Here is a 144,179-nt window from a genome sequence, read left to right on the forward strand (position 1 = left end):
TTGGTCCAGGTGCGCGCTAGGTGATGCTGAGTGGTAAAGCGGTAGGATGGCTCTATTAAAAGGTGAGGTCAGAAAAGAGTATTTACTGGTACCCTAGCATTAGCTAGCTTACTTCATTTCTAACAGAAAATAATGTGTTTGTGTTAATTTAGCCAACATTCACTCTTTGTAGGCAGACCCTTTGCACATATGTGCATTTACCTGCCGACCTGCTGCCAGGCCACACAGATGACATCTCTGGGTCACACCCACTCACAACTCCCCACACCCACACTGCTGACACTGAACCAGCCCACTGATACCTGAGGTAGCAGATGGGCTTAGTAAATGTGTCTGAGGGAGGCGCCTTGCGAATTATATTATTTTTTCTAAACACTATTTATTTTGTAAGAATATCATTATCATTATAACCGACATAAACAGAGTATTTTTTGGAGAAGTGTGCATATATTTTGCACGCTGCCTGTGACTGTTACAGGTGGAGAGCTTTCAGTAAATCAGATTAAAACTGAGCTCCACCTGGTCTCAGGACAGATATTTTAGTTGGCTTTACTTTGTTTGGAAACTCATAGCAAAACTATTATTTAAGTTTTATTTGCCAATACTTAATATTATAAAGAAAAACGTTTAAGCGGTAAAAATTACACCATTTTATAGATCAGAATTTATATTTACCTTCTTCCAAAAATTAACATATATTTTATTTGTATTTGTTGTAAAGTGCCAGTCAATGTCGGAAAAAAAATAACGTTATAATTGAAAATATTCAAATGTAAAAAATGGCACACACATATGCCACCAATCTCTCAATCTTTTGTAGTATTAAATTTCTGGGTCTAAAAGTGATTATTATTTATTTACTTTTACTTATGTATTTTTAGAGGCAGCTAACAAAATCTAACATAAAGTTTAACCTTTACAGTTACACACTTCAAGTGCATGCTAACGGCAATAGCGGCGATAGCCGAAGAACAGAGGACCGGACTCTTCCCCCCCTCCCCTGCTGAGCTCGGCAGCTGCTATGCAGCGAACACGAGGGTGTGGTGCTTCTACTCTGTTTACTTCACGGACCATCAGACATTATATACACCTGCTTTTTAATTATCATCAAAATACCTAGACTCAGTTCTTGCTGGTGTATTTCAGTGATGACTGCTGTGTTTTGCTCTGGTTCAGTTTGTTAAACACTGGAGGAAGATTTATTTTCTTTCTTTCTTTGTTTCTCCTTTCCCCTCTGTAAACATCAGCATGTGTCACTGTGAACAACTCATTTACGTCTTTGTGTTCATGGAAATGAATCATCACATCTTCATGAGTCAGCATGATTTTGTTCTTCAGTAGGAAGTATGTTTTTGTGACAAGTATGCACACTCTCCCACCAAAACGAAATAAAATGAAATGAAATAAAATGAGGTCAGCTGCCACACCTCCACATACTGATGAGCAGGCCTCTTCATTAGTAAATGACAGGATTCAGAGTGCTGCAGGGAGCATGACATCACTTTCACACATGGAATCTTTGTGACGGACTGACTTCAGTGATCTGACGTGCCCACCATAAGTGCTCTAAAACCAATCCAGCTCTGGATGGAAATCAGTGTTGTGACACTGATTTATTTTATTAAAATGCTGCCATACCCTCATCAAAGCTATAAAAAATCAGAGTCACTTTCTTTTGGCCTTTTGTCCAGATAAACCGGACAAACCTTTCAAAGACAACTGTTTTAACCCCAAATATGAACTTTATTTAAAGCTCACACAGCAGTTTAATTTAGAGTGCATTTTGAATGAATAATGTATTAATAAGTAATACAAACTAATTGTAAACAATTGTCACGTGTAGGACTTAGACTTTGACCTATGGTCTCTGCTATGAGCGCTAAAATTGAGTTTTTCACCCTTTATAAATGGAAAAGTTGATTTTGTGTCAATCAGTGCATATAAGACCAGACAGATGAAAAAGTTGAAAATAATGGGGGAAAACAAATCAAACTGGAGACAGTGCTTATAATTACGGAAAAGTATTTTAGTTCAGTAGAAAATCTGAATATGTGTCTGTTGTTTCTGCCACCTTTGGTCATAAACCCAGTTGACTGTTGACCCCTCAGAGCGCCTCTTGTGGAGACCGGAAGTGCAGACAGAGGCAGGTCCGTGATACAGTTCCGTGCTGCAGCTTCTCTGCGGCCTATGTGAGGACCCTCCTCACACTTAGAGCACATGAAGAAGTAGTCCCTCCCACGCGGCTGCCTCTGTCCGTGGTGCTAGGGTCGGCTCCTCCGCGGTGCTGCGCCTCAGAGACACGTCACAGCATCGGTCTGAGACAAGCTGAAGTCCGCGTGCAGCTCAGGGTCCGGAGTTCTCGGTGGATTCAGACGGTACCGGCTGCCATGTCCGCTCTTTCATCTCCCATCACGCTTACTGCCGGTGCGGCCCCGCCACCTCCGCTACCTCCTTCACGCTTATTGGTTCTCCTTCTTGTCGCTTCTCGTTTGCAACTCCTGATTGGCTTTCCTCCACCGACCATGCCCCCGTTTTTATTTGCAAGCAGTTTGGACCAATCGCATCTTGGCTTGCGGCCAGAGGGCGGGAGGAGGAAGATTGGGCGGGGCCAGAGTCAGACTGACAGAAATGGGGGAGAAGGGGCAGATTTGTGAGGATAAACTACCCCAGCAGGGCTCTTTGTGCTCATGTGACGAGGTAGAAAGTGTACAGGGGCAGGTGTGGGTGGATGTTCGTCCTGCTGAGGGGCATTTCTGCTACCACCTCCCCCCCTCCCTCGCGTCTCTGTCTCAGGAAGTTGAGAGTGGAGTGAATGCTGCTGCTGCCATGTTTAAACCTGCAGAGCATCCATGTTAAAGGAGTAAACAACACAAAGACTGTTCTGCCCGAGTCAGCTCCACTGCAACGCTGGGCAGGAGCTCAAACACGCATTATTTCACATGTATGACAGGAATAACATGTGTTCAGGAAAAAAGCCACACTGGGTATATTTTTAATAAATATCCACACTTAAAGCCATCTTTATTTTTTTTTAATAGTTTTACTTTGTATAGTTTAGGTCACATGTAACAAAAATCAGTCTTTTATGAATGCTTCAAATCCAACCTATTTACATCACTACTTACTGTTTAATGCCTTTAAATATCCATCCTTTCTATTCTTTCCACTCAACCACTTTAAGTGAATATATTTTGGTGTGTTTGTTTGTTGTGTTAAAAATGTTGGTGCAGATGTGCATAGCTGTGAAAATGACAAAACCTTTACATCACAAAAACATACGCAATGTGAGTTTGGTGTAGTTTATTTTTTATTAAATCAACAGGTTTTCATTTCTTACATTCACACATATTGTGTATCCTGATGCAGCTTAACTAACAAAATAACTGTGCATGTGGCACTTAACATCAAAACATTATGACTCAAAGAAACAGCTGACACAGCCTACATATTATTTATCATGCACATTAAGTATTAATGGGGGTTAGGATATTATTAGTAGAGAAATCTAAAGTTGCTGTGAGTTTCCAAACAGGTGAGGGTCATGTGATGCAGGCTGGCTTGTGTGAACTGGGTGTAGCTGTCATATTAAAGCCCTGTTATGACTTTTAAAGCTTTATTATATTTATTTTCTGTAAAGCTGCTCACAGTTTTTGTGTGTTATTTTTTAATCTCATTTAATGGTATAAAAATACAGTATCTAAGCTTAAAGTGATTATTATGTGGGCATCCTGTGGATAAAAGGCCATTTTCGGATGTTAGGCAAGCCTTTAGTTTGTTAATGTTGCAGCTGGAGAAACTTTTTATAACTTATATCCTAAATCTATGTGGAGTTTCTATACATGTGTTATATATGTGTTATGTTTATAATTGAAGTCTGTAGAATAACTAGAGATTTTGTAATGACTGTAATGAAGCAGTTTTATTTACAATCCAACACTTTAGGTTTGAATGTGAAAAGCTCGGTGTAATTCACACACTGACCAGCTTTTATTCATCTTTTCTTTTAACTAGACCTCTCTGAACCATCAGAGTGTGGCTAGGTGCCGTTTTATTGCGACCAAAGGGGTAAAAACACGACTTTTAATCATAAAACCTGACTGTAACTGCTCCCCCCCGCTCACTGCGCATGCGCAGTGAAGCAGGGAGGAGGGGGTCTGCTCTCGCTGCTCCATCCGGGAACTTCAGAATTACCATTGACAGCCGAAGCGCAACTTTTCCCCAGGCAAAGTGAAATCAAGCCGCGGACTCGGACAAAATATAGTCCCCGTTTTTCAACTTAAAATTAGCGAAAGAAAAGCGACCCGGCTGCCCGGTCAGACCCGTCGACGCTCGGTGGTCTTCTGGAGAGGAGCCGTGCGAGGCCCGAGCTCTTCCCGCCGGGTTTGGAGCACTTTTGAAGACGGGCGGAAAGTGGGTGATGAGTCCTGGGCTGTAAAAAGAAGCGAGAACTTGCTTTGCAGCCCGAGTAGTTCTTCTTTCAATTGTTATTGTCGCTTAAAAAAATCTTTAAAATCACTCAAACTTGGTCTCGGCCGCGTCGAAAGTGGGAGAAAAGTGCTTTCCTGGTCGGAACATGGAACTACAAGGCCTGCAAGAGGCGCTGAAAGTAGAGATCCAATGTCATCAGGTAAACGAAACATCGTGTTGTTCTCGCCTTCAGTGGCGTTCCGAGCAGCGGGCTCAGAGCTGCTCACTCCCGGGGAGCAACTCTGCGACATCTCGCTGCTTAAAATGTCCGCCGGCGGCCGTTTCCCGGTCCCGCTGACCGAGGGCACTTTGGGCAGCACTTTGTCTGATTGCCGTGGCTGTTTTTCTGCGAGCAACAAGAATGTGGAGCGGTGATAATGCGGTGCTGCTGCTGGTGCTGTGTGGCGATCAGGACGCGACCTGAATATTTATGAAGAGGTGCAAAGAGTGCGGCTTTGTTAACTTGAGGCACTTTTTCCTGCATGTAGTGGCGCAGATGAAGCGGCAGCCGCAGGTAATTATGGCCGGACTGTGTGAGAAACTTTATCGGCTTAAACCCGCTCTGCGTGAAGTTTCCCCGCTGGGTGGGGGTCTCTGAGGGGCATACCGGGGCTGCTTCTCTGCCCCGCTCTGCGGGCTGGAAGTGGCTCCTGCTCGGCCTCTCAAAGTTGTGTAATGTTGGGGGAATTTTAGCGTCCATTTTGAGTTGGTCGACATGTTTCTTGAGAGCGTGGATGAGAGCGGAGCGGCTCGGCGGACAGAAGGAGGAGCTGTGCCGGACTTTGAGCACCTCACACAGCTCTCAGAACCATCATGGAGTAGTTTAATTTCAGCGTATTTGACACGGTTTACTCTGCTGCTGTTAGTCCCTCTTGGTCACATGACCTCAGAGGGTGCCTTTGATTCGCTTTCACTTTTCTTTAATGCTCGGTCTTTATGTGGAGGTGGCGGGTGTTTGGTTAACTTTGAGGCGGATGCTGCGGAGCGTGGAGCCGGGCTGGATGGTGTTCAGCACCGCGGACAGCTCCTCGGAGCTCCTCCGCGGCGCTGCACCGCCCCGCCGGCCGGTGCCAGCCCGGCAGCAGCGCACCCAACTTCCCCCTCATTTATCAGAAGAAGAAGAAGGAGCTGCTCTCCATCCGAGCACTCTTTCTCTTCTGTTTGTGTCTCACTTTATTTTCTACACAGTGCAGCTTCCTCAGCTTCTGATTGGCTGCTGGTAAACTTTAACTAATCCTTCTTCTTCTTCTTCTTTAGTTTGGTAGTGGAAGCTTCCATTTTGAGAGGAAAAAAAGGGGGAGGGGAGGGGGGTTACTACCTCCTGCCCCCCTCCTACTCCTCCTTTTCCTCTTCCTCCCCCTCCTCTAGCTGAAGAGGAAAAAAAGTCTGCAGAGTTTCATGCAGGAGGAGGAGGTGGTGGAGTAAAGGGGGGGATGGGCCCCATTCATGCCTAACATTACCATTTTGATTGCTTTGATGCTGTTTTTGGTGTGGAGGAGCAGGGGGAGGGGAGGCAGCGACAGAAAGCTCAGTCAGCACGGCACACCGATGTTTTTAATCACCACGCTCCTCTTTCTCTCTTTTTAGTGACCTTTATGTTTCCTCCTTAAAACACAGCGGCCTTCAATCCTCCATGCACACGTTTAAACACATTTATCTACATTTACAGAAATAATATGAACTCACAGCCGAGCAGGAGGGTGGGGGTTAGAGAGGTAAAAGGAAAAGCCCTGGAGGTCATTTCAGGGTCGTGGTTTGAGGCCTAAAGGTGGATGTTTGTGAGGGGCGTCGGAGGAAAGGCTTCGATTTCCACAAATATTTGAAGCAAAAATTTGAGAGAAGTTTCTCCACGGCGCCCCAGAACCAGCTTTAATGTGTTTGATGAAGGCATGTCACAGTTTACCTTCAAAGTGCAAACATTCAGAGCTCTTTATTTATTATTACAGCATTTTTGAGCCCTCATAACTTCATATCTACACCAGGAACTTTCAAGCTGAAAAACACATTTTTAAGATCAGTTTTATCCCACTGTGAGGGTCTCCGTCTGAAGAACTGTGACCTTCAGTGAGGATCCATCACAGTCTGAATAAACTGCAATTTGATCTGTGACATGGAGGAGCAGAAACCAGCACTGGTGTTTGATCTGTTTCCTTCACAAAGTGCATTCTGGGTAAGTTTTGAAGGCTGGTATCAGCATGTAGGACAGGGGAGGTGTCTGTGAGGCACCTGAATGCTCTACTTTCACCTACGTGTGATGCCAGGATCATCTTCAAGTTGTGATTTATTTGCTATACTTAATGTTTAACCTTCACGATTAAAGTTTAGGGCTGTAACATGATGTGGTAGTAAATTGTTTGTGCATATGATGTTGATTAAACAGCTTCAGGTTCTGAAAAAGTTCATTAAAAGCCTTGAAGGGGGGACTGGAAGGGCCTGGATCACAGACTGTGCAGGTGCAGCTGATGTTTGAAGAAGGACGAGGTGTGATGTTGGAGCTGAGAGCTGTTTTTGTGTTTGGAAGTGTTGTTTCTGATATTTCAGGCAGATATCGTTTACACTATCCCTCAGAGGCCTTTAGCACATCCTGTCGTCTGGTCCCCTATAAAGGCAGCTTTACCTCGCTTCACATTCATCTATTCATTTAGTTTATTCAGCTGATTTAGAATTAAAGTTCAAGGAAATCTGATTAGTTTTTTTCTTTTCTTTTAAAGTTTGGAGAAGTCTCAGTTTTCCAAAGTCTGATCTCAGTCTTGACCAAAGTAACTGTGGTTATGATCATGCAAGTTATTACAAAAGCACCTCTATAGTCAACTGGAAGTTAAGAGTCAAGAGCATTAAAGAAAATGCATCTGTAATTATAGTTTCATATGAAATCATTTTTTAAATCATCATTAAATCTTTTTTTGTCATTTATTCTCAGTAATAAAAAAAGGATCCATGTTGAACCTCCAGTGGTTTCGTGCCCCATCAGTGGGGCCCAGGCCCACAGTTTGAGACCCGCTCGGTGATTTTATTTGTATGAAACATTTCTTCTTTAAGTTAATTTCTAAATTGGGATGATGTAAACGCTCAGGTCTCTGCTGTTTTGAATTTTCTTCAAGGTCGTGCTGGTTTCAGACGTGTTCCTCACCTTGCGTAGAAGCAGGTGGAGCTCGCTCAGGTGTCTGAAGGTAAATCTGTGTGTCTGTGGATGTGGAGCTCAGGTGAGCACAGACTGATGACAATAGATGTGGCATGATCTGTGACAGCAGGGCTGGGTGTCTGTGGAACCTCTTTAAATCAGTCCAGCTGAATGCTTTCACACACATTAAAGATCCAGCTCCAGATGATGCTCGACAGGTATGATTCCATGTACCCAATCCTCATCATGTTTGTCACACAGAGTGGGTTACTTCTCACATTCACATCCTGAAAGTTTAATGCTGTACATTAAGTGTATCTCTAGTGTTTAGTTGTGGTGCATTGACATAGGCTGATGATGGCCTTACGTTAGTGTGTGCTGTGTGCTGATGGCGAGTGAGAAAAGAACAAAAAAATAAAACCAAACAATAAAACCGTAAAGTCAGGGAGGCGCACTGACTGCAGGATCTTTGATTTGATTGGTCGCTAGGCAGTGTGTATACCTGTTGATCTCTTATCTGGAGCAGGTTAGGTCTGCAGCTTAATGTTGCCATGGCGATGTACCTTGGAAGGAAGTGAATCACCTGCTTAGTTTTTGATTTATTTATTTTTTTCATAAATAAATTGAAGCAGAAAAGGTGAAAGTGGTGCTGTGAGTGCGAGCGGCTCTCCTCGGCTGACGTGCCCACCTTTCACCTGGCTGGTGCTGGAAAGAAAATGACTTCACTGATTCGTTGCCGCTCTGCTTGCTCCCCGTTGCGTCATGGCGGCCTCGTCAGGCGGAGCCCATCAGACGTGTGTTTTTAATGTTTGTCTCATTTCTGTGCTGAAAGTGAAACAAAGACCACACCAAAGCCAGCATCTGTAACCATGGTTACATCTCACTTTAACCGCGTGCGAGCATCATTAAGGCTTTTTTAAAAGTTTCACATGGCTGCAGCTGCACAGATATATGTATGTGATGAAGAGGAGGGCGAGGAAGGCTGCTTTCATGGAAATGTTTGTGTGAATGCAGCCCTCTGATTGGCTCCTGCTACTGCTGGATGGCGTGCTTTTTAAAGGTGATGGGTGACGCTGGAATGACCTCATGTTGATCAGTGAGGTTAGAGGACATCACTGAAGCATCAACTGTTCCTCTGACGTTCAGCAGAGGCAGCAGTGAGTCAGTCCCACAGATGCCCAGGGTTAAAACCTTACAGCGGAAATGAACATCTTTACACCCTGACAAGCTGCCAGCTGTTTCTACTGGGTGAACTCTGTGAGGTCTCAGCCATCATCAAAAATAAGCATCCTTGACCCTCAGCCATAAGAAAATTGCATTTTGGGCCTTTGAAAATTGTTCCCCTTGAGCCTCATCAGGTTTCCAAACAGTCACAGTTTCTTTCTAAACAACACTGGACTGATTTTCCAGACATGGTTTAAGTCTGTATGGTGACATAAACTTTTATTTTTTTTACTTTTTATTTTTGCGATACTCGTCACCAACTTGAAGCTGGTTTTACTTATGTAGCACCAAGTCATGACTACAGTCTCCTCATGGTCTCCTCATATTGTAAAGACGGCACAGTATTAGAAAAACACCCTCCAATAATCGAGCAGCACTTGGTGACTGTGGGGAGGAAGAACTACTTTTTAGCAGGAAGAGACCTCCTCATGTCTATAGTTCCAGTGACAATGATGTAAGCAGTATCTGTTTGTGCTGACATCATTGTCATGCGACCAGTAATGTGTTTGTTTTCACTAAAATGCTTCCAGAATCGAGGTCAGCGTGGAAACAGAGGAAACGTCATGCTGCCTCAGGCGTGTGTCATAAGGTTTTGAGTGAGATTTGACAACTCTAAATGAAGCAGGCGGGCAGATGAGGTGCTTAAACGTCACTGAATAAAAAATTATCATTTATTTAACTTTGTATTTATCCGTTACGCTGTGATTGCTGCTGAGCCTCCAGGATTCTGACAACTCTAAAACAGGACAGTGTTATTTAGCAGGAGTGATCACCTCCTGCTCCATAAACATGAGAAGAGCTGAAATCTAAAGGTCTTCATCTTTTTGTTTTGTTTTGTGCTTTTTGGTGTATCCTGGTTCATGTTTGTGATGCATGCTGAAGTCATTTCTGCTGCTTTTTAAAGTAGATTTCAGCAGAAAATCAACCCTGACCGTCTGCTTGTGTGAGCTGCTACTGCACACTCTCTGCTCTCTCCTCCAGCTGTGAGCAGCTGCTCTGTTTGCTTTGTGTGCCGCTCTGTGGGACGGCAGTCACTGTGTTTACTCGCTCATACGAAACCAGGTTACTCAGAAATCGGTCATCATGCGCTGTAGTAACCTGGTTTGTGAAGAGCAGGTGTGTGCATGCAGGAGCATCTCAGTAGATAGCAGTGGATACAAACGTGCAACTTTCATGTCAGCTGGAATTGTCTTTTTGCAAGTTTTGTCTCTCAAGGACTCTTTGGGGCTTCTAATCTCAGTTCTGTAATAAACAGTCAGGTTATATATATGCAACATTTTTTTTTTCATCACTTCCACCAAAAATGTTTAAAAACAAACAAACGGGTTTTTGACATTAAGCAGCTTCTCAGTGTATGTAAAGATCAAGTTTTTACTGTCCATATTGGTGTTAGTAAGACTGCTAAAGTGTGTCAAGTATATTTACCCAAGTATTGCATTTAAGTCCTCAGATCAGCAGCTGTTCATACAAGTTACTAATTAAAAGTAAGATTTTACAAGCAAAGCAAATGAGGAGGTATTAAAAACCAAAAACAGGCAGTCAGCCGAGAAGAATTTATTTACCAAGTACTCAGAACAACAGGAGGACTCATCGCCTTCAGTGTAGTTCTGTCACCCACCCAAAGGCCTTTATGATCCAGTCTAAACTCTGGTTTACTGTCTAATTACAAGATTACACTGATTAATCTGTAAATAAGCAACATATGGACATAAAACTGAAATAATAAGAGCATAAAGGCAGATTTGGCCCCGGGGAGTGTCTAAGATCAGATAAGAAATCAGGCCCACCTGCTGTGGAGTCTGTTCTTTGCTCATTTTTCATTGAAATCAGTGAAAATCAGCTGAGACTTTTGGAGCTGGTTAGTGAGGCAGCGGTGGGGTGATTAAAGCCATGAAACGTGGCTGAAGGTGGGGAAATAGTGATGGGGTAAATCCAGAGAGGCAGGTGTTAAAAACTGCCTGCATACCTCAGAAACAGTTTACAGCCATTTAAAGACTCTGCCTCTTTGGTATTCTTCACTTATTTCAGTTTTGCACATAGATTAGTCAGTGAGGGTCAGAGGTCAGCCTGGTATACTGAGTCAGACTTCAGCTCTGCTCATTAGCTGGACATTGGAGAGCGTGGGCCAGAGGCGGGCCATGACGTCCGTCCATCCATCCAGATTTCAGGGAGCGGTACCCTCCATGTTTCCTCATCATGGTTGTACCAGCGAGCAGGAGATCTTTCCCAGCATCTGAAAACAAACTCGGGGGTCTAATCCCTCAGCGGCTCATTACCAGCTTCTGCAGGGCTGATTAAGCCGTGTGAAGGTTTAGGGATTTCTGCTGGACTAACCGTGGTTTAACAAAGCAGACTGGTGTAAAGGACCAGCTTTTCTCTGTTGAGGCCAATCTATAGGTTTTTTTTTTTTTTTTTTTTTAAATAACTTTGCCCTCTTTTCTTTCTTCTTGTGCCTCTTAGGAAACCTTGATTGGATAATTACCTTCACGGCCTCGATGTTCAGCGGTACAAAAAAGCAGCACATGCTTAAAATTTAGAAGTACTTTACTTGAAATGTTCCCTTCTTGATAATACAGAAGTAAATATCATAGTTTTTGGTGCGCTGCATTGATCTGCTAGCAGGTGATGAGCTTAAAAATACAAACAAAGGATTATGAGAGATTAAACGCTTACTCGATTCCCCTAAAAATATCAGCCAGGTCCTCCGTTTAAAGCCCAACTCAGCCCAAAGCTCACATCTCAGTTACCCCCTCACTTTTCCTCCTGATGTGTCCTCTCCACACTGACACCTTTAGGACCTCCCTCTTCTGCTTCTTCTGCTCAAACACTCTAAACCCACTGATGTATTTCAGACTGAGCGCCTCAGCAGGAAGTGGTTCAGTCTGATGTTCCAATGCAGGATGCTAACTCATCTGTCAGTATGATCAGGAGCGTCCGGGCTGGAGACTTGTCCGGGGTACCTTGGTGCATGCTGGGACACGCCCGGGTCCCATCACCTTGGACAGGTTAGAGAAAACGAAGGAGCAGATTTCACAGGCATGGCTACCACAGAGAGCATCTCACTTTCAGAGAGAGGGACAGGAAGTGACTGACAGCTCTGTTCTCCAATCAGACAGCTGCAGCTAATCACGATAATCACAATAATGACTATTTTGGCTGTCACAGGTTTCCAGAATCCAAACCTCAGATCTTCAGTTTGTTATTGCAGCAGATGAAGTAAAACCACTGCTCTGTTTTTCATCTTATACTTAAAACTCCCACTGTGTTCTGTTTCTTCTCCGAACGTCATTAGCTTTTCATTGGACTGTAAACTTAGGGACGGATCACGAGTTCCCATTTTCAACCTTGTGATTTTAGATCTGATTTTGTGCAACAAACAATCCAAAACTCGTCTTTCAAAAAAAAAAGTAAAAAAAGATGAGTAGCAATTCTGTTTGCTGTGGACGCCATCTAGACTGAATTTGCACATTTCATGGTTAAGCCTACAGATTGAATTATTTGTGCTGAAGCTGAAAAAAATGGACCGCTTACTCTCTGTCTGTCTATAGTTAAAGCTGAGCGTTCAAGAAATCCTTTGAGAATTCATAAAGGTTTGACCATCCACAACTCCATGAAGAGTTTGTGATACATCCAGAGCCTTGGAAATATCTAAATTATCCACAGCTGTCACCTTTGACTCTGGGAACATGTGATGGAGATTTTTGATGAGGTGTGAATAAGAGGTGTGAGTAGTGCTCAGATTTATACAAAGTTCAAAGGTTCTTGAGGAGTCTGGGCTGCTGAAAGGTCCAGAAAAACTTTTTTTTAATTTATTTATTTATTTTTTCATCCACTGAGCGAACAAACTGAACATCTGTGAGTTTCAACCTAACAGTCAGACAAAATAAGATACTTAGAGTCAGGACCTTGGGGCTTGTGAAGGTCATTTTGATTAGATTGAACAATGAACTTCAAAAATCCAGTCCTAATGGAAACCATAGTAGACACAATCTCCACCTTCCCTATTTGAGTTTCTGAAACTTATGACAATTGAGGAGGACTCGGTACTTCGTGTTTGTCATGAAGTTTTTCAAACATCCATGACTAGCTTTCACTGCAGGTGAAATGTGTCTCAGAAGCACCCCACAAATTCACTTTGTGATGCAGCAAATGTTGGTGCTTCTCATGCTCTTATTTTGAAGTTTTAAAAGGCATCATTGATTATGTGGACACTTCCTTTAGCTAAGCTCTTTCTGTTTGATCTGTGCTCATATAATTTGTGGTTTTGCAGCTTTAAATCCTCATAGTTGACTTTTGAGACGTGTGTGTGTGTGTGTGTGTTCAGGCTGATAGGGTAACAACCAAAGGGCATCCACATATCAGCCTCACGAAGCAGCAGATCCCTGTTTAATCTCAGAGGAGCTTAAATCTGCTCTCGTTTGTCCCCGTGCTGTCGCAGCGGCAAATCGTCCCCTTTTTTGTTTGCAGACTCGTTTTAATCATTCCTGGAAGGCACGCTCGGCTTTAATTAAGAGCAACATGGCAGGAAAGCCTGTGATGACTCCTCCAGAGGGAGGGCAGGGCTGTTCTTTACCCGGGTGTATCACATACCTTCAGACGGGACCGGGGTCGCCAGCTTTGTTTTGATTAATTCTGCTTCAGAAAGTGGAGATCGGCTGGTTTGTGCGGCATCTTTTCGGCCGCATTACCTTCATTAAGTCCTGAAAAGAATACAAGATGGAATTCGGGAAATTGGGGCGGCCTTTCAAGGAGCCGGCTTACAGTTTAGGGAAAGATGGAAATCAGTTTTTCTTTCATTCAAATCACTACAAAACTCTCCACTTCCTGCACATGCTGTCCATTTTAGACAGGTTTACTTCATGCTTATTAAAAACATCATCTCATAGGACCTTACAGGCTGCTTGCTGTTCAACACATACTGTGATCTGATCCAAAGTCTGTAATTATTCATGGAATTACAAACATGTCAAATAGAAATACTGTAATGTCCTGCAAGGGAATACTTTTTTATCTGCTGCACAAAATAAAATAACCACAAATTATTTCTCACAAGGTGAAATTAAAACTTGATTTCCTTTTTAATCACAGGTGTTATTAATGGCAGGTGTTTCAATGCTTTTGTCTGAGGAGCCGTGTGCGGCTGGTAAACAGGTTGCAGATCACCTGCTGCAGGCGCTCGGCCCTCCATCCGAGTGACAGCTCCTTATTACAGAGCAGCAAACAGCGATTTCCAGAGGAAAGTGCTGATGTGGCGGGAGGCGAGAGGCTGCGATGAATTAACCCGTGTTGACTGCCGCGCTGCTGTTTCCCTCGCCACAGCACTCTGTCATCTCGCTGCATGCGGTGGCAGGACGTAATGGAAAGATGTTTTCTTTTCTCATGACTCGCACTGTAAAACCAAAACACACATCTGAGCTCTTTTGGTTTTACAGGTGGTGCACACATGAAAGCAGGCTCTCATGGACCACGTTAGAATCTAAGCTTCATGCATGTGGAGCTGTTACAGTTAGCATGCAGACCTGTCTGAAGGGCCAGCTTTTTAAACCAGGTCTGAGCTTGGTGGCCGGATTCACCGGCCTCTTTCTACCTCTGATTTATGTTCGAGGACTCAGTCTCTCTGACTTTGACTGGTATTAAATGCTTTATGGTAAATTACACTCTGACAACAGTTCACTCAGACTTTTGCTCTTTTTCTGTCCTGCAGACGAGTTTTTGTTGTTTACTGTGAGGTGAACTCTTTCTGCCTCCTGAGTGACCCTCAGTAACCTTGAATCTGTAGATTCAGAAAGTCCATGTTTCTGCAGCTTTATTTGTTGTTTGGAGCTGAACGGAGAGGAAATCGTAATGAGGGGAAAGTTTGGATAAACTGAGAGGGATCGATATGAATGCTGAGCATGAGGTGAGTGCTCCATGCTGTACTGTAGCTGTATGAAGTGTGTGCACTCTGCAGGAGAAGGAAGCTACTGCTGCCTGCTTTTTCCTGTTGTGTGATGAGAGTGTGAGTGGCCGGAGCGGAGACGTGCACATCGATCGTCCGTAAATATCCGATTCTATCAGAACTATTTCAGAGTTTTAAGCCCGCTGCTGAGATATGAAAAGCATCTTCCACGTTAACCTGTTCTACTGCGAGACATGGTGGAAGTGAATCCAAGAAACTGTCACTATTTCTCGATATGGCTTCTTTGATCCAATCAGATGGCGCAGATTGCAGCCGTGTTTTTTCCTCTGTGAAAAAATGCAGCATGCAGTATTTGTGTTTCATCATGCAACCGATCGATTACTTTACTACAACAACAACAACAACAACAAATGCAGTGATTTCTAGTTTACAGAGCTGGAGGAAATCATAGATGGATCCTTTCTTATCATCATAATCAGTTGCTTGTGGGACTTTTCTTGCAAATATACTTCTTATATATACAGTTTTCTCAGAAGTGCATGTCCTGGATTATTAACCATTAAATTTGTAATGAAAGGTTACACCACCATAATTTCGTTGCACATGTACAATGACAATAAAAGGTTATTCTGTTGTATTATATCTTTTTCTAGCCATTCTGATGATTTGGCTGATTTTTACTGCACTACCAGTTTGAAGATGGAGATGCTTCAGGTTTAAATGGCTACCATCCTCTCCTGTTAAGGAAACTCTGGCTGCTGTCTGTTAGCATGTATTCCCTGAGCTACCACTCAGTGTCAGGAACAATCAAAACTACAGCGGTCTTAAAAGTGCTGAATGATTTTATCGATAAAACAATCAACAAGCAGTGGCATGTGGCCTTTTTTTAAGGCATCTCACAGAGTGGATCCTGCAGCTGTAAAGCACAGACTTGGTTTGAGAATGATTTATTGGGCAGATGTCAGTGTGTACAGACAGAATGAATCACTTCTAGCTTGTTTAATGTAACTGAAGGCGTTCCCCAGGGTTCAGTACTGGGGCCGCTACTGTTTGTTTTATATATGAACAGTCTGAGACTCTTACAGACCTTACCCAGCAAGGTACGTGGTATGTTCGGGTCAGATGTCATTTTGTAGACTCGGCTGTGCTGTTCTTATTTATAGAGCAGGTGAATCTTCAGTCTGTGAGCGGCTGGTGTGGTAGAGTGTGTCTGAAATGCTGAAGAAGTGATGGGAGCACACATCCTTCAGAAGTGTATGAATATTTGTTTGATATTATTTGAACTTTTCTGGTGACTAAGATCGTGATCTAACTATACTTTCAAAAAAAAAGGATCCATTTTTTCATTTTTTCCTTTTTCTTTTAAAGGAAAAGTTTTATTAGTATAACAGTATGACTTTATGTTAACACAAGGTCTCTTTATGCTTTAAAACTTTTATTTTCTGGTATTTTCACATTTTATCTGAGTTTGTTGCCTTTTCAAATGATACTGTGACTTCCATTAAGCTAAATTTAGACACAGTTAGATCACAGGATTTAAATAGTTCTCTGCCACAGTAAAGTTGAACATTAATAAAAGTTTACATGCTCATAATCAACGTAAACCCGTTATTAAACGTGGTGATTTTTCTCTTCTTCTGTGGTGACTTTTGAAGGTGGCGGGTGGAGATGTCCCTCAGCTCTGTCAGTCGGCCTTTGGGGATCTAGAGAGTCGTGCACTGAGGCGCCACGGAGCTCGGATTATCAGGCTCAGAAAGCCGTGAAAATCACTGTAATAATTCAGAAATTGCCTCCCCGCGTCGCGCTGCGAGCCTCTTCTTCTGTTTTGAGGATTTGTGTTTGTGTAGTGGAGACAAAGCGGCAGCAGCTCTGTAATCTGCTCGTTTGTTTATGAGCAAGCTCTGCTGGCCTTTGTGGTGGCGGCATTTTCAGCCCCGAATCATCGCTCGATTTCACGCCGCTCTAAAATTAACTGTTGCAGCTTTGACGTGAAATATCACCCATACGTACCTGCTTCAGGAGGTCAGAGGGGTAAGTCTGGCTTAACAAACATACACCTGTGCTTTTTTTATGAGGGTAAGAGGTTCATAGCAGGACTTAAAGCTACGACAACATCAGTTAAATAAAATCAATGCACTTAGCTTGTATTTTAAAATGCAGACTTTTGTTTGGAAATAAAAGTCATGTTTTTTGCAAAATGACACCAAAGTCTTCATCAGTGGTGCTGCATGATAATGCAAAGCTGTCAGCCAACCAGTGGACATCTTAGCTTTATAAATATGGTTCATGTTTACCTGTTTGATCCCTGCAGCAGGTATTTATCCATCAGCAAGTGTCTGTGAAGCTGCTGCCATTGACTTTGGAGCTGCGATTCAGGCCTGAAAACACTATCAGCACAGCGTGGAGCTCAGTGCTGGGATCTTCCCTAGACTAGAAACCTGGTAACCTTAACCCCGATGGTAAAAGTGTCCAGGAAGACTGCAGGTCAGCTCTCATGTGTACAATAACTGCAGCGTATTTAATGAGCTAAGCACAGTTTATCTTCACACCTTAAATATTTTCGTAGTATGAACGTAAAGCTGCAGGCTGATAGGGTTGCAGCTGAAGTGCTGTGAATTCTGGAGCTTTTTAACCCCCCGAACCAGCAAGAGGGATCTCTCTATGATATAGCAACAAAAATCTCCAGCGTGGAACTTGAAGCTCTCGAGTTTCTGCACCTGACAGGAAGTGTTGGTTCACAGGAAGTGGTTCAGGGTAAAGCGTGTGGAGAGCGTGCAGTGCCGTTGGCCTGTCTGAGGTCAGTTAATGATCTCTGCTGTCGGGACAAAAGCCTCGCTTACTGGTTTTCCTCTCCTTTAATGAACTCCCTCACACTTCTCAGCCCTCGCTATTGTGGCGTTTTATCGCCATCCTCTGCCCTCACTTTTGTGCGTCCAGACCGGCAGATTAAAAGGTTTTATCTGAGAGGGTGGGAAGGTTAAAACTTAAAGGTTTTTATAACTCCTCTGAGTCAGACGTTCGCTCATGTGTCTGTTTGTTGTGGTCACATTCCCGTGGTTCGTATTCAGCCACTCTCTTCCTCCCACTCGCGTCCTCCTCGTGTTGGCCGTCCAGCTGACTGACGCGATGAATAATGTCTCTCTGAGGCGAACGATGAGGCACGAGCAGATTCCCTGACACGGGAGTGCTTTCATGCATAAGAGATCACAGTTCAGGTTTGAGTCACTGCTCGTCTGTCAGTCGGCGGACTGAGCTCGTCAGCGACTGACCTCTTCCTCTCTGCTTTCACTTTTGTGTCCTCATGACTTCCTGCCGCGAAGACAGGAAATGGGTCCCATCAGACTTCATGCTATATGATGAGAAAATCTGATATTTCTGAAGATTTGAAAGTAACTTGCAGGTTTGAGCTCTGTTTTAAGGTTCGCTGAGACACTGGAGGCAACAATATAGAACTGAAGGTTTGGGCTTGGATCGTTTTGGGCTCTATGAGCTTTATTAGTGAATATTCAACCATTCAGCAAGACAAAAGGCCGCTATGATTCATTATGAGTTAATAACCAGGACCAAATTCAGTCAATTTTATGTGTATAATGCCACTTCACAACAACAGATGATTAGACCCTACAATGTTGGAGAGAAAACTCCCCAAATCAGATAATGATGGTGATGGTGGGAAGGAAGAAATTCTTCCAGCAGAAGCTCAGGAAGGCATGAAAGACAAAAATTTGATCTAGTGAAAAATTCCTGCGTTAGAGCAGCAAAAACTTCAAATATAACCTGTAACAGACTCAAAAAAATAAAACTAACAGTTAAATAACGAGAACAGAAGAGAATAAAAAGGTAACATTTTCACAAACGAAAGGAGCTCATCTATGTGTTTTATCGCAGGTCAGGGTTTCTAACCTTCTCTCCCATCTTATTTGAATAAAATATGAACCGCAGCTTTAAATCAGACCAACATGAAAAATGCATAAATAAACTATCTCATTCATTGCCAATACATTTCTCTTATTAAATGTCAGCCTTCTTTACACTGATCTGCCCCGGGGCCAGCCCGAAATGTCTTAAATTCTTTCTTTTCTTTTTTTTTTTATTCTGCTGCAGTTTGGTGTCAGTTTAGCTTCACCCTACATGAATCTCTGTTAAAGTTTTAATAAAGCTACCACAATAGCCTGCTTTGTTTTAGAGAAATTACAAGCAGATATCAGAGAGCTGGACCCACTCGTCCTTCTGTTTACCCACAGACGCACCCTGCAGAGTGTGAACTCACCTTGAAAGCTGTAATTTAAAGGACTTCTTTCCACGGAGATTAGAATCAGGTCCTCGTTGAATCATTTTTCTTTCCTGTAAAGGGCACAGCATCAGGAGAGGCGACGGTATTGACTTTTTCCCTTGATAAGGTTTTCCAGCTCGGCTCGCTGTTGATAACCTGACGGCACGGCCAGGCCGGTTGAGGCCTCGGCGAGCGGCTTACCGGCTGACGCTGTGCACAGTCAGCAGCCGGGCCGGCCACAAGGCTCAGTTTATCATCAAACGCTGAGCTACATAGAGTCAGCATGCTGCATCGCACAGCAGGAAGTCAGACTTCAACAAGACGATGCCCAAAAAACTAAAGACAACAGAGAAAACTTTTCACCTGTGTTCATTTTTAAGAACACATCATGTTTCTATTTGGTGAATATTTCACATCAAATTAAGCTTTGAGATAATGAAGCTAGTGGAACAGAGCCCCAAAATGTAAAACTGAGGACCTACATATCGAATGAATCTTCAAGTAACTGAATATTCAGTCGTCAGGCTGCTCTCAAAGCTCCTGATCCAAAACGCTGCTGTGTGTGTAATGGAGAAACAGTAGAACCCAGTCACTGGTGGAGACGGAGTCGATCCAATCATGAGACGAATACACTTTGAAGAAATAGCTGAATGACATCAGATGACCCCGACCAGCAATCCAACCAGTCAGAAAACACAAGACAGGAAGAGCTGGGGCCATATGATGCGCAGTAACTGAATTTTCAAAATAAGAGCGAGGTCAGATTAAAAACATGGAGGTGGTCCATGATGTGGGTATGGTAGGGTCGGGTAACAACTCACAAAGATGGCCTGGTGTGCTCGGGAGTGTTGGGAGGTTAAAAGTTAACAGGTTAACCTGAGGAAGCCTTTCAGAGGAGAGTGACTAAAGCATTTTGGACTACCCTGACTTGAAATACTGAGAAACTTCAGACTGTTTGCCCCTTCTTGGGTCTCTGTAGTTTCAGGTTCCACATGAGAACCATGTTTGTGGCTCTGTATGGATTTATTTTTGATGGAAACAGATTATATTCTGGAGCCTTTTCTGGGTTGGTAGAAAACGAAGAACCTGCTCTGATTGGTTTACATGGGCCAACTCTTGTTTTGATGCCACCTGTCCCAAACCTGATGGATGAACCCTCTGACACTGACTGTTGATCCTCCTCTGTGAACAGGAGGTGGGATTGTTTGGGTCCGATGTCGCTTGGTGCTTTGATCAGTTGGAGGAGAGCGTGTATGGACAGGGTGGTGGTGGTGGTGGTGGTGGTGGTGGTGGTGGTGGGGGGGGGCTTCCTGTACACATCTGATTCAATTAACCCTGAGACTGACAGGATGACGGCTGCAGCAGCCTGCTGCTCCCATAACCCACTTCACCGCCGTCTGTCAGAGAGCGAGCTCAGTGCAGCTTCTCTGCCTCACCCTGACAGCGTTGCATCGGATTTTCATCACGTTCCTGCAGCTGCTTTTCCAAACAGCAGGAAAATGTTTGATACTTCCGTGATGCTCTGCGAGGTTTGAAGTTCGGTGCCGTTCAACAATAAAACATCAGATGAAACCTGAAAAACAGGATCATCAGATTAAAGTCAGATTAGATTTACAGTTAAAATAAAATGTTGTCAGACTGAACTCGAGGTTTGATGGAGAACGGAGGCGGAGATGACGGATTACTGTGACTGACAGATGGTAGAAATGTATATACTGTTCAGCCCACATCAGGCGGGTGGTGCCAGCGCTCAGCTGAAGAGAAAGTTTCTCCTTTCAAAGGGACAACTTCAGTTTTTCAACATATATACACTACCTGCCTCACATGGAGACTGATTTTAGCTCATTTTATTTTTATGTTTTCTGTCCATCTGAAAGAACAATGCCATCCAGTAATGGACACTGTCCTCACTCTTATTTTGAAAGTTCAGTCAGTGCAAACAAGTTAGCCCCTGCCCTTCCTGTGTCATGTTTTCTGGCTCACCTGTCTGGTCGCTGTTAGGTTTTCTCAGCGTCATCTTGGAGTGCAGCTGGTGATGGATCTTCTGCCCTACCTTTGGTACTCTTGCTTCACAATTTTGGATCAACTAAAGGCTTTTCAGAGAACTTTTAGAGCAACCTGATGATAAGGAATTACAATAGTTTTTATGCATCCTTGTTAAAAAGGACTCTAACATAGTGTTTTCTGATTACCCAAGGGAACCATGTATAATGTAAAAATAATCAGCCTCAGCACACAACCCCGAGGAACTCTGTGTTTACCTGGTCAAACTAGAATCTATCAGATGATTCAAATCACCGCAGGTCATTTCTTTGGATCCCGAACGATGTATTCAAGTCTCTGTAGTAAATTGTGAGTTCTGACAGGAACAGGAGAAGCACATCGTGGCCTCAGAGTGAAATCATTTCTTTCGTTGGGCATCTTTTGCTGCTGGTTTGGTGTTTGTCAAAATTTTGCTGCTCGGCTCATGACGATGATGACAAAAGAAGTGAAACGACTGTGTTTGCATCATTGCTTCTGTTTGAAGATGGAGGGAAATGTGAGCTCGGAGCTGGTAAATCAGCTGGAATATGTTGATAAATGTTTGTCTTTGTCTTCCTGTTTCTACCTGTCAGTAATTATTTGGAGCATGAGGAGTTGGCATCATTGTTTCTATAGGCTCTGTGTCTTGTTAGAGTGAGATACTCTGAGGGGATGGGCCCTCAGTGTGGGTGGCGTTGGTGGGACAGAGCATTAAAATGCATGTGACAAACATAGACTGAATGAAATGCTGTTGGGTGGTGCACGCATGAAAGTTACTCCAGCTGGCTGAGTCGACTCGCTGGCAGCTCACCTCCACAGCAGACTGTGTGTGTGTATGTGTGTATGTGTGTGTGAGAGAGAGTGAGTGGTGGCAAACAGCTGGTGGGAAAAATTAATCCAGATGTAAGCTCAGTCGTGTAACAAGAAATAAAGTTCTATTAAGTGTCTTTCTTCCAACTTAGTCACAGAACAATAAAAATAATTCAGTTAAGTTCAGTTTTATTTTTATAGCCACAGCTGCCATCTCAGAGTGTTTTATTTTGGAATTGAAACCAGTGACCATCTCTGGGCAGTCCAGCAAGTATTGTAGGGGTGTCCATGCTCTTTTGTAGGTGGAAATAGCTGCTGATGTGCCACTTGGGTCCAGTGCTCCTTAGGGATGGGTACCGGTGTCCGGTGCCATGATGGCACCGGTTCTGACATAAACGGTAGTAACCAGACCGAAAAGCAGCGCACATTTCGGTGCTTTATTTTGGTGCTTTATTTCGGTGCTTTTTTTTTTTCCTGAGCCAATTCTAGCCAATCATTTTACGTTTCCGAGGATAGTAGGCGGGCCCAGGTGCGTACGTTCTTTTAGAGCAGAGCTACAGATTAAAGGCGAAGTGGTCAAAAGTCTGGCTGTACTTCACAGCAAAACATGCAAACTCGGCTGCCTGCAACAAGTGCTTTAAGGTGATACTGTGATACTGTCAAAGGAGGTAACACCTCGAATCCGATGAAACACCTGGCGACACGTAGTGTTTTTTTTTTTAAAGCCGAGAAATGCACCGTATTTGATAGCTTGCTGCGAGACCTCACACCGAGCACATCTACTGCGGGTGTGGTGCCTGTTATCGGACCTGGAGTTAGCAACATCCCCCAAAAACTCGAAGAGGAGAGTCCTGGCCCCTAGCCCTGCCAGTGTAGCAGAAATGATGACGGATGATGATGGCAGTGAGTAGCTTAATTCTCTGCATGAGTAGCTTAATGTTGTTCGTGTGTAATTTACGTTGAGTAGGCTAACCACATTATTAAATTGATGCATGTAAGGTGAACTAGCAAACACCGTCGTAGTTACATGCGGCTGTCTTCTTGTTTGATGGCAGATACTCCCTTCACCCTGGCCAAAAAGGCTAAAATGACCAAAGAAAAAGTGGAAAACAGTTAAACATGAGAGGTTTTTGGACAAAGTTTGTGTTTTTTCCATTGTTTAAGCACTGCTTCCAGCCAAGAGTGATACCATATATGCCCTATAGCTGCAGAAAAGGCTAACATTGTTATCTTTTTACAAAAAAAACCAGCTAAACATGAGTGGTTTTTGGACCAATTTTGTGTTCTCCATTCTTTAAGCACCGGTTTGAGCACCGTTTAAGCACCGGCACCGTTTCAAAAGTACCGGTTTGGCACCGGTATCGGATAAAACCTAAACGATACCCATCCCTAGTGCTCCTTCATTTCCCCAAATCAAACAAGCACTGAGGGTTGAGGTCGAGGTTCTTTCAGCTCAGTGTGGATGTTCTTTCAGGTGTTTCAGTGAATTTTAACATCCAACACCTGTGACCGAGAGGATTTATGAGGTCTAGGGGAACATTTAAATAGTTTACAGTAAGATGAAACAGGATAATGTCCTAATGACAGCAAAACCTAATCTAAAATATAACATTTCTGACACTTGGTGGGGTTGTTTGTCCGACTTTCAGGCTGAAAGCGCACTCATTAGACCCAGTTCTGAAAGGTTTTGGATAAGTTATCAGGAACAACATAACTGTTTCCCCTGCTGACCATAAGATTTAGGCTCTTTAAAACTGTGGTTTAAATTGCCAAAGGTCTTTGACCCTAGGAGTCTATGGGGACTGACTAACTGCTGGAGCCTCTGCTGGACGTTAGAGTAACTGCAGTTTTCTAGCTTTGTTTTTCATCCCCGTAGGCCGACACGTGCTTTGAAATGATCTGATTACATCAGGAAGCACTCTGCTTATCTTACAAGCCTCAGATGTTGACATTTCTGACGTGCAGTGGGGTTATATTTTTTGTTGTGTGAAAGCTTGCTGTCTGTGTTTTGAATTGATCTAACACAGTTGTGGCATCAGAAACCATCTTTTCTGAAGATTTTAAATTCTGTTCACTGACTTTGCATGTTGTTGTTGTTGTCAGTTTAAAAAAAAAAATTAAGGTGTAAAATATATAAAACTGTTGCCTGGCTTTACTTTTGAAGGTGGGAGAGCAGAAACATAAGAGCTTTTTGTTTGGTCGGTCTCTTGTTGTTGTTGGTGAGCAGCTCAGGCTGGGGGAAATCAGGAAAACTTGTTCAGAGCGAGCTTCTGAGCTGCCCTGGTGTTAACAGGGCTCCTCTTTAATCTTTTATTTATCTGCTGAACTAAAGAGGTCATTCTGATTAAACATTGAGCAGCAGCCTCCAAAACAAAGGAAAGTCAGTCCCTCTTACTTCCTGTTTGGACCTTCCTCTTTAACTGTAGGAGGAGAACGTTTAGAGGAAACAATTAGGAGAAGATGTAGACTGGCGTTATAATTAAACACCGCCAACACACGCCTGCTGTCACCCATCCAGCCGGCGTGGGCTCTGTCTCCATCAGCACCCTGACCCCTGATTGGCTCAGATGGCTCTGTTAAGCTGGTAATTATGGAAGGGGCAGAGGTGCCGCTGCGTGAATGATGTTAAATGACTTCTTGCCACAAATTATTAATTGTTTTACTTGAGCTGTTGAACTCAAAATGTGTGTTTACATTCATGCTTTCATACTCCTCAATGTGAGCCTCATGGATTAACCTGACAGTGAGTATTTAGAGGATGATTGGCCTGATGATGCCCTGAACACCACACTGTCTCATGATTTGGCTTCTTCATGGTGGTTTTACCTGAAAAGGGCAACAATAGATACTGGTTTTCTGTCAGAGCCAGTCTATTGTTAGGATGATGTACTGTGTGTAAAGAAGTTCAGTTCTTTTGGAGTAAAAGGCTGAAATATCTCAAGTAATTAAGTAAATATACTCTAATAACACTTTAATAAGTAATATAATAGAGAGTGAAATAATATAATAGCACTGCCTTTGAACACAGACCACACTAAGTGACATTTTAAAGACCAGGTGTGCTCAAACAAGATGAACGAAACAGGATGAAGTCAGGTGAAGTCAACCCGAACCCTAATTTTGACCCTAGGATATCAGAATGTGTAACTTTAGGTTTTCCCAATCAGGGAACACGAACATATTCATAATTCTGACAGACATTAAAAAACTTTTCACATTTAGAAAAAAAAAAGAAAAAAAAAGTCTCTCCTGCCTTTCTCCAAAATATAGGGTTTAGGTTCTTACCTGTGATTTTGCAGACCTCAGAAGATTAAGATGATTTTGCATAGCTGAACTTAATCACCTGATGATGAGGCACAGGTAACTCAGTGAGGAGGGGCCACCTGACACAGGTGAATCCTGATTTTAGCGCACAATTCACCATAAGCTGAATTCTAATGGTAATAAGTTCAAGTTTCAGTGTCATTATCTGTAGTAGTGTTTAGTTTTAATTCTGTTTGGAGATTGTATTTCTTTTTAAACAAGTGTATATTTTCCATCATTGTTTTGGTGCTTAGCAGAAACCTGACTCCATCAGAGCTTTGCTAAAATGCTGCCGAAATATAACCGAATATTTATTATTTTGAGCTGTGACAGCAGAGACTTTCAGACCTTAACAAAGTTGTGTTTCCAAACATTAACCACGGCCGACATCTTCATTGGCGCGTGAGGATGCAGAGCGGCGGCGTTTGTCTCCGGCTCGTCTTTGTCTTTGTGAGAAAGCGAGCAGAGCAGAGAGGAATGTTTTTGTCTCTCTGCAGCAGCTGGTTCCTTCTCAGCGCCGGCTGTCCAGGCCTCATTCAGTGCTCTCTGATTAGGTTTTTGTTGCCTGTGTGTGTGTGTGTGTGTGTGTGTGTGTGTGTGTGTGTGTGTGTGTGTGTGTGTGTGTGTGTGTGTGTGTGTGTGTATAAGTGGTTCATTTGTCAAAGCTTTTTTAGGAACAAACAATGGGCTCAGTGAGCCAGCTAAACAGACATCACCAGAAAGAGGTCAATTATAGTAAAGGACTAAAAAAATAGAAACGTGAATGTTGGTCTGATTAGTCTTTGTTATGGAAACCGTTTCATAACTCGTCTCCTGCCGGCTCTGATTGTACGTCTGACATCTCTGAAGATTTGAACCATTTCACTCGCAGCTTCACAAGATAGAGGGAGAAAAAAAAGGGAACATTGAGTCGTGATGGAGCTGCCGTTTTCCTCCAGCTGCCTCAAAACAAACCGAATAGAAAACTCACAACTTGCAGAAAACAATTTCCTGCAGTTTTACCCCCATTTAGACCTGAACTATGTGTGGGAGTGGCCTTATTTCCTGGAGCTCATTTACATACTCCTTCTAGGCCAGCATCCCACAATGCCCTGCTTTTTTTTTTTTTTTTTTTTTTTTTTTTAATGCATTATTGAGTCTCCTAGTGGCGTGCTTAAAAAGGGGGTAGAGGCCTCGCCATAAAAGGAAGTAGGACTCTGCATTCAGCCAGGGTTACTTCAAAGCCCCTTTGAAAAATTGATCAGGTGGGGTTGTAGCTAAAGTACATCTCAGGCTGCGGCCTTTTCATCAGGTTAACAACACAAAACACAATCAGGAAGAAGAAGAAAAGGAACTTATTTATGTGCATGAAAGAGAAGAAAGCTGCTGAGAATTCCTCTGTCGCTACTCATTTAAAAGATCACATCTCTCTTGTTTTTTTTTCTCAAGGCTTTGATCCTCAGATTAATCATCTGCAGTATTTAAAAGCAAGAAAAGAGGATCAGAGCAAATGGAGCCAAACTGGATCCAGGGAGCATAAATTACTCTTATTGATTATCATGTTTAGTTGACCCAAAGTCATGGAGATAGGCAGGCAGGAAGGTGAAGGTTTAACATATTATAACTGCTTATAACAAAAAATGACAAATCAGACCAAAGGAAAAAATTCAGAACACAAGGAGCCAGCAGGAGAACCCGGAGACACCTACAAACAAAAGGAAGCAGAAACATTGACCTGATGAGGACTGAGAAGGAAAACAAAGATCAGCTAGACTCAGCCTGGAAGAAGAATAAAGCTCGGGTAATAATAATAATTCAAACCTTGCTGCGTGTCACAGATTTCAGTTTCTATGCTTGTTTGCATTTGACTTTTTTGAATGGACCTAATTATGTTTTCCAAACAGTAACACACAGTGCAGGAGTGATAATAAGGCACAGGTTTAATCAGTGAGAACTAATGGACTGAAAGAAAATGATAATAAGACGTGAACTAATGGTCAAAGTCTACCAGTGACTTTGTACAGAGAGTCCCAGACAGGCAGTGGAGGTGAGGGTCTCCTGGTGCAGGTATCCCCACTTGTTGTTGACTTGTGTAGTGTTTTTTCTGAGAGCGTGAAGTCTCAGCGGTGCCCTCCGCCTCCTCCATGGTCTCCTTTTCTCTGTAAAAGGTCACGGGGTCGTTTTTTAATTACCTCCACCAGATGATGACCATAAATACGACAATAAACATCACGTGCTCCATTGCCGCAGCTTGCTGTAAATATCTGAGAGTCCGGTCAGGAAACTGTTAAGCTTTCTTTCTTTAGCATAAAGCACCTGCTTGTTTTAGTGTTTTAGAAGTCTTTCAGCAGAACATATCATCTGTACATGGAGTTGGATGAAGCTGGTAAATCCTCTTCTTCATCTTTGCTGTAACAGGAACTGAACCAAAATAATTTGGACTGTTTTAAAATCTCAGTGGTGCCTCAGAGTTTGATTGTGGAGCTTGAAGAAGAGGTTTGGACCCAGAGATGGGTAATAATATCAGAATTAACAAGCAGGACAGACCCAGGACAGGTGGGAGAGATAATATCTCTAGGCTGGCTCGGTGTCCCCCCCCCCAGAAGACCTGAAGGAGGTGCTCAGGTGGGGACAGGAAGGTCCGGACATTTCTGCTAATGCTGCCTGAGACTCCCAGCTGTATACACCCCTGAGCTTGGTCTTGGTAGTGATCAAACACGTTTTGCGTCTGACTTCCAGATTAGGGCAGCTGGTGTATTTCAGGGGAAAATTTTCCTGAAAAATGCATGCTGACTCCTCCCCTCCTACAGTGTAGATCTGGTCTTGGGTCCTGATATTCAGGAGATGGAGGGATATCGGCGGTGTCTTGGGGATCATGCCTCTGTTAAGCTGTGATGAGCTGTCAGGTCTACGCCTCTGTGCGTCTAATCCTGCCATCCCTCTCCAATCTGATCTCATCCACAGATCTTCAGCATAGCTCAAGGCATCGCTGCTTTAATACTGATAATGCCTTCCTAGTTTGTGGGGAATATAAGCTTTGAAAATCCCTTTAATCAAAGCAGCAGTGACACAAACATCGCCTTGGAAAGCGGCCCAGTAAAGACTTACTGCCACGGAGAGTTTCCCCCGTTTCCACATGCAATCCTGCCGGCTGAGTTTACCTCTGCCTGAGTTCTTAATAACAAAACCTTTCATTTCTCTTCAAGAGGAACAATCATCAGTGTTCACGACAGATTCAGCTACCTGCGAGCAACACGACTTCAATTCACTTTAACAACCAAACACATATCTGTTTGGACAGAATAAATAAAGTTATCTGCACACATTGTTTAGAAAGGATTTGCATCGCCTGGAGCTTTATGAACGTGGAACAAATGGAAACATACAGAACTTTGGCAGTGCTCTCAAGAAATCCAGCTCTACACAGACCCTGTTTCTCAAGGATGCTGTCCAACTGCTGAGAGAGGAGGGTGTATACTGCTTGCCTGAGTATCAGTATAAAGACAGCCAAGCTGACCTGGACGAAGCTGGATAACCTGTTTGGGTTTTTTGGGGTTTTTTTGTTGTTGTTTTGGACAGATTGCATGGACATGACACGGAGATTATAGCATGCTCGAAAGTAACAGTTCTGGTCCACATTTCAACGGGTTTCAGGATTGAATTCAAGGCAGCTGAACTTTGGGTAAATTATGTGGTTTAAACCTTCGGAACAGCCATTAGGTTAGAGCCAGTTCTAGGTCCTGGTTTGGTGAAGGTAAATGGTGTTAGTTTGTCAGACTCCCTCAGTGGAACCTGAAGGTGGCCACAGCTCAGAAAAACTGTGCCCTTCATTAACGTTCAGGAGCACTCCCGCTCCTTTCTTCTGTTGTGTTGTAATGTCAAATGGACCCACATAACCCTGCATTGCGAACAGTGAAAACAGTTTGCTTTATTGAAAATATTTTAATTGCTTTTTCAGCTATGAAGCTTTTAAAATCACCACCAGATTCCATTAACAAAACCAGTAACTGTACTCTAAAACATGTCAGAAGTTCTGCTTTGCTGATGCCTGGATCCACTGAACTAATACTAAACGTCACTGAAGAGCGCAGTCCTGCAGAGCGAAATTACTGTTATTTGTCAAAGGAGTTTGGTGATATAACAGAGGTGAAGACCTCCTAAAAACCTCATATTGATCTTTTTTTTCTTCTTCTTCTTTTCAGCTACTTTGCCGGTCGATACTTTGGTCTGTTTTTCCAAACGTGGGTCGTCCTAACCCATGAACCGTTCTGAAGCAAAGAATTAACAATGAAGACTGTGGCCTATGTGTGGCATCTTAGATAGGCTCTGCAAACATATGAATATAGGCAGGAGTGCAGATGTAGATAGAGCCTCCAGATGTGAAAGGTGAAGCCTCTGCTCTCTCTGATTTGCATGGTGGAGGCAGTGAAGATGGTGAGTTTCAGCTGTGCTTTGAAGTCGAGTGTTTTCTTTCGTGCAGTAGTGGAGGAGCCTCCGGGGAGGCTCTCAGCCTTCATCCAGACCCCTCCCACTGTCAGCCGCTGCTTGGCAGTCTCCCCGATCGGCTTCAAAGTTGGGGACGTTTGTGCCTCCAAAGTCTCGGAGCTTTGAACTGAGAATGGGCTTCAGTCACAGAGGTACACTCACAGAACTGTAAAACAGACCTGACTCGCTAATTCTGCACTGATATCCAGATTTGTTATTGTGGCTGGGTGCCCAGAGGCTCACCGACTAACTAACACTGACAGAGCGTCCCGACTGTCAAAGAAGTTCTTTGAAAGTGAAATGAATCTGCTGGGTGTCTGCAGGCAGCAAAGCAGTCAGGAAAATGAACAGCCTCAAAAGTGTGAGAGTGTTCTGTGAGGCGTCTCAGATAAACCCAAAATAATCTGGTTTAAACGCACGTGTCTGCTGCTTTAATTCAGACCGCTCTTTGGTCACATGCTGGTTTAGATATGGAGCTGATAGCTGAAGACGAGGCGCTCTCTGCAGAAGATCCTGAAAGGGGAGAGTCTGCAGATTTGAACTATGTTTCTATTTTCTGTAATGGAACCAGAACAGTTTTTTAACGTCATGGAGGTTGCTGTATGATTAACCTTGCTGGGTTGTGGAAGCTGGTTAAGTTTCACTTGGATAAAGGTTGGTTTAAATGTCCAGGTAAACCATTAAAAACTGTCACCAGTTAATTAGATCATCATTCCAGCTTGCTGTGCTTTATTGGAGTGATCTATATGAGACCTGCATCTGAACTTTCTTATCTCCACACTTTGTGGAGGGGCACCACTCTAAGATTTTAGTGACCCTGAAGGTAACACCACCCAAGCAACTGCAACATGAAGCACAAAAACCTACAGTTCCTCTGTTCGTCCAGCAGGGGCTCAAGTGGTGAGGCACTCCTCATAGACTCTCATGTTAAAACTTTACAGCAGAAATAAACATGTTTACACTCTGATACACAAACTGTTTTGGTCTCTGTAGCAAATTTAAAGGTTTTATTATAAGGGGTGTGGCCTATTTGACCTGACAGGCGGCTGTGGCTGCTATCTGTCTGCTAGGCTTTACCTGAGCTAATTGAAGTCCGTGAACTGGACCTCTGGAGCGTGTTTGTGCTGTTGGAGCCTTTTGGAGCATTTTTAATGATGTGACCAATAATATGGCTGCTGTGAGGTTATTATACTAGCAGACTGTCCAGGAAGGCGGAGCTCCAGTTGTAGGATTTTATTTGGCAGGTGTCTGTGTGATGCTCTCTTCGTCTGTGGATACAGTTCGTTCACCAACAGCTCAGCACTCCACCCTCTCATCCTACCATCCTCACTTTGGACTCCAAAACTCTATTTTGCAGCATCCAGAAAGCTAACATTAAGACTTTAAAACGTGCTAAACCACCCTGCAGCCATGCACTGTCGTGGACATGAACGTATTTTTGAACAGTCTGATGTTCTCAGTTTTGTTTAGCAGCTTCTGGAGGACAAAGTGAACCTGAGACCTTTCTGATTATTCTTCCCAGTCAGGCTGTAATTAGCTGGGGTTTTTTTTCTTGCCATAAAATAATCTCTTCAAATGAACTCTCATAATCTCTTTCTGTAGATGTGGGTTTGATTTGTGCTCAGCGTGCTGTTCAGTCGTCAACACCTCCTGCAGGTGTGGATTAACGTCTAATTCTGGCTGCTGGCATTTCAGAGAATAAATCGGCAAATCTGCCTTCATCACACGTGACAGTTCAGTTTGTTTCTTCGCCCTTTAAAGTGAAACAAAAGAAGGGGTTGTAACTTTGATGGAGCTGAGTATGAAAACACTCCATCCAGCGGCGAGCGGCTCCTTTCATCCTGCTGCAAATCCTCCCTGTGTTCGCTCATTACAGCTCAGCCGCTCTGCAAAGACGTTAAGTCAAAAGCGTGGAGAGAAAAGAGAGATGTGTCTGTCTGAGTCACTCACTAAAAATATCAGCCGCCGCTCTCTCTGCCGCCGTTACGCTGACCTGTGAGTCAGAGCTCCAGCTGGAAAGGTTCGGGGGAACCAGGTGATCTGACCGGAGAACACAATGTTTGTCAGGGGAGGCGTCAGAGCCGGCGGAGGGCAGGTGGATGAAAGGAGGAGCAGGAGGAGGCTCAGAACACTAACACTGCTTTAACAGGCCGGAAACAAAATGGCTGCTGGAAGCAAGGATGGTTACAGGAAACTTGGGATAGTACAGAGACCCAGAAATCCAAAAAGGCCTCACCCCACATGCTGCAGCAGGAGGTGGTTTGAGGTACTTTTTATGGCATTTATATCTCTGTGTGGACATATTTCATCAATGCAAAGTGACATCAGACCTCAGCGGTGCGGTTAGAGTCGAGTTTGAAGAAGGGCATCATCTGTAGCATCCGTACTAGCAAAAAGTAGAAATGATCCTGCTACCTAGTATCCAATTAAACATGAGATTAAATCCAACAAATCCACAAATTAAAAAGTCTAAATTTTCAGAAAATGGTCTGATTTTCTGAGGTAGTGCTGTGCTCCTGGTGATGGATGCTATGATAGAAACAGCAGCAGCTTCTAATCTAGCTGCTTGTCAACTTCAGTTTGGGATTTTAGAAAAGCATAAAACCTGTTTTGCTGTTAAACTAACCTTACAGGCAGGTGAGGCTGATAATGTTTCCTGTATCTCTCCAGCATTAACATTGTTGTTTTATATTTAGCTGCTAGCTGCTGCCTAAACAATAACTTAACTGTAACAGTAGCCAATTAACTTGACTAACAAGTTAAATGGTTACTGTTGCTGTGCTGCTATTTGTGTGTTCAGCTGCTAGTGAGGGGAGGGGCTGTGTGTCAGCTGGAGGATAATCATTTTTAGTGTCGGTTAGTATCCAAATGTGGATTTTGGTAATCTAACACTGTTTGGTCAGATGCTGCCTGCATCTCCTCCGTTATGTGAAAGACGTTTGGTGCAGATGTTTGGATGAACACATTATGTGGAATTTCTGGGATTGTGTTTGTGTCTGTTTGCAGTAAGTACACAAAAAACAACTGTGACTAGTCCTGCTGTTCACAGATATTAATCTTTGTGATTTGCACTTTGCGTGGCTGCTTGTTTTCAGTCGTTGCTCAGGTTTAGGGAAAACAAAAATCCTAAATTAGATTTGGTATATAATGTCTGTATTATATCTTCAGTGCAGAATCTCTTGTGTTTTGAGAGTATAAATCCTCCTTCAGATCATCATGTGTTTACGTTTTTATGTGATGGTGACAGTTTATTCAGCTTCTGTCTGATACTTTTCCTCATAAATATCCTGCTGTTAGCTGCAGCCTGCGAGAAATGCCCCAAGGTAGAGTATAGCTGAATCACTACGTGGATTTTATTGCTTTTTTTGTTCATTTAGTAAACAAAAATATGTTTTGTTCTTGAGTAAATAAAATCCCACTTTCCACAAATATTTTGTTTATGTGAAAATCATTGGGAAAAGTCAGAAACTCAGACAAATCCCTGACTGTGTCTTTCATTTGGTACTAATTATATAGTGTTTCTCACAAATGTGAAATGTGAATAAGTTTGTGGTTTTATTTAACACCTTTTTTTTGGTGCATTTAATGGCCAGTGGATACAGACAGCAAATATGAGGAAACTGGGAATGGGAACAAACAGGAATTAAACCTGAGGCTTGCTACTTGTTGCAAACAGCATTGGTATCCATGTTGTACCCCCTTAATGGCCTTGCAGTGTTTATTTTTATCAAATAACCCACTAACAGCAGCTATGTGGACACAGCAGAATTTACTGACCACACTGCGTTAATGGATGAAATTGTAATAAATTAGTTTACTTACTGGTCCAGAATTTCTCACCTGACAACATATTCTTGGTCCTCTTTAATGCAAAGAAGTTATTACGATTTGATATGTCGCCCTAACTGCATACGTTTGCTCCACTCGACTTGACCAATGGATCAAATGTCTGTAAATTGTGGAAAGCTTCTATGCCAATGACGCCGATGTTTATGTGTAAGTGAAGCTGACTTGAAACCGAAAACAACCATCCACACTGATGTTAATCAGACCATCACTGTGGATATCTTTGCTTTCTGTGGAGGTTTCTGATTGGCTTCCGTTGTGTCTGATTTTTATCCAGCTGGTTTTTTTTAGAGGGGTGCTTCTGAGTAAGATGCTGTTGGACTAACACTTCTTCCCCAAGTCTCTGTTTCCTTATCGTCTGAGAGCACCCAGCATCTCAGCTTCTACTTCCGTGCCGGCTGGATATCGGCAGTGATTACTCTCTCTCTCTCTTGCTCTGTCTCTTTCTCCATTTCTCCTCTTTCTGCTGTAGCCAGAAGATGGCATGGTTCGTATGCAGTCTCCTCACAAAGCAGAGATCAGGGCCGCCTTGCTATTAATAGCCCTGCCATGCCTTTAAATGTGTGTGTGTGTAAATAAAGTGCTGCTCACTGGGAGGGAACACAGCTGTACAAGCCGGCCTCGCTCTGGAAAATGGCGCACAGATGCAAACATAAAGCAACATGACAGCTTATTGCTGTGTAAGTGGCTGATGATGGTGATTAAAACTGAAAAGGAGGGATTTCCCACGTTGAGCCCAGATTTAAAGCTGCGAATGCGTCACCTTTCCTCTGCCAAGACCATTTTCTGACAGATTCGTTAGGCTGCAGGGCGCTGTCTTCTTCACCTTCAGCACTGGACTCGGTTTAGCAGAAGCAGTGAGTGTTTCTGACCGGATAAAGAGCTGCATGCGAGGAATTAAAATGTGTTTGATGGGCCTTCAGAGGGAGAATAATATGTTTGCTTAATCACGCCTGAGTGTGAAAATGTGAAGGCAAGTTGCCTGGAAACTAAACAGGAAATGGTCGACCAAGGAATAAAGGCAGGAGAGTTTCTTTGAATATTCACAGCGAAGGCCTCAGAAATGGCCTTGAATGCAGCCGTGTGCAGCAACTGAGTCACAAAGTCAGGGTTTCATCGGGCTGTTGTGCTCTGGAGGGATCACTGCACTGAGTTTATTGGATTTCTTTTTTACAACAATCAAACTTTATTCTCGTGAAACTCAGTGGAGCCGTGAGGGTCGATGGTGTGAAGGCTTACAGATCTTTGAATGTGTACTTAATGTACACTGAACGCCTCAAAGAAGAAAGCCCTTTGAATGCTAGATATAGCTGCAATGTTTGCTTTGGATTAAAGAGACTCAACAGAAACAGATGAATCACATTATGCTTCATATCATTAAAAGAAAACTGAGATGAGTCAAGATCAAGTGTTAACTGGACCTCAATTTAAATTAGTTCATTATTTTATTTCTGTTTTTACATTAAGAGAAAATGTTAAAAATTGGAAATATTAAATATATTTTTTTCTGAAATCAAAGACCACAGTTATATTGCATTTCATTTATACTTTCAAGTCAGACTTTATTTTCCACTTTTCTAATTATTATTAAATCCAATTGCACAACTCTGTTGCTTGTGAAGCTCGCACACAAGAATTTCACTCACATGTACTGTACCAGTGTACCTGCACATGTGATGTGACAATAAAAGTGATTTGATTTGATTTGATTTGAAAATTAGCCAAGTTTTGGTCCCAAGCACAACTTTGCTGACAAATGAAGAATTACCAAATGCTTGCAGTTCCTGTAATGTCCACTAGATCAAATATGCAACTGAAAATGGTCCCAAATAAACATTTAACAGGAACTGCAGCAATTTTGTCAAGCCACATCTAAAACCGATCTAAACCAACCAAACACAAATTTGCTCCCAAATTCAGTTTTTAATCCAACAAACCACCAACAAACCCAGTGTCCACTTCCAAAGCAGCTTCAAGCCAAGCTCAAAACCATTCCAGCAATTAGGTCCGACACTACATGAAGTCTCAGACTACTCTAAATCTTGCCCTAAATTAGTTCAAAACCAAGTCTGAAGTTCAGTAAAACCAAGATTAAATGAATTCCAATATCTAAATCCTAAAGCAGTTCAAATCTGGCTCACAAATTCAATTTTAAACGAAATGACAAATTAGTCCAAATCACAGCCCAAAATTAGGCCAAAAACATTTCAAATCCAAGTTCTAAACTCTAAAAATGCTTATTGTGCTTGTTTTTAACATCAGTAGTTTTCTAAGCTATAATTGAGGCCAACTCCAGTCAAACCACAATGATTTTGTTGCTCACATTTTACATTCTAAAAACCTTTTTGAAACATCAGGAGTTGGTGTTAAACTGATGGAATAACAGTCACATCTGAAGTCTGTAACACATGTTTTTCTTTTTCCTGTGATTAACTGAAACAGAAACATCCAGGTTTAAATCCACTTCCCACAGCCCTGGTTTGGTCTTTTTGTGTCCAAACATTTAGACTATTACCTTATTTATTTATTTATTTATTTATTTATTTTTATATCGTGAGAGGTTCTTTGTGAGATGGGAGCATTTAGTGCTGAAGGAATGAAACACTTCATGAGGTTTGTGTTTGTTTAAAGGCTGTTGAGGACAACCTTGAGATGAAGGGCGACCCGGTAGAAGAAGTGCTCTTGATGCGTGTCCGCTGAACTCCTGAATGAAAAATGACCGTTTTGATTTATTCATCTCTGTGTGAGTGTGAGCGGGGATGAGGATTTACAACCGTAGATGATCTGAGTGTCAGAACAGAGGGAAGAAAAAGGAGCAGAGAGCGAGGCCAGTTTGTCTCCTTCGTGCAGGAGAAAGACAAACTATCAGCCACTAAAACCCACAAACTGTTGATCAGAACAAGCCAAATAGAGTGTCAGGTGGAGCGGTTGGGGTTTGGGGTTAAATTTGGTCAAAAGGGAGAGGTGGGGGCGTCCTTGCACTGGCAGTCAGGCGCTAACAAAGAGCGCCGCATAATAAATGGGACTTTAATTTGTTTTTTCTCGACAAGGTCGCCATGAGTGATGGGTGAAAGGCAGCGATGGGATGTAGAGTTGGCCCGAAGAGGAGAAAAACACGAGCTGTTAAAGCCTCAGTTCAGCCACTAGAAACTGCATCCAAACAAAGCAAGTTTGGGTGGTTGTGGTTGGAGAAAGGAGGACTTGGTTTAAGATGTTGTTGGCTTCATGTGACAGGTTGATGAAGGTTATGGGTAGTTAGAATGTTTAGAAGCACACCAAGCTTAATGTGAAAAATCTGTAGTTTAGCAGAAATCGATTTTCTTCAATTTACTGATGTTGGGACACAGAGGAGGGTCACATGATTAAAAAGACAGGGTCTTAAAGAGGAGTGTATTGGCATGCTGTATGGCCAAAAGTAGGTACAGAAGATATGTTTGTGTGAACTGCTAAAACTCAGTTCTTCTCTATGAAAATGACAAACCTATGAAAGAGGAGGAGGCGGCCATTTTTTCAGCCCTCTGCAGGTGTTTTAGGTGAAATGAGCTCAGTCCCCTCCTGAGAATCACTTCAGTGGCTCTTACAGACTTGTTTCAGTCCTCTGTGGGACTTTGTTGAGGCGCCGCGATGCGTCTTCTGTGCCCTCTGACATGCATTGTGTTTACATGGAGGCTGCCAGGCACCCCAGCTGCTCTGCAGGCAGGCCGGCGAATGGAAATGTGCACAGAAAACTAATGAAAGCAGCAGAATGAGCTCATGTTTGTGCTGAGAGGAGAAGAAGAGGAGGAAGAAGAATCACTGCTCATGAGTTTCATTTTACAGGCTGACATTTTTGCTACCTCGGTGAATGTAGTCAAATTAATTTGCCATTATTGTGCCGGCTTATCGGACGTCGCAGAGACGTAAACAAAGATGCGGACAAACCGTGAAAAGCAATTAAAAATAAATGGAGTTTGGACAGAGAGGCCTCAGAGAAGGAGATAAAGGGAAGCAGAGCTGCTTTTGCTGCTGCTGCTTCAGTTTGTAGTTTTTGGTTGGAGCTGCTGTGGACTTTTTGGGCGCCGTCCTGAGGCGTCATCACACTAAACGGCTAAATTAACCCAATTATTTGGAGCAAGCTGAAGTGGCGCGGCTGCCTTCAGGCGCCCTGTTATTTGGGAGGACTGTGTAAGTGCTCGTAGCCCTGGGTGTGTTTCTGTGAGGGTCAGCTGAATGCCTGCCTGCAGACTGATTACTGTGCGCCTTTGCTTAATGAAAAATAATGACCTGCTTGCCAGATTTTTCCTTCTTTGTTGGCTCTGTAATGTGACAAAAGCTTTTTCTCTACCTGAGTTTGTCTTCGTGGAAGAGGCAACTGTGGTCCTTAAACGAAAGCTAGTTTCCGTAGCAACATGCCAAATATAACAAGGCTTGTGCTTGCATGAAAATAAAGAGATGGCGACGCAGATGCTGTTTGCTGACTGAAGCAGGGCTGCAGGCCTGAGTGCCTCTGATGAAACTCGGTCTATAAAACATGAAGGCATGAATGCTGATGCCCTGTTGCTGCAGCAAACGCCTCACAGGGATGCAGTTTCTTCTTTTTCTGCTTTTTATCAGCTTTGAGGACGGCAACAGTAAACATACGGCCCTGTGCATAAGTATGAGGTGGTGGCAAGAGGACAAGCCGCAAACATTTAACCAGAGTCTGAAATAGCCATCTTCATCTATAAGCAGAACAATGAGTCCTTCTACAGATGGTTTGACACACAAAGTCCTGATCTGAACATTGTGGAGTCAGTCTAGATCACATCAAGAGATAGAAGATACCGAGCCAAATCCAATCTAAACCAAGCCCAAGATCAACCCAAAACCAAAACAGTCCAACAACCACTCTAAGCCAAGTTCAGAGCCAATAATTAAAACTCAAAATAGTCCAAAACAAACACCAAATTCAGTCTTAATTGACGTCCAAATCTGCCCAGAACCAATCCCACAATCGGTCCGAAACAAAGCCCAAATTTAATGCCAATTGAGTTTTAAAGCAAGTCTAAAAACATTTTAAACAAAGCCCAAAAATGGACCAAAAGCCAAATCAAACCAAGCTCAAATGAAGACCAAAACAAAGTACAAATCTGCTCTGAAAACTACTTTAAAACCAAGTTATGATTTTGTGTAAAAAGGAATTATTTTTAATTTAATTCAGTATAGATGAATAAACAAGCTTTAATTGTTTTTCATATTTGAGGTTGTTATGCACACAGCTCTCTGCTCGCTGTGCAGCCCTTCCTGTTTTACTGATTGATTTGACCTTTTGATAGTTTTTTCTGCATCAGTCTAATGTCACGTAAACCCTAAAATTAGCTGCTGCTGCTGTTCTGCTGCTCCTGTACTCACATTTCCTCTAACAGCAGTTAAAGCTTTCTGGCTTCTAACGAGAAATTCTCTGAAAGACAAATCAGGAGGACTGAGATTGAGTCAGAAAATTGCTTACGAGTGTTCACAGTGAAAATTGGAAGCCTGTGGAACATTATGTACGGGAACATTACAGGGAAATGATCAAAGGCTGAAGGAATTGTTAGAAAACTGAACGTGGAGTACAAAAGCTTGATTTTAGTCAGAACCTTGTCCCACAGCTCAGGATGAAAATGCAGACTTTGAACCTGAAACACTGGAACAGTTTTAAAAAGGGCGAGTCAGGATGTTCAGTGGATTCCAGGAACCATTTGGCTTGTTTTTGGACGGCTATTTTTGTTCTTCCTGTGGAGAGCAGCCAAACGTTTTGGGTTCAGTACCTGAAAATCAAAGAGAGCTTCTTTTCTGCAGCCGCCATTTTACAGTGATTCTCAGCCAGCACAGAGGCACAGCAAAGAGGCAGAGAGCAGATTTTCTGATGCTGACAGGACTGAGGGAAACTTAATGATGTAATGCACTGGAGAAACGTGCAAGAGCTTTTGACTAAGAGGAGTGAATTACTTTATATTTGAAAGAAGCACATCTTCTTTTCTCATGTTTCTGTTTTTCATGCATGAGAACAGCAGCAGCGTGTTGGGCAGAGAGGTGAGGCTGTAAATGTTACCGGCACTGCTCAGGTGCCTTTTACCCACAGTGCTTTCGATCTGCAGCTGCTCAAGGGCCTGCAGATAAGAGTTTGGCTGCTCAGAGCGGATTAAAGATTTGAAGGTGTAGAACTGTACTGAGGAGGATGTTTCTTTCGCTCATGTCCATTACCAGGTTTGTAATAAATCTTCAAACCATGTAAACCCTGGTCTAAAGACAGGTCAAGGTGAAGATGAAGTGAAAATGAGTTGAAACATGCTAATGTTTAGCAGGAGTGATTTAACAATAAACACTGAGTGCAAATCAGGCTCTGGCAAAGACTAGTCTGCACCCTGCCACAAATCAATCTTTAAACCAGTTCAAAATCACTCCAAAATAAAGTCGAAACTTAAGCCTGAATTTAGTTCATCTTCATTTCCAGAACCACTCTAAACCTAGCCCAAGATGCTCTCAAAATCAAGTAACCCGTAAACTGAGCACAAATTTTAAAACTAGCCTGAAAACTGTTCAAAATCAAGTTTAAAACAAACTTCAAATTTAGTCTAAAAGTCTAAATTTAGACCTAAATTCTTAAATACCCAGAATCAAGCGGTAAACCAGTCTGAGACCAGTCTGAAACCTGTTTAAGCCTGCGAGGATAAATAACTTGGTGCAAAACCTCTGTGGGCCAGACTTGGTCCAAACCTCATGACATGGTGTAAGACGCCTGTCATCTGGCCCTTATAGGCTGGTTGTGGCTGCCTTCCTCTGTCTGTTAACATTTAAAATGCTGGAAAACCTCTAAAACAGTCTAAAACAAGGAATCTTACTCACCAAAGAAACCATTGGACAAACGTTTAAACACTATCATGGTGCAGCCTCTGGATTAAAACTTCACCTCACAGTCCATGCAGTAGCTGCTTATATAATTCAGACTGAAAACTGGAGGTGGAAGACCAGAAGCAAAGTTTTTAAAAAGTTAAAGAAATCATTTGAAGATTATGAGGGTCAGAGCACCTTCGACTGATGAGGCTAGTTCACGATGTACGCTAAGTATTTTTTTTTAAAAGATTCGTTTGTTTATCCTGGTCCTAACGAATCCTGCTTTAGATTCTACACGTGCTAATTGATGGAGAAGCTTGTTTGCTTTCTGGGTATTTGTATTGTATTCTCTGCAGATTTAGACAAACTGTCTCATGGCATAAACAGTGAAGTGTTTGATCCCCTCCCTGTGTCACTTCATTCTTCAGAAGTGTTTCAGGAAGCAGTGAACAGCACACATCCACTGATGTGTGGCAGTAACAGCATCCAGGTGTTTCTTCCTCCATCACAGATAACATGGTCAGCGTGGTGTCCCTCCTCGGCGATGATGTACAGTTCAGTCTGTCGAGGCTGTAATGGATTTTGAGTCCCTACATGGCCGGCTTCCCTCTCACATGTGCAGCAGCAGAGAGAAAAGACAATTTCATTTACCTGCTTCTAATGAAAAGGCAATTTGTTGTGTGATAGCATGAAGATGGAGTGGGACGCCGGCGTCGTCCTCCCTGCAGGTTCGGAGGAGAAATGAATGGCAGTGTGTCATCTGCAGCTCCCAGAGGCAAACTGAGAGGCAACGCCACGTCTGCCGCTCCATAAACTCAATCAGTTTCTGTACAGCAACCTGCTAGACACCAGCTATCAACAGCCCCCTCTCAGCACTCGCCTCCGGGGTTTGATGCATGATGGCAAAAACTGGAAGCGGATGGAAACTATAGCAGCAGCTGAAAAGCAGAAAGATATTTTAAAAGCCTCCTGCTATGAGTGACCACTTAGACCCAGGTAAAATGCAGGCAGGATTCAGCGTCTTAATGGATCCTTTCTTTAATCTAATGCGCTCGAAGTTGTTCCACCTGCCATCTTTTTTGTTCATTTGAAAGGTAAAAGCCCAACAAGTGGTTTGTTTTTTAGCCACATGCAGAGTTTATAGCACTATTTCAAACTGTTACTGCAGTGCTAAAAGCCAGCCCTTCCTTTGCCTTGTCCTTGGCCTGATGGGAATCTAAAACCTCAAAAAAGACCACATTGACTCATCTCTTTAAGTCAAACATGGACATGTTTTGCAGAGGGTAAAATCCATTTTGGACTTTATGGACTGTAACATGTCACGTCATTTGGTTGGCCTGGCATCCCCTGATAAATGTGCAAATCCAAATGGCACCATCAACGGGCCCAGAGTGCCTCTGGACACAGCTGGGTAGACCTGCAAACATATCAGTGACACCTGCAATGTAGTGCTGAGCACTGGCACTCCGCTGCACAGTCGTTGCATCAAACCCATCCCGGGTTAGATAAAAAATGATAAAACAGCCGAGGCTGTGTAGAAATGTTTGAAACAAAATGGAACAGAAATAAAACCTCAACTCTCAGATTCATCTCATTTCTCGACATGAATGCCAAATCCAGTTCTTTCAGTCTTAGGCTGCTGTGATAGACAGCCTAATCTTTCACATAATATTGAGTTGAATTTCTTTATAATTTGAGCAATCTGAAGGAGGCCCTGGATTGAGCCTTCGGGAACTCCAGCTGCAGTTTAAAACAGTTTATAAGTTGTGAAAAATCTTTCTATTTTCAGCTGATAAATAATCCCAAAAGACTGTAACTATATTTAATAGTCTGAGTATTATTTGTACCTATGTGGCTTCTTAGCTGAATAGGGAGATTCATAAATCCACATTTAACCACCTTATTAAGACCTCAGTCACTCAGGCTTGTTGGTGATCTGGCAACCACCGGTTGCTGTCGGTAATGTATGCGCGGCTGCTGGAAGTTGCTAGATGAAATCGGTTGCAAAGGGTGCTGCCAATAACTTCCCTGTGATTGCTTCGGTTGCCAGCAGGTTGCATGAAAGATGCTAGCTTGTCTGCAAACTGGAAATGGAGAACGTTTACCTTCACCATAAAAGTCATGACTCATGGCTGCAAACAGCACATTTTAAAACAAAAACACTCTGGTGTCTGGTTTATGTCACACTTTTTGTTTCCTGATTGAGAATACACATTTTTCTGGTGACCCGAGTTTGCGGGGGGGGGGGGGGGTCACTGAACAATCTCTAGGGCTGTGTGAGTCATTTAGCTGTTATCTAAGCAGAAAATAAGAAACCAAAGAAATAATAATAACCTTTCAAAATTACAAGCTAGTTCTTCACATCTTCTCCACATTCCTCATATAAAAAAGCTTTAACACAGACTTTGATAACAGGAACCCCAGGGGTGAGATTAATGTGCCTATTAGGAAAGTGAAGGCAATACCATGACTGTTTTTCAGCTGTGAGAGGTTGTACTGGGAATGTCGGCTGATATAAAAGAACTCTGATTTTGTGTATTTATAACCTGTAAAACTAGTAAATAATGGGCTTTACTGGTTAGTCACAGCTTGGAGGGCCTTGCTGCTTTCCTCCCAGCACTGCTGTAAATATAAAATCTGATTTCTCTAAAACTTGTCAGAGCAGCTGGCAAATGGAGCTTCCAGGAGCTTCAATTAATTAACATGTAGAAACTGTGTCCACAGGCGTCCTCACTGAAGCTCCAGCAGTCATTTTCTGTAACTAAGTGGCTCTTTCTCCTGCTGGAGCTGCGAACATACGAAAGCCACGCCGCTAATTGAACACCGGCATGTCGGAGCATGTTTCAGCTTCATGCTGCAGTCAGCTGCTGACACTCCAGGGACAGGGCCCCCTTCATCACCTCCTCCTCGCCTCTGAGCCCCAGCCTCCCCGCCTCCTCACACCTCTAGTCCTCAGATAGTTACCTACTGTCTCCTCTGATTGGCCTCTCCAACACCTCAGTCAGCATCGTGAATCCATCTTCGGGCTCGCCTGCCCGGGCCTGCTGCACTCCGAACATGAGGAACATCTCCAGGTCTGCTTTTTTACAAAATCAGCTTCAGAGATTTGTGGGCTCATTCTGCTGTTCCATGAAGATCAGTGTGTTTTGTTTTGTTTTTTTCTTTCTCCCGCAGTCAACAAAAAGCTCAGAATTTAATTTGATCTGTGGACTTGAACATTTTACACATTTTCTTTCTTTTAAAGTTTCTGGTTTTAATTTCACCCAGACTAACATGTACAGACTGTTTTACATCAGTTTAAAAACAAGTTTATTTACTTCATTAAATTAAAGTTAGTTTTGAATCGCTGTCAATGGCTTCACTTTGCCTGATCTGGAACCTGCTAACATCAACCAGTTCATTAAGCACCCCTAAACTTACTGTTTGGTTAAATAGAACCTCTTTTTTACCTGTTTGTAACACTTTTAGAACCTAAAGTTATCGGTTATGTTAAGATACTTTAAATGTCACTACTATTATAGAGTGATTTAATCATGGCCATTGAAACAGTCACAGCTTCACTAGAGCTGCGCCACCTCGGGCATCTCACCTTTAAACCACCAACTTTAACATCATCGTTGTCACCTGGTACCCGATAACCATGACAAAGTTAAATCAGTCTTATTTTAGCATGACCAGCATTTATTCAGTGATGATTCAGGCATCGTGTTGCTCTCTGGGTTATTTGTGATTTGGGGTTTTGGACTGAACTGGACAGCAGGGCGCTGGGAGGAAGACGATGAGGCAGCGGGACAGGTGGCCGTCGTTTCCCACGAGGCTTTGCGGCGGCGGCTTTGAGAGATGAAGCCTGTCACAGTTAGCCAAACAGCGCTAATGCTCTCCCCAGAAAGCCTCCAAACGCTAACAGGAAAGCAGAGCCGGCTGTGTTTGTGTGCATTTTGAACAGATGCTCTGGCTGTAAATATGGGGGGTGGGGAGGAGGGGGTGCCATTTGTTTTCATTTTTTTGCATTCGGGGGGAGGAGGGGAGAAAACAGCCATTCAGATTCAGTGGGTCTTCTGAATGAGCCTGCAAACCAAATATTAGTGTGCGAGCAACACACACACACACACACACACACACACACACACACACACACACACACACACACACACACACACACACACACACACATCATTTTCATAGTATTTTGTTTTTTGGCCTTTCATGGAGAAACTGCAGCTTTGCTGTTTTTGCTGCTTGTTCATATGTTTGGGGGATGGTGTCGATCGTGTTTCTGAGCATCTCCTGCGCTGGATGAAGCTCTTATCTTTTTAAAGTGCTGCAGTTCTTTCTCCCTTGGTTTTTAGAGCAGTCTCTTCAGCTTTTTATGAGCTCTTCATATGTTCATGTGCAGCACGTGTTTTAAGTTTGTAAAAACTGTCAGTGTATCTACAGCCAGTGGGCTCACGGTGTCCTGGCATTCTCAGCTGACTTCATGTGGATATGAAGCTGAGGATCAGGAACACAGCAGCAGATTAATTATTGACCCCCTGCTGTGGATGAGGTCAGAGGGTCTCCTTGTCCTAATGTGTTCATTTTAGCCTAACCACAGCTCTGTAGCTAGCCACCAGGTAGCACACTATTATAAGACAGCAAGCCTGACTTCACCAGCCCTCCAAACAACACTGCTGTTTAGTTTTTTTACGCTTTGTTTTCTTCCAAAGTTACTCCACAGCGGTGTGTTTTAGTGTTTTAGAAATACTATTGTCAGAAGTATCTCTGCAGGTATACGTCAGTTCACACAGGACCTTGTGAACGCCCTGAGATGATGGACAATATGAAAAATATAACACAAGCGAACCATCCGTGACTGGTTTTGTTGCAGATAATGTGTGGTTGTCCCTGGTGTTTGTGGGCGCGCCATGTTTTGAATGAACTAGACTGTCTTGATGCATAATAAAGATGGGTGAAGCCACCAGGAAGTCACCTTTGCAGCTTTAATAGGAGAACCAGCGTTCAGCATGTACGCTGATGATACTGTTCTGTATATGGAAAATAATAACCATTGTGACGTCACACATTGACTTTTGGACTCAACATTCAAAAGTCCACCTGCCACTCTAATAGGCCACGCCCCTAATAATGCAAACTTTAAGCCATAATATAATTGAAACAGGTGTGGTATGAAACAGTTATGAAGGGTACAATTATCGATAAAGGATAAACCACTTTCTTTATCAGGCTGTAAACATGTTTAAGTTTTAACATGGGAGTCTATGGGGACTGACTTACTGTTGGAGCCTCTGCTGGACGTCAGAGGAGCTGCAATTTGTGGTACCAGTTGATCAAACCTGCTCTCTGCTCTTTGTGCCTCTAACTGGTAAAAGTCAACAGAGGAAAGCATTTTAGGTGGTGTAGCATTAACCCCAGTAACAGTGGAGATCAAGCAGAAGCTCCGTCCTCTTGCTCTGCGCTAGTGCTTCTGTGGTGGTCAGGCTCGCCCTTGGCGACCACCCCTCTGCAGACTGAGTCTGGCTTCAGACGCAGCAGCAGTGAATGAGTTTGCGTTGTAAAGTGTAAACGAGGCAGACGTGGTGGGTCGTTGGGACTGTGCAGTGCGGTACTCTCTCTCTCTCTGACGTCCTCGCTGCAGCTGATTTGGAAACTATCAGCGCTCGGCTTGTAAATTTCCCCAGTGTGAAAAGCAATGCATACAGAATGAATCCGCCTCTATTTATCTATCTGACTATCCTCACATGCCTGTACACGCTCGCCGCGCGGCAGCCTAACGCTGGCCTGCTGCGGGGAGGTAAAGAAATAAATAAAGTCTGTGCGCAGCTTCAGTTTTTCCGCTCGGCTCCCCAGACGTTTCTACACCTATCCGTTAGATTACAGATGACAAATAGACCCAGATCCTCCTCTGCCGGCTGCGTCGGCCCAGCTGTGACGGCATTTCGTCCTCCTGAGGTTTCACCGGCGGCTGTTAGTGTTTGTTAAAGAGCGGGGCGGGTGAGGAGGGAGGAAGTTTGCAGCAGAGACACGAAAACCAGCCGCCGATAAATCATTTTGTTCCTCGATTAACCTCGGGGACCTCACTCTGCAGCTACTGCATGTTATTACAAGTGTTTTCCAGCTGAGTGCGTCTTCACTGATTTATGCAATATTTCATTTACAGTTTCTGAGTCGGCGCTCTGCAGCATCTCAGTTTGTGTGCAGAGACAAATCTCAGCGGAGAAAAAAAAATCACTTATTTAAACTGATTTCTTTTCTGTTTGAAAAATGTCTGTGAGTCCTTTTCATCGACCGAATATTTGTGTTTCAAAGTAAAGAGGTGCAGCCCCCCTGAGACACTCATCTATCAGCTCGTGTAGGTTTCTCTGACTCAGGCTGAGGTGAAGCTTCAGGCGTGGTCCATCAGCACATGTCAGTCACATCGAGTAGAAACATGACAGTTCAGCCTGCAGGTGGGGGGCAGGCTGACGTAACATGGACTCATGTACTGTATTCAAGATCAAATCTGCTCCTTTATTTGCTTGTCTCTTTCATTTCCTGGGCTGTGTGTGTGGCCCTGGGCCTGAGCCCAGAACACCCATTGGATAGTCAGATTCAGGAGGAGGAGGTGCTCTGATCGTGAGAAGAGTCTGTCTCACCAGCCTGATCAGGCTACCTGTAGGGAAAGAGGTTAGCAGCACCTAGAATGTTCATGAATAGTAAAAACGAACCAAGCTTCATCCTCTGATGCAGGTCTATGTTTTTTTTCGGCTATCAAGCTATCAAGTGATAGCTGAAAATATTCACAGTATGAAGATTAAATTCAGCGTGGCTTCATCAGATATAACAGTTACTGTCATCACTTCAAGATGCTTAGGTGTGCTTGTGTAAAGTCCTGAAAAATAATCTGACCTTTGACCTTTGCAAAGTTGTTTGAAATGACATGAAATCATAGTTTTACTCACGTTTCTTTCTCCTTTTTCTTTGCAGAATCAGACGTTGTGCAAAGGCCTCAATGAACTTCAGAACGGACAGGTAGGTCACATGATGGTGTCTCTAGAGGTGTGCATTCACCTGAACAAGCTCCTCCCACCTCCTCTCTCACTGCTCCTGCTGTACGTCTGTTTCTTCACCCTGCGGCTCATCTTTCTCCTCTGAGGAGAAACCAGTGAAAATAAAATGCTTCGGCCACATTTCACTGCCAGAGCTGCCGCAGGTGGAGCTGACTTCATGGATGATGTGGATGTGTCGGCGGTGGTTGGTTTGAAGTTGTGGTGCAGTGTAATTGGGCGGTGTGATCTGTGACGTGAGTCCGAGGGTCTCCGGGATGATGTCCTAACTTTCTCTGAAGTTTGTTGATTTTTGTTGATTTTTCCTGCCATTGATAAAAGGCGACAGGAGCTGAAACACGGCCGTAACCGTTTCCTTTGTTGCGCTCGCCGGTGCCGGTGATGCTGAGCGTTTGTGATGGCAGCGAGATGGCTGAGGAATGTGAACAGGCTGAGAGGACGCTTCCAGAGAGCAGAGACAAAAGGAGGAGAGAATAAGAGCCGGAGATTCATTACACGTCAGTTTAATTTCAGAGCTGCGATTCATTACGTGCTGGAAGTCGATTTGGCCGCTCGTTGCGGCGGTTTCTGCAGGCCCTCCCATTTATTTGGTCTCTCAGAGGCGAGCAGGCGGAAGAAAGAGAACAAACCTAATTAAGGCGAACCCTGTGATGGGTGGATAATTGTTGTGAGGCATCAGTGTGTGTAATTGAGGCTGGATTTGTTTTACAGGTTGTAAATGTGCGTTTTCCCCCTTTGGATGGTTACTGCAGGACTCGTACACGTTTGAACGGTGTCCAATCACCGCCACAGGTGACTGTGGAAGGTCATTAAAGCAGTTTCTTGAGAACCGTCACTCAAGGGGCGCCCACAAAAAATAATCTGCTTTCTGCAGAAACACAAACACAGAGTTTACTCCAGCTATTTTTTTCTGTGGTTAAAGACTCTGATTGGCTCCCTCGGTCCTCCCCCAGCCAAATAAATGAAGAGTGCAGCGTGGAACACCTTCCTTTGTTACCTCCCCGAGGTATAATTAGACACAGCCAGAGAGGGAGATCAATTCTGAACATCATAATACGACTCAGAGTGAAGCTGTTAAATGATCCTCAGGAGACCTGCTGGAGCTGCTGCAGTGTTTAACAGCCAGCCAGCATCAAGGGAGGCCACGCCGGCTTAATTCCCTCCAAACAGAGACGAGGAGCAGGGACGTGTGCCTCCGACCTCCAGTCACCTGTTTCATCTGCACACTCAACCACAGACTGTATACAAAAGATGGTCATAGACAGTGTGACATCACCCACTTATGTGGACTCCATTTTGAAGCTTCAGTGTTAACGTACAGGCTGCCATTTTATTATTTTTTGGACAAGCGGGTGGAGTTATCAGCTTAGGCTTGCTAACAGAAACTCCCAGTGCTCAGTAACCTGCAGTTCCTCAAACGGCCACTAGAAGCTCCAGCAGTGAGTCAGAATGTTTTTGTAACTCAATATTTTAAGTTGTAACCTTAAAGTTTGCATCATCATTATATTATTATTATCTTTGTCACTTGGGCCATCTTTTTATACAGTTTATAATGCCACCTTTGAATACTAGAAAATAAAATCCTAGTTTCACATACATGTACAACCAGCACATATCGCCCCCTGCTGGTGTGTCCCTGTGCTGCACCACAGTACAGCATGATTTGCTTTCCTACCCTGAAATTTTATCAGTGCTGTGAGCTGTGAGCAGACAGGGGAAGTTTTCTGTTTTTCAACCTTACAAGTTGTCATTTCATTGTAATTAATCGCTATTTATTTCATGATGTCGTCTTATTTTTAGATATTTCAACAATCTAAATATTTTCAGATGTTTCTGCAGCAAATCTTCCAAATGTTCAAACTAGGTGTTTGTTCAGATTTAGTCTGGGGTGAGAGGGGATGAAAACCAGCCTGACTGCGAGGAGCTTGCTGAAAAGAAGCACCGGATCATTGATATACTCTGGTGTTAAACACAGAATTCACTCAGACGTGTCTCCAGTTTTAAAATATTGTTCTTTTTTTTTGTCGTTGTTTTTTTAACTTTTTGCATTTAATGATTAAAAACCTCGTGTTAACATTGAAAGTGTTTAGAATATCTCAGATAAAAGCTCGTTTCTTGATAAAATATAATGCCCACGCTCGGCCACATCACTCGGTAAAATTGCTTGGGCGCTGAAGGGTGAAGTGAGCCTTCTCCAGAAAGCTCTGATTGTTCCTTATTGGAGGCTTTTTATCGGACTTGGCAAAGAAGGCAGCCCCCTCTTCTTCTTCTTCTTCTTCCTTTTTTCTTGCCCCTCCGACTGTGACGGTGTTCAGGACTGTGTATTTGCTTTGGGTTGGCGGGTAAATGTTGACACGGTGGATCTGAATGAAAGCTTTTCCTCGCTGCTGAGAGAACAGAGGACTTTTGGAAGGTGGTTTGAGGCCTCCCATCATCATTTTCTCCCCACACCTGTCCCACTCAGCGCCACTGCCATCAGCTGAACTGGTTCTGACCTGCTCTTCCTGTCACTGCAGCCTCTCTGCAGACTCCATCACGTCTCACAGATCTGCCTAAACTACTTCCCTCTCCGACTCAATCATTCGCTCCATCCAGCCCATTATGGCGCCTTTAACAAGCGGCCGAGCCACTGAAGCCCCCCCGCCCCCCCCCCTTTCCTGCTCATCCACAATCACTTCAAATTAGATTGGCGAGTCAATAGAAGAGTCAATATTTAATTTGCTCATAGCAGGTGGTGATTCAGGCGGAGACATGGAGGATCCACCGTGAGGACGCCATCCTTCACATGAAGTGCGCTGAACTGATAAAATGTTCTGAAAGAGGGGGAAAAAAAGGAGGTCATGTTTTTGCCTGGAGATGATACTTTACAAAGGCTTCAGGGGAGTCGACTGTAATTGCCTAATGTTGACTGTCAAGTAGGGCTGCCAGGATTAGTCGACTAGTCACGATTACGTCGACTATCAAAATCGTTGACGACTTATTTAGTAGTCGATGCGTCGTTTGAAGATTTGTAAGATCCCAAAAGATGCAGGAATAAGTAGTAGGATTTAAGAGTGTAATAACTGACTGAAACAGAAGATGGCAGCACTGCATGTACAAGGATGCCAGCTGCCGTTAAACCCCGAAGAAGAAGAAGCAGTGTCCGGTATTGTAGCTGTGTCCAAATCCAGGAACCGCATCCTCCTGTGCCCACATTTGTAGGCCAATTACGTTACAGCGACACGATGAAGACTGTCCAAATTCGAAGACTCCGACAAATGCGCCCTTTATTTTCCCAGATTTGAAGGATGGGTCGGGTGTATACTTCGTGGCCCAACCTATCCCAGAATTCATAGCGCGGCACAGCTCAGTTTCCAACAATGGCGGCAGCTAGTTAGTTTTAATATTACTCTTATTATTCTTTCTGGGTCACAAAATAAATGTTTAACATATTTTCAGGCGAGAATGTAACTGTGTAAACCTCAAATATCTGCTCAGTTTACCAAGACACCACATATTTTCAAAAGCGCTCCGACGTTTTCGGAGACGTCTGTTACCCACCAGCTCGATAGCTAGCCGGGGTTCAAGGCTCACTAGAACCGGTGAGAACAGCGGACTCCCGGCAAATCGTTTTCAAACCCACCGCCGTCTTTCGCTACTCAGGTTAAACATGATATATAAGTCACTTAGGTAACTTAAAAATGTTATTGTTTGGCTTTTTTCAGTATTTTATTTGTTCCTGAGTAAATCGGTTTGGCTGAGATTAAAGTTATAGTTTTTACACAGCTGAATAAACGTCAAGCAGACAACTGATTATCAGAAGTGTGAGATACTCGAGAATTTACTCCAGTGTCCTGTTATATTTTAGATAGCAAGGAGCAGACGGCTGAGTTTATTAAACTTCACCGAAACAATCTGCAAATGTCATTAAAATTTAATAAACTATCATCTTGTCTTTATTTTTAGTTAGCACATACCTTAAACACTTCAAGCTGTAAGCTAATGATAGTTATATAAGAGCAGATGCATGCTGGTGCAATAAGCTGTACGTTTTACGTCCAATGGATGCATGATCTGATTAGTCGACTAATCGCAAAAATAATCGGTGGCTAGTCGACTATCAAAATAATCGTTTGTGGCAGCCCTACTGTCAAGTCACCTTTTTTGGAGCCTCAGTGAGGTTAGCTTCCATCGACTGTAGGGGTGATTTGCTTTTGGACTTAGTTTCACGGACAGTCGCCACGCCTCGCCTCGCCTCGCCTCACCTCGGCGACCATCCTTCCTCGGGTACTACAGAACTCTCACACAGTGGTCAGCCAACGAGCTTCATTCAAACTGCTCAAGTGATGTCATATTTGCCTTTTACAAGCAGTAACCTGAATTCTGACTTATATTTATAACTGATTCTTACATGTGTGGTGTGTGTTATCATCATATAGAAGGTAGAGTAAAATGAAGAGTAAGTAAAGAGTTAAAATAATGTGTCACATTTGACCTCTGACCTCTCCCTCAAGGTCAATAGATTGATCTGAAGGTGAAGGTGATAACAAAGCTACATAGAACTAGTGCTGGGCGATATGGAAAAAATATTTATCACGATATGAATTATTTTATATCACGATAACGATATATATCACGATATACGACCTGACCTGTGGTCATCTGGAAAGTACGCAGTCTGTAAACAGCGAGTGCCGAGGGTGCAGTCTTTGTTTTGAGTTACCGTAAAGTATGTCGCAAATCCGGGTGCACGTACAGCAGCAAACCATGAGACGGAGTTTCTTTGCGAAAAATATCATTTTTTATACCATATTATTTACTTGCATAAAGTTAAGAGCATGTATAGTGAGAAGACAACACTAATATATTTGCCACAGGCTATTTAACCCTTTAAGACCTACCATAGAACCAAGTCCGCCAGAGCTTATCTTTATGTTTTTACATGCTGTAGTGCCATTTGTGGGAGTATTTCAAGTTTCCATATATCAATACAACCGTTATAGCCCAAATTTTAATAATATGTATGCATTAAGTCCATAGTAACTACATAAATTGCAAAAACTTGTAGTGCAATAAACTACAAAAAAATTGAAAATCGTTTTTTTGTTTTTTACATATATTTCTAGTTAAAAAAAATTTAAGAGGTGTATCCCTCAAAACTGTAAATACAAAAGTTTCCAACCACGAGAAATTTATTTTGAGTGTCTTCATAGTTTTATTTTTGAGATACACAAATTTTTATATACTACAGGAAAAATGAAAATAAATATTATAATGCATCAAAATAAACTATTTCCAACAGTGTAATTTGAGTTCTAAGCATCCCAGAAACGACACAGAAAAGCATAAAGTCAAACATGTCTTTTAAAAACACCAACATAGGCTTATAAGACCCTTTCGCGAAAATGACGTCACTTCCGGTTTCGGGTAGGTAATGGCGGACGTGCGATAGTTCGCGCTGACGTATATGCCAACGTAGGAAGTCTTATGAACGTCGGCAAAGCGTGTTTCTGGAATATTGTGTTTTTGTTGCTGCAAGTTTGGAATATTGTGTTTTTGTTGCTGCAAGTGCTTCTTATGCAATTTTTGCAAAGTTATATGTGGAAGGAAACCGTGACTTTGGACAAGCTAATGGCATTAGATGTAAGTACAACTCCGGTTTCACATGCAAAAAAAAATTATTGCACTACCTTATGTGGTTCCAGTTCTACAGGGATTTAAAAATAGTTAGGTAAAACGGAGTGTACCTGCTCCGACCAGTTGTAAAGGGTTAATTATATATTTCATGTAATAATTTATAAAATTTGGGTTAGTACGATATAAACGATAGAAGACAAATGGCACGATAGACACTTTTCTATCGTCCACACGATATATATCGTCATATCGCCCAGCACTACATAGAACTGTTTAAAAGTGTTTCTTGTTTGTACTGACAACAGATGGGCATATAGAGAATCATATATAATAATAGGTTATAGTCACATTTGACCTTTGACCTCACTGTTACATTTCACATCTGCCTTTCTTTTAAGTCAACACCAAAATGTGTTACATCTTTAAAGCAAGTGTTGTCCAGAGAAAGGGAAATAAACTGTAGTGTAATATTATATAATAATATCTGGTTATTTACAAATCAATATCTCTTATGCAGGACTTACTCCTACATGTCTGTGTAATCAAAGTAAACATCTGTCATGTATTTTTAACTAGTTTTTCCTGTACTACTAAAACTTCTTAGAGTACATTTAAAAGAACAGCTGCTTTGCTGTAGATTAGCGCTCTCTTCTTGGTTTTGACTGGTTTAAACTGAACTCTGTTTGGTCTTGTAGTGACCTTTGACCTTTCTTTATTTTGGCTGTTTGTCTGACCTTTTCTTATGTCTTCTGCAGATGATAGTATTTTAGTATGTTTATCTTCTCCTGCTTGGAAGTTACTAAATCACTTGGTTTGTCTGACTCAATAGTTTGTATATCTTTTCAAAATAAAAGCTTTTCACCGTTGTCTGTAGACAGAAACATTTTATTTTAAAAACCCGCAGGATTTTCATTAGAAGTACACCAGCTTATATATGTAATGGCATTTGTTCTCTGACAGTTGCCTACTAAATAACATGATGTTCTACCACAGCAAAATAACGGGCAGTAACAAGTTCGTGGTTGTCTGTGGTTTGGAGGAATAGTTAGTTTATTTCTCTCTGAATCAGAAAACATCTCTAACTAATAACTTGTGCCTCTACAATGATGAACGCTCTTATGTGTGGGTGTTTGAAAGGCAGTCAGCAGAGGCTCAACATCTGGTCAAAGGCTGAGAGCCTCACACACTGCTGAAACGCACACTTGTCCACATACTTTTGGCTCTGAAGCTAAGTTGCATAAAGGTGATTTTGTGAACAAAGATAAACCACCAGAGAAACACCTGTCAGGTGCACAGGAAGGAGGAAGTGCCTCTTCACGGCTGAGTGGGTAACGAGGTCTTCCTCTTTTCGTCCAGCCTTCATCTCTGCTCCTCTGTCACTGAGTTTAATTACACACCGTACGCCGAGGCTGCCCCCAGCGTTTGGTTAACCGCTGTCGCTGCTCGGAAACAACGCTACATTTATATCAACCCCGCACTTCGAGCAACTGTCCTCCATATCTGTCCTGAGCACGTGCTGGCACAGAGCGCGCTCAGTCGGGCGTCACTGGCTCCAGGTCTTATCTGTAAGATGTGGTTAAATGAACAAAGACCGAGGTGAGCTGCATAAATGCATGTTTACATGGCGAAACCCTAAAGTCGCTGTTTTCAAAGTTTTTACTTTTTTAATGAACTAAGTGGAGAATTACTCTTTGTGTCGGGCTCAAAACATCCAACTGGAATCCATAACAACCGATGAGTTTGGACTAGTTTCAGTCTGAGTTAGGGTCTGGTTTTAGTCTATTTTTGGCTGGTTTTAGACTGGTTTAATTAGTGTTAGTCGCTGGTTTAAATCCCATCTATAAAGGAACAGACTCATAGTCAGATGTTTCTGTAAGGATGGGGTGTTTTGGCCGTAAACCTGATCCAGGTTCTGGATGTCCTGAGTTATGTCCTGGTGCTCGATGGAGCAGATGAACCAGAGTAAAACAGAATGTGGAAAAAAAGCTGAGAGCAAACATAGATCCAGCTGTTAGTGTGCACTTCACATCACAGCAGGGACTGATGCAGTGCACTCCCGTCACCCCCCTCATAAGCATCACCCAGGCCCCTCCCCTGCATGGCGGACTGTGTTAGGATGTTTCCTCTCTGTTTCTGCAGGGGGGTGGGGGACAAAGAGAGAAGCCCGTCCTTCCCTTTGTCCCCTCGGAGCCCCCTTGGCGACTGCAGGAAGTTCTCAGATGTCTGCAGAGATGCACTGAGAGTCTGTTAACAGCAGATGTTCAGATATTACAGCACTCCGTTTACACAGGGCACTTCATCCAGACCTTTGAGTGAATGCACAGGAAGAAGTGTCTGCATTTCAGGGCTAGAGTGTTAGCATCTTTTCTCCTCTCTGATGACCCACATTTCTGGAAAAATCACAAAGCTGCAGGTTTGTGGCAGCTCTGACCGTAAAACTTTATTAAGACATTTAAGTAAAACCTTTTATTGTGTTTTTGTACTAATCCATATCACAAGTTTCCACTCTGTCAGATCTTTTTTTTTTTTATATTGATCTTAATTGTGATTTCAGTCTTTTTTGCACCTTTTTTATGATTTCCTGTAATGTTTACAGTATAACTCCAGTGTTTTTAATGTGATGTGTTCAAAAATGTTTTTAGGGTTGGTTTTGATGGTTTGGGTTGTGGAGTGGTTTCACTCTGGTTTAGGGCTCTGTTAGTGGCTTCTTTTTGAAGCAGGTTGTTAGTGTGTTTCAGGGGCAGGGTTTGTGCTGGATATGGCCTTGTTTAAAACTTTGATTTGTACAGATTTGAGTTTGATTTAGATACTGAATTTGAGCTGATTTGATTCTAGTCCTGGACTGGTTTTAGTCTAGTTTTAAGCACCGGCTTGCAGCATCATAGACGTTTTTCTCTGTCCTCTGGTGATGTGATCTAAACTGATGCTGAGGTCTGGAAACTTATGCTTCTCTTAAAGAGAGCTCCTTGTATTTGGACTTGTTGTCATGTTCCAGTGTTTTCTTATCAGACTACACTGTAGTGCTAAAAACCCCTTTTTGGAAAATTTACAAATCCAAAAAGTGTTTATGTTAGATCTGTATAATGGTTATAATGGTTAGATCTTTTTTCTGTGGAAAATGAAAATTTTCAAAAAGTTTTCATGTTCCCGAAAAGGAGCCAGAGTCCTTCAGATTGCAAAGTTAAAAAAAGAGTTTCACAGTTTGTGTCCATTTTTTTGAAACATTTTTCCATCTCATCAGGAACAAAAACGAGTGACTTCATATTTTTAGAATAAACTTTGGGGGGTTTTTATGTGTGTGTCCCTGGTGGCTGTGAGCAGTGCTGCGCCTTCAGAGTCTTTCGGTTTGTCGAGCTGAGGCTTCGTCTCAGCTTTTTGTGAAGTGTGTCTCTGTGTGCTTGCTGCTCTTTGTGGCTGCATCTGTCTGCCTCTATTGTTTGCAGGAGTCCATCTGCTGGCCTCCAGCTTGCCCCTCCTCTGTCGCCTCAGACAACCAACACCCTCTAGCCTCACCCCTCCTCCTCCTCCTCCTCCTCCTCCTCCTCCTCCTCCTCTTTGCTGGGAAAGCCAGCTGTCCTCCCCTTACTCTCCCCCATTGCTCCATCACTGATGAGCTGAAGAGGCTGCTCAGAAAACTTGGCCTGAGCGCATTCTTTAAGATAATTTCATTTAAAAAGCTTCAGCTGAAATAAATGAATGTGATTAGTCTGGTCCACACAGGCCGACTTTCATCCACAGTCTCAGCACGTAGATGGCATTTATAGTCAGGAAAGGAAAACCAACACATGCAAAATCATATTAAACAAAGATTAAAATAAATACTATAAATAAAAACTCACACACAAAAGCACATGAATGCGATTAAGAAAAGCAGACTTACAGTGACACTGCTTGACTGTTTTATAGGTTTGGACTTGGAATATTTCAGCACTTTTCTAAAAGTTATTTTAACACTTCTGCTGGAAGACGCAGCGGTAGATGTGGATATGCTTTGACTTTGTTTACTTTAATACGCTCATTCAGAAGAGAAGACAGGCCGGGCTGTAAAAAAGTTTGTACACAAATAAAATATCTGCATATTTAATCATGTTTTCCGAGTTTAAGAAACTCTGCTTCCACTGATGATGAATTTCTGAGGTTTTCAGCACCTGCTTACAGTCTTGGTGTTGATTCCTGTAAAAATATCCCTAAACTTAACTCTGTTCACAACTCTTGTGATTTTTCATGTATGAACCGCTCACAGTCATCTCCTGCTAATGTCAACTTATGCTATTCCGACATGAGTATTAACTATTTGTGAAGCAGTGTCCTGTTGAATGCATCTTTCTCTAGCAGACATGCCTGTTGTTAAACTTTGATAACTTTACTGACTGACTGTATCAGAGCGGAACTGCTGCTTATATTTCTTTTTATTTGTCAGTTTATTATGTAGGATCCCAGATGACACATTTTTGCTGCTGTTTCATAAAAATAGTCCAACAACGGGTTGATTGGTCCAAACAGAAATGTCATTTCAGGGTTTAAATTCTTGGTTTCTACTTTTAATTTTGTTTATTTATGTATGAAATTATTGTCTTTATTCCTTCCCAGCTAGTTTTGCTTTTTACATTTGGATGCTGGTCTGATTATGAGCTCGTCAGCGGTTTGTCAAGCACTTTTAATTGATGAGACAAGTAATAAACAAATACATGTTGATTGATTAGCGAATCATCTTCAGCTTTAGCGAAGCCAGATTTGGTCTTTCGCACTAATCTGTGACATTTTAAGATCAGTCGATATATAGATGACCTGAGAAGTGACCGGTAAACTGATCGATAATGAAAACAGTTGTGAATGCTGTCCTGTTGCTGAAGCATTGCGTTTATTCACGGTGATGTTCAGAGCTGTTTCACTGATAGATGAAAACATTAGTCGACTATAAATGCCTTCAGCTTAACATTGTGAAGTGTGCAGATCAATAATTCAAAATGACAACTGTGAGTATTGATCAGAGGGAGCTGTGTGGACAGGGAGCTGCAGAAAGTGAAAGAATCAATGAAAGCGCTGAAAAACAAAAATCCAGTGTTGAATTTGCAGCTTTTGGTGTTTCTGGAAGCCTCACAGCGTGACAGCTGCTGTTTTGTTGCAGTTTTCAAACTGTCCGCTGGTTTTATGGGATGCCATTCATCATTATTCACTTTACTCTCTCAGCCGTCTTTGGTTTGCTGAGATGGTTTCAGGACTGTAGACACATACGGAATATAAACACTAAAAATATGAAAGTAACAACAGATAATGTAATCAAACAAAGGTAGAACATCTTTTAAAAAGGCATACAAACTTTTGTTTTCTTTTTGTCATTCAAACAATATTGGACAGTCAATTTCTCTGCTTTGTATGGACCACCTGACCTGTCTATGAGAATAATTAGAACATTTTTTGTAAGCAAATGGATTTTTTTTTTAAAACACTAAAACAATTATCAAAAAAGGACCACAAGGATGTGACAAAGGTAAACACTTTTCAGGCTTTCCCATCTGCAATGTCATGCTCTGAGTAAAATTAAGCAGTGCAAGGATATCTGAGAGAATACATCACATTTCTAAACGTGATTGCTATCCAAATGTACGTCCAATAAATATCTGGCACACATTTATAAACACAATCTAGAAAGGCACCAGACACCAAAGAGCTCCGCCAAAGCCAGTCGTCCATTCTTCTCTATGTGATCCGCAGCCAAGCCAATGATAAAAAACCTTTTTTCCAAGCAGTTTGGATCCACAACAAAATATAATGGTTTCTTCCCTTTCACAGGCTCAAAATCTCCAACTTTTATCTCATTAGTTTTTATGTAATCGTACAAACCAACAACAACTGAAAATAAAAGCAGATCATCAGCATAAAGAGAAGTGCAACTTGTGAACTGAAAGCTTCAGTGAACATATTTTTATTTTTTCTCGTATAGGTGCATTTATATCTTTAAAAAAATTCAGCTGTTGGAATTCACTGCAAACAGCAGCGGTATTACATCTAAGAAACAAAATGTAAATCTCGTCCTAACAGTGCCAGTCCCAAACCTGGATAGGAACGACATCCGGCATAAAATCTGTGCCAAAACAAGCATGAGGCTCCATCAGCCAAAGTGTCTTCTTCTAGTGTTAGAAGTATAACATAATAGAGAATATAACAAATATCACATAACAAATAATAGCATATTATCAGCATAGAGTGGCACAGATTTGTGGTTTTAGAACACGCTGAATAGTAAGGTTTAAAAACATGGTTCATGCAGAAAACCTCTGACAAATTAAATTAACCTTTTAATAAAAAGTCAGAAAACAAAGCTAACAGCTTTAAGCATTTCAAATAAATAAACCTAAACCAAACATTTGATCAGTTTTCCATTTAAAAAAAGATCAAAGTGCCCTTAAAGCTCTCTGTAATGGTAATGTGATGGAGCAGACCTCAGAAAGAATAAATTCTGCTTTGATCAAACTAACTGAAACCTTATTAGCAATCACTCTAGTATCTTAATTCTGTTTAGTCTGAAATAATGGGTGGATACTGATGTTTTTGGTGCTCCAGGTTGTACATTATGGATGCTTTTTGGATAGTTTATAAACTCGTTCTGTCTCAGTAGTTAAAGTCAGTTCTGCAAGTCAAAACTACAATACTGTACAATACAATACTATGAAATACTGAGAATTTGAAGTGTACGAGCTTACAAAGCTTAAAGAAGCTCCAGAGTAGCTGATTCGTCTTCAGTTGTCATATTTTCCTCCAGGTGACTTCCAGAGTTTGACTTTTAATTTCTCCAACTCTCGGTCTGTTCTGTGCCATCACAGCAGGAGAGATAAAACCAACAGAAGCTCCTCATTTTGCTCAACAGATGTCCTTAATCCCGTCTAATCCAACATGTTAAACGGTTGTTTTCTCTGCAGCGAGCGCGGGGCGCCGACCCTGGCACTAAAGCTTCCCACAGGCCAGTTGGACTCCCTCAGACTCCCTCTGGTCCTGGTCTAGTGCTCTCATCTCCTCACCACAGTGCCAAGCACAGGCTGAATTAATAAAGTGTCTGTTTCTGAGGCCATATGTGAGCGGGGACAGGAAGAATAACACAACTTTTTAAGTTTCCATCAGGAAAGAACCCTAGGTTAAATTTTTGTTTACCTTTTACAAAAAGTATAGGAGAAAGATTTGTGATCCGATCGGATATTTTTTTCTGGTCAGTCCCATAATCAGTTTTTCTGATGACTGTGGCAGTGTGAAATAAAGAATAATCAGTGCTCAGGAGTGACCACTTCAGCATTTATGACTTTGAATAAAGTCTGTTTTATTCTCTGACAACAGCAGAGCTCTGCACTTCATAAATCAGTCCTTTAAATAAATCATCTGTCCCTTCAAATTTCAAATCAGTGGCTTTAAAGAACTTTTACTGCCTTTAATTTAGCAGCTCTTACCCTGAAATGACCTGATTCGTTCCTTCAGATTAATAATTTGTGCCATCAAATGACTAAATCGTGGTCTGAAATGACTTCATTTTCACCCTCTTTCCTTCTCTCTCTTTTGCATCAGCTGAGAGCCGAAACACTGAAACTGACTTTCTATGAACTGGGTCAGAACATCAGCACTTTGAAGGGAAACTTGGATATCCATTAAAATATTTTGGGGGATATCACACATGCAATGGGCCAAAAATAAATCAAAATAACATTGATGATCTCCATGCTGGGGATTTTAGAGGAACAAAGATCATGATTAGAAAGAATAATTTGTAATTTGGCCTCACAAACACCTGAAACCTGAAACATTTAAAAGTATAAACAAGAAATATACGTTGGTGGGATTTTAATAATATAAGCAGCTGTCGATGGATGATTAGTAAAATCAGGCATTCAGATGATAATTCAGAGACGTGACCTTCTAAAATCAAGCTGTGTAACATCCACATGTGTGACTCATGTTATATAACCAGAGAACAAACAGGAAGTGATGCAAATGCTCTTCAATGGAAATTGATGCAGAAAAGTGGAAAATCATCCTAATAACCTCACTCTGTTGTAGTAAATGTGAATAAATAATAAAATAACTGCTGGTGTTTGGTGGCTGTTTGATGACCACGTTATCACCACGTCCAGTGACATTTAAAACGTGACCTGATCACTGAGGATTCGTGGTGTCAGGAGTGTTTCTGTAGCCAGTGTTTAACCTTGTTCATTAGTCAGCTTTGAGTGTTTTTTTTCTTTTTCCTTGGTGTTTTTCCACTACTCGAGTAGTTTGAGCTCTTCTTTTTAAATCTTGACTAAACAACTAGTACATTAGTTGCTGGGAGCATTGTTGCTTTTATTCCACTTTATGTCTGAAGTCTTTTAGGGGAGGTAGATTCTATCAGTGCCGTTTTCATTGGTGACTTTTCAGGCTAGTCTTCATTTTTCCTCAGCTGCTCTTCCAAACAGAGCCCGAATCATGTTGAGAAAAGATTAGATTTTTAACTCCTCAGCGTGAACACGGCCGAGCTCCAGCCCAACCTGCTCATTCAGCCACTAACCGGCCATTTAATCAGCACCAATAACGTCTGCTGCTGCTCTTTCTGCCATTTTTCATCCTCTTATTATCTGCGATTAGGAGAGCAGAGCTGAGATGATCGGTGGACGCAGCAGCAGCTCTATAATTTCTCTCCGGCTCTTCATTTTTTAATATAGAGTTTGACCTTTCAGAGCTATGTGCCGGTTGCCGCCGCCGGTCAATATTCTCAGCTCTCGCTGAAGGTGCGAGCTGTTCGGTTGGCAAATAAATGTCTTCATTAAAGCGACGACCCCGAGCCACATTTCTTCTCAATGACGTTCAGATCGTTTCTGCTTCAGCCTGTGATTTTGTTTGGCCTCCGATAAACGCTGAGGGATGAGGACGGGAGATTAAAGACACTCAGTTTTCACAGGTGAACATTTTCTGAGAAGCTCTGAGGCCTCTGTTCCCACAGGATTCATGTTTCTGGGAGGTGGTGTTGGTCCCGCTCATTTAATTCATCGTTCTGTGTGAAATTAAAAGATCTGGACTGTACAGGAGAAAACAGAAAAGATTTGACATTTTTAGGTTTTTAATAGTTTTAATAATCCAGTTCTAACTGTTTGTACAGACACTGGTTCATTACACACAGGAGCGCCGCTTTTTTTAAAGGCACCTGTTTGACACGCATGAACAAATCCAGGCAAAAGACGGCGCTCAGAGAGAACACCTGTGCTTACCTGTACCTCACACTACAACAGCACATTAATGAGCTTACAGCTGATGGCCTTTATTGCTTTGTGTTGTTGTTTTGGCTCGCAGACAGGCCTGAATGTTGGTGTCAACATGTTTCCAAAAGCCGAGGGAAACCAGTTCCAAAACAGGCCTGTGTGTTACTGCAGTTTATACGCAGATGCAGGAGCCCAGTTTCAGGCCTGCTCCTAGATCTGTTATACAGGAAGCCCAGATTTCCCTTCAGAATAAAAGCTCGCCTGCTGGGCCTTTGTGAGTTCTCAGCACTCTGGCACAAAATGAGCTTTTATTGAAAAAAAAGTCTGAACTTTATGTATTTTTCAAACCCCGAGATGTCTGAGTCAAATCAAGCTTCTTCTTCTTGAGTTGTTTTGCGTTCCTCTTGTTTCCATTTACATCTCGGACCTCCTGCTGTGATGGAGTGACACGTCTCTATAGCAACATTTCTGTGTGATGCTGCAGGATTGAAACAAAGACAGAAACCTCCCTTCAGCGTGAAGTCACAGGAGCTGATTTAAGTGGTAATAAGAGCAGGAGGGGTGAGGTTTGATCATTTACTTTTCATGGAGAGGCGCCGCAGTGAGAACAGCGGGCAGCGTCACAACAGCTTCGATCACGTTTCGGCAAATCACATTAAAAAGAAGTCACATTTTTATGATCTTCCATTCATGCGAGCGGCTCCGTCACTTCTGAAAAACCCAATTAGCAGAGATGGGCGATTGAAATCTCGGTGAGGGCGGCGGAGACTCTCAGCAGGCTCGGCTCAGTTCTGTCTCTGCGTTGGCATTCAGTCGGTGAAATATCTTCTGGGCACTTTAGCTGAAAAGTTAATTGAGATGATAAACAAATCAGAGTTTGGAGCTGCTGCTGTGATTTCCTGTTTTTTCTCTCCTGAGTAAAAAAAGAGAGAAATCAAAGAGCCGAAGGCAGCAGGCCGCCACAGAAACAGTGATTAGAGCCGCTGCTGCTGATCGATTGAAGAGGTATTGTCACCGTTTCTGTTTGTGTAATTAAAGTTTGTGTCTTTGAGTCCATTTACCGAGTAAACACTTTTGTCTTTCTCTGCAACGAAGCTCGTTAGGGGGCGATAATCAGCATCACTTAGTATTTAGAAAATAATTCAACTGTTTCTCCAAAGAAGTAAAACCTCGCAGTCATTTTTTGTTTTTTCCCCTATCATAAAACTGCTGATTACTCAGACTGTATATCAAAGATGGACAAGGACACTCACTGGTTTGTGGACTCCACATTTTGAAGCCTCAACATTGGCTTTTTGGAGCATATATCTTATTTATAATCTTATTATTAATAATACTCTCAGATTTTGGTCCATGTTGATATGACAGCATCACACAGCTGCTGCAGATGTGCTGCGACCATCAGAAGATGGTACACTCGTTATAAAGGGACGGACATGGTTAGCAACAATAATCAGGTAGGTTGTGGTGTTTAAATGATGCTCAGTTGGTACTAAGGAGCCCAAACTCTGCCAAGAGTATATCTCCCCTACCTTTACACCACCAGCAACCTGAACTGTTGATATAGGTCAAAACTCTGACCCGACCATGTGAATATTGCTGCAGAAATTAAGACTCATCAGAGCAGGAAACATTTTTCCATCTTCTGTTGTCTAGTTTTGTGAGTCTGTGTGATCTGTAGCCTCAGTTTCCTGTTCTTACTGACAGGAGTGAAATCAGTGTGGTCTTCTGCTGCTGGAGCCCATCTGCTTCAAGGTTCAGAGATGCTGTTCTGCAGATCTTTGTTGTAACGAGTGGCTATCTGGGTTACTTTTACCTTCCTATCAGCTCGAGGCAGTCTGACCATTCTCTGACCTCAACAAGGTAATTTCTCCCAGACAACTGTGGCTCTTAATGGTTGATGGGAAAATCGAAGCAAATCAGCAAGAAAAAAGTCACTCAAATCATCTTAATTAATCATGCTAATACAGTAATTGGATCTACAGCAGGTTATTTTTATCATGTCTATATGTCTAAATGCACTGAGTTGTTGCCATCTGATTGGCTGATTAAATATTTACCTTAACAATCAGTTAGTTGTTAGTGTCTCTAATGTGGCTGGTGAGTGTATATATTATTTCAAATTAAAAGCCTATCAGCAACACAAAGCAATGTTTGCAGATTCCCGGGAGTGTTTTTACATATTTCTCAGGTTTAAATCCAAACTGTAAGGACATGTGGATTTATTAGGACACCAGTTAACCATTAAGGAAGCTTTTATTTGTCATCAGGTCAGGGGGTGATGAAAGGCAATGTCAGAAACAAAGCGATGTAAACAGTAGACAGTTGTTGTCATCTGCAGTTAAACATCTGTGAGGTGTTTAATTACTCATCAGAGTTTTCATTGATCCGCTGGCCAATAAATTGATCGATAGTTTCGGCTCTTCTTGTTGACATTTCCTGCTGTCGGATCAGTGCGGCAGCTTATCACATTCCAATGGAGTCCGAGTTACATGGGAAAATTAGACTCGGGGCGCGTTTGATTTGCATTTAAATGGATTTATTGTCCACTGACGGTGTGACGGGTGGAGACTGACCACATGATCAGATGAGAGGAAATGAAGAGCTGTGCTGCAAGGTTTGGCCGAGCGCCCCGTTCGGCTGCATAATGAACATTTTAATGTGATTGTTATCAGATGGAAGGCAACGGAGGAGGATGAGGAGCAGTAATACTGACAGAGCTGAAGCTCTGCTGAAGCATGGAGACGTGGTCATTGAGCCTCTGAAGCGCGACTCAGTTTGATTTCATGGATTTTTTTCTGTCTCTTAAAGTTAAAAAGCAAACACTGAACAGCAAGTGGGGACTCTTTCTGATTTCATTTAAAACTACATGAAACAGGTTTAATTACTCGAGTTAACCAGCTGGATTCACTTATTGACCAGTTGATAATTGCTGATGATGCTCAGGAGGAGTGAATAACGTGGAATTATAGACTCTGTAATTGTTTAGCAAAGCCTCAAGCTGAGCATTTGTTTTTTTTGTTTTTTACCATCGCCATTTTAATGTTTTAAAAACCAGATGTGCCGATTGTTTTAATATTTCCTGCAGCATATTTTAATGAACTCAACCAATGTAGAAATCTCTGTTTCATGTTTTAGATTCTTCAGGACATCAGCTTCATTTTGTGAATTCAACTGCCTTAAAGTCAAAATAATTAGAGTAACTCCTGAAACATCATTTCTGACTTCAGGGTGATGGACTGAAGCTGAGAGAAACGGGCTTATACCTCATGTGAGGATCCAGTTTTTCACTTTCAAAAAGTCTTGAAAAGTCAGTAAAATATACTGGGCTGCTCTTTGTCTTTCTGAATCCTTTGACACTTTAACCGCAGTAAGCTGGTTTTAAATTACTCATCAGCTCTGTCCCTCAGAGCTCCAGATTAGGGCCGCCACTCGTTTCCTGGGATATAAATAATATTACCACGATAGTCTTTTCAAGATCAACTCTGCTCAACGAGCTGAAATTGAAATGATCACATCATATAAGTGTTCGTCCATCATTGTAGATCAGAATTTGTTTTTGAAAATCTTAGGTTGATCTTCTCTTTATGACCAGCACCTGAGTACTGGCAGTTTGTCCTCCTATTGGTTGGTTTTTGATAGATAAATCTCTGCTTGGGGTGCTTTCCTTTTATCTGTGCACACAAATAAAAAACATAGTCAGTATGGCCTTTTGTTTGCAGTATTTTACGAATGTTTGTCCTCAAAGTCAGAACAGAATTGAGAAAAAGAGTCTTTTAAATGTGTCGCCCTGTTTCCTGAAATAATCTGTCAGAGCTGATTTCGGTTCAAAATATCTGTAAAAAGTACACTGCTGATTGCTCTTATATTTGAATTCAGTTATTTAGAAAGTGAACCTGTTTTGTCCTCGGTGTGTGATTGAATATGGTCTGGTCTGTATGTGATGGAGTGATGACTGTAATAACGTGATTGGCGTTTGTGTTTATGTCTACTCCCCTCTTGGCCCGGTCGCTCTGAAACAGACGTGATTTTTAATGTCAGATATCCTTTACGTGGATGAATAAAGGAGCTCTGTTCTGTTTCTCCGTTTAATCCTGGTGATCAGTGAGAGGGTGATGAACCTTCAGAAAGTTCACATCAAAGTTTAGGATCTTGTTTAATCAGCTGAAGTGTTTCATATTTTTCCTGTGAGCTTCAGCTTCATAACTGCTGTTACAGTAATAGTTTAGGACAGGTCTCACCTCCACCTGAGAGTCCCAGATGATCAGACCTCCTCCTGACGGGGAGGGCAGGTGTGGCTCGGTGGCAGTGATGGTCAGCTCTGCAGTGTTTTCCCTGCTGGGTCGCAGCCACCCATCGGCCATATTTCCACGCTGTGTTTGCTGGCTGAAGCTCCACCTCTGCATGTGGGGCAGCGGGGGCCTCACGGCCCCATTTGCCAAACTGTGGGCGAGGGTCCAGACTCTGTCCTGTGTGCCCCTGTTGATAAGCTGTCCCGCTGCCAGACACGAGCTGGTAGGAGTCCATTTACCCGGAAACTGCAGCCAAGGACACTTTGGAGGTTCTGATCCGTGAACATTTTCTCTGCTTCAGTCAGAATCTTTTATCTTCGGTGGTTTCAACTGCATGATCTACTGTTTTTCTACCAAATATATAATCTAATCTCTCTTTATGAATCTGGAATAATCTCTCTGTCTAATGGTAGTGGGCTTTGGAAAGCTTCAGCCTAAACCTGTTTACATTTTATCTGTTTTCTTTTCTTCATTTAATAAAAGCTTTTATTTTGAAAGTTTGGATTTCAGTCGAGATTAAGCACTGAATAAAAACAGTCTTCCTGGTTATGATGAAGCCTGCCTGCTGGAATTAATCAAACATCTGGCCCTGCCTGTAAGTGGGCCCCACGGTGGGATCCTGGATGGGTTTATGCTTGTCTCACCGTTTTTAAGGTGGTGTTTGTGAGTGTTTCTGTCTCACCAGAATGGAAAAGGCCAAACTGCAGCCGTCCGTCTCCTCGCGGCCTGAAGGGCCTTGCTGGTAAATGGCGTGTAAACAAAGGAACCGTCTGGCAGCTGCACTGATGGAAATCTGAACAGCTACTAATGTGTTTTTCAGCAGCCCCGTTATCTCAAAGGCCCACTATCAAACCCGAGTACATAATGAGTGTGGATAATCCGGCCCGCTCGCTGAATCGGCAGTGCTGGCGATGACCTTAGCCGTGGCCGTGGAGCGGGCGGCGGCGTTCTCAATTAAATTCTGCCAGTGGAGTGGAGAGAGACGGCGAGCTCGCAGAGATCGGTTTAACTGCTGAATGAGAGATTAGAAAGAAAACAAGCGTTGACTAATGCTGAATAAACTTCACCCCTACGGGTTGTTTCTTCGAATGCAGCAGACTATGCGTGCCTTTCAAAGTCGAGGGAGTGGACGGGAGCTGAAACAGGAAGGAGAGGAAGCCGAAGAATAACTGTTACAGCTGTTTAAAGCCCAATAACGTCATATTCAGATTTAAATCATTCCAACTGATGTGAGGCCATCATTCATCTTTGTTTCACGGCTTTGTTCACTTTGTTCTTGTTTAAAAGTCGCTCTTTGAGAAAAAAGGCTAAAAAGAGCTTCATCGAATCAGAAGGTTTTTTTGTGCTTCTGTATCATTACACTCACAAATCCACGAGGAAACAAAAAATACTCAAAATCAAAAGAATGTTTTTGTTTTCGTGGTACACGTTCAAATCTGATACCATCATAGCCTGCTGCCGCCATGTTGGTTTATCAGAGTCAGAAGTGACCATATTTAGACCAGAGGGTGGAGCTTTTGGTTCCGCAGCATGAGCTTTACTAGAAGTTGATGCTTCCTGGCATCCATTAAAACCTGCAAGTCCTTCATCGTCCAGCAGAGGCTCCAGCAGAGTCCGTACTCATGTTAAAGTGGAAATGCTGTTTCAGGAACAGCTTCAGGAGTCAGGAGTAGTCGTGGTCTTCAATTCCTTGACGTCTTTCCTGTTCCCATCAGTTGACACACTGCAGCTGTTTCAGGTCTCTGCCAGCTCCCTCCCCGTGGAAAGCTGACCGGCTTTCTGGTTCCAGCTGACTTGTCTGTCTCGAGCACTTCCACTGGGACCTCTCCCAGAGTTTCAATTAACGATCTTTCTTCAGCCAGCAAAGAGCAAAAGAGATCAGGGAGGAAGGGAACACTGTGTGACCGACCGCCGTTCTGTCACAGCCGGGTCTGAGAAAAACTCCAGGCGTGCATTCATAAATAAAAAGAAGTGTGTGATTGATGCTGCAGGGCTTTATTTTTCCATTCTTAAATACCTAAAATTGTCTCTAGACTGTAGAAGCCTCTAAAACAGGATTGTAAAACATGATCCGGCCCCAACTATAAATTCTCCAGAGGTGATGGGTAACCACCTTCTCCATAAACGGACAAAAACACCCACATACTGCTGTCTCACTCCCAGTTTATTGATTGATTTTTATTATTATTCCTTCCTGCATAAATATGCCGAGCCCAGACAGCATTACAAGACATGGTTATTTAGGAAAAAGAAACCAGAACCAGACAGAGGCAACAAATCAAACATCCTGATACTTTTCTTTTTCCGAGCTTTACAAATATAGAGAACTCGTTAGGAAAGAATTTTGAAAACTTGTTCATTCATTCTTTATCAGTGCACCAAAAAAATTCTGGGTCTTAGTAACAGTAATCTCATCATACATGGAGACATTACTGAAGAAAACATGATTAATTATTAACCTCTAAATCTCGTAATTAACACAACCTGTTCTCCTCCTGGATGTTTTTAATCTGTGAACTTCAAGAGTCAAGAAACGAGTTCTTGTTCTTCATAAATGTGCTGTAATCGCTCTCAAGGCCATAATCATGCTTCATTTGAATATATGTTCATTATTTTGGTTTTAACGAGATGTCCTTTAACCATTTTTCTCCAAGCCCAATCAGTAACTTTATTTTAGTAGAGTTCACACTGTGTAATAAATTGTTATTACAATACATAAGTCAGCATGAGGCTCTGCAGGACATGGATGATTTCCTCCAAAGCAAAGCCATCCTGTTGACTCTAGTTTCTTACAAGCTTATCATTTAATTTTCACCTTGTTGATCCAGGAATACAACTCGGATTCTGTTTAATGTTGTTCCAAACACCACTGACCTGAGGCACGAAAGGACAAGCTTTATTTCTGTTGTTGCAAATACAGTATTGATGTATATGAATATGTACATCTTAGTACATGCTGGCTGATCGTTATCCTCACTCAAACCCAGCACAGGTTAGGAGTGTAGTTTAAAGCCCAGCAGAAACCTACATGTGTGCAGGAGAAGCAGCTGGTTGTGGAGGTTGAAGGTGAATGAAGTTAAATGGAGGATGGTGTAAAGCAGCTTGTTGTACTGTGACTTATATACAGTATTTTTGTACAGTAATAGAAACAATGCAAAATGTAAAAATCAGTCTTTATTAATTTCAGCAATCCCTTCTATTAAAAAATGATGAAAGATTCTACTAGAAAATGTTATGTTATTAGTTTACAGCTTCACAGGGCTCTATTTATTGGCTTATCAAACAGAAACACCGGAAACAGGAAGTCCAAGAAGTTGGAGTTCTACTTTCACTAATCCTCAGAGGTCTCAAACATCATCAGCAATGTCAGGAAACCATTTTAGCTCTTTCCCTCTAAAGACGACTTTTGATAACCTTAATAACCTTATGATGAGTTCTGACGCCTCAGTATATGTCAATAAAGTTGTGGTTTGATGACCATTAGAATAGTTTCTTAGTTTCCTAATGTAGCTGCATAGGCAAAGACTGCCCTCACTAAGTTCTGATGGCCTCCCAGTCATTTTGGTCTATAAGCAGCTCAAATATGAACTTCTAACATCACAAGAATGCATTAATAAACGTGCAGCAAATAGGACGCTGATAAAATCCAAACCAGTTTAGCTTACCAGGCTATTTCGTACTTATTTGACTGTTTATTGGTTTCAGTCTCTAGTTTAGACAGTTGGTGCTGCTTTACACCATTTTGATGTGCACCAGCTTAAAGATGGAGAATTTACAAAAGTGAATCATCGGCTCTCAAAGGCAGAAAATTGGGCATGCATCAGAAAGCCCATTTCCTCCATCACACTGTCCGGCCGTCATTAGAGCTGCTCTGTGTGGATAAAAGGTGAGGAGAGGGTGGACGCTGATGAAAGCCTCTGCAGGCTGCGTCTCATTTAACTGAGCCCGATAGCTGGAGGAATGGCTCGTTAAGACACCTTAAAACATCGTTAACGTTTCCTCTCTCAGATTGTTGCCTATCAGGCAAAACTGTCTGCTCAGGGGTCACAGAGTCCTCCCAAAGTCTTCCACTACAATCCACCAATCAGCCCGACACAGGCCCGATCTGCAGACATGTCTCAGAGGAGTTAGGCAGCACTCAAAAGGCCATCCTGGTGCTTAACAGTATAAAACTGGGGAACTGAATCCTTAAATCGTCACCTTTCGACCAGTGACTCTGCTCAATGTTACACCATAGAAAGAGGCACTCTCTGTGCGAGGTGGTGTTTTCTTTCACACCCTGCATGCATTAGTGAAGCCTCCTGATAGTAACATGTGCAATCAATTCTTCATTTAGAGATACTTGTGCCTAACTGTTGGTAAAAACTGAAGAAAAGCGAAGCACTGAAAACATTTTTCAGAGCGATGTTGCAGGAGCTCCATTTGATTTTATCCACAGCTTTAAAGCAGCCGAGGTCAGGTTCAGCGCACGCTGCCATTATCTGACATTTTGGGAAATCCTTTACACCTGAGAGTCAGATGGATATCAGCTGTCGAGGAACACGTCATTACATTCAAGTCTGAGTGTCCTTTTTCTGGAAGATAAATCCTCGCCTGTTTGAAGAACCTGGAAGGTCATTTAATGACACTTAACGGTGGTTTAAAGGTTTCTGCAGGATCCTCAAAGACTCTGAATACATTCCATCAGCTGCACGACAAAAAGGATTTACGGGCTGTTTCTCTTGGTTTAAGTGTAGCTGTGGGCTGTGTAAATATGTCAGCACTCTGTGAGGACCACAGATTGTCTTAAATTTCTAACAAAGAAAATCTAAGGAGGTTAAAATTAAATTTGTTGTTTTAATGGGAATTTAATTCAGACTTATTGTGCATCTTTAAGGGAGGGTAAATGTTTCTAAAGTTGTCAAAAATCCCTATAACTTGTGGGTTGGTACTAAAGTAAGACTGAAGAACATTTTTAGTGAGTTGGATATTAAATGGACGTCGCCTGTTGGGTAGTTTTGGATCATTTTGGCTGCTGCCATGTTGAGTTTTTTTCATAGGTGACCATATTTGGAGACGAGGGTGGAGCTAATGCGGCCAAACAGATGTGATGAACTTATCGATAGAGAACAAACATGTATACGTGTTTGTTACGTTTCGGTATCAGGCTGAAAACATGTTTATTTCTGCTGTTTTAGTTAAACATGGTAGTCTATGGGGACTGACTCACTGCTGCCTCTGCTGGACGTCAGAGGAACTGCAGGTAGTAATGACGCATTTGAGTTGTTCGTTCTCTGCTCTGTCAGAAGCTCAGTGTGATCTGAGGTGTTTCCTCTTCAGGCTTTGCCTTCTGCAGGTGGTTGAGGCTTTTTTTATCGTCCTGTGTTGTTTCTTTTCTCGTAGCAGGTCTTTGACTGAAGTGCTGATGAATCTTGACGTTCTCGGCGGCAGCATTGTTTATGTCTTCAGTCTGATCTCCGGTAGCTCTGAAACGCTCTCGGAGCACCGTAATCGTGGCTCTCTGCGATCCCTGCTGCTCTCACGTTCTCTTCTTCCTCCCCTCATTCACTTTCTCCTCAGCTCCCTGCAGGAGGGACGAGGCTGTGCTCTGCAGCCTGGAGAGCCTTTAAATGAGTGACCTTTGAGACAATCAGAGGCGCCCCGGCTCAAACAAACCCTGAATGGCGAGTGGCGGTCCCCGGGCCCCGTAGCAGGCTGCTGCCCGGGCTGCCTGTGGATTACATTGATCCCCTGAAACAATGGCCTCACTGCGCTCATGGTGGAGAGGGCTGATAAATAACATGTGAATAAATGCAGGGGGAGCACCGAGAGTCATGGAGGCCTACGCTCTGAGCTAGAAAGGATTTTCCTGTTGTTCCAGAAGCTTCACGTCCCAAACAGTCAACAGGTTTCATTTGACTGGGTTCTGTTCAGGTGACATCGTAACCACGGCTGACATGAACTCATATAGACAGTCGTTGCTGCTGCCATTTTTTAATAAACCCCAAACTTTGAAAGTCTTTGTGATTAGCAGCCGGGCTCGGCCCCCCCACACACACCCTGCCCCGCCCCACCCACTGTAGTCTATAGAAACGCTTGAAAGAAGCAGCGGCGGGATGAGAGGGGGCAGCAGTGAGTGGAATATAAAACATTTAGAGAGCTCTTCTTCAGGAGTGTGAGGGTGAAACGAAGGGAAAAGGGAGATTACTCCGATCTGCCGGGGCAAATGTTTCTGTGGTACATGCTGAGGTGGGGGAGGGGCGTAAATGTGTATTCATGTGGACGAGGATGCTGAGTGTTTCCAGTTTAACATCAGAGTGCGAGCCGAAGTCATCGTGAGCTGCTGCAGATTCAGGTCAACGCCAGTGTGAACACTTTCAATCTGTTTGTGTCGGGGGGGGGGGGAGACATCTGCTCAAGGATTCAGGCTAGAAGAGGTCACCTGTTCACCTGCTGCTACATTGTTAACAGGCAGGATAGATGTAAAATATCACGGAGAGCATGACCAGCATTTATACAGCAGTAAGTCTGCTCATACACTAAATACTTACTTTGAACACAAAGTAAACCCTAACAAAACTAAAACTTAAAAACAACATTCAGAGTAAATATTAAAAAATATATACTTAAAATATCAAAATACCAAGTAAAAAACAAACTAATGTAGAAAGTGCAACCTAAACACTTTTATAGTAGTAGATGAGTTCATTCTTGAAAATGTAATAAAATGTCAAATTATTTAGGTTTTTAAAATAACTACATAAAAAAACCTAAAACTTTAGCAAAGTAAATACAAAAATAAATTAGTAAATAAACAAAAATGAAGAACAATGCAAAGAAGAAATTATGAAGCGAATGGAAAAATACACAGAATATTAAAATATAGAATAAATTATTGAAATCACAATAGTGAATTTAACAAAAGAAATAAAAAATAAGTATTACAAAGCTTACCTTTTTTGTATTTTACCAAAATAAAATGTAAAGTAAATAGTTTCAAAGTTAATTAAAATGTTAACATTTAATTCTTGAAACTAAAATAAAACGTAAATTAAAAAGTAAACATATACACTACAAGTTAAAAAAAAATCCACAGTGTATACAGATACTGTGTATCATCACTGCGAGCTTGGAGGTGTTTCAGACTGTGTCCTGATTGGTGTAACCTTAAAGGCAGGAGGACGCTTCACTTGCTCCGTTTCTGCTTCAGCTTTTTAATCTCAGCCACGGCTTTGTTTGCAGCATCTTCATACAGCAGGGAAATGTAGTTTCAGGAGGAGTGTGAGGTGTACTCAGAGTACAGACAGACTGAGGCCCTCACACACAGACGGAAGCATCTCTGTCTCTCTCTCGCTCTCCGTCTCACTCTCCCTCCCTTGCTGTTATCTGTCTCTCTCACCTGTCTGCCTGTCTCACCTGTCTGTCTCTCTCCTGTCTCTCTGCAGAAGCTGGCGGTCAGAAGCTGTCCTGTTGGGACGACTAAGCCGCTGTCGCTCATCAAGCCTCCCAGTCAGGGCATCGCCATCTCCGTGGTGCCGGCCAAGGCTCCCGTTTCCATGGTAACCGCACACATTAACGGACAGAAGGCGGTGGCGAGCTCGGAGCCACTGCAGACGTCCCCCATCAACCTTCAGACGGGCGGCAGGGCCGTGGCCGCTGGAGTCCACCCGTTCAGCAGCAGCAGCAGGAGAGCCGGAGAGCTGCCCCCCTCCCAGGTAACGTCCCTGCTGAGGTCACAGCGAGCAGCTGTTCCAGCTGTTTCTGTTCCAGTCATTAAGGTGAACAGGTGTCCAAAAAGAAACTACTTTACTTTTTCACACAGAAAGTAGTTTATTTCATGTGATGGATTACTACATCACACATCCGGAGATTGAGTCTCAAACACGTTATTGTGGATTCACCTGTTTTCCAGGTGAGCGATGAGTTAATAGGTTTTACACAGTAACACAGACCTGCACCCAATGCAGGCAGCTTTGTTTCCTGCAGGTACAATTTGGGTTTTTGTGAATGGAGTCTGGTGGGCTTGGACAGAGCCGTCTGACAGCAGCACAGGCACTGAAAATGTTTTTGTACTGTCCGCAGTGCTACGATTAGCTTGTCCTTTATTTACCACAGTAAATGTAGAACATTTGTTCCTGGTTCCTGGTATTAGTCTGCCTATTTCCTGGAAACTATAATGAAGAATATCAACAGCGGATGAATCTGTGGAGCTTCACAGAACATCTGCTTTTTGGATCCTTTCAGAGGTATTTTATTCTTTACAGTCTGTAGTCTACACTGCCGGACAGGTGACCTGAAAAATATGTAATTTGATTGTGGATTGCAGAGCTGAAGTTATAAAAACATTTTCCCTCTGAACATCAAACTGGTTTAGAGTTTACAGATTTAAAGACGCTTTAACGTGACGCGTTGGTCTTTAAAGTCGCTGGTTTAGGGAGTAAATGTGGGTTTTTTTTGCATCCGTCACCTTGTCGAGCATCCAGAAGCTTCTGTGTTGAGTCACTGCTCAAAAACCTTGGAAGAAGAAAGAAATTGCAAAAACTTGACATTTTGTGCCAGCTGCTCTAACATCCTGGATGATTGTGTTTGAATGCAGCTCAGCGTGTGAATGATCAGAGTCAGACAAAGACCTGAAAACCGCAAATTCATCAAGCACAACACTTCCTGTTAAAGTGTCATTTTACTTATTTCGTCAAAGAAATCTCAATTTTTTTAAAAGCTTCAACTCTGAGATAAACACATCAAAAGCTCATGTATGTGTGGTCAGAAAACTGAGTCTGAATGTAGCAGAGCCAGCCTTGTTTTTTCATGTCGGTCAGTTTCCTGTCATAGATGCTGAGGGTGTGAGTGCCGCAGCTCGCCACTAAAGCAGCAGCTGATTGTTGTTGTGATTCTGAACACAATGTGCAGCACGGAGGAGAACTCATGGTTTGAACTCAGGGACTGTTTTCCACTGTTCCTCCTCCTCCTCTGAGCTGTTAGGATTCAGGCCGCAACACCTCACCTCTTCCACACTTTGTATTCAGCACCATCACCTCCATCAGCACACAGTCGGGATCCGAGCTTCACGCTCAACACCGGCAGCCTCCACACTATTACTGTAATTGCACGGCACCATAGAGGGAGGAGGGCCGAGCCTCGGGGCCCTCGGGCTCCGGCTTTATGCTTCCTCTGTCTGTCCGGCACATCAGCACACCTCATATGACACGCAACACGTCTGCTAATGTGATACTGGCTCATACAGAGAGGCTGCAAAGTCTGACAGGAAATAACACGAGGAAGCTCTGCATCTGAAACTAGTCCTAAACACCATGATAAACAATGTCCAAAGCTTTCTAAAGAAGACCCAAATCAACACATAAAAATGCAAGAATCAATGCCCCTAAAGGGATTTTGACTTAAATGGAAATGATGTCCTGAACGACGTTCAAAGCCTTTCTAACATTAGAATTAAACTATAACTAGCCCAAACTATGGTCCAAAATGAGTCTTAAATCAGGCCTCAAAATGTCAGAAGCAATGTCCCGAACCTTTTCCAAAATATGTCTCAACTTAGAACATCATCATAAACAGGTTTAAAATAATGTACTGCTTAATATAGTGTTTCCGGTAACATAACGAAGCAGCCGGTTGGTGGGAAGATTGCACCATCTACATGCGGTGCAGTAAGAGTTTGAGCTTCCATCAGGGCTGCACTGATAATCATAAAACTTGTTTAACATGGACCAGAAAATGAACATGTGACAATTCACAGTCCCACGACATTCAGGCTAAATGACTGGACACTCGGTGGTGTTGACTGTTCTTCACACATCACCAGGGGACCGGTCAGGGTGGGTTTGCATTTCAGGTCTAAATTTTATATGAAGTGAATCTGACCCTGATGATAAGCAGGTTACTGGCAAGCTGATGGAATTAGGTTTACTCAGCCTGCACTTAGAGGCTTTTTGTGAAGCTTGTGGCCTTGGCCTTGTGCTTCCTGTCTTCTGTTAGTTTGAGGCTTCTTACAGGTGGACGATCAGCTGCTCAGCTGCCGTTGCCTCTACTTGGGATGCAAAGCAGGTCGAACGTTTGGTGCGATAAGGCAGCTGCTTTTCGTCATCGTGTCACTTTGGACAAACCCAGACTGGCTCTCCTCCTCCTCCGTCAGGTGGTGGAGGTGAATGCTCCAGGCAGCAGGACTCTCTCAGCTCTTTATGGCTGCATTGTTCAGCCGAAGCGAGCGCTCCTCACCCAGCTGCCATAAAAGAAAAAATAAACCCTCACTCTCCCCGACCCTTTTCTCGCCTCCATCAATTGAGAGTCATAAAGGCTCAGCCAATCAGAGGCTGGTGGCTCATGTGTGAACTGAGATGAGGAGGGGGGGTGGGTGGGACAGGGAGGCAGGTCACTCCGACCACCTGGCCGCTAATTTGCAGATCAATAATGAGTTGTAATGGGACTGCTGCTCTGCATGAGTGCACACATTACAGCTGCATTGTTTCAGCACTTCAGTGAACTCTGAGTGCCTCTACACACACACACACGCACCATTTCTCTGTGCAGAGAGACGGGGATGCCGAGGCGCCGCCGTGACCCGCTTTACAAATTCAAATCAGACTGTGTTCAGACGTCCCCCTCCTGCTGGTGGGGTTCATTATCTCTGCCAAGCAGGTGAGGCCTCGGTCTTTCACACACGACTCGAACTGTTCGGGGGATTTGGTAGAAAGTTTTGCTCCGAGTTTTTGAATTTGTTTTAATCGTTTCACACTTTTCAAACACTTTGAGGTGAGGACCTTTTACCATCATCTTTATTTGAAGGCTGGTGATTTGGCTTCTCCCAAATAAAAAAAAACTAAATGCACACTCAACAAAGCAAAATCTGACCTAAAAACTCCAGACAGTTAAAGTAAATGTGTTACAGCCATGTGTTCCATGTGCTGGAGTTTCTCAGCTGTAAATCCTTCAGAACAAATGTAGAAGTTCAAAATATAAAAGTGCGTCATAACGATGCCCAAACCATCTTAAACAACTCAACAATGCCCTCAACAATCAGAATCAGAATCAGAATCAGAATCAGAATACTTTATTGATCCCTGGGGGAAATTATTTCTTTGTTACAGTGCTCCATTATACACCAACATTAACAAAACAGACAACACGCTAACTAAGAATAGCACAATATATATATATCTATATATATATATACATAAGTCACACAATAATAAATAGCAGGAAAGAAACATAAGTCACACAATAATAAATAGCTGGAAAAGAACCGTGTAGTTGTAGCAGTAACCAGTATGTTAAGCAGATGCATTATACAGGGAGATGGCCACAGGCAGGAATGATTTCCTGTGACGTTCAGTGGTGCTTTTCGGTACTCTCAGTCTCTCACTGAACGTGCTCCTGTGACTGACCAGCATGTCATGGAGTGGGTGGGAGGTGTTATCCAACATTGTCTTTATTTTGGACAGCATCCGCCTCTCCGACACCACCTTGAGGGAGTCCAGCTCCATCCCAACAACATTACTGGCCTTACGGATCAGTTTATCGAGTCTGTTGGCATCTGCGACCCTCAGCCTGCTCCCCCAGCATGCAACAGCATAGAGGATCGCACTGGCCACAACAGACTCGTAGAAAATCCTCAGCATTTTGTGGCAGATGTTGAAGGACCTCAGTCGCCTCAAAAAATAGAGACGACTCTGGCCCTTCCTGTAGAGTGCTTTAGTGTTTTTAGCCCAGTCCAGTTTATTGTCAATGTGGACTCCAAGGTATTTATAATCCTCCACAATGTCAACACTGACCCCCTGGATTGAAATAGGGGTCAAGTGTTTCCTTGTCTTCCTGAAGTCCACGATCAGTTCTTTGGTCTTTGCCACGTTGAGCTGCAGATGATTCTGCTCACACCACGTGACAAAGGAGTCGACCACAGCCCGGTACTCCGTCTCATCATCCCTGCTGATGCATCCAACCACTGCAGAGTCATCAGAAAACTTCTGAAGATGGCAGGTCTCTGTGCAGTGGCTGAAGTCTGTGGTGTAGAGGGTGAAGAGGAAGGGGGAGAGGACAGTCCCCTGTGGTGCCCCTGTGTTGCTGATTACCTTGTCAGACACACACTGTGGAAGACGTACATATTGTGGTCTTCCTGTCAGGTAATCAACAATCCAGGTCACCAGAGAAGCATCTACCTGCATCGCTGCTAACTTATCACCCAGGAGGGTCGGCCTGATGGTGTTGAAAGCACTGGAAAAGTCAAAAAACATGACCCTCACAGTGCTCGCCGGCTGGTCCAGATGGGCGTAGACACGATCAAGCAGGTAGATGATGGTGTCCTCTGTTCCGAGACGAGGCTGATAGGCAAATTGAAGGGGATCCAGATGTGGTTTGACAATGGGTCGCAGCTGGTCCAGGATGAGCCTTTCAAGAGTCTTCATGATGTGGGAGGTCAGTGCCACGGGCCTGTAATCCTGGGGGCCACTGGGACGTGGCCCCCAGGATTACGTGTTTGACCTTTTGAATTTGTCTGAACACATTTAAAAAAACAACATCAACATCCTAAACAATGTTTAAAGTAGAAATTGTTGAAAAGCTTTGCTAAATGACTCTTTATCCAGTCCTAAAACTACCCTAAACACCCAAACAGCATCCTGAACAGAAACTGATTTTAAACTAGTCCCAAACAACGTCATCAACATCTCCCTGAATGTCTGAAATCTGGTTGTAAAAAAGCGTTTGAAACAGCGTTTCAGCCAGCGCTGAAACAGAATGGAGAAATCTGCATCTTCAGCACCGGGCCAGAGTTTATCTGAAGATGACATCAGAAACATTCAGCATGAGCGAGTGCTGCCTCAGAGGAAGGGATTCAAAATAGAAATCATAAAATGTCGGATTTTATTCAGATTTGTTATGAAGCCGGTGAGAAAGCAGCAGTTTTACGTGAGCTGGAGATAATTGGGGCTGGTTTCAGTCAGCTGTGAACCCTGGCTACTGATTGGAGCTGAGCTCAGCGCCTGTTAGCTGAAGCGGAGGTACAGAGAGGCTGCGAGGAGGCCAAATCTGTTTGAAAGTCGTCCACTTTAACGCCAATCCTGCCTCTCTCTTTCATGACTCTCCTTCTCGCCGCCTTCCAAAGACATCTTTATCCTCTTAAAACAGCAGCCAAGGTCATCGGTGCCGTCCGCCTCCAAGGCTCGTCAAAGCCAGAGGAAGGTAGACGGCCCCTTCAAGTGGTCTGCACGAGCACAGAGGGTCCGCAGAGAGCGACGGTCGCATTAATCATTATTTCATTTGTCAGCTGAAAGAGAAGAGAAGGCAGAGGACAAACACGCATGCTGTATCTGCTGCTGATTTAGCTGGGCTCGGTTCAGTCATAGGAACTCAGTGCAGGATTCAGGCTTCACCTCCCAGACCCCAAAACCGGGGTTTCATCTGCAGCCCATCATTTATTCTGAGATATGTAAGTGTGTGTCTAGGGAGGAGTGCGAGGTCATAGAGACGGACCAAACAGGCTGAAATAGATTTATTCATAAAGAGCACTTCAGTGAGAGCGCCTCAGACTGAAGCACAGAAACACAGAGTGATACTTCAGTCTCTCTGGCTCAGATCTGCTCAGTTATTTCTCAGGATTTGGGGCTAAACGAGGACTTCTAAACATTTCCATGAACATCTGTGACTTCAGTAACCATGACGACCACAGGAACAGCATTAGTGTTAACCTGACAGGAGCGTCCGTGAGGAAACATGGATCCTTATTATTCATTGACCTCCTTACAGCTAAAACCTCAGTGTAGATCATGAAGCCGTGCAACAGTCGACCTTTTTAATCATCAGCTTGTTTGATCCTCACAGCTTCATAAGTCCAGCAGACATCTGCATGAGCATCAGCTCGTTTATCTTCATTACAAACTGCAGTCAGATCAGTTTTAAGTGTCAGAAGAGTGACGATCGATCAGAGTCTGAAATCTGCGTCGCTACTCTGATGTCTGATCTGTTTTCTTCACCAAGTGCATTCTGGCTAAACTTTAAAGGGTCGCCTCTGCATGTGGGGTAGAGGTGTGATCAGAGCATGTTGGAGTAGATGAAAGCTCTCCTTTTACCTACATTTAGAGGCGGGAATCGTCGCCCTGCTGTGAGTCCTCCCGGGTTGGGATCATTTTCTCATATTTTGGAATTTTTGTGTTTGCTGAGATAGAAACGGTTAATTCTTCTCTAATGATGGATCAGTTTGGTCCAGTCGATGAATTCTGTGATTCGTGATAAAGTTTGAAGGCAGCTTTAATTTGATTTTTAATAATTTGAGGTATTTAACAAGCATGCTGCGCTGCACATTCACTTTAATCAGCACCAATCACAGACTCAAGGGCACGAGGAGGAAGTTTTACTTTCAGTCAGCACGTTTGTTTTGTGCAGGTTTCAGAAATGTTAAAGCTTGAACGCTGATGTGGCGCACAGCCCCAGCCCAGTGTCTGCTGCGTCTTCATCATCATCATCATCAGTGTTCAAGTTTCACCGCTGAGAGCGTGAATGAAGTTGGTATGAAGCACAGATGGAACCAGAATTATAATATTTCCTGATCAATGTTCAATTTTAAAAAGATAAGATGTTTTTAACATAAAAATCACATTTGATTGTTTAAAAACCTTTTGAAAGGAACATTTGTGTACTATTTTGTACGTGTAGCAGTTTTTAATGTTTACTGTTTCATAAATTAGCAAAACTGTGTCCCTGTACCATAAAACACATTTAATTAAACTACAGCATCATATTCAGTACATGTATGAATAAATAATCAAATATTTTACATGCACAGCCGGGCCATACCCCGAGGTTAGCAGGGTTCAGGCCAGTGACCAAAGACTGTCTGAATTATGTTGTAATAAACACTGAGCTGCAGACTAACATGCTCACACAGAAGTCACAGAGGTCAGAGGTCACAGAGGTCAAACTCAGGATTTCAGGTTCAAATGAGAAAGATTCTCTTCTTATTTCCAGCTTTCTGTTTTCCTGCTGAGTCAGATTGTGAAACAGCGCCCCTGGTGGACAGAGTCCTCCTGTTTTTTGTAGAAACACTGAGTGCAGCTGAAGCTGCTGATGCTGCAGACCGATTCTGAAATGTGTCGTCTCTGCTGTGTGTGCGCCTCCTCCTCCTCTTCCTGCTGGCGCTGCTGCTGTCGTCATGAAAAACCAAAGTTCATAACCTCCGAGGCTCGCCCACCTCAGGCCATAAACCGTCCTTTGACCTATTGAGACTCCAACACTGCTCACTGTTTACAGCGTTTACCCATCAAAAGTGGATGTGACGCAGAAAAGTCAGAGAAACTTCTGAGCTGATCTGTGAACACGGACCTTTAATTTTTATGTCACCACCACAGTTTGAGAATTGAAGCTGTAGTTTGTAAAACAGCTGCTCCTGGATCAGCTACTGATGAACAATCTTTCATTTATTTTAATTACAGCCAGAATAGTTCAATAAACACAAAACTCTTCCTTTGTTGACTTTCACATGTTGTGGTTTCATATTTTAGTTTTTTAGGCGTGAAATCACCTCAGAGTCTTCCCCTTATATCAAGTGTTCCAGATGGATGTTTGCATTGAACATCTCCCTAATAATGAGGTCAGAGTGTGAACAGTAACCCCACCCACCTGCGTCTTAAGCCTTTTGTTTACAAGGACAGCCAATCAGAAGGAATTGAGAGGAGCTAAAGGAGCAGCCGTGGGTCAGAGATGGGAGAATTATTCTGATCCGTATGTCATACCGAGCCGCTGTAGCAGGGTCCAGAAACAGATCCGGTTTAATGAAATCAAAGCTGATTGGATGGGAGGAGTGATGGTGATAATTAAGGAAGAGGAGTTTGGCTTTAGTTTTCTGTTTTCAGTTCTTCTCGTAGATGCCACAAACACATCATCCTCGTCTGAATGTGACCCCGGCCCCTCCTCTCTGGTTTATCGCAGCAGGCCTGCGAGACTAGGGGAGGAGGACAGTGTATGTGCTGCAGAGCCTTGGTCTGCCTCGGTCATAGTGTAAACTTAAAGAAGGAAGCAGAGAAAATTCATTAAAAACAGGAAATCACTGGGCCGAGGAGGAGGGGGAGGAGGTCTCCTGAAGAGAGGGTGCTTAGGCTTGGAGAAAAGAGGCAGCAATTACCAAAATGAAAGCACTGCAAGAATTTTCATCTCTGCAGTTGCCATGGAAACCAACCTCGTCCTCCTCCTCGCTATGGAGCCGTAGCTCAATACAATGGAACGAAGGGATTTTCATAGAAGAAGAAAGGAGGGGAGGGAGCTGCCAGGAAACATGGAGGAGACGCTTCTGGCTCATTTATAGGTTAGTCTGACAGAAGGAGTTGGCCAATCAGGGTGCAGACATCAGAGGGGGGGACAGGGGGCGCTGTGACGGGGCAGCACACTTTAAACAGAGATTATTGCCGGGGGGGAGACGACCAACAGGGAGGGGGGATGGGGGGTGGGAGAGGAGAGGACCAACAGAGAGGGAGGGAAGGAAGAAAGGAGTCATTTCACTGACTGCTGAAATATTTTATGCATTAAACAGTAAAAATCGATTTCTGGTATTTATTTTTGTACAGTTTGGAAACACAGACTGAACTTTGAGTGTTTTGAATGAATTCAGTGATCTGACTGTAATTTGGCACTCCTGAGCTTCCGTACCGACTCTTCCAGCAGGTGGAAGATGTTTTAAAGTTTCCACTGAGCTCCTCTGAGTAGCAGCAGCTACTTAAACAAAGAGAAGTCCTCGTTAGTGTGAAGTGACGACCCACTCGGCTGCTTTTCTGTCTGTTATTTATTTGTTGCCTGGCAACAGGAAGAAGTAAAACGCTGCTGACTAACGAGACGCTGGAAACTGAACGACTTCCTGAGGAAGATTTCTTCTAATGAAGTTGTGAGTTTCATGAGACCAGCCGCGCAACAGCTCAGAAAGGTGGAGCTTCTCGTTACGGCCCGCCCCACTGCTGCGGTTTGACTCGTCTGAGCAGAATAATCTCAGGTTCAGGTTAATGAAATTGTTTCCCAGGATGCAGGAGTGCTGTGGTTTGATATAGGAGCAGCTCCCCTTGTGGTTAGTGTTTGTTACCACAGCAGAATGAGCCCACTGGACTATATGAATTAAAGAGTTCATGTGGCAGACTGACCCCGTGTTGTGTGCCAGTGATGATTCTGAGCAGATGGATTTAGACGCCGGACTCGTTTGAATCCTGCTTCAGGCGGGTGATCAGTTTGTTGATTTGTACTTTCTGTGTTGGTGCTCGAGGAGCTTCCTGCTGAATAACTGCGTTTGTGTGTTTCAGATGCTGGGAACTCTCACTGCTGTGCCCATCAAGGTGCCTCAAGTCAGCTCCCTGCACCGGCTGGCAGGACAAGCAGCCACTGTGCTACCTCAGGTAAAACCACTTGCTAGGTCGTCCTTGTTAGTCTGACTCCACATCACGATAATGTGTCAGGGTCAGCAGAACAGTCTGAGTCTGATTGTAACAGTAGCTGCTTCAAGCTGAAAGCACCAGAATGATGAAATCAAAGTGTTTCTGCTGAGCAGCTCAGTGCAGAGTTTAAAGCAGAGCTTCAGGTTTGATCTGCGGGAGAACGCCCACTTCTTCTGTCTTTGTAAAAGCTGCAGAGTCGCTTTGTTTTGTGCTTCAGTGACACTGTGAGCTGCTTCACACACTGTAACAGTAAATACAAGACTGCCGAAAGGGAGGAGGGAAAAAGAACAATTACAAGAAAAAAGAAAAGAGGAGCAGGAAGATGAAAAAGAAGATGAAGGAGGAGAAGACCAGGGAAAAAGAAAGAGGGAGATAAGGAGGAACTAGAGGAAGTGAAGAAGGAAGGAATGGAGGATGAAAATGATGACAGTTTTTTACAACCCTTTTTAACTCTTTGTATTGTTTATATTGTCTATTTTATTACTTAACCTTCTGTTTATTTTAACCTTTGTGTACAGCGCTTTGTGACTACCTGTCTACGAAAAGCGCTTAATAAATAAACTTAACTTACTTACTTACTTAACTGGATGAAGACAAAAAAGAGTAAGAAGATGAAGAGTAGGAGGAAGAGTTTTTTGTGAAGCTGGGTTGTGTCTCTAAATCAGTGAAAATAAAAGTTTTATTTGGACGGTTCCTTTTTACAATAATACATTTGAATGGGATAAATTTGAGTGGGATTTTATTTTGAAGGTCCTTCCCAGGTGGAAGTAAATCAAATGAAGTTTGGACACACTTGAAGAACCTGCAACATCCAGCAGGGGGCAGAAGAAACCAGAGCAGCACCACAGAGCTCACAGTTTCAGTCCCTTCATCATTTATCAGAAAATCCTCTCATAAATGTCTGAACTCAGTGTAAAAGTGTTGACTCCTGCCTCACAGTGTGACTAGTTTAAACCATCATCTTCACCATCCTCCTCATCGTCGGGTATTCTTCGGATCAGGGGTGACACGTCATGTTCAGTCTCAATGATTTGTCCGAGTGCTTCAGGAAAAGTTGAGTGTGTGTGTTGTTAAAGGCTGTCCTCCTGATGTCCCCCTGCAGGTCAGGCCAAAGACCCAGATCCCCGACAGCCTTCCCCACAGCCCCTGCCAGGAGCTGCAGCCTCTCAGCCTGCAGCGGGCCGCCGCCGTGGTCAGCCCCAAGAGCCAGGGCCCCACCCTGCCCACCGCGAACAGCACCTTCAGCCCCGACCACCAGCCCAACGGCCAGAGCGATGCCTCACCGCCCTCGGCCCCGTCGGGGGGCCCCGACTCCAGCAGCCCCGTCCAGCACGCCTCTGCGGGGCCCGGCGTGGCCTACGCCATCATTGCTGCCTCCCCCGCCACCGGCAATGGGGTGTCTACTGTCAGCGAGGCTGTCAAGGTGCGAAAAACAGACAGAAACCACGTTAATAATAATAATAATAATAATAATAATAATAATAATAATAATTTCCCCTCCTGGGAAATGGTTTGGACAGCTTTGGACATGTTTCCAGCCTTTAAGTCAAACTTTCATATTGAGCCATTTGTTAGTTTTCTTTGGCGCCCCCTGGTGGCAGAGCCTGCTGAGACTCAGCTGTTTTTACTGTTGATCAATGTGTTTGTGTCTGATTACTAAAGCTAAACTCAGACTTCACTGAAGCTGGTTTAAAGATTTTTAATCTGGTTAAATGAAATCTAAAGGAGCCAGTTGAGGTGGTTCGGGCATCGGAGAAGGATGCCCCCTGGGCGCCTCCTGGGCGAGGTTTTCCGGGCATGTCCCACCGGGAGGAGGCCCCGGGGCAGACCCAGGACACGCTGGAGAGATTATATCTCTCGGCTGGCCTGGGAACGCCTTGGTGTTCCCCCCGGATAAGCTGGAGGAGGTGGCTGGGGAGAGGGAGGTCTGGGCTTCTCTGCTTGGGCTGCTGCCCCCGCGACCCGGCCCCGGATAAGCGGAAGAAAATGGATGGATGGATAAATGAAACCGGAAGTCATCTACACGGGGCAGGTCAAAGTTCAGTGGGTCACATCTCCTCTGACGTCACCTGTTTGTTTTCAGGTGATTATCATCCAGCCGCAGGCGCCCAGCAGCACCGAGGGGTCCCCGGCCCCGCCCACCCCCAAATCCCCATCCACCCCCAAATCCACATCCCCGAAGAAAGACGAGGACCCCGAGGTGAGACGTTACTCTTCATCTTCATCATCATTACAGTCAGCAGTCAAATCCAACTGAACTTCATCCTCACGCCGTCTCTCTCTCTCACTTTTCCAGAAAATCGCCTTCATGGTCGCCCTCGGCCTCGTCACCACCGAGCACCTGGAAGGTGAGTTTCCGGCTGCTCAGAAGAAACCAAGTACTTTTACTCGAGTACTAACCTGATCGACTTTATGTGTCAGTTGCTCCCCATTACAGCTTGAACAATTCAGAGAAAACATTAAAAAAAAAGCTGAAGGTACACACTGTATGGGGCACACCCATGGACTGTTAACAGATGAAACAGCAGTTTTTAAAGTGTTTGTGTTTCTGTGAACAGAAATCCAGATGAAGAGGCAGGAAAGGAAGAGGAGAAGCACAGCCAACCCGGCCTACAGCGGCCTGTTCGAGCCAGAGGTAAGAGAGCCGAAAACCGCTGCGATCGCCTTTAATCTAGATTAAATGAGGAATGTGAGTACTGCTTGTGTTCGTGCTCTCACTCTGTCCCTCGTGTCCCTGCAGCGTAAACGCCTGGCGTCACATTACCTGAACAGCTCACTCTTCCTGTCAGCACGAGGTAAGGAACAGCTCACCATCCTCTGCCTGCATCAGCATGTTTACACAGCTCACAATCAAACACTTTAACTCCACGTTCTCACAGTTTTAAAGTCAGTTTCATCTCTCATTACCCAGCAGCAAAAGCAGTGAAACATGACCTTTAACCTCATGGGCTATTTCACTGATCCTGAACTGAACTGTTCAAATTTGGTTCTGAATGTGCCGATTTCACCCTGATGTCCTCACGATTCATGGTTCAGACATCACTGGACTCCCCAGGGTGACCTCTGACCTGCCAGCAGGAAGTAGCACCTGCTGATGCTCATTCACTCATTCACTCAGCTCATTGATTGCAGTGATCTGATTGGTTGATCTTGACTCGGTTACTAACCTACCTGAGATGTTTTAACTGAATGGCCTGCACGGCTTCTCCTCTAACCTGCCACTAACCTCTGCTCTGCTTCAATCCACATGCTAGACTCTGAGGATTTCTGCTGGAAGGTAGGTCATGTGATTCATGATGTCATACCCGTGTTTCAGGTCTTCTGTTTTCAGATGTGCATTAAAGTTCTTCATTTAGACCATCAGCCCGTCTCTCTTTTCACTGTCACTGACACTGTGAGATCATAGGCTAGCAATGTGTCAATCACAGGTAGCCCCGCCCTAAACTGTCCCCTGCTTCCTGTTCCTCTAATGGGATGTCATTTCCAAAATGAGCTACATGTTTTATTGTAAAAGTATCAGATGGAGTTCACTGAGCTCAGAGGTCAGCTGGCTGGAGGCTCCCCCTGCTGGCTGTTAGAGAGAATGCAGACCCTGGTGGATGAGACTGGTACTGATGGATGCTTTTCGTGCTCTGACAGCAGGACTTGGAGCATGATGACCACTGTGCCGTATGTAAGGAGGACGGCGAGCTGCAGCAATGCCACAATTGCCCTCGAGCTTTTCACTCGACCTGCCTCCACCCACCGCTCAAAACCCCACCCAGAGGCCCCTGGTACTGCCCCAAGTGCCAGAAGAAGGTACGACCTTCCCGTCCTCACAGGTTCAAAGGTTTTTGGCTTTCGGTGCTTAGCATGTGTGTCTAACAGCATCGATCTGTTTTCGCTGTCCAGGTCCTGAATAAAGAGAACATGTCATGGCCACAGAACTTCGTTCAGTCCTACGTTACACACAAGACGGGTAAGACACGCGGTGAGCGGCCATGTTTGTCTGAGCGTACTGACGGTGCACTGATACATGTTTGTGTGTGAGCAGTGAGGCAGGAGGAGAAGCGACGGCTGCTGAGGAGGAACAACGAGCTGAAGAAAGAGTGTGCTCACCTGGAGGAACAAGACAAGAAGCTCAACAAGACACTCAAAGTAAGAACACACACAGAGTTCAGCGACACACTGTGGTCACAGGTCTGGGTCCAACTTTTCCTGCGCTTTTGATCCTTCGTAACTTCATAGGTGCAGCAGCAGTCTTCACATTATAAGTCTTTCAGTGGGTTTAAAACGGATTTGGTTGCAATTTCTAAAAGAGTTTAAATGTGAAACTTTCTTGTGGATATGGATGCTCTAGTTTGGGAAAAATAACACAAATTAACTTAAAGAAAACACATTATATATAGTTCAATTTTATTTACATAGTGTTAATTCACAACAATAGCCACCTCATGGTGTTTTATACTGGAGTGACTTTATAATAATAGATTATGAAGATTTATGAATAGAATGAAGAAGAAACACTCAGTGCATCATGGGAATCCCCCAGCAGTCTACACCTATTGCAGCATAACTAAGGGAGGATTCAGGGTCATCTGATCCAGGCCTAACTATATGCTTTAACAAAAAGGAAAGTTTGAAGCCTAATCTTAGAAGTAGAGAACAGTACAGAAGAGCAGCCTGAAAACTGAAGGCTGTGCCTCCCATTCTGCTTTTAGGAACACTAGTACTTCTAGGAACAACAAGTAAGCCTTAAGGAAATGTATATAGTCCAGAGGATGTGGACATTTCCTGTTTAGACAGCTTGATTGATCCTAATTTAGATTTCTGTTTTAAATGATAAAGAAAACACTCCTGTTGTCTTCCATAGATGGTTTCTCCAGGACTGGAGGTGATGGCAGTTTGTGTTTCCCTTTTTAGAGTTTAGTTACTAAAAGCTTCACTTGCACTGGCCAGCTCACCATCATTAACAGCACTAAATCAGAAAGGTGACTCATTACACGTTTATGAAATGAAATTTCCCCTTGTGGGACTAATAAAGGTATATCAATCAATTAGTGCACTGCATGGAAACACCACCAGAGGGCAGTATGCAGTAGTAAACAGCTGAGCTCAGCGAGCTGTGAAACAGAAAAAGGCATGCTAAACAGAGTGTAAGGGTCCGTGTTTTGGGGTTTAGTGCTGCTGATGAAGGCGAGGCAGCTAGCTAAAAAACGAAGCACTTTAAACTGCTGTCACCTTCAGATGGATGGAAGAAGGGTTCAGCTGTGTTTAGCACGCCTCGTTTCTGTTTCATAGCTCACTGACCTCATCTGTTAACACTACATACTGCCCTCTGGTGGCATTTTAAAGCATTGTATCATTGGCCTCTCAGTAGCCATCCCTGGTAGAACCCACGTTCCATTCAGGCAGATGGGACTGAACACCTGGTTATACCTGATTTTAACACCTGATCTGTAGCACGTAATACGTGTCCCCAGATGAGTGATCAGAATGCAGCTCACATGCTAATGCTGGGTGTGCCGGTGTACCTGTTGTACCTGACAGGAAGTTGCTCTTCTGTTTCCTGTTGCTGCAGCAATGCATGGACCTGCGGGAGCGCCTGCTGGGGCAGCAGAGAGACACTCAGGCGTCGCTCGAGCGCCTCAAAACTCTCATTAGGTTGATCCAACGCGACCAGCTCATCCAGGTCACCATGACGACCACCGCCACCATCGCCACGTCGCTGCTCTCACAGTCCTGGATCAAATCCACCAGCACCGCCGCCGCCGCCACCCCCCCGGGCCCCTCGGCCACGCCCCTGCAGACAAGCCACAGCCAGGACGACGTCAACATCTAGCCCCGCCCACCAGAGCTCCGAGTTTTTCCACAGAGGGCAGCGGTGATGATTTCTTTAGTCAGAAAAATAATGATGAAGAGCCTCTATCCTACACACGATTCAAGTATTTTTTAAAACCCAACACCTACAGTGCTTACGAGATTTCTTTTTTTAAGTTCTTTTCTATTTATTAACATTCTTGGCCTTAATGTATTTATTACAAAAAGTTCGATTACAGCGTGGCGGCGGGAACGCGCGGCCCAGAAGATATTTCCCTTTTTTGAAACACAGGTCTGATTCCTGTCCTGCGTATAGAGAGAGAGAACAGTAGAGTTAGAGTAGATCCAGGATGGATGGAAGTGGACGGACTGTACATTGATATATCTGAGTAAATGTTTGTTCTCATTCTCCTATGAACAATGTTTTTGCCATAATGATTCAGGAAAATGTTTTCATCGTGTATGTGAACGCATACGAGCCTTCAAACAAAAGCAGAGAATAACTTTTTTCAGTATTAATAGAGTTAAAGTCAAAGAAAAAAAGTATTTAAGATTAAACTACAGAAATTAGCATTTCTAGTGGAGATTTTAGTATTTTCATGCTGATGCCTGTTGAAAAATGTAAGTTTGGAGTATTCAAGGGGATCACTGTACATATGTTGTATTATTATTATTATTATCATTATTATTATTATTATTATTATCACCATCATGATCATCGCAGGGTTTTTCTTTTTCGGTTTGCAAACTTTACCGAAGTCACACGTCTGAACGAGACGAGTTCCTGCTCGTTTAAAACATCCACTTCCTGTTTGACAGCAGAGCCAGAGAAACATGCCAGACATATTTTCATTAAAATTCATTTCCTATTTACATTAATAGTAAATAGCGATGCATCTAGATTGTAAAAATAACTGCAGAGCTTCACATTCTCTTTAAGGTTTAGTCGAAGAAAAGCAGAAAACAAACCATCCAAACTAATCTTTGCTCTTGAAAAACTAAGACTGCACTTAAAAAGTCAAAACTGCTCTGAAGCTCTAAATGATATGAGTTATTAGAAAACCATTTATAAAAACTGCTGAGCCCGACATTAAACTGGATTTAACTGGTTCAAACACCATGATGATCAGATACCATGAGCGCTGATAGTAGGACCACAAATGTTTGATCTCCAGTGAACCAACACAGACCTTACGGGAGGTTCACACACAGGCCCAGCACTAAGTTTGTCTGCTGCTCACCGTGCAGCCAGTGCACTCTCTGCTGGACAGGCTGGGTCACTCCTCATTCATCCTCAGCACATTATCTGCTCAGTTTGAAAAACCCAAAATGTCTCAGTATCAGATACGTGTATGCTGAAACAGGCAGAAGGGGGGTCTCCACAACACGTTTAATCTGGAGAGTTTTACTCCTGATGTGACCTCATACTGATTTTTGTCTCATTTCAACATCACCCATCAAAATACTGAGTTAAGTCCTGTTAGACCACAGAAGCAACACATTTACGGCTTTAATATTAAGAACCAGCAGATCTTCAGTAGTCACTGAATGAACTGTAAGCTGTGTGTAAGTGAACTTCTTTCTTCGTCCTGAGCTAAAGTAAAAAAATCCCGCTCTGCTGTCACAGGAAGTGATTGGTTAAATGGGCGGGGACCGCCGTGTTCGCTCACAGCTGCACTCGAACACGCCGACGTTCAGTCGATGTGACGCACCCGCCCCCTCTCACCTTTAACCAGTATAAAAAATATGCCAAAAAAGTTTTGTTGTTTTTGTACTGGGATCAGTAATGTGCTTTTTTTCTTCCCCTGCCCGTTTTTATATTTTTCGCTTTTTTTACTCGTGTTTTTCGAACAGCGACAAGCCTGTTAATCCGACAGATGAACACTGCCTCAAGTACAAATCGTTTGAAATCCAGGGTTTGCGTCTTTGTTGCGTCATTTTATAAACACGTTGATCGGAAATGGGACCGCTCTGTCAAACTGTCGGTGGGCCGGGACGCCGCCGTCAGTCCATTTGTCTCGCTAGTCTTCCTGCTGGTCCAGAGAGGTTCCATTTGAGTGTTATGAAGTTAGATTTAGTACATTTTTTATTTGTTTATCATGCAGCTCTCAACTTCCTGTCGATGCACAAACATGAAGAAACGGTCAGAAAAACAAAGGCTTTATCAGGAGGACGGGAAGGAATACATAAAGACGTGATTTTATTTTATGAGTCATATCAAGTCCAAAATACCGAAAAGATCCTTAATGTTGGAGAAACATCATCTGCACAAAAGATTAAAAAACAGCCAAGCGACTCTGAATGAAAGAAACGATGAGCAATACATCGCCAAAACAGTTCCAAAGTGACTTCACCCCAAAAACATGTGCAAAGGCCTCCGTCGGCTTTTGACCGTGCTGAGAGACAAAAGTGGGCACGGAAACACGACAGCCTGACTTTTCCAAAAGATGCTTTGAAGCTGACGCCTGAAATCTGTGCACCTTCACGTCCATTAGGTTTTAAAGAGAAACTGAATTTTAGAACCTCAACCCAAATCGAATAAATCAGGGGCACCGAGACTGAAAGGATTTTTGGTTTGTTCTGCTTTCATTTTGGCTTAAATCTGCAAACATGTTCATAATGATGGATTCTTGTAACTCCAGGAGTCAGTAACATGAACTGACAAAATAAATAAAAGAACAGACGGTATCAAAAAGGATGAATTTTAAACTACTGAGAGTAAGAAGAAGGCATGGGTTGTGAAGGTGCACAGACGACAGACACCTCGGCTGACCGAGGGATCCCAAACTCAGATGAACGTCTCTCAGCACCAAATTTTCCTGCGTCCGTCGTTCCCTCCATCGTCAAATGAACAAGTCGTTTTTCAGAATAAGAGCTCTGTCAGATTACAGAGCCTGGAAGGAAAGAAAATGTCAGTAAATTCTGATCCCAAAGTGCTGATCTCTGAACCATGTGCTCAGGTTAGTGAGTCCTGGTGCAAATAAAAAGTTTTACATCAGAGGAAAGCAGCACATTGACGAAGAGATGCATCGTGATCTGTGTGGCTACCTTAGCTAATGAAGTTTTGGATTCAGGCCTTTCAAAATAAAACGGTTCAGTTTATGCTCCTACATTATTAGTCAACACAAAAGGTCATCAACACCTTTTTTTCACTAACTTTGTCCATTTAAAACCATATTATATAATCTTAATTGAAGATTCAGAATCTGCAAAAATCTTTTCATGAATAAGAAATGATAAATAAAACTTTTTAAATTCTCTTTGCATTTTGACAAAACCACAAAGTCATAATACTGGGGATCCACGTGTTGGACGATAACGTGGGCGTCTGAGTTCAGTATCAGGCTGCATCCACAAACACAGATATCTGCTAATTAGTGCTCAGTAACAGTAATCAGTTAGAGCCCTAGAATTTCACCAAAACTGAAGCTCAGACTTCTTGGACGTCCTTTTAGTACAGTCACCTCACAGCAGCCATATTGTCTAAAAGGCACCAACAGCACAAATTTGGTCCAGTCCAGACTCCAGTTGGCTGAGGTGAGGCCTAGCAGACAGCTAGTAGCTACAGCCACCAGTGTCACCATCACCTGCCAGTCAAAGAGGTCCCGCGAATTGCAAACTTTAAACCTTAATACAGTTTAAAACAGTTGAGTTATAAAAACTTTCTTCCCCTTACAGTTGTCTCTGACTCCAGATATGAACCTCAAACTGTTACGTCTCCTTCTTCTCCAGTATATAAAACTGTCATCTGCATATGGAGACACTCTTCTTCTTATTCATCTCTTTTACTTCCTCTTATCTTTATTCTGTATCAAAAGTTTGAAACAGTTGTTATAATGGGGGAAATTATCTAAAGAGACCAACAGTTTTTGTATCAGGCTGTAAACATGTTTATTTTTACTGACTCACTGCTGCTGCCTCTGGTGGACATTAGAGTTTAACGTAACTTAACTCTTGAACTAAACTCTTCCTGGCTCTGAATTTGAGACGAACCTTCAGTAAAGTGTAAAAACATCAGATTAAATCTTTGAGGGTGACGTGAATGATGCCATGTGATGCATATCGAGTAGGTAAATAAAACCAGAAGGAAACCATATCAGCGCTCTGTGCCACGTCCATGCTCCGCCCCTTTAAAATGAACAAACCTGTCCCTGCGAGCGAACCTCTTCATCCGTTTCTAGAAATCCTCTCCGGGAGAAACTGTGCAGTGCTTAAACAGATCTATTTTAATACACGAGTCGACATTTGAACAAAAACATTTTTATATTCTTTTATGGAGGAGCAAAACGAGAAAACAGAACATTGGATTTTCTATTGTTTGCCAGTTCTGCATTCTGACTTCTCGCTTCGGTGTATTATTTTAACCACGAGGAGGCGGCGACGGCGATACGAGGGTGTTTAGATGGAAGTGAAGTGTGTTTTGGCTGTGGAAGTAGAAGTTTTCTTTGTCATTGATAAGGGGACTGTCCAGTGGATAGTGTGTATAGGAAAGTGTTTGTCTTAAATATGCCAATGTAGTTTTTCTTCTTTATGATGCATTAAAAAGCGGAGTGATGGAAGGTGGTAAATGGTTAAAGAGTAGTCTCACCTTTTTGTACCAAGTTCTTACGAAAAATTTAATCATTAATAAACAAAATTCAAGAATAAAAACGGCTCAAATTTGTTTTATTCTTAGCAGTTTCTCTACAATCTGCTCTTATTTTGAAAGTCCAGTCCTTGTGTTTCCTAGCAGCTGACTCACTGATGAGGATTATCCTTTGGTGGTCCTCCTCCAGCTCTCAGACCACCTGAAGGAATGGGATTTTCCCTACACGTTCACCTCTTATCTGAAGAAAATATGGTTCAGAGCAGAAATGAACCACCTTCACACCTGAAAGCCGAGGGCTGAACCTGAACTCACCTGCGTACAGGTGTCTTCAGGCTCGGAAACTGCATTTTACTCAATTGTAGATGAGGATTCCGATTTCTGCTCAGTGTGAAGCAGAACTGTCTGAATTTGAGGCTCACAATGAAATCAGAGCTCGCTCAGATGAGCAGTCACAGGTAAAGTGACCTCAGGAGAGGCTGAAGGTGAGATCCGCTGAATTTAAATTGGGGACAGAAAATGGGACAAGCTGACCGTGTACCTGCATGCTCATTGGCTAATGAACATACACTTCTCGGATGAATCTGCTCAGCATCAACCAACCTTTTTTCCCCCAATAACGCGGTGAAGTCCACCAGTGAAAAAAAAATCTAAACAAAAACAGGTGAAAGCAGAGAATTTATCACAGCTTTTTATTAAGGTACATATAAAAGATAAACCTCTGGGTGTCTTCTGTTTGTACAAACCTGATGAAGACGGCGCTCTGAGGGTTTGAGGTTATTACAAAATCAAAACTTACTGCAATCAGTTTTTACATTTGGCGGTCTGCACTCGACAGAAACGCAAAATACCACAAACATGGAAACAGATTCCAGCTTCTCGTCCAATCAGATCACCTCCAGTGTTATTACTTCATTAAAGATGAAACACTTAAACAGGAAGTATAAATAAAACCAGTAACATCACCATCATGAGTCCAAACGTGAAGGTTCATGCTTGGAGGTTCACCTTGCATTTGACCTTTTTAAAAATGATAAGAGTTTAAAAAAAAAATAAAAATCAGTTGGCGCCGTCCTTCAGGGCATCACCTGTGCAGGTGGGCAGCGGGAGCCGAACACGGTGTGGACGTGCTCGATGAGGAGCTCAGCGAAGATGTTGATGGGGGTCAAAGCGGTCAGGGAGATGGAGCCGTGACGAGGCCAGACCAGGTTCACGCCAAAAACACACGCCAAGTTAGATGGAGACATCTTGTTTATGATGCTTTCCTGAGACACCTGAAGGGGGCGCCGCACAGGCAAGAGAGAGGGAACAGAGAAAACACATCAACAAACTGGTAAGGTGCTGCAGCATTCAGTTTGACCTGCTGGTGGCAGTGGTGTCTCACTGTTAGAGTAAAGTCACCGATACACAAACAAGTCCGACAGGTCAAATGATGTTTTTGCATATTTAAGATGATTTTTATTGTAACTTATTTCCATATTCGAAGGTGTTGCTGTTTGAGTCGTTTCATATGTGACGTCACAAGTATGTAAATCAGCTGCTGAAACTGCTTCATTTTACAAATCTGACCAGCCGTCTCCGTTTACAGTCTCAACTTTACAGCAATAAAAATCTGTTTGCACCAATCAGCTGTTTGTGTGTCTGATCGATCACCTCCTGATCCGTGCTTCTCAGACTCATTTGAGCTGTGACTCACCTGGTGCAGGAAGCACAGCAGATACTTTGCCACAATGAAATTATGTTCAGGTAGACTCTCGACGATCTGTTTGCACCGGGTCACCCGCAGACTGCTCTCCACATCTGCAACCAATCAAAAATCACTTTAGTCTCCAGAGAACACAGCCCCTTTTTCTTCTTCTCCTGCACAAATGTGAAAGTGTGGGACTCACGGAGCAGCTCCTGGACCTGGCTGTAGACCCTGAAGGTGAGCAATGGCTCAGGAAGCTCTCTGAGGAATGTCTTCAGGATCACGGCGGGAACGTGCACATCTCCGATCTGCTCGAAGTTCACCGGCTTCCCTGCATGAGTTTAAATAAAGTTAACTTTATTGACAATGCTATTGTTCACAGATCCTGAACTCAAATTTATCCACAAAGTCACACACTGACACATATATATTTTTAAATACAAATTTTAAAAATGAAGATATGAAAATAAAATAAAAAATATAAGATAGTTTTTTATAAAGTAAAAAATAGCCCAATAGAAAAAATGGAAACAAAAACAAATATTTGAATCAAAACTACAAGAATCAAAAAAATAATACATAAGATAAATATAATCAAACTTCATAAAATAACATTAATAAATTAGAACTACAGCAGTGTAGCTTATATGAGTGGAAAAAGGATTAAAGAGGTTTTTTGGGTGATCAGTACAGTAAAATCATGAATCTGAATCACCAGGAGCTGCTGTGATCGATTGACCACCTGGAGATTGATCTGTGATCATGCTGATCTTAAATGTTACGTTCATGAACGCGAGCTGTTTCCCATTTCTCACAGTTATCTCCATCTGAAGGCGTCGCCTCGCACGGCAGGAAGTTCATTTAATGCAACGTTGGCCTCAGCATGACTTGCTGTCTGTGTTTTTTTTTTTTTTCTGACGATCTGAGAGATCAGAGAGTCCCTTCTGCTGAGGCAGGGAGACCCCACTCACCCAGGTTGTAGAGTTTCTGTACTTCCTTGATGAGCTGAACCCGAGCCGATCGCCTGAAGAGCCCCTCGGTCCTCAGACCTGAAACACACCGTGATGCATTCACTGACATCAGCTGAAAACGTTTTCTCCGGTTTACAGTCGACTGCAGATCATCTCCTCACAAACTCTGATCACAGGTCTCACCTTACTGACCTCACAGTACCTGACTATCCAGACAGAGCTCTCAACTGGATCAGGTGACCCTGAACTCACTGTTCTGAGATGAAGCCTCACCTTTCTCCTTCAGGTATGTGACAGTCTGGGTCATCACAGGTGGGATGACGGCCTCTCGGTTCTTCTCTCTGATGCTGTCAGAAAACACGTTTCATTGATTAGTCGATTGCTAAAGAGCAGTTTTAAACTACAGAGTGACACTCACTACTGCAGACTAACGCCGAACTGCTGGGTGGGCAGGGGGGGCCGGGGCGGGGGCGTTTTGACAGAGGGCGGGGGTCCTCCTTTCTGAGTCGCTCGCAGCTCCTCGTCATGTCTGTGGAGAGACGACAAACACGGTGAGGAACACGATGAGGAGCCGTTGGGCGTCCGAGCCGAGGAGCACCGACCTGAGCACTTCCGGGGGGATGAAGAGCTGCTCGTAGTTCAGGTGTTCCCGAAGCTCAGCCAAGTAGTTCACATACGTCAGCTTCCTCCCAAACTTGTGACTGCAAACAGAACAAGAGAAGAAGAATCAGCTGCAGCGTGACCGAGAGCAGCTAGAGAACTTCCTGCTAAGCCTCAGGTGTGCTCAGGTACATCCGTACCTGATCAGAGGTTTGAAAAGGTTCCAGACGATTCGGATGAAGTTGGTGGGATGGACAACGTACAGAGCCTTCAGGTTCTTCTTGTACCTGAAACACACGTGAACACACCTGCTGAATAATCCACTAAAATGAGCAGTCCCCAAAGTCTGGGTCTCGGTCCATGACCACGGTAACCTGACCGATATCACTTCTCAGAGACAGGTGAACAGGTAGAATCGACCCTGATGCACCCCTCAGGACTCATTACTGTCCCTCAACACAACTTTAAGCACATTTGAAGAGCAAAAGAGGTGCAGATATGTCCCTCAGTTCTGAGCCTGGTACCACCTTTTTTAAAAGGTCAGTTTTTGCACTTTTACAATTAAAAGGTCCAAATAAACAGAATCGGATTGAATTGAGTTGAATGCAAAACCGATCGACCGCCCAGCCTGTAAACCCCGGCGGCTGTTACCTCCTCTGACTGAAGGCTGGAGTAAAGCTGGAGGTTCTAGTTCTCCACAGAAACGCTAAAACGTCTCTGAGACTGAAGCTCGGAGTAAACTGTGGAGGGTCTGAAAGGGTTTCCTGCTGTATAGGAGCTGATGGTGCAGCTGCTCCACTCACTCTGACGTCACACTGATCATGCTCTGTAGCAGACCTGAACGTGAGGTTCTGGTCTCTGAGCTGTTGGATCGGTCTCTGGGCTCTGCAATAAAGCGCTGAACTTGACTCATAAAGACTACAAGAAATTGAGGTGACCTACTTCCTGTCGAACTCGCTGTAAGCCTCTCGTAACCACTTGAGAGACGGCTTGTTGCTGCTCCTCAGGCCATAGTGGAAGTACACCAGGATGTAGTCCATCTCCACGTACTGGTCCAGTGTGAACTTCAGGTACCTGCAGACAGAGAACATTGTGAAAACCAACCACAGAGGACCTGTACGTCTCTGACCATGGCAGGCTGCAACATGGACTCACTCGAGCAGGCGGCGGTGATTCAGCTGGTGCGAAGGTGGTAGGCAGCAGCTGCTAAAGACAATCAGCTTCCTGCCGTAGTGGTCGTCCCCTGGAACCAAAAACGGCGAGAATGTTAGCAGATCGTTAGCATTGGCGGATCGTTCTGAACTGGTTGGCTTAAGCGGAGCTTACCCGAAACCTGGATGATGCCGTGTCGAGCCACGTCGTAATACGGGTGGGAGGGGTCGAGACTTGGTGTGCTGACTGGAGGAGCTGATGGACTGTCTGTGACACAACTGCCCTCCTCCTCCTTCTGCAGCTCTGTTAGAGGAAGAACCACCTGAGTAACTCACACCGACAGTGTCTGTCTGTCTGAGTGTGTGTGTGTGTGTGTGTGTGTGTGTGCGCCTTTGTGTGTGTCTGCCTGCTTGCCTCTGTGTGTGTGTCTGTCTGCCTGCCTGCGTGTGTCTGAGGTGCATTTGAACTCTTTAAAGTTTTCCTTTACAGCTGACTGATCAGCTGATCCACCAGGAGCTTCCACATTTAGTCAGTAACAGAAGATCCTTCACAATAAAAACCTGCAGATGTAACCACTGGTTATATTTGAGATTAAAAAAGTAACTGACCAATCAGATCTCTGGAAAATGACCTCACCATTGTGTCTGTAGTAAAGTGTGACGTGGGCGTGACACTCGTCAGCTTCAGTGTGAGCTATAAATTCTGATTAATAACCCTGATATGACACCAAGCTGCTCCCCTCTCCTTTGAAGAAGTCAAAGTTTAGCCTGAGAATAATCACATGTGATAAATTGCTCATTTATGAACCTGAGGAGAAGAAATTACACATCAGTGTTTCCCCGTCACAGCACAGACTCCAGAATAGAACAGTTCCACTTCTGGACATTCCTCTGACGTTACTGACACAGACCTGAAGTTACTGTTTCACAATTTCTAATCTTAGCTTTCTCTGTGACATCAGTCTCTCTGCTATCAGAAGATCTGTTTCTAATTGGTCAACAGCTGATAACTTCGCCTCATTCATGAGACTCGAGCCAGACTGGTAACAGGAAACTGCTCCTTCTGAACTCATCAGGGTCTTATCTGCTGCTCTCGGTCTCCATGTTCAAGTCAGGCTGCCCTCAGAGGTCCCAACCTCAGACACAGCTTCACAAAGACTATCCAAACACAGTTACACACATCATCATCATTATCATCGTCATCATCACCACCACCTACATCACCACCTGAGTTTTGGCTGAGGTTTTAGAAATGACCGGCGATTAGTTCTGAATTCCAAACGTGTAGCTCCGCCCATTTCCGAGATGACTTCCTGAGATCAGTGATTATCAGGGTGGAAACTGGAGCTGTAATCTGTGCTCGGGAAGTTTGTTGTAAACACACAGCAAGGTTGATAACAGACAGGAAGTGACCCAAGCGCACAAAGGCCGACTTTAGCCCCGAGCAGGAGGTGCCCAACAATCAGAGCCAGGCCGCTGGGCTGTAGTTTTCCTGCTGGAGAAACCGAAAGCTTCGTCTGCAGGTTTTAAAGTGTGCCAGCGTCCTGTGACCGTAGGCCAACTCAGACCGCTGTGCTTCCATCGATCCATTTCTAACTGACACGCGTGTTATTTATGTGACCGGACAGCACAGTGACAATGACCTGAAGAGGAAAATGACTCACGCTGTTCAAACATTTCTACAGTTATAGTAGAAATGTCTGTCCACAGTTATAATAATCATAATAATAACAACAAATAACAACAAATTGTATTTAAAAGCTTTCAAGACACCCAAGGACACTTAACAACAGAGTAAAACACATAGTAGAACAATGACAAAACTAAGACCAATAAAATAAACAAACAATAAGTTCACACAGAAAGAGGCGAAAAGAAGGCACAGCAAGTTGGATAGAAGAAGAAGATGGAATTGAGCGAGCAGAAGAGGTAGTGCTTAACAGGTCTGAAAGGTAAGGAGGAGCAAGGTTGTGAAGGGCCTTGAAGGTGAACAGAAGAAGCTTGAATACTATTCTGAATTTCACAGGAAGCCAGTGAAGTTCCTGAAGGACAAGGGTGATGTGCTGGTAGGAGGGGGTTCTGGTAATAATGCGGGCAGTGGAGTTTTGAAACAGTTGAAGCTTATGAAGGGATTTTTGGGTAAGACCATGTAAGAGAAAATTACAATAGTCAATGTGGGAGGTAACGAGACTATGAACAAGAATGGACACAGACTGAGTCGAAAGAGAAGGATGTGAACAGGTGAGATCATTGGTCTGCGATTTATAGGATAGTGAGCTGTCAAGGATAACACCAAGGCTCTTAACCTGATGTGAAGGGAAAACTGTGGAGTTGTCAATAGTGAGAGTGAAATGATTTGCCTTGGATCTAGTGCCAATAAGTAGAATTTCAGTTTTATCCTCATTGAGCTTAAGAAAATTAGAGCTGAACCAGGATTTTAACTGGGATAAGTATTCTGTAATAGAAGAAGTTGGAGGGAGGAATCGGACCTGCGGGAGAGATATAACTGAGTGTTACCAGCAAAACAGTGAAAGTAGGGATCAACTTTAAAATGGTACCAAGAGGGAGGATGTATATTATGAAGAGAAGAGGGCCTAAGACTGAACCTTAGGGTACACCAGTAGTGACTGGGAATACACGAGAGCAGAATGATTTAAGTTGGATAAACTGGGAGCGGTCAAGGAGATATGATTGGAAGCAGGCTAGAGGTGTGTCAGAGATGCCAAGAGAGGAAAGTCTGTTTAGAAGGATGGAGTGAGAGAGTGTCAAAGGCTTTAACTCAGATCCATAAGAACAAGAATGTTGAGAAGACTAGAGTCAGCCTCAAGTACAAGACACACAGCAGGGGCTCTGGTCACATGAGACCAAAACACAAACCCAACACTGCACATGAACCTAACGGAGCATCGTGCTTGTCTCCAGCAGGCAGATGAGAAGGTGGACAGAGGGAAAACAGACGGTGCTGCAGAGGAACGCTCAGATACAAGTCTAGACCCAAATCAAGCCACTCACAAACGAGCTCCAGACAGCTGAACTCACATGCTTCTCAGATTTTTACTAAAAACTTCTGAACACCACGAATCATTTTCCTTGCACCTCACAGTGAAGCACAGCCATGTTGCTGCTCTGTTACATTAATGTGGGCTCACAGCAACACCGACTCCTAACATCTGAACTCTTCTCAGGCAGACTCAGACTTCATTGAAGATGAAGCTGAGGATGAGGACTTCCTCAGAGAGTGAAACACGCAGCAGCAGATTAAAGCCGGACCTCCTGCTGTGGATCATCTCAAACGTCTGTCGTTTCTCCTCATAAGAGAACATCAGTATGAACATGTACTGTGAGCAGCTGACCCTCCATCATGCAGCTAACCACCGGGTAGAACATCACCATGTCCCTAAGCCTGCAAACATCAGCTCTCCTCTCTGTTTACATTCAACCTTACTGCAGAGCCGAGTGTGTTTTAAAATCTACATGACACAGCCACAAACACGACTATAAAAGCTCTCAGAGCTACCTCACCAACCACAGAGTCAATACAACACCCCCTCCCCCCTCCCATTACTACAGGAAGCTCTGAGAAGTTTCCAGGAAAGCACCTGGCATACCAGGACCTGGAAAGCCGCGGCACACTCACCGATTTCTGCCAGCTGCTCCAGATCAGCCGAGGAGCTCATTCTGCTGGAAGAGAGCAGAGACTGATCAAAACAAACAAACAAACAAACAAACAAACAAACAAACAATCTCTCTCACACACACACACCCCCCCCCCCTCCGGAGCGAACTGAAACCTATGCAGCACACCTGAAAACACCTGAGTTGCTCTTCAAACTCGCGGTTACCCGCCGCGCGCGCTCTCTTTTCCGTTTTTTAGCCGCACGCGGTTCACGTGGCCCTCCTATCAGTGCTAGGAGGAGGAGGAGGGGGCCAGAAACTCACCTGAGGCCGGTGAGGTGACGTTACAAACCGCCAAGCGCACAGGTAACAAACATCCAAACTTCCTCCAACTACCGCGGGCTGGCCGGCGCTCTGCGCATGCTCAGAGCACAGGGGTTTCCCACAGCGACTCTCCGGAAAATAAAAGGAAAAATATACTAATAAAAGCAGAACTTTATTTTTTATTTGTAATCGAAACATTTTTAGATTTAAATCCTGACGTGAGCGTTTGATCTCGGCTCTGAATCACATTTTTAATCAAACTGCTTTTTTAAAGTTTTATTTCCTCCTGAGTGTGAGACGCATGAGCGCGAGGCAGTAAAAGTGCAGCTGAATCAGGCTTCAAACATCAAATCAAATTATTTTGCCTCAAATGATTTTTCATTCAAACTTTTTTTTTTGTATTTGTGAGATGAACCTTCTTCCTCCTGTTGTTGCAGCAGAAGTCATGTGGTGCGTTGAATTTGTCAATATTTTGTCACATTTTAAACGTTTTTCTACCACATGAATATATATTTGTGCATTATCGTTCTGATTTATTTTATTTCAAATAACTAATTTTCTAATTTTAATGCCATATTTTTTCTTTATTTTTCTTTGTTGTGTTTATCTTAAAAATAAAGTTTTCTTCAATACATTTGATGTTTTCCAGGGTCCCCCCCCATTTTAAATTTGTAGATAAAATTCAATAATTAGAACTTAAACTGGTGTTTGGTGCACAGAAATCCTGAATCATGGATTTTTCTCCAAAATGAGCAGTGTGTTCTTTAAACTACACGATTACCTATTTTATAGATGAAGGTGATCACAGAGGGAGGTCACAGCCTTCCTACACTCCAAGGGAAAATCAGGAAAGTGAAGCTGGGGATTTATTTAGAGAAGGAAACAGGATTAGAGAGCACAAAGGAGATTGCAGAGAGGAAACCAAGCCAGCGGTTTGGTTTGTGTCACCTGGGGAAGAAACCATCACCGCTGGAGTTCTCCTCGGGAGGAGATCAAAGGGTTTCCTCTCAGACTCTCTGCAGGACGAAACTTGTGAAAGCCTGACATCTGCTGGACTCTGCTGCCTCCCTCCGATGCTCTTTACAGTCTCTCTAATTACCCTCATCTCTCACTGTCGGTCACCTTAAATTGTTTTTTTGTTTTTTCTAACTTTACTGAAATATTTCCCCCTTCTGAGCTTCATCAGGTGAACCCAGGAGAGAGAAGATATATTTTCTGCTACCTGTCTGTGCATTAAAATGCATTCTTTACCTGTTAGATGATGCGTATGTAACAGAGTGTATCTGGTTTGGGTGAGTACGCTGTGGCTGTTATCGCTCTGTGGATCTCTCTGAAAGACAGGAGTTTTATGGAGGACAGAGCTGGATTTTCATTTGAATTCTGAGCTCATTTGAACATATGAAGCGTCTCTGGTTTCTTTCAGTGTGATGGCTCCTGCTGAGGCACTGCAGTTTAAAAGGAAATCCTGCAGGGAAGGATTTACTCACAAACACATTTATATGCAAAGCTGTCACAAACTCTGTGGGGAAAAATTTCCAAGAAAGAGGTTTTTGTCATTTGGTCTGAAGCCGGCAGCATTTCAGCGATGGGTGAACAAAGAGGAAGTTACACGAGACAGAAGGCAGCAGAGTGAAGAATCAGCAACACAAACAGTGTAACGTCAGACAGAAGCCTGCTGTTTGAAATGAGGGGGGTCAGAGGAAATTAAGCCTTCTCTGCACAGCTCACCCTTTAAAATTAGTTCTTTTAAACGTGCTGCCTTAAAATCACCCATCAGATCAAGACATCAAACTCTTACAGCCCATCATACCTCAAGATTCAAATGTAGTATTTTAGGTTCCCTCATATGTTACAGATGTTGGTGGCGTACCTCAGGGTCTGGCACTGGGCCCACTGACATTTCTTTTTCAAACTGAGCAGCAAATCACACATTTTCTCAGTATCTGTGAAACATGGTTCATGAGAGCACAAAACAGCATGTTCACTGACCAACAGTCTGAAACCAAAAATATTGAGTTTTTAATATGATAAAAGAAAAAAAATCCCTCACACCAGAGTACCTGTCTCACAACAGTACCACTTCTTGTCACACGCACTTAGGGAATGAAATACCTTTAATGTTACAGCAGCTTGGAAGTCTGTTACTTGATATGGAACTGTCACCGTTTCAAATGCACACCTACAAATGATTTAGCATCACCAGTTCACCTAACATGCATGTCTTTGAACTGTGGGGAGAAGTCTGAGTACTCTACAGACAGGGAAGGATTCAAAGCGTGAACCTTCTTGGTGTGAGGTGATCCTGATCAGCTCTGGATAAACTTGGTGCTGCTAACAAGTAAAATATGCTGAATGAAACCTTAGAGCAATAATGAAAGGCTTAAAAAAGAAGCTCAACAGACAGGACAGGACTCTTTAAGTGAAACAGCAGCTAAGAGGACGTCTTAAGTTTAAAACTTTAGCTGTATTGGAGTTCAGGCCTCACCTGCAGAAGCTTCAGGTCAAAGATCTGCTCCATCTAAACCTGAAGTCTATTTGCCGCCATTTATTACAGTCAAAGGAACGAGTGTGATGCACTGCCAGCTGAGGGCGCCTCATCAGGTCTGTTAATGCACACACAATGAGATCCTAACCCAGCATGCTTCTGATATTTCAGGGTGTTCTGAGAGTTGTACTACAGCCCCTCCCCTCGGCTGTAAGGGTTAAATTAGCCCCATTACATAAGACAGTAGCTGTTTATAGCACAGGAAACATGCAGGTCGGCGCTCTGAGCCGTCAGGTTGGGGAATCAGCGACGCCTGTCAGGACCTCAGAGCCAGGAATGTTTGGCGGCACGCTCACGGCCGCTGTGTTCACCACTCCTGCTGACACGATCAGAAACGAGGCACGAGACCGTGAGTGTGTTTCTAGTCGACGCTGAATATTAACGAGCTTCTGGGGCAAATCTGATGACCTGCTCATTAGAAAAACAGGTGAGGGGCGTGAAACCCCCTCTGGTGATACCGTGTATGACTTCATTATAATCTGCTGGCTGTTCAGCTACACACTCAAGCAGAATAATGCACGTTATTAGCTTATCAGCCCGTGACGACAGCCACTGTATGCATTCATGATGATAAGAGCTTCACATATAAGAGCTGACTGCTGGGGAGATGGTTTAGTGCTCCACACAATAAAATACACACCATCAAACTCCATCTGAGAGCAGCGGGGGGGCCAAGGACACAAAGGGGAGAGAGTTCTGATATGGTATTCTCTGATTATGCAAATCAAGTATATAGGGACTATGTGACCCAAATATGGAGAGGAATAATGATGAGCCTAATCATAAGCAGGAAGATACTTGACACCTCCACATACTGTAAGACTGCGAGTACAAGTGGAAGATTACAACCACCCCAAATCTAAATATAGTTCAAGGGAAAAAGGAGGGTTTATATAAACTGTGAGGCGAACTGAGCAGCTCACTGTATGAATTTTCTGATTTATCTTTTAAATGAGAGCAATTAGCACGCAGTCACTTCCTTGGTGTAAAAATTAAGCTTCTTGTAGAACTAAAGTTGTATTTCTTTTTATGAGGAAAGTGGGTTTCTTTTTAGAGAGAAAATAGAAAAAAACTACTCACACTTGGCACGAAAATATTGTATTGAAACCTGGAGATGAAGAAGCCCTCCAGAGATATTTGACTGTACTGAAAGAGAGAACACATGCCTTTGTGTATACCTGAGATAGTGAGAGAGAGAGGGAGCTGGGAATCCTCTTCTTCATTATGTGCTTCCACCATGGAGGCTCTATAAATAGAGTCAGGGAGGAGAGATGGAGGGGGAATAAAGCTGAAAAATCCTGAAGGTAACATTTAGACTAAAGGATGAAGTTGTTCAGTGTCTTACGTATGCAAGAGGAGGCATCCATCCAACCATCCAAAAATGTCCTTTACTTAAACATGCATCCAACACTTCCTCGGTGTCATCCAGCAATAAAAGAACCTGATTTCATTCAGTTCAGTAGTGCCAAGTGGCAGTATTACACATCCACAGGAACATACTAGAAGGGACGGAGAAGCCCGGTGATCCACCTGTTTAACAGTTTAGCTATCCATCAACGCCAGTAAGCTTAGGATCATTATTACCCAGAAGATCCAAGTCATCAGCCTAATGCTGAGAAAAGATGGTCATACAAAGCTGATGTTTAAATGTTAAACTTGTAATTTTTTTTTCTAAAGACCAGCAGAAAACTGCCCCACCTCTCACTTATGACCTGCCTGCTCAGTTTCACCTCAGCTAATTGGAGTCCCTGAACTGGACCTCTGGACTGTGTTTGTGCTGTTGTATACTTGTATACTACTTAGCATTTTTAATGACCAACAGTATGGCTACTGTCAGGTTCAACCTGATCATTTAACCTAATAGTTAAATGATCATTCTTCTTAAGGTACTTTTGACTGTTTCCTTAGTTCTCAGTGAGTTCCCACAGTAATGTTCATGTTTGATTAAATGGCCTCGCATGTCTATAAGACTTGGATCAGCACAAGAAGCACAGCAGCCTGTGATCCTCTGACGGGCCTCTAATGAGGAGTAATTCTACTAACACATCGGTCAAATAATCAATATTACTTAAAAAATATTGAATAAAATAAATGATATCAATGATGAGGCTTTGACTCTTCCATATGTTTAGAGGTTCAGCCCTGTGCTTTCCATTATGAACACATCGATTCTCCAAATAACTAAATTAAATGTATGTAAATTAAATGTACAGGGTGGGCCATTTATATGGATACACCGTAATAACATGGGAATGGTTGGTGATATTAAAGTCCTGTTTGTGGCACATTAGTATATGTGAGGGGGCAAACTCCTCAAGATGGGTGGTGACCATGGTGGCCATTTAGAAGTCGGCCATCTTGGATACAACTTTTGTTTTTTCAATAGGAAGAGGGCCATGTGACACATCAAACATATTGGTAATGTCACAAGAAAAACAATGGTGTGCTTGGTTTCAACGTAACTTTATTCTTTCATGAGTTATTTACAAGTTACAAGTAGCTAATATCCGCCGAAGGGATGTTCGACTAATGCCACTCTCCAGTGACATGCGGCGAGTGCTACGCTGTGGGCTCTTGCTGAATGAAGCTAGGACAGCCACTGATGTTTCTTCATTAGTGACAGTTTTCTTGCGTCCACATTTTGGCAAATCCAACACTGAACCAGTTTCATAAAACCTAGCAAGCAGTTTGCTAACTGTAGCATGGGAGATGGGTGGTCTCGTAGGGTGTCTTGCATTGAAATCTGCTGCAATGACCCGGTTACTGCGTTCACCAGATATCAACACAATTTCGATCCGCTCCTCACGTGTTAACCTCTTCGACATGTCAATGGCTGTGAACAAAGAGAAACTTGTAAATAACTCATGAAAGAATAAAGTTACGTTGAAACCAAGCACACCATTGTTTTTCTTGTGACATTACCAATAAGTTTGATGTGTCACATGGCCCTCTTCCTATTGAAAAAACAAAAGTTGTATCCAAGATGGCCGACTTCTAAATGGCCACCATGGTCACCACCCATCTTGAGGAGTTTGCCCCCTCACATATACTAATGTGCCACAAACAGGACTTTAATATCACCAACCATTCCCATTTTATTACGGTGTATCCATATAAATGGCCCACCCTGTACACAAAACAAGTGTATTAACATGTGCTCCTGCTGTAAGCAGTGTGAAGCGTTTTCCTCACATTACTGTTTGAATGAAGTGAAAGGAGCTCCTCTGTGAATTCTGCTAATCTGACTTTTCTAAGCGCTTCATTTCACCCATCATTTCCTCCTCTCCGGACTCAGTTTGCCTCTGAGCAGCAGATCCTGCAGCCTGCGATGCAGCTCAACAGCCAGCAGATGTCAGTGTTGCAGCAGAGCGTCCTCATGGTGTCCTGAGAGCTGCAGACAGCAGCTCCCACTGAGACTCATAAATCCACCCCGAGCGGTGTGATAATCAGCGTGCACTGATGTATGGGCACAGCTTTATCTGTTTCCATGCACAGCAGCTCCACAGTTTAATGCAGCACACAGCGGCCGAGCTGCAGGCAACCCCCGAAGACACCCCGGGGCATCCAAATGTTGACAATATTAAATCTTTCAAAGGAGCATCCAGAAACGCTTAGGGAGTCTGCATGTCAGGAGGTGTGATTCATCTGATGCCATAAAGAAAAGGTTAACCATCCACACTCTGTCACGATGCTTCAGTCCTGAAGCTTCATCAAAAATGTAAAACAGACTCCACACACTTGAGCTAATTATGCTGGCAGCACTCTTTAGAACAGATGAAAGGTCCATCATCACTGACCTTTTATCTGTGGGGGCATCTAACAACTCTAAGAACTGCAGCTTTAGTTCTTCATGCTGGCTTTAGATTTCAGCCCTGGAGTTCATCAGCTGATCGCCTTCAACAACAGCGAGAAGCTGTTTCCAGAGAAGAAGCTTCTAAAAGTCAACAGCAAACAGAAGACACATGCAGTCAGTCCAAAATGTCTACCACAGCTAGCAGAGCTCCACACTGTTTTAAACTTGTCCTCATATACAACAAAGCATCATCCATCCACCCATCCATCCTAGTGGCTGTAGGCTAAGCAGTTAATTATTTTCCCCAGCAAAGTTCTTCCAGTTCCTCCTGATGGACCGTGAGGTGTTTTTAGACCTCTCCATCCTGAAGATGCTTCTACTATGAGCTCCACCAGGATGTCCCAGTTCATCCTCCCTGAGACTGCAGACCGCTGCAGGCACCATGAGTGATCGCCATCTCTGTTATATGTCTGATGTTTCCAAGGACGAGTCTCCTCAGTCACACACACATTCAAAGTTTTATGTCACCCGAGTGGACTGTCCTGGGCAGACAGGGGCATTCCTCTTAGTGCTGCTTTCATTATTTATAAGTTATTGATAACTTTTTTCATAATTTCTGCACATATTTTATGTACCCGGTAGTTTGTGAGCAATAATGTTGGTGTTATCTCGTCCTGCAGATGATGTCCAGCTCCTCCAGCTGTGATTGCAGCTGGGAGTCCTGGTTTTGAGTCTGAGTGATCGTTTTTGGAGAAGCAGCTGAAGGAGAGTCTAAATAATGGCTGAAACAGCTTAAGGCAGAAAAACAGAAGCCTGGACTGGAGGGGTTGGTCCATGAATGAAGTGATGAGTAGTTGTCTCTGTGATGTATGCACTACATCCAGGAGGAAATGTGGAATTATTGATGACACAGTGCATTAATAAACATGTTAACAGGTAATCAGCTGTCCTGTTTGGTGTTAAATGTTCTCTGACATCAAAGAAGACGATCAGCTGAATAGTCAAACACTCGGCCCCTGGGCCTGTGGGCTCCAGCAGCTAATGTAAAGCAGTGAGCGGCGGCGGCGGCAGCGGCGGCTCCCCATCCTGCCGCGCTGCATCACAGGCTCTAATTGATTTTCCTTTGCTATGATCTCAAGGTGACATTCTGGGCAGCAAGGATATCCTCACGCTCCCAGTGCCAATTAATACCAGTTTCTCTGCGGCGCTTCTATCTGCACCAACACACCCGGGTGGCGGTTTACAGTCACGCTCCCTCCCCAACGCCATTTCCACTTGCACCAGAAAAATGTTTAGCACATGAACTTCATGGGGATAACAGGAGGCCAATAGTGATTCAAATAGAACAGAAGGATTAAATCCGGCCCCCTCTGACCCTCACTACTCCGAGCTAGATAACCTTTAAAGAGGGCCTATTATTTTGTTCCTTATTTTCTGTCATGTGTACAGTTTAACTTTAATGCACATATCAAACATGCATAAAACATCAAACCAAACGTCTGTGGTTTCTTTTTTTTTTAACATTACTCGGCTTTCCGTAAACACTCTAACCAACGTTATTCGTGGGAACAAAATACAAATATTCACTTAAATAAAAATAAAAACAAGACTTTACTCATTGAATTCTGATAAAATAAAGTTTTAGTTTTTGGTCAAACGTGTAAGCACACACAGGCTGAGGAGGATCTGAGTCAGTGCTGCTGTCTCTGAACAAAAAATAAAAGAAAGAAATAATAATAATAAAATAAAGAAAAATCTGGTGTCTATTTTTCATTTCTCGTTACATATCTCCGAGATGTTATTCTTTTTAAACTCATTAGTTTCATCTCTGACACACAGAATCATCTCAGGACTTAAAGCGATGGTTTGTTCTGCACAGAGCAAATCTGGCTTCCATGTGTGTGTCATTTCTAATCTACAGCCAGTTAACTGACATTACTCTTCATCTTACACATTTAATTACAGGCCTGCCTCTGCAGACTGCAGGGTGTCAACTATTAATTCTCCAGAGAGAGGTAATGAAATCATTATCACAGATGATTTCAGTGATGGGCTGGATGGTTCCTCTTCTACTGATAGAAATGTAGTTAGTGGCGTAGCTCTTGAATTAATGACGTGATTGGACTGGATTACAGGACTGATTAGATAAGGAGAATTAAATCAGGTGCTTAACTGTTCTAATTTAGACAAAAATAATAACGAGCTAGATTGGTTTCATTTTTATTAATGTGCTAGATGATTGGAGTCAATTCCTTTTGTTGATTTTAATGGAGTAAAAAAATGAAGATTTCCACAAAAACATTTGATTTTAGTTTTCATAAATCATAACATGCATGAACTGGAAGAAAAACGCTTTTATCTTTCAGGTTTTCTCACAGTGAAGCCGATTTTGTCCATAAAACACCCTCATTCTCCTATTGTGTGCTGATTGGTTGGTTGAGGATTGAGGACAGGACATCCTCCGCTGATGGCTGGAGATTATCTTGTGCAGATGTTAGCAGTGTAGTTGCAGAAGCAGAAGCTTCATGTGTGTGGAAGAAGCAGTTGGCAATTGTTGGTGAAGGCGATGCCATCAGGAGGCTGCTGTTCTCACCTCTCAAAGTTCCCTGCAGCTCCACAGAGCCCCATTCACTCTGAATGTGCATCTCATATGAAACAGGAAGCATAGATGTGGCTGTTCATGTAGATTTATCCAGGTTTGGACATTTTTAGACAGGTCATTATTTAAAGTTCAGTAAATGTGTTCTCATTTTTATGAAGCCTTCGCTGCTATATTTTTATACAGACACCACCTTGTGGAGGCAGCTAACTCTTTCATGCTGTATTTTATTTCATTTTGTAGGCACACGATATTGTTTGGGGTAATGCTTATCTTTTCTAAGGGCCAGTTTTTTTAAATAATTTTTGTTTGTGACACCTTTTGTTGGTTTGTAGTGTAGTGTTATTTAATACCTTTAATAACTTTGGTCCAACCTGGTTTGACAGTAGCATGGATGGTGTTTGGTATGCCACACTCACACTCTCGCCTCTTTCATTAGTATATCACTTCTGATGATGGGTATCCCTTTGTGAAAGCTGACTTCATCAAATATCATGACATGAGTCTCACTTTTGAGCCGTCTGTGTGTTTACGTCTGTACAAATGACGGAGGAGCTGCCAGAGTTTATATTTTACTTCAGTGATGCACCCAGACAGAATCTGCAGTGAGCTGGATCAGGAATGCCTTGCGCTCAAATGTGATTTATCACTTTCTGATTTGCATTTATTTACAGCAGCTGTGACCTGCACATCTGGTCTGACTCACACATTCAGACATCGTGAGCAGATCTGGCGCGATCCGCCACCTCATTAGCATTCAGACAGTCACGCCTAGAGAGAAACCCTCACCTGTGAGCAGAGCGACACAGCCACACAGCTTCTAACTAATATCAGCACAACACTGCAGCTCATAGGCTGGATAATCCTCAGGGGGAGGTGAGACACTGTGGCGGTGGGATTCCTCTTTGGTCAGATGTCACCCTTTTAAAAAATGGTGAACTGTCGACAATGAGGAGGCTGCACAGGAAAGATAAGCAGTGATGGACTGGCAGCTTCCTTTCACTGAAGATGGTCAAGGCAAGCTAACAAACATGCACACACCGGACGCAGAAAGCTGCATGTAAGCCTCATTCAGATGGGATTAACACCACTGGATCTGGACTGTAATGGACTTACACATCAGCAAGACAAACCAAGCAGAAAGCAAAGAAACATCCAATAAATTCTTCTAAAATCAGAAGATTCAGTCAGAATATCTAGCAGAATCATCCTGTTAACAGATATTGCTTTGGTATCAAACGTTGTTCAAATGTTTATGGTGCGTCCCCAGACCAGACTTAAACAGATGCTGACGCTTATCTATTAAGATGTTTGTCCAGTCAAATTTTTTAAAGCAATATTTTATTTGGTTTTAAACTCAGACAGTTTTGTGGTGCAGGGTCCATGGAGTAGTGTCATTAGAGATTGTTTTCAAAAATATAAGCCCTCCAGTGTTATGAACCTGTGGGCAAGTTAGCATGGTGTGCTGGGCGGTTAGCTAGGATAGGTGTGGTCTTAGCCTAGATGGGATAAAAGATGGACGCAGACACCGTGACATCACATGTTCACTGCATTTTGAAGCATTAGCACTTTGGCTGTTGCCACATTGCTTAATTAGAGCCAGAAGCTCTCTTATATGGATGAGAAGGTAAAGTGATCATTCATCAGTAAACACTATCAAGCTAGGTTTTCAAGCTACAGACATGGGTACCTGCTAATTACTGTTAAACAACAGGCAATAAAATAGTAGAATTTTACGGAGTCCAAGCATCAGCTCCAGTTTGGAGTTCAGACTGCTTGGACAGTCTGTTAGCATAATAACCTCACAGCAGCTGTAATACTGGTCAGATATTTCATTAAAAACAGCAGGAGCACTAATCCTTTCTGTAGAGTTTCTCCAGATCTCCCCAGATGCACTCTAACCTAAGGACAGTTTAATGGAACAGAATCAGGGCCAATACCAGCTGAGCTCCTATGTCACATGGTTCAAATCACAGGCAGAAGACAGATTTGGTTGAACAATGACATGCTGCTGAACCTAACATGGCCCAGCTGATCACCTTATTGACCTTAACAGATCCAGAAATAACTGTCCTGCTGTTTCTTTAATGGAAAACGTGATGAGCTGCTGGTTTGTTTTCAGACTATTCGTAATGACAAAATCAATTTCAGCTGTGATGAGAAGAATGGAGGGGAATCCTGCAGAAAACGAGGAAAATAAAACATGACAAGAGAGGCAAAGTCAATCAGGCCGAGTAGCCAGCAAATTCAGCCATACCTCCGTCTGCATCCAGAGGGGAACGGCTGGAAATGAAACGGCCCGTCAGGTCTCAGAGATTCATCACACCCGTCACCCTAGGACTTAAACCAGGCACTACAGTTGTTTTTATCTTGATAACAGCTCTCGCCCATTTAAAGGTGTCGCTGTGATTTATTCTTCCTGCAGGCCCCAGGATTACCATCTGCCTCTCTCTCAGATGTGAACGTATGCAGGCGACCGGTGAATAATATTCAGACCCACACTGTCCAAACATTCACACAGATGGGCTCATTTTACATCAAGATAACCTCTGAGATTTATTACAGGCGGTTGTGTGTTGGTCTGTTTATTATTTTGCATAAGTCATGTTGAAGACACGTCACCACCTGCACTTTGGGCTACAGTTTTAAAGCAGGGTTTCAGCAGGTCCCCCTGGATGGTCGTCAGCAACAGCAACTATGTTTAGAGGAGAGGGCAGAGCTAGTACAAAAACAACAACCAAGAAACAAAAATACCCTCTTACATTATCCATGTTCTTCTAACAGAGGTCTTCAATCTGAAGTACTCAGGGTTCTAAAAGTTGAACTGGAGGCCGAACCTGCAGACTGGATCAGGCAACTCTAAACCCTCCCTTAGTTCTGCTGCATAATGAAACTCTTGGTTCATTAAAAAAGGTACAGAATTTTAATTATTAATTAGAAATAGCATTTTTTTTTTCAAATGACTGGAAAAGAGGATCAGTCACACTGGATTTCAGAGCAGAGGATCACGATTTCTCCAGTGTTCCTGTCCGGTTTAAGATCTCCAAGACGGAGCACAGCAGCAGCACAGTGTGGACACCAACTAAAAAAGATGAACATGAGAGGTTTTTAACCAATTTATTCCAAAGAAACAGCAAACTGTCATTTGGATGGAAATGATGTTGTGGAGGTCCACTGTTCCTGGACCTGAAAAAAAGGAACTGCATTTTATTTTTCTAAATAAGCAGCTGATTGATTTGAGTCACTGATGCAAACAAAAGAGGAGTGGATGATTGTTGACCAGGAAAACACAGTCATCTCTGCTAAAAATTTGAGTCTTCCCTCAAGCGCCCACAGCGTTCCAGTTTATCAATCTGTGACCTGCTCGCTCATCCTGACAGCAAACAGGTCGATGCTGAGCACATGTGACCAATGCCACGGCGTCTCCAGACTGCTTTGCATCTGGGCTGTGAGTATAGGTTGTGTTAAAGGACATGGGTGGAACCTCATGTGGTCATTTGTGGTCAGAAACATGAGTAAGTCCTCGACTGGAGGTGATTCTCTACGGCTTTAATGGAGGTGCTTAAAGCGGTGGGTGAGGTCGCTGTGGATATAAAAGATGGTCACATCACATCTGTAAACATGTGTAAGCAGTCAGAAGAACACAAACACACAGCGAGCCCCCAGACTCAGGGCGCGTAACGTTCCTGATGGTTATGCAGGTTCAGTACAGCCTCCTCCCTGCTCCGAGTCAAAAACACCCATTCAGGATGTAAACAGGCTTTTTAGCTCTTATCTAAACTGGAAACCAATTTTCAGGTATTTTAGGGAAATAACGACTCATTTTTCAAAGGTGTGGCACGTTAATTTCATTTCAGAGTAAATATATTTACCAGCTGACTGTAACACTGTTCAGGCTGACGTCCAACCGTCACAGCTGAAGTTCTTTCAGGTGCTCCTTCTAATTATTAAAGCCTAAAGCTGAGCAGGTCTGTGTGTGCTGCTGAGAACTCGCTCCATCGCATTTTCATGTAAATGTTTCTGGCTTTTGTGAATGCACAGATAACAAGCTCTGAACAGCATTCAGACCCAGGCTGCTTTATGAATCAGTATGTAGGCCACCTCGTATACGCGAAGTGTCCTGGTTATTGTCTTTGAACGTCACGCTGGGAGAAAAAAGCTGAAAGAACAAAGCCTGGGAGGATTTCAGCTGCTGGGTTTCTCCCAGACCGAGCAGCCTCACCCAGAGAGAAAATTCATGTGTCACTTCTCCACCACTGCTGCTCCATTTTCCCCACCACGCTGGCGGGCCGCGGCTCTCAGCTCGCTGTCGTGCTTTGTTTAGGGAACGTCAGTCAGGTTTAACTGTTGAGCTCAGACCTGCAGACTCCACAAGCTGCTAGATCATCAAGTAAAATATGTAGTTAAGCTGCCAGAAATGCCTGCTGATTTATTTAACGCTGGCAGTCACAGAAGGACAAATATGAAGCAATATGAGCCAATATGAGGTAATGTGCTCCAAAGTAATGCACTACTGTAATCCAATTACATTTGTCTGTACTGCAGTACAGCAGTCCAAGCACAGACACAGACAGGATCTCCAGCTCTCCTCCAAGTAAGACATGCCCCAGCACCTGTGTAACAGATCACTGTACTAAATTCAGTATACAGATTACAGGTACTAATCAAACATGTTGTTTCTTGCTGCATTTTTTCTTTAATTTCAAACATCATGGACGGAGAGAAAAAAAGTGAACAGATGTCCTTTTATACCTCAGCTCATGCAACAGCAGACGGGACAGCGGCATGATCAGCTGTTTAGGAGTGAAAATTACATTTTAATGCATGAGGCAAACCAAAGCAACAATCCAGCACCAAAACACAACAAATCCAGCAGCGTAGCATGCAGAGCTGAAGCGAGCAGCCAGAGTGAGTCTTTTAGCTGGAAACAGAAACATGATGTCCAGACTCACCGGACTGTGCACATCTACCTGTTTGTTTCACACAGACAAAAACATTTGCAGCATGTGGTCCAACCAGGACCTGGCTGACTTTATGCAGATTTGTCAAAGTAAAGGAATAAATACAGGTGATTCACAGAAAAACTGATGCCTAATGCATTATTTCTTTCACACAACGAGCCCAGACCTGTTGGAAAGAAGCAAATCTAGAATTTGTATATTTATATGTGTGTTTGTCATTTGAATTTAAAGATTGGAGATTAGCATTAGCATGAGCCTCACAGAGCTTCCTTTGTTCTACAACTGGGCTAATGAAGAAGCGCTGTTATGTTGCTTCTGCAGTTAATGGTCCTGATGATATTTGAGGGACTTGAGGAATTTATTTTTTACTTGATCAGCTCATTAAGTGGACCTAAATAAGAACCTCAGGAAATGGAAACCTGGCTTGTAACCATGGAGGGACCAGGTGTGGCAGGAGAAAAATATTTACTAGAAAACTGAGCAGAAAGTCTCTGAGCTGTGATTCAGTGCAACCCAATGTATATGACATTTTTAAGTAAAACATGTTGTGTTTGAAGATTAGCTTTTCTGTTTGGTTTCACAGAGTCTATGTGTAGGTTGAAGAATAATTCAGGCAAATGGCGGCTAAATCAGGAAACTCAGACTGCTTCACGCTGACGTGTCTGATTGGGACACAAAACTTTTATTCTTGTATTTTTAGACTGTTTTCCCTCTGAATGGAGTCAGATGGTTTCTCTCCTCATCAGCATTGACTTGTCTGAAGGTCACTCAGTGAGGTGAGTGAAGTATCCAAACCCAGACAGAAGCATTCCTGCCAAACCTCCTCTGGTTTCGCTTGCATCCTCGCCGGGTGGAAAGTTTTGTAGAGAAACTCTTGATGAAAGGTGAAGGGGACAGATTGGCCCTCGGGGATCAGATCTGTTTCTCTGACTTCCTTCATCCTAAACCTGCAACAAACAGTGACGGAGAGCTGACACTGCAGCCTCCCGCCTCTCATGTCACACCCAGTTGTTCTTTTCCTAACAGCCGTCACTTAAAATTTTTCAGGGCCTGCTGGCGACCAAAGAGATCAGAGCTGAAATGAGATTTTTCAGGGTGAACGCAGGGCTGGGAATCTTTAGACTTTCACATTTCAGCTGAAGGTGCTACACTTTTCCTTTTTTTAAAGCTCTGTTACTTTTTGATTTAAATCACTTCGCGTCCTCGCAGATTTCTCTGGCTCGCTCAAAGTGACCTTGGTCGGCATCCACTTAACACATCTGCAGACTCTCAGTCTTGTTTACAGCCAGAGAGGTGGACTTCTTCAGGTCAGACATTCTAGTTCTGAATGTTCTTGAATGCTGGCAAGTTGATAAATGCCACAGAGGTATGAATTTTAATGGAAAGCACTGACACACTTTATCTATGATGTGGATAGAAAAGACCTCAGAAACAGATCATCATTCACACCTTAAAGCTAAAGTTTAAAATAAAGAGCAGTCCCAGGAGACGTTGTAGCCGCTGTTTTGTAAAGAAGAAAAATCAGACAAGTTGTACTTAAACTATAAAGTGGCTCCTTTTGCAGTGGTTGTGTCTCAGCTTGTGTAACACAGTCACTGAGAGCACTTTCAAACATGTGAAAAATGTTTTTATGGAGATGATGTCTCAGAATCTCTGTAACTTGCATAAAGTGGCAGAATCGGAGGTTCTGTGCAGACACTAAATATAATCCTGTATGTGGGCTGCACGGCTCGTGGAACCGGCTTTTCTTCTGGGTTTCATGTTTGGGCAGCTGCCCAGGTCAGTAAAACACGTCCAACTGTTCCTCATCCAAACACAGGCAGACGTGCCAAAGACAGGGCTCTGCAGGACGGGAAAAACAAACTGAGTGCTCAGTTAGCCGAGTATCCAGAGAACTTCTCCCTGCCAGCGCGAAAGTGGTTTTTCCAGCTCTCTTTTTCTTTTCTGGCACGTTTATTTACTGCAAAGCCGTTTTAGTGAGAGAATACATCAAAGCTGCGCTGCAGCCAGCGTCCTTCAGAGCCACACTGACTCTAATCTGCCTCTTTACACTTCTAACACAAGACTGCGGGGAAAACCTCCAGCTGACAGAGACACTTCTGCAGGACTCCCTCTCTCTGCCGTACACTCACTCATTTGTGCAGGAGGCATGGACTCAGAAGGACAAGCGTGTGGGAATTTAGAAGGGGAAGAAACAAAGTGGAGCACCTGAAGCAATGCTTACAACAAACGCTAGAGCAGGTTGAAAGTTTGAGGTGGAGCCTTTCTTAACTTCTGCAGCTCTTCAGCCTGTTAGGATGAGGTGGTGCAGAAGCCTTGGGAAGATGTATGTGTGGTGGAGGAGACTCGGAGGCGGACGGGTAGGTGACCTGTTCACCTGGTGTGGGCGATGCATCAGTCTGCCCACAGCAGGGAGCCACACATTAGGTAATAAAGAAGAGTAAAAGCAGCGATACACGCAAGGAACTCACCAACTGGCCACAGCCAATCAGATTACAGATATATTTGATTTATTGATGCAATTCACAGAGCATTAAAATGATGATATTTTGTTTGTTCCTCCATCAGAGTGGCACAGCGACAGACTTTTAAAGCAGCAGTCCCCAACCTTTTTTGCACCACGGACTGGTTTATGTCCAACAATATTTTCATAGACCGGCCTTTAAGGTGTTGCGGATAAATACAACAAAATAAAACCAGTACTGGTCCAAAAAAATAAAAAATAAATAAGAAGATTTATTCATAACACACGGGAAAAGAGCCAGGGAAACCAAGTTAACTATAAAAACGATAAACAATAACGATAAAAAACAATAAAAACCCTGAAAACCATAAATTTCACACCCAAGCCTCAACTCTGGCGGCCCGGTACCAAACGACTCACGGACTGGTACCGGTCTGTGGCCCGGGGGTTGGGGACTGCTGCTTTAAAGGACAGGGCTGTAATTACCAGTACGGCCACAGAGGTCGCTGTTTCCCAACTCGATAATGGACTAAACAAACACGTACAGAACATGGCTCTGCATTATTCCTGGATAATATTTACCATACAAATTAAAAACGTAGTTTTTATATTTTTTTTCCTGCCATTATTAAATCACTTTAAAAAAATTCCATACATTAGACAGATTATTTTTAAGAGTTTAGTTTGTATAATAAATGTCTCCACAGATAAAAGCATCAGATGCTATATCAGTATATTTTAAGCCTTTCTCTGTAAATTTTACATGTTCCCATCCAGAGTGTTTTAGTCAGAGGCGTTTCCTCCAGTTTAACTGTAACAGACAGCTGTATGGGATAAAATCATTTGCATGAAATTAAAATGTTAAAGACATTTGAAGACTCTGAAAATGTTCTTCTCTGGCGTCATCTGACAGAGTGTCACATTTCACTGATCCATCAGTCGATGGAGGGAAATAAATCATGTGTAGGTCGACCGTCCTTCAGAGAAATGCTGCTGCGTTTCCATGTCCGGACTCAGACATACAATCCGTCAAAGTCACCAGTCATTCAGTGTCATCATGTGTTGTCACAGCTTTATTGAGTACGTGCAGGACCGAGGGTGCAGCAGGCATGATGAAAGTGTACTGATCAATAAGGTGAAACCATGGACTGCACATCCAATTCTCCGGAGGTGCATTAACCTGCTCTGGGTGGAGTAATGCATCTTTAAATCAGGTGGGCCATTAACTCCCTCGACTCCCTCTTTTTTCAACCTGCAACTTTAAATGGCCAAATTCAAATGACAGCTGGTCCTGCATGGAAACTTCTTCTGGGTCCCAAAATGTTGAAGACATTTCCGTCATGCTTTAGGATGGCTTCCAACGGCCTTCTCATAAAAATCCATCCATTCATTCAGGAAACTATTCAAATGTCAAACTACCCATACATCATCCAGTCATCATCCACCCATCAAGAAACTGACACTTTAAATAGCCATCCATCCATCTAAATACCGCCTACTCATACATCATCCAATCAAACAACCATCCAAATGAAAATGCATCCAATATTCAAATATCCTCTATACAGCCAGCAGCCATAAAATCATTCATATAATCAACCATTAAAAAATTCATTCATGCATTCATCTGTTCATCCAGCCACACAAACACTAGCAGTGAATTGTACACTGCACACGATGTCAATCAGGAGAACATGATGAACCACGATGACCTGTTCTGCACAGGTCACCGTATCTGTGGATGCTCTTGGTTTTTATGGACCTTCACAGACCTGCAATAACATTAAACGTTGTAGGTCTACCTGGTGAATGTGTTCAGAAAATTATGTTTGGCAGTAAAATTTAAAAAATGAAACTCTTGAATTGGTATTTGGTAAATTTGAGTTATTTTGGCCTGAAATTGTTGTCTGTGTGTGGTAAATAATATTTATGGTGTTCAGTTGGTTTAAACCGATTAATCAGTTCAGGTGTGTTTCATCTGCTGTTTGTTGTATTTTTTTAAAATGCAAAATCATATTTATCCTCTCTACAGTCACTTTAGAAATAATACATAAAGCTTTGTTTCCCATGCCATCACACAGCAAACAACGTTCCTGACACCACAGTGTACCCTTACCTGTCTGTTGCTCCGCCCTACCTGGTTTGTTGAAACAGGAAGATGAAGATGGAGCTGGTGTTGAGGCCAAGAAAGTGGACTGAACCATACTGTGACTGCAAGGTGGGCATTTCTTTTCTCTTGAGTTTAGATGTTGTGTCTGAGGTTTGTGTTTATAGTGCTTTGTTGCCTGCTGACTGCGTTTTTGCTCTCAGTGACCAACTCTTGACAAACCACACACTAAACCTCTGGTTGGACACTTTCGATTGCAAGGTAATTGCACAGGTTGCTCAGTGGAAGGCAACCAGTCTCCAAACAACTGTGGTCCGACTCAGCAAGACTGGAATCGGCATCAGATGGGCTGGAGCAGGTCTGCAAATAACTACTGTGTAATTAATAGATGAGCACAGATTCTCATCATCATATGAGTCGGCCTGATCAGCTCAGCTCGACTGCAGTGTGACTCTTTGCAACACGGGACTCAAGTCAGCTGCTAGTCTTCTGGTTATACTCTTAAATAAAAACAAGGTTGTTCTGTTTCAAATCTTTGACGTTTGAAACCAGCAACATATTTCTGATTTTTATTGATTTATCCCAGATAATTGCTGTGTTATCACAGACAGATTGCAGATTACTTGACCACATTCCAGCATAAACTGTGTTATTGCTGTTTCATTGCTATCCTAGGTCATAGTGAGACAACAGCTCACTGCTGACCAGGTCACATTAACATTTTGCCTTACTTTAGTCTGCAGTCAGTTTTCTTTAGTGTGACTGTAACAGTAGTTACACTTTTAAGCAGGACTTATTTACAACCTGTTTTAATTGTTCTGCACTCTTTGAGGAGTTCACCTGTACCTGTGTGTCCTTTGGCTGCTTGGGCCTGGACAGAGTTATGTTTCTAATGTCTGCTGAAGGTTTTATTTATTGTAAATGTTTTATATATCCTTACATGGCATAAATAAAACATTGCTAAAATGCCAACCTAAGTTAACATAGTGACACAGTACTAAACACAGAATGTAAAATGCCAAACAGCTGTACAGTATCTTCTTTTATTCCTTAGGAATTTGTATGCTGGATTATGTTAAATGCCTGTTATGCTGCTACCTTCTGTGGAGACTGCAGAGCCACTTTGTGGGTGTGCTTTATCTGGTGTCTGGATGTGCTGTTAAGAAATCTGTAACAAACATCTGATGCTGTGATAGACAGTGAGGGAAAGCCAGTCCCGTTAACACTGCGTTCACAGATCCCTCAGTGAGTGTGACAAAGGAGAAGCTGTGCTGGGGTTACTCTGCTGCTCAGTGTGAGTTGGGTTAAAAATATCCCCACGGCTCTGCCGTCAGAGCTCTGAAAACAATAAGAAACCCTTTAAGAAAAAACAGGCATGAATGGAACCGATGGATTGTTAATGAAATCATTCTGTTTGACATGGTGTTCAAGGCGCTAAAAAGTGAGTAATCACCATGATTAGGAAAGAAAGTGGGACTGACGGAGGCCTGATCCCAGCATCATCCACCGGTTACTCCATCGATCTGCTGCTCGGCTCCGACCTGCTCTGGCTGCAGCCAGTCACAGCGCGGTGCTCAGGTGGTCACGGCCGGATGGAAATGCCACGCAGGGATCAGAGAGACCAGGCCAGGCCTTAAGGCCCCCAGGCCCCCCAGGCTATCCTCAACCCCTGCCATGCAGGATGACAGATGGCTTCCACAACAACATGCAAGGCTGCAGCAAAATGCCAAACCTCCTTCACAGACTTTATCAGAGCCGTGTAAGCGAGCAGCCAGAGCCCCGAGGCGCTCCGCTTTTTAGGTTAACGCTCAGTGAGGAGAGAAGAGTTCAGACAGTAGAAAGCATGTAAACTTACACTCAGCTGCCACTTCATTAGGTCCAGAGAGCTAAAGCCAGAGCAGCCTAAAACAAGAGTCCTGCAGCACTTTGAATTAGGTGGTAGTTGTGGAGTTTGTAGGACATTATTCTCTCATTTCATTTCCAACAAATTTACTCTGGATCTTTGTGTTTGGAATCAAAGAGGAAGTTTAAACTTTCCCAGATGTCTACAGACTGCTTTCAGGGCTGAATATGCATTAAAATGAATCACAACTTTCTGAAGGAAGACTTACTGCAGGATTCTCAAACAGACAGAATTAGTTTTGTGGGTCTCCGCAGCGGATCATCTGCTTACTCCTATCCCAACATCCTCCTCTAACACACCAGCCTTGGCATGTCCTCCTTCGCTACATCCATGAACCTCCTCTGTGGTCTTCCTCCTTTTCTCACACTGTTTTAAAAGATTTTCAAGATGTCAGTGTGAAGCTGAAAAATCATCTCTTTGATTTTAAAGCTCCAAAACCTGCAGTTCCTCTGATGTCCAGTAGAAGCAACAGTGAGTGAGTCCCCACAGACTCCAATGTTAAAACTTTACAACACAAATAAACATGTTTACAGCCTGATACACAAACTGTTTGGTCTCTATAGATAATTTCTTTCTTCATAACAACTGTTTAAATTGTATTTAGGCTTAAGCTTTGCATCATTAGGGGCGTGGCCTCTTTGACTGACAGGTGGATGGTGACACAGGTGGCTGTAGCTGTCTGCTAGGTTTCACCTCAGCCTGAACGGACCTCTGGACCATGTTTGAGCATAGAGCCCAGAAACCAGTGGGTATCATGGCTACACGCCTTTTCATATGAAACAGCAGTAAAGAAGCTCAGCGCCTATGCATGTGGGCCCCACTGGTGGTCTAGGCCTCAGGTTAGGAGGTAGCATTATAGTCAACCAGGTTCTTTGACAGAGAGAATTTAACCAGAGACAAAAGACTTAAAGAGCTAACCACTGATTGATATCTAAAGAAGTCCAGTCATTAAATCATGCACGCCCGAAAGATTTGCTAGAAATGTTGTTTTGCAAAAGTCTAGAGCTCTGAAATCCAAACAGCTCGTCACACAAACAGCAGGATTATGCACACGGAGCCTCCGGGGAGCTCAACTGTTGCTGAGCAGAAAGGCTTATTTCTGAGAATGAAACAGAAAACAGAGACTAAAGGCCACTTTACTGCTCTCTCACGCACGCACACACACACACACACACACACACACACACACACACACACACACACACACACACACACACACACACACACACACACACACACACACACACACAGAGAGTAACTAACAGGCTGGTGACATGTGTCACCAATTGGAATTCATTTTTCATGAAATCAGACCCAGTTTTGATGAAATATGTTTTCTGATAAAGATGAGGTGGTTATGAAAAAAGCTTCATTGATCACCGTCATACATGATAATGTATTGGATATGACCTTAAATAATAATTGACATGAGTGCCGTCAGCTGCACTGTGAGCTGCTGTATTTATTATACATACAATCAGTGATTCTTTTGTTGTTTCCTCTTTAGAGCATCTCTGTAAATGTAACTTTAACTAACAGACTTGTTCTTGGTGGAGCCTGCCCACTACCGTTTCTATTTCTACCATTTCTAGGTTCAGTGATGGGGTAGAGGGTGGAGGGTTTGTTGGTCTCAGGATCTCGTGTCTGCCTTTTGCAGATGTGGTGCTTTTGGCTTTGTTGGCTGTTGGATTGTGAAGCGGCTGTGATGAGAAACAGCACCTCCATGTCCGAGATCAGTTCTCCAGGTTGAGAATGAGCTTCTGCCCTCTGGGTGAGCAGCACAGAAAAGGGATGGATAGTTTGTTTCAGCAGCATTTGCAGTGATGTAAATACTGTACCGATATGAGCTGAGTGTGAAAGCAAAGCAGTTGACTTACTGGTTGATCTACGACTCTATCTGTGGTCACGAGCTCTGGGTAGTGACCAAAAGAATGAGACTGTTAATACAAACAATGAAGATAAACCTCCTTTAATAGGTGCTCAGAATAGAGCTGGTAGTTCACATTGAACGGAGCAAGCTGACCGGGATGCCTCTTTGGTGAGAAGTTCCAAATAATACCTGGAAGAGGTCCTTTGGCAGACCCAGGACAGTAAGAGACCCAGGAGAGTCCATCTTAAAGCTGGATTGGGGACGACTGTGTGTCCTTGAGAAGCCAGAGGAGGTGGTCTGGGAGGAAGTCTCAGCTTTGACTGGATGGTCATCATTTTTTTGTATTGTCCACATTACTTCATGTGATTGAAGTACAATTAAAGCAGAGAAAGGGATGGTCTTCTTTAATTCCCCTGAAAGTTCCCAGATTTTAGATTCTGGAGCCAAAAGTTCCAGAACGTCTACTATAATCACAAGAAAAACAGATTATTATTTTTGTTCACAACACAAGAAAATCTTTGCTCTCCCATGTGACCCTGCCCACTATCCCAAAATAAAATCAAGCTTATTTGTCACTGTTTTAACTCTTTGAAAGAGAACTAGTGGAGAGGCTCGAATACAAAGTAACAGGAGACAATTTTCATTGAAGAAACAATGGACAGGCACACAAGAAGATGAGCTTCAGTAACGTAAGGATTTCCTCTGGTTTTCACTCATGCCCAGAATTCCCCAAAATCCCAATGCACTACAATTACCCTAACATTAATGTTTCAGACGATAAAACTAACAAAAAGGAAAAGAAACAGTGTCAGATATGTGCAGGAAAACATCAAAGAAGTGCATCTGGTTCTTCAAAGACGTGTCATATTTACATACGTGCTCACAGGAGTCCCTGATTAACAGCTGCAAGCTGACTGTGTGCCACCTGATACGCTGATGAGGAGGATGTCAGTGTGTCAGAGGAACTTATTGATTTGAAGCTTCTGTTGATGAAACAGCTCAGCGGGTTCACAGAGGACCATCGGGGAGAAAGAGGCGTCTGCACGTCTGACCTGCCAGAAACTGCCGGCTGGCCCGATGTGTTGAGTTAATGAGTACCACATGTACCGAGTTTGACTTTTTCCACATTTGAATTGTTTCAAGAAACAGCACTGCAGCCAAACAAGCTTTACTCCGTGTGGAGAACATGCAGCTGATTCGATCACCAGTTTGCACTTTGGAGGTTCAGGTCCATCCAAAAAAGTCACTGAGCTCCATGAGCTGCAGTCTACTGACATCATTTTACATAAAATTGTAAAAATAAGTCACACAGTTTGATAATGAAAGGGTAACAATAAGAGTCACCGTCAGTAGCTTAGTGTATCTGCAATAATAAAGCTAACTAACACGACTGGAGACAATGACCTCACTCGGTGGTCCTGTGACACCGCTGTGCTTTATGGGCAAACATCTCCACTTTGGTCTCGTCTGTCCAGAGGGTGTTGCTCAGGAAAGTCTTGTACTTTATTCAGATGCAGCTTTGCAAACCTGAGCTGTGCTGATGTGTTCTCTTTAAGAGAAGCCATACTCATACTACCTTTAACCTGCTAGCTGAGGCCTGTAGAGGCTGACAAGGAGCTCTTGGGTTTTTTGCAGTGAGCATTGCACCGTTTGACTTTGGGGGGAATTTGCTGGGACGTTTGATCTGAGCACTCCAGACAAGCTTACAGAAACTTCGGCTTTTAAACAGGTGATCACACTTGCTGATGATCAGTTAATCACTGCATCTGATTATCAGTAAACCTGCCATGGGCCCACTGACCTATTTAGAGACTATACACTGAGTTTGGTTGCACAATAAAAGGAGAAAGTTCACAACTGGAGCACATATCCCTAATAATAAAGAAATCTGAGACCAGCTGTTTTTGTAACTCAGCTGTTTCAGTACGAGGAACGTTAGAAACTCAATATTCAAAGCAGAGAGCCTGTGTTTAGCTCTCAGAGCTCGTTTTAAAGACTTTTAAAATTCAATCTTTGGGCATATCCGTCATTGACATTTCACACATGACATTGTTAAGATTAATGAAAAGCAGCCAACTCATTTTTCCTGTTCACAAACAGGAAAAACAGCCACGTTTAAAAACTCCATATCCATTACAGATCCTGACCGTTCTCTTGCCCACCTGCCTCCATTCAAAATCAATCCGTAAAAGGTCAGCGCCGTGTTCCATCTCTGAAGACATTCAGGTTTCACCGGAGCAACAAAAATAGATCCAAGACGTGAAACTTTAGACAAACTACAACCACTAAACCCAGAGAGGAGAAGAGTGACTCGAGCTTTCAGGCCTCAGATGAACTTTTCCTACCTCGTAGAAATAAGCTGATCGGGCTGCTGAAAAGTTTCTGATCCACAGTTTTAGTCAGAGAGGTTGATCGTGGTCTAAAGGCTTTGACAGACAGCTGTTTGTTGGAGGATTACGCTTCACTGCAAGTGAGGATGAGCACTCTTTGAAGTGGCAGCTGGAGTAAAATTAAAGAAAACTCAAGGCTTATGCACGACAGTCCTAACACTAATACTCAAGAGAGGCTGGAAAAGCTTTTAACATGCAAAACACCTGGTGCACGTTTCAGAGAAAGGTCGCCCGAGTTCAACTCCATAAACCAGGAGGAAATAATGGACTGGAAACTGTGCCCTCACTCTTGCAATCAGTTCTTTAATATTTTTTTTCTAATTGGGCACCAACATCTACACATCTGAATGTATATCTGGTGGTGGTTTTATTAGTCCGCTGCAGTAGGGCCATTTAAAGACGCTGATGACGAATCACCAAGATCTCACAGCAGGTTGTGAAGTTGTCCTGAATGCTTTTTGTCACATGAACTTTACGTTTTTTAAAAATTGTTTATTGTTTCTGAACGTGATTTTTTTTTTATCTGTCCTGTTTGATCTGTGTCCATGTACAATCAATATTTTCCATTTTTTAAAGTCCACAAACAGGAGCTTTCTCATAGTCTCATCATCAGTGGAAAGTTCTCCAAGCTCTAAGAAACTTTGTAGAAAGTCAATCATCTTGAATCCAAAGGTGTTTCATTCCAGGTGAAACCTGAGAGCTGTGGTGTCCTCAGTGCTCTCTACAAATCTGGAAATAAAGCTGCTATTGAAAAGTTCATATTTTGGTTGGGATGACTTCTAACAGGAAGCAAAGTCCGGGTGTGTCAGAGGACGTGAAGAAACCACCGTCTGCTTTTACAGGGAAAGAACAGCAGAGCAGTGTTTGCACAGCGAGCGCTCTCCTGCTTATTTATGCTCATTATGGTTTTTCCATCTGAGCGTGACCGCAGCTCTGCTCTCTTCCTGCCAAATCAGCGTCCCGGTCGCAGTTGGCAGCGCTCCTCAGGCTGCGGCCCAACATACACAGAGCACCTGTCAGCTGTGGCGGGACAGCATGGGCCTGTTTTTACCTGCAAGAGACACGTGGAGGCTTCAGAGGGGCCTGCACTGATCTACAACAAGACTCAGACCTTTACCTGCACCTCAGTCAGCTGTGACTCATAAAACAAACTACGCACAGCAAATGAAACGTTTTGATATTGCAGGAATGAGTGCTGAAAGTCTGAGTAAAATGAGCTGGGCTAGAGCTGTTTGTATGCCTTACATCATCGGCCTTATAACGACAGGTCACTGCTGCACAACACAATTAAGAAAATGGAAGGATGACAATTTTAAGCTACAGCGGAGACAGAAGTAAGCCCTGTTTTTCTAACTGCAAATTACAGAAGTCCTCAAATCAGGCCACGTTCAGGCAGTGATAAAGTCAGGTACAAGGACATGCTCACTAAATGAGAGTGTTTATTTAAACATGGCTTTGCTCAACATGCAGAGCATGGGTTCCAGTTTTTCTCAAGAACCATAGAAACAGCACGACTGAGAGACTGAAGACAGAAACAAGGAAACCTGTATAACCACACAGTCGGTGCACTCACCCTGTTAGATACCTGTTGGCAAGTATCTGTCTGCCTATGGATTCAGCTCTGATTTCCTTCCAAATCAGTGAATGAATTATCCAAACAGCTGTGTTTCCCGGAAGAGTCGAGCCTGAAGAACCACGAGGATGCTTGGTGATACTGTGACGTCCTTCGGGAGTGTTAACGGGTTGTGCTACACCAAACATCATCTCTTGTCAGCACCTGTGCTTCTTTTTAGGTTTTTCTTCCCTAGAATTGAAGTTGCAGAATTGCAGTTTTGACACTTTGCAACAGAAATGAAGCACACAGCACTGGTGTTGTTTCCATCGACTATCACATAGCTTTAAGGGGCTGTGGGAACCCAGGCACTCCTCACTGTCTCCCTCTCCTCCCCACAGGGGCTCAGACTGATGTTTTCAATTCTTAGACTGGAGTAGATTGACTTTAGAGCCCCAGGAAGATAAAAACTGCACATTTCCAATTGCCAATAAAATTAAGCTTCACGGTTTGGTGACTTTTCCCCTAAATATATTCCCTGTAAGTTATATTTCTGCTACACGTTTCACAGTGTTTGAGCTTCAGTAACGGCTCAACACAGTGGGTGTCTCTGACTCCACCCACCAGAGCCCTAAACAGAAAAATACACAGAGGGGGTGTCCAAACTCGTGGGCTGCATCCTCCTGAGGACGCATTTGTAGGCCAATTACGTCACAGCAACGCGACAAAGGCTGTCCAAATTCAACTCCTCTGATTGCAGCCGACAAATGTGTCCTCCTTTTCCCCGAATTTGAAGGATGGGTCGGGTGTATCCTTCGTGGCCCACCATATCCCAGAATTCATAGCGCGGCCCAGCCAATTCCAGTTTTCAACAATGTCGGCCGCTACTAAGTTTTTAATATTACTCTTATTACTCTTTCTGGGTCACAAAATAAACTTTTAACATATTTTCAGGCTGTGTAAACTTCAAATATCTGCTCGGTTTATCAAGATATCACATATTTGCAAAAGTGCTCTGACGTTTTCAGAGACGTCTGTTATCCACCAGCTCGATAGCCAGCTGGGAGCTCGAGGGTCACTGGAGCCGCCGAGAACGGCAAACTCCCGGCACATCATTTTCAGATCACCGCGGACTTTCGCTACTCAGGTTAAACATAATATATAAGTCACTTAGATAACCTAAAAATGTTATTGTTTGGCTTTTTTCAGTGTTTTATTTGTTCGTGATTAAATCAGTTTGGCTGAGATTAAAGTTATTAGATTAGATTAGATAAAATAAAACTTTATTAATCCCCCGGGTGGGTTCCTCCTTGGTTTTTACACAGGTGAATAAACATCAAACAGAAGTGTGAGATGGTCGAGAATTTACTCCAGTGTCCTGTTATATTTTAGATAGCAAGGAGCAGACGGCCGAGTTTATCAAACTCCACTGAGACAGTGGTGACGCTAATCAGAAGGCTAGACCGTCCAATTCCACAGCCGTTTACTTCTGGCCTACCCGACCTTCTGAGGACCCGGCCCACGTAGACTGCGAAGGCCGGGTCCTCAGGAGGATGCAGCCCATGAATTTGGACACGACCTTACCTCTGCCTCCACACAGCTAAAACAGGAAGCTTGCCACGATTGGCTCATTGTTTTCCCTGTTTCAGATGCTGATTGGCTGTTTGGTGTGGAGGCGGGACAGCTGGCATCATCTCAGATTTTCTTTCAGGATTCCTCACAGCTCCTCTCTCTTTTACCTTTCTTTCTTCTGATTTTCTGTCCTTCACAAACAGAAGGTTTGAATAGAAGGATGTAACTCTTTATGACATCACACACATTATTAGAAACTTTGGTTGTGTTTAATATGAACGTTAGCACTGAACATGAAAAACATGACAAGAAACGGCAGAATAAGCCCATTTCAAGGTTCTGGCCTTGAGTCAGGTGATGAGAAATCTTAAAAGGTGTGAAAACCAAACAATGCAGGTATAAGAAACTGAACTCCAGCACGTGGTCAGGTTTGCACAAATGAATACCTTCCCCTGGAAACACAGTAAAACTAAAAATAGCCTTGGTGTTTTCCCATCAGGAGCCAAAGCAGAATCTGAGCTCTGAGAACACAAACATAGCCCCTGATCATCTCCATTTATTTTTTCAGCATCTTTTATTAAACTAGTGCCCTGAGATAAGAATGTGCCTGGGGTGGCTGTAGCTCAGGAGGTAGAGCAAGTCACGTACTGATTGAAAGGTTGGTGGTTCGATCCCTGTCTCCTCCAGTCTGCATGCCAAGTATCCTTGGGCAAGATACTAACCCCAAGTTGCTCTCCAATGCATGCATCAGAGTGTGAATGTGTGTGAATGTCGTTAGAAAAGCACTCATTTTAGAGTCAGTGCTTGTGAGGATGGGTGTGATTGGGTGAATGTGGCATGTTGTATACAGCGCTTTGAGTACTTCTGTATAAGAATCAGTCCATTTACCATTACTGGCAGAGTGTGGTCATAGCCTCAGCCTCTACGTGGATATTTACGGTGAAAAGGCTTTTCCACTAACATGGTGCCAAACAGAGAATGACTGATTCCCTCAAAGTTCAGGAGCAGCTGCCTGGTGTAGTCAGACTCACACATTGGGCATCTGCAGGTAGGAAGTGTAACTTCTGCAGTTGGTTTGTTCTTCATTGTGTGATGCAGTTTTAGAACTTGTTGGTTCCACTTTTGTTTTTGTTTTTGCTGAATAGACCGGTCTCTGAGACTTGGTTTGATCCCTCTAGCTTCCTACCACATCCGGAACAGTGTCTAGTCTGATTGAGGGCTTTTATTTTGAAAATCGGTCATGTTCTCTGTCCCATCGCTGTTTCTGACTTCCTGTCCTCACCATCTGCAGCTTGATGTGGTGTTGTTCAGCAGTAGAGCTCGGTGGCTTTAACAGGTTTGTTTCTGCTCACCATAAAAACACAGCTGTAACTCTGCTGATTACTATGTTTCAGCTGTGATGACAGAAACATGTGAAAGATATGAAGATTTTTCTCCTTCTCTTACTCATTAGCAAATTCAAGCAGTTCTGTAAAATCAGCTTTTTGATGCAGCAAACAAGCTGAAAATAGTCTGTTCCTTACTGCTTCTTCACCTTTGAAGAATTAATTACACTGTGACTAATTACTCAGTGTCGTCTGCTCCTGAGCTGATCCTCCAGAGGCCTGAGGAGTCTGCACAAACTGAATCCACATGCAAGTTTCAACATGAAGAGTTTCAAAGAGCTTTGAGAGCATGAAGAGAAAGTAGTGAAGGCTAAGCCAGTGAGAGCTCGTATTTAACCTGATTTACTCACTGCCATGAATAATTTAATCTTGACTAGTGAACGTATCAGCTCACCTGGCATCAATCTGGTTCTTGAACATCTTTAATTTTTTGTTGTGCTGTTTGATGATGTGTAAAAACAACTGACAAGAGCCGCAGACTTAAATGTTTCCTTAGTGTAGGCTCTGCAGGGAGCAGGTCGATCATGCTGATACAAACTCTGTTTTATAACATTTAAAATAAAGTTTCCTCAGAAATGTCCACACCGCTCTGGATCTGTGCTCTAAAATCAGATCATTAATAAATCAAGCATGTTTGTAAAAGCTGAGCAGGTTTCATGTTCAAAGCTTTTTATCTGCAGCACAGAGCAGCTGATGATTGCAGTGATTAGCATCACTTCCTTCATGTTCATCCAGATTTCCAGCAGCAGTTTACAGTGAAACGTGCAAATGGAGGCGCTGACGTTGGTTTTCCTGGAAACCCATCTGAACGTGTTTGAGTTTGGATGCGCGAAGCAGCTGTTTGCCATCATCTGAACTTCTTTATTTAATTAATGCCATCAGTGCAGTGCTAATCCCATGCATCACCACGTCTGCGTGAAATCACCCCCCCAAAACCTCTCAGGAAAGTTGTGTGAAAATGGCTTTCTGTGTTCAGTCTGCACTTTGGCTAAACTCGACCCCCCCAAACCTCCACCTGGTAATATAAAGGGCACAACCTCAGCGAGCGCCCATTTTCCTGTTGCATAACATCCTGCAGCAGCACCGAGCTCACAGAGTTTTATAGAGAAAACATCTGTGTGGAAGAACTGGCACAGACATCGCTGACTTTTTACCTGTTTTAGCTCCTAGTTTGGGTCAGATGGTAAATATTTTCTGTTGAGGTCACGTCGTCGTTTCCTGCAGCAGCTTCCATCTAATCGGCGCTTCTGTTTTTATACTCAACATTATTTAATATGCAGCTCAGAAATGAACCAAAACTAATACATAAGTACATAAATATGATTCTGTATTTTCTATACATTTTGTTTCTGCAGTTAGATATTCAGTTTATCTTTTTTCACTTTGCATTTACTTGTTTTTCTAGATTTTTATTTGTGTTTATTATAAGTTATTTATTTCTGTAATTCTACACTGATTTATTGAATGATTCTATTTTCATTGATTAATTTATTTCTATAAACCAAAGTCTAAATTTAGTTGACATTATTTCTATTTTTATTTATTATTTAGCTAATTTCTACATTTATTTTTGGCTGTTTGGCAGTGGTTGTTACTAAAGCAAAAAAAACAGCTTGTTGATCAGGATGATGGACTCCTGTAAATGAAGCTGTGAAAACAATATATATACAATAATAGTTTAATTCTTAGGAACAAAGTGATTTCATTTTCAGTGTCTGTCTTAGAAATGTGTAAAACTTTGTTTTGTCATTTTGACGTTTATTTTGTTCATCACTGGAAACTTCTTAGAAGGAGAGCAGGAGGAATGTTCAGATGTTCACAATGAAATGTGATGTGTGGAGCAACAAACCAATGAAATGATTGGCAGACTGATTTGACTTGTGTGATGTATAATGTATAAACCATTAATATAAACCATGCAGTTACTGAACCACACATACTGTGGCAGAGATAACTACGTGATATACTGGAGCTCACTGTTGGCACTTCACTTGTTGGCCAGGTGTAATCAGGTTTGTGTCAGTGACTATTAACTGCTGATGGACCTGGTATAAATGCTGCATTTTGTAGTCGAGGTGATCTGAATTCATTTCGCTCACACAAGATGAACCTGGAGGATTTTTTCCCATTACAGCAGGCAGTGGAAAAGATCAGTTCATCGTCAACGTGGAACTTTTTTCAGGCCATGTTTCCTTCATGGGTCTGGCTCGAGGATAAAAATAGACGCTCTCGCCAATAAAAATGACGCTGCTGCCAAGCATCGCCGCCTCCCACCAGCAGAAGTCCTCGGCACCTGCTCGACCCAACAGTTTGTGAGAGTTCAGAGATCTGCTCCCCCCAGTCGGTGCTTGAACACGAAGGAGGGGCAGATTGCAATGTGTTGTTTATGTTCCTTCAACGAGGCCAACGAGACGTCTGACTCTCTGCATCAGCAAGTTTTCTCCCAGCATTATGGTCCTCAATTAGACAAACCAGGATGTTGGGAGTTTGTGCTGGTCCCAGCGAGAGTCAAGAGATTTTTGTTTTTAACTAAACTTTTTCCCAAATAAGTAATCCAGCAACCTGTGCTCTGAATCACCTCTGCACCATTCTCACTGCTTATTTAATATGGAGCGTGTTTAGGGACAAACATGTAAAAACAGGATGTAAACGTGCTGGACTTTAGAATAAGTGTCATGTTTTTTCATTATGCATTTCATAGATTTCTCACTCATCTTCATTTTGCTGTAAAAACAGACACTTTGACAGTACTGTGGAAAGCTTTGAGCCACCCTTCATTGGTTTATATTTTGCTTCCAAAACCGTTTGCTTTAAAACTGTTTAAAGTGCTCTAGAGCAACAGTTCTCCAGATCCGTGAAGCTCTTTCAAAGTTCTTCTTTGGACATTGGCTGCTTTCCCACTCATGTTCAGTCCAGTCCTCGTGCCGGACCATTTTCACTCACTCAGCTCACGAATGAACCGGTGCTGTGTCTGCACACAACAAACAAGCGAGCAAAGACTTCAAAGGACATCTCCTCTAACTTGTCCTGAGCAGACACCTGTCCCACATGCTGTTAAGAGCCTGAAAGTTTACCCAGAATGCACTTAGATTTTCTCCAGTGAATTATCAATAATCTGCTGCAGTTTATTCAAAATACAATAGATCCATCAAACTGATGATCAGAGACCATGAAGAACAACAGATTCAGTTTTCAGGTTGTGACTCAGGTAGTGGGTGTGAAACGAGCTTAAATATGTTTTTCAGCCCTGAAAATCTTATGGGGATCTCTGCTGGACCGATGAAGTTATGAGGCTCCAACATGCTGGAAAAATAATTAAAATGTGCCAAATTTGGACTAAATGAGCCCAACCTTAATCTTCCTGAGAGAAGGGCGAGCTGAGATGAGCATACCTGTGACGGGGGAGGTGGAGAGGATAATCTGTGACATTTTGGGCTGAAGGCAGTACACTGACCCAGAAACACCAAGCGAGCCTCATCAGCCCAAACGAGGAGAGTGAGGAGATGAAGACGGACAAGCAGAAACACGAGTGAACTTCTGACCTGCAGAGAAAACACGGCGCCGACTCATGACTCAGCAGACCCGAGCTTGGCTGCACTTCTGCCTTCCTAATTATGACAGAAAGATTTTTACTGTTTTTGTAGATATGATCCACTGCAGTTATTGAGTGGACGTGGTCTAACAGCAGGCACTTGTTTAGTGGTGCAGAGGTAAAACGAACAAACAGCTTTCGGTGAGGACGGTAAACGTCTGTTGTCTGATTTCGAGGGCCTGAATCAGCAAACGGGGGCGTGGCAGTGTAGGAGTGAATAAATGTGCATTTAATTGATGTAAACTTGTTAATGAACATTTTTACTATTTTAAAAAAGTAATTTTTTTAAATTAGATGTATTTTTAATGTTCTTCCTACCTTTAAAGACTTTTAGAGTATTTGGGGTAAATGATCGTAATGTGCTGAGGTTTAATAAGTAATCAAGGGCACAGAACTGATGAAGAATCAACATTAGAGTTTAATATGAGGCTTTAATGGCTGCTGTGGTTTTACTGGATGAAAATATGGCCCAAGTGGGAGAACCTCGTCTCGGTTCCACTCTGCAGGTCATGTGTTGGTGGGAGCTGTGAGGCTGTTTGGGTGAAATGGCTTCACTGGGATTTACAAAGCAATTATAAGGTCGGTGCTTTTTTTAGATGCACTGGCGCTGGGGCTGGGGGCTGCAAATGTCAGCCCCAAGCTTTGATCAGCACTCAAATACCTTGTTAACTAGTGGATGGAGATTTGATATATTCATTCATTTGACCCCTAAGGATGAATTTGTGGATGTGGGATTGATGATGGGCGTATATTTCCAGGGCTGATGATCACTTAAATCTGCATCTAACATATTTGGTTTTCAGTCACTTCTCTTTTAGTGAGTGCCAGTCTGAGCTTTTAGAAAAGCTCTGTCACATAAATAAAACTTTGGTTTTCATACAAGAGAAAAGTTGTGTTTCTGTAGCTCAAATAACAGTTTTCACATGCCAAACTGGAAAAACGTTTTACCATGAACATGGTTCCTAAAGCTTCACATGGTGGTGTATTAATGTTATAAATTGAGAGGAGCTGATTGTTGTGGAGCAGCAGTCAGCTGAGGTCGGCTGCTCTCTCTGCTTGACACTTCCTGACGAAGAGAACGGTCCTTTTGTGAAAAATTCAGGATGTTAGAAATGAACAAAGCACAAAGACACCTAAACACTGGCCACAAAATCTGGATTATCTGAGATGAACTTTGACTGAGCAATGTCATCTTTAAGAGAGATACCACCAGAGTTCCAGGACGGTGAAAACTTAGCTTCAGGACCTCTCATCCTTTCCTGTGAGTCCACATTGATACACTACAAGTTTCTGTATGTGTATGGGTATTCTGGCTCCTCCCACAGTACAAAGACATGCAATTAGTGGGGTCAGGTCCACAGGTGTGGGTGTGAGTGTGAATACGCTGATCACAGAAGGGTTAACACTGAAACTCATCCACACCAGGAGGACTATTATATCAGAGCGTTATCATTCCCGACGCGTAACATACCGACCATTTGTCACACCCCTAGACATCTCATAGTGAAGCAAAAGGTACCCTTCCACGTTCTTATTAAACGCTCTGGGTTCACAATTGACTTCAATATAAACCCGCTTGCGGCGGTAAGAGACCTTAGAGTTGAGGCTTTAGCCATTCAGGCCAACACAAACACATGAAAGTATCACTGATAATTCAACAATAAAATAGCTTTTGTTGTGGGCATCAAATAGTGTTTTCCAAAGTGATTCAGGATCTGAACAGAACAGATTTAACGTACATAATGCGTTGTTAGATTTATTTTCATTTCACATCGATGCTGGGATGAGAACGTGTTGATAATTTAATGCCCATTCAGATACCACCTTAAGACTCTGCACTCTGAGCTCAGGGGGATCTTCTATGAATGGTGACATCATTTTTGAGAGCACTGATTGGTCGTAAGTGTTGTTCTTGTACACCTCGATCCTTCCTTCTGAATATGACTTGCTCTGCAGCGCGTTTTTGAGGCCTCAGTAAGCTTTCAAATGCTGAGATTTAGCTGCTCTGTGATTCAGGAAAGTTTGAGCTTGTTTGTACTGGAGCTGGATAATCAGATATTTTCCACCTGTTTTAATGTTTAAGACTTTAATGCTGATGTTTCAGTTTGGTGTATTTCTGCCTGCTGGTCAGAGTTCAGTGGACCATCAGATGCTAATCAACGTTGTGTAAGCATAAATACTTAAAGAATCCTGATATTAGAGGCACTTATTACTCATCTTAGGGGGATTTGAGTTTGGTGCTAATTACTTCCAGCTGTACTGTATAAGTGGGCCTCTAGAATTACCTCGAGAGCTTCTTCCCTCCTCCAGTATTTATTCCTGAAACCTCAAAGAAAGCAGTAAAGGCAGAGAGGGAGTGCTTCCCCGTGCAGAGCAGCTTTGCTCTCTCTGCTTTGAAGAGGATTCAGAAATCTGTGAGGATTTCTCAACCAGAATGTGTTGAAGTAAGACTCACCCTCTCCAAAACACGATCACAAAGACACTGTGCAGAGAGCAGGAAAGGATCAGTGTGTGCATGCATGCTTTTGGAAACCTTTATTTAACCACACTGTGTCTAATGGGACATTTTCATGCTTCAGTTTTGCTGCAGGGTCTCAGCAGTGAGCGGACATTTGTCACAATGGGGCTCATGTTAAGGACAAAGAGGGCAAACCACAGATTATGTCTGCACTGCAGTCCAAATCAAGACAGAAGAAAATAAGAATTAATCAGTGCGCGTGTGTGACAGGAAGATGGTGGGAAGCTGAGCAGACACCTACAAACAGAAGCTGCCAGGGGAGAGAGTCTCCTGACAGACGCTTTTATTGTTTAGCTGCCATTTAGAGCAGGTGAGCTGAATTCTACTAAACACCTTTGAATCTGCCCCCAGCTGTAAGCAGGAAGTCCTTTGTTTCTTTCTCTTTGGTTGGTAAACCACAACGAAGACAAACATGTTCTGTGATTAAAGTAAAAAGTTCGTTTTCAGAGAGCCAACACTCCACAGCGTCCTCGTCTAAAGGCGCTGCAGTAGGTCAGGAACGTAGCTAGGAGCATTTTGCCAACATTCATGGTGTTGTGCACCAGTGAGCCCACAGGGTCAGCCTGTCAGTTCTACTGTAGCATCCTGAGGTTTCTGAGGGGGAACATTCAGTGAAAACACATTAAAAAAAACAAAACAGAATGGTTTTTTTTAGAGGTCACATCATTTTTTACCATATCTGTGAAGGATCCATTATGACACACAGGAACAGATCCAACAACCTCACAATGGGAAGTATCCAGAATGGGACATCCAGAGAGCAATCGAAATGAAGGAGGAGCACTGAAATATGTCCAGATGTTTAGAAGAAGCTGACCTTCAAGAAATCAGAGTTTAATCAGTGAGTTTAATCAGCTTTCTGTGGTTGAAGTCACAGAAAGCGAGTGCAGCTCATAAGCAATGGACTACAGACAAGAGTGAAAATACAAGGAATTTTTTTTATCCATCCGTCAGTTTTTCTAAAGATCTCTTCTCCTCTCCTCTCCCTCACCACCTCCTTCAGCTCTTTGGGGTACTGAGGTGTTCCCAATCCAACTTAAAGACATAATCTCTTCATCGTGTCCTGGGTCTGCCCCCTAGGGAGTCCTCTATCACCAAAACACCTCCCTGAGGGGGGCATCCCAGTCAGAAATGATCAGTAGAAATTGTGTCCTCATCCAGCACATTCATGTCCTGCATGGATATTTCAGTGTAGTTGCTTTAGGACATGAACAGGGGTCAGCAACCTTTAACACCCAAAGATCCATTTGAATCCGGTTTCCACACAAAAGAAAACACTGGGAGCCGCAAATACTTTTTGACATCTAAAATGAAGATAACACTGTATATATTGTTTTTTACCTTTATGCTTTGTGTGAACAACTAAGGTGTGTTGCTTATGAAATCCATGAAGTGCTACAGAGAAAATTACATTTTATTTATGTAATTAACACATTTTGAACTCTTAAAGAAATATAAGAAAAGGAAAGACACCCAGCTGAACTAAAATGATCCATGTAGCAAACAAAAACTGTTGTGAGCCGCCACCCTTATATCTCCTTTGGGCTTTTGGAGCCTTGACCTGGCTTTTAAAAAATAATTGGAAAAAAAAGCACTATGCTGCTAAAAAAAGAAAGATAGATATTTGCAAAATTCTGCCTAAATATGTATTTTACCTGGTTAATGTGTGTGGCGGGGAGTGGTCTGCAGCGCCGCTGCAGGGGAGGCGGACGCACCTGAGGGGCACCCGCAATCACGCCTCGCCGCCTTAACGTCTGTGCTATCTATGCTGTTGCTGGTGTGTGTCAGGCTGTGAGCTGAAAAGCTACAGCCGGCTGTATGTGTACAGCAACCGTGTGTGGGAAAAGTGGTCAATAAAGAGATGCTGAAAAGCATGTTCATGGAAACATCGTCGGGTCTGCCGTGGTATGTTTACAATGGGACTTCTGCTCCTGAACCTCTGCACACAGCGTCTGCAAATCGGGGCTGTACGAAGTCACTTTCATCTTTACGCAGGACTGTAAGCTGTCATCTGTGAGGCGTGAGCGGTGTTTGTTTTTAACATAGTTCACGGTGGAGAATAGCTGCTGACATAATGTGGATCCGAAGATCCATAATTGGCCTACCTGGGGTTGAAAGTCTCGATAAATGCACGGCGTTTCGGCGGGTATACAGGTGTTGTGCCAAAAAGTGATTGTCTTCCACGAGTGTGACGCTTATTTTGAGCGATGAAAAAATAATAGAATATAATTTTATTTTTATATTTCAATATCACAATAATCTTCCAATTTAGAACTACAAGTTAAAAAAGAACTAACATAAATAAAATACACTTTAGCTAAATACTTCGAATTTATTTTCCCAAACCACGCGGAGCCGCACTATGAGGACTAAAGAGCCGCAGGTTGCCGACCCCTGGACATGAACAATCAAGGTCAAAACAAAAGTCCCTCTAACACATTTCATACTGTAAGCAACAGCTTTTCCAATAGAAAAGAGGCAACCCCAAAAATCAGCAGAATTTGGTGACGGTGGAGAGGAAGAACTCTCTTTTAACAGGAAAGGACCTCCAAAGGAACCAAGATGGAAGGAGCATAGACTGTGGAAAATTAAAGATGTATGAACAAGAATAGCAGAAGGCTTCACATTAGATTAGCCATAGATTCACAAAAAATATGAAATCATATTAAATCATTTGGAAGATGCTTTCACCTGGATTTTACAGGTGTTCAAATGGAACCTTTAATAAATAAACTGGTATTGGTCAAAAAGTAGAAGCTGGGGGTCCCTGATGTGCAGAGACAAATGGCATCACGTGGCAGGAAGACGACACTGAAGCCACGAGAACATGTGAGATGATCCACAGCAGGAGATCAGTTTTATTCTGCCTCTGGAAAGTTTGGATTCCCCGGTGTGAAGAAATCCTGATCCTTGGCTTCACGTCCACTCGGACATCTGAGTTGGCCACTCTTTTAAATATTTAGTGTCTGGGACAGAGTGAGCACACTCAATGAGTTTTTAATTCAACATGAATTGTGCTAATAAAAAGTCAGAGTAGAATTACAAGTGAATTCTTTTCAGGACATGAGTGACAAAATAATGGACAAAGATCAGCAGGATGTCACAGACGGAGCTTTAACCAGGAAACTGCTATAAGTCAATAAACAAATGACCATCAATTCATTTTATGATTCTGCAGTACAAAGAGGTACCAGTCTGTACCTCGGTGATCAGCAGAGGAGTTAATCATAAACTAAATAATCTGATTATTTTTGCATGCAAAGGTTAGCAAATATTCCCCCGAACACTCAAATGATTAACAGCATTCTGTTAGGTGCATTTTTATGTCCAGTTCCGTGTTTGTTTTAGCAAATTCCTTTACAATCTCCCATAAAATGTGAACATTACTCATCACGCCTCTGTTCAGAGAAAAGACGAGCTCTTCATTGGCAGTCGTAAAGCTTCTTGTGTATGTAAAACCAAACAGATAGTGCTCTTAAAAAAGATAAGATAAGCACGCCCGGCCAGCTTTTACCTAAAAAAGTGTGTGTGGGTGTGTGTGTGAGTGAGTGTGCCTCAGTAGTGTCTTAAGGAGGTGGACTGTCAGTAAGAGAGAGATAACTCTGTATGTGTCCTGTAGAAACTACAGTGACAATCATCAAACATAGAACAGGTGGCTGCCTTGGTTTATAACTCCATTAAAGAGTGTGACCTGTGGCAGACTCACGCTACACATGACAGGAATAACATCACAACCATTTCAATTACTGCAGCAGAAACAGAAAAATGCTTGAAAACCGGGGGAAAATGCAGACATCTCAGGAAGTCCTCTCCAACAATGAATATGCAGCCTGGGATCCTAAAACATTACAGCATCCTCCGATCCGTTGCTGCCCGCTGCATTCGCATTACTGTGGGTATATTTCCACAGTTGACCTCTGGCACAGACTCAGGGAAAGAAAGAGCACAAGAATAATCAGGAAAAAAGAAGAAATTCCCTTTAGTTCCTCAATAGAATCTGATTTTCACACAAGTCATTTTAAACATTTGTGATCAGTCTTAAATCAGCCACGTGAACCCCTATGATGGAGCTCCATCCACCTATCAGCTGATCTAATTGGTTTATAACCAGTCTCATGTGAAACCGAGGGGATCATGTCTGGTGGTTAGCCCAAATACCCCACAGCCAATCAGAGAAAAGTTGGCTTTGAGAGAGAGGCCATGATAGTGCATGCAAAGATGCATTATTCTACATCCTGGATCAGAGAGAGACGGGATGATAATGTTTTTTGAAGAAACAGTAAGACATAATATTTTACTCCAACATCTTCCATTAAGCATGAAAACAGAAAACACAAATTTCAAACAAATTCAGAATACATTAAGTTAAAATATTGTAGATATGATGGGGCTATTACACTGATTTTAATTATTTTTTGAAAAAATTACCGTGACATTTCTGGGGACACAAAGAGCACAGAACACCTTGATGAATGTAAAACAAACACGTCTGCTTTTACACTGAATCCAGGAATTCTGTCGAGCTCATCAGCATTCAGGAAGCAGCAACGTTTGCAGGCTGTGCTTCACCCGAATGTCATCTAGAATCAGGTCATTTATTCACATTTGCACCATTTTGTGCATGATCTTGTGCCTAATTGACTGCAGAGGAGCCTTTGTGTGCCATCTCTCTCACCCTCACTGAGATCATGAAGTCAGAGGCTGGACGTCAGAAAATAAACCGGCTGCAGAGAGACAAGGACGACCCCTCCTCAACGCTCCACTGCGTTACCGCAATCACGCTCATGCTCGGTGTGAGCGTGTTCATGCACATGTATGTGCTGTGTGCAGGCAGGCGGGGGGATTGGCTTAGGGTCTCACTCTCAGTCTAAACTACCTTAAATCACGTCACGAGCTGCCTTTTCTTAACAGATACTGCAGCCTGGATCAATAACACCAAACGCTGACATATTAAAGGCAAACAGAGGGCTGTTATTTGGTAGCTTTCAGAGGCTTTTGGTTTTCATCACTGATGTTATTGTCCTTGACATTTTCTGTTAGGAATGTGCTTTGCTCTCTCAGCCATATCTTTCTTATTTTAAGTAAAATTAGGGGAAATTTTGATCATACTTTCAGTCAATGCCTAAATTAAACAAGAGGGGAAATACAGACACCAGCGCTTTCCCTTTAGGGATTATATAGTCTTCATAATCACCCCAAAATCAATAATATTACAATCTGTAAAAATTATGGCCCTTACCTTGTTCCCACTTCATTTATACATAACAAGAACTAAAGCCTAAAATTAAATGAACAGTTGTTGGATAATAATATGAACTGTCAATAAGTAAATAGATAAATGGCACGATAAAAAGTGGAGCAGATTGATCACAAATGAAAAAAGGTTAACAGAAAAGGAACTGCAATAGCTAATTAATTTAATGAATTATTAAAGATGGGGATCTATAGAGCCCTGAGTTATGCTGCCACCATCGCTGACCCTTGACTTCCTTACAGGCAAAAAACAAAAATATTAAATGTCCAAATATCATTAAAATACATTCTTGAACTGTCCATCAGCACAAGAGCACACTGTTTGTTTTCTATGACAAAAAACAAAGCAAAGAATGTGGTGCTTTTTAAAATACATGATATTTTCTACATCATGAATTGAATATTCAGTTCAGTTCAATTCAGCTTTAATTATACAGCACCAAATCAAAACAACAGTCACCTCAAGGCACTTTATATTGTAAGGTAGATCCTACAAAATACAACAGAGAAAAACACAACAGTCATATGACTCCCACCTATGAGCAAGCGCTTTGGCGACAGTGGGAAGGAAAAACTCCCTTTAAACAGGAAGAAACCTCCGGCAGAACCAGGCTCAAATCCATCCCTAACTAAAAACTTGATCAAAAAGGATAGTTAATAAATTGAAGTGAGAGCATAATGTGAACAATTTTATTAATAGAAAAATCCTGATGATGGAAAACTGTGCTGTCAGCACACTGAAATAAAACAGAAGAGGTAAAAGTACACATAAACTAACACAAAAATGCTGCACTGTGATCCTGGGCCAGACCCTCTGCCTGACTTTGCTCTTGTTAAGAAATCCAGTGAAGCGACTTCACAGGACTAATCACTGTCATGGTTCTGGGTCATTTTGACCCAGCATTTTGAGTTCTTACGTTTTGGTTTAATTTTGCATTATGGATTGTATTCTGAATCTCTTGTTGTGCTTTGTTGATTATTTTTATAATTCTATGTTTCAGTTTATTCTGGTTAAGGGTTTAGTTCTTAGGTTTTGTGTCTCGTGTTTAGTGCAAGTTTAAACACGAACTCGTTTGCTGGTCGCTGGTCTGTCTGTAAATCAACTGTAAATCTCCTGT

The 144,179-nt window shown here is 43.0% G+C and overlaps 2 protein-coding genes across 4 annotated transcripts; one reads left to right on the top strand and one right to left on the bottom strand.

Annotated features, from left to right (window-relative positions):
* Positions 1–3,369: 3,369 nt before the first annotated feature.
* phf21b (PHD finger protein 21B) lies at positions 3,370–94,260 on the top strand. 3 transcript variants are annotated; one of them, XM_063460224.1, is made up of 14 exons: positions 3,370–4,627; positions 47,227–47,271; positions 73,854–74,123; positions 83,694–83,786; positions 84,928–85,248; positions 85,909–86,025; positions 86,122–86,173; positions 86,384–86,460; positions 86,566–86,620; positions 87,080–87,102; positions 87,465–87,623; positions 87,717–87,783; positions 87,859–87,962; positions 89,386–94,260. In XM_063460224.1, exons 1-14 carry the CDS (start codon positions 4,574–4,576, stop codon positions 89,644–89,646), a joined length of 1,698 nt encoding a protein of 565 aa, XP_063316294.1. In that variant the 5' UTR covers positions 3,370–4,573; the 3' UTR covers positions 89,647–94,260. The 3 variants fall into 3 exon arrangements, with proteins under 3 accessions (XP_063316294.1, XP_063316292.1, XP_063316293.1); XM_063460222.1 differs by lacking the exon at positions 3,370–4,627 and adding an exon at positions 4,650–4,981; XM_063460223.1 differs by lacking the exon at positions 3,370–4,627 and adding an exon at positions 4,650–4,981 and having other exon boundaries at positions 87,468–87,623.
* Positions 94,261–94,936: 676 nt separating this feature from the next.
* Positions 94,937–102,482, bottom strand: LOC134615659 (rho GTPase-activating protein 8-like). The gene is made up of 13 exons (XM_063460241.1): positions 102,423–102,482; positions 102,256–102,296; positions 98,794–98,922; positions 98,623–98,710; positions 98,410–98,541; positions 97,668–97,754; positions 97,470–97,568; positions 97,286–97,396; positions 97,141–97,214; positions 96,868–96,945; positions 96,099–96,227; positions 95,906–96,009; positions 94,937–95,483 (listed from the first exon to the last, which is right to left on the bottom strand). The coding sequence occupies exons 2-13, from the start codon at positions 102,293–102,295 to the stop codon at positions 95,286–95,288; spliced, it is 1,269 nt and encodes a 422-aa protein (XP_063316311.1). The 5' UTR covers position 102,296; positions 102,423–102,482; the 3' UTR covers positions 94,937–95,285.
* Positions 102,483–144,179: the final 41,697 nt, after the last annotated feature.

This window comes from Pelmatolapia mariae, linkage group LG17 (genome assembly GCF_036321145.2).
Source record: "Pelmatolapia mariae isolate MD_Pm_ZW linkage group LG17, Pm_UMD_F_2, whole genome shotgun sequence".
Taxonomy (NCBI): Eukaryota; Metazoa; Chordata; class Actinopteri; order Cichliformes; family Cichlidae; genus Pelmatolapia; species Pelmatolapia mariae.

What these genes read in the sequence shown, in the direction of transcription:
- phf21b (XM_063460222.1), top strand. Translation starts at nt 4,898, where the DNA reads ATGAAGAGGTGCAAAGAGTGCGGCTTTGTTAACTTGAGGCACTTTTTC. An exon ending in CTGTCAGCGAGGCTGTCAAG is followed by an intron (nt 85,249 to 85,908) that starts GTGCGAAAAACA and finishes GTTTGTTTTCAG; the next exon opens with GTGATTATCATCCAGCCGCA. An exon ending in ACTCTTCCTGTCAGCACGAG is followed by an intron (nt 86,621 to 87,079) that starts GTAAGGAACAGC and finishes TCCACATGCTAG; the next exon opens with ACTCTGAGGATTTCTGCTGG.
- LOC134615659 (XM_063460241.1), bottom strand. Translation starts at nt 102,295, where the DNA reads ATGAGCTCCTCGGCTGATCTGGAGCAGCTGGCAGAAATCG. An exon ending in TTCGGCGTTAGTCTGCAGTA is followed by an intron (nt 97,215 to 97,285) that starts GTGAGTGTCACT and finishes GTTTTCTGACAG; the next exon opens with CATCAGAGAGAAGAACCGAG. An exon ending in ACAGAAACTCTACAACCTGG is followed by an intron (nt 96,228 to 96,867) that starts GTGAGTGGGGTC and finishes AAACTCATGCAG; the next exon opens with GGAAGCCGGTGAACTTCGAG.